Source organism: Pristis pectinata, chromosome 12, assembly GCF_009764475.1.
Source record: "Pristis pectinata isolate sPriPec2 chromosome 12, sPriPec2.1.pri, whole genome shotgun sequence".
Lineage (NCBI taxonomy): Eukaryota > Metazoa > Chordata > Chondrichthyes > Rhinopristiformes > Pristidae > Pristis > Pristis pectinata.
Window position 1 is genome coordinate 21,770,643 of NC_067416.1, and position 141,138 is coordinate 21,911,780.

Genomic DNA, 141,138 nt, shown 5'->3' on the forward strand with positions numbered 1-141,138 from the left:
CTTCTATTTACATCTCCTCCAGATAGGGCAGGCACAGTACTGTAGCGGTTAGCGTAATGCTATTACAGTGCCAGCGACCCAGGTTCAATTCTGGCCATTGTCTGTAAGGAGTTTGTACGTTCTCCCTGTGTGTCTGCGTGGGTTTCCTCCAGGTGCTCTGGTTTCCTCCCACATTCCAAAGATGTACGGGTTAGGAAGTTGTGGCCAGGTTATATTAGCACCAGAAGCGTGGCGACACTTGCGGGCTGTCCCCAGAACACTCTACGCTAAAGATGCATTTCACTGTGTGTTTTGATGTACATGTGACTAATAAAGATATCTTAAAAATAATAAGCAAATGGTGGCACCACCACCATTTGCATCACAGGTTCTCTTCAGCTCCACCCTATCACAGGCATTCTCTCCACCAGATGCCTTCTCTGAAATTTAAGACTTGTTTGGATTTCTAACTGTTCCCGGTTCTGATGTAAGTTATTAAGTAAATGAAATATTAACTCTGTTTCTCCTTCCACAGATGCTGTTGACCTGCTGAATATTTCCAGCATCTTCTGTTTCTATTTCAGTCTTCAATGCATATTTGCACAGTTTTTAGTAAACTTGTTTGTGCCTGCATGGCCTATAGGCAGCACCAGCTTGCTTCAAATGAGGTTTAAAGAGGGCCTGGCCGTATCCAAGACCATGAAGTCCAGTGATTGGAACTGTGTACATGTAGGTCTCTTTAAGTTAACTCCCTTGAAAGGAACCCTCAGACTCCCCAAGCACTGAACACATGCCCAGATGACCATCAGCAGCCCTGTCTTGACCCTCGCAGTCCTGACTCTCCCCCACCCTCTGCCTGCCAAACCTCTCTCCTGTGTGATGCCCATTTGCAACATACTTGAGATCCTTTGCCAGCATAGTAAACATGGGAAGACTTTGTTTTTGCAAATTTAATTGTGCAAACCCTGTTTTCTTGCACACAGTACTTTGGACCTCAGATGCAAAAGAATTTTGCAGCAGCAGACCCACACATTGGCTGTCAAAACTGTCATAAATATTGAAAGGATGTCTCTTAAAATATTCAAAAACAATTAAAGAATGAAACTATTGCAATATTGGAAAGATAAAATGAAAGTAAAAAAGAATGCTCTTAAAATTATCAGAATGAATTTTAAAAAGTTGAATTACCTTGATATCTCACCGTTGTTCCTCTCCACTGAAATGATTGAAGTTGTTGTTCCCTCACCCAGGCTACCTTAGTTCAGGTTCACCCGTGTAAATGCTGGAGAGCAGCAAGAGGTTGGCACTCTGCCATTGGACCTACGAGGGATATAGTGCCAGAGCACAGTTGGAAAAACATGGGCAATCAGCAGTCTGGAAGTTCAGGACTATACATGGGGAAACAGTGACAGTTCCAAGCGGAACTGTGGGCGCTGATTTTGAAAATCTGAGCCAATTAACTCCCAGACTTCAAATGAACTCATTTTCAATAAAGTATATCTTTTAGATAAAAAAATACTATTCTTATGTTAATTATAGCTTTCAACAGCTAAACCAAGTGCCAAAATTATCTGGGTGATGTATGACCACTGAGACCTCTCAAAATTAAATGTTATACCATCAATAATTATCTCTTTTAGATTATCGTGTTTTTATACTTTTTCTCTCCAATTGTAGAGATAATTTATAACCCATGACCCATTGCATTTCCATGAACTGAACTTGTATTTAGGGCCTGTAAATAGTGGGGAGTTTTCAGAGATCTGTCAGCAGTTTTTTTAATTTGCCTTTCCAGTTTTCTACTTTAGAATGGTACAGACTACCATCTGGGGATCTAATTCCCCCGAATATAACCTGTCACAATATCATTTATATGTTTTGAGTGTTGTACATACACATCCTAAAATGGGTAACTCATAAGAGCAGACACTTAGCGGTACATAAAAGAATAAGAGGAGTTAAAGATTGAAAGGGGCACTCATAAGGAAAGCTATTGCAAGTGGAAAGAGATGTAACTAGGCAGAAGAGAATTTGAAAGAAATCCCTGGAGGGCAGATGTGTAATACTTGAATGTCCCAATGGTAGCAAAACAGAGGGAGTGAAGAATAAGGAGTAATGCAGAGGAAAAGAAATGGAAGATTGTCTCCAGATCAGAGGAAGTCAGGTTAAGTGCAGATGGTGGGCATATTATGTGTGTGCAGAGTTTGTAGGGGCTGAACACAAAAGAAAGTAATAGAAAATAATATGATAACAGAGACAGCAGCAGTTAATCAGGAAAAATGGGATGGAATTTAGGTTGCAGCTGGAATAAGGTACTCTCAGTGTTTCTACAGACAGTGTGCTGTCAGAAAGCAGAACTGTTCACCCCAAAGCCAGCAGGATGAAGTAAAGGAATTCTCTTTGGCCTCACCCCAGGGCTACTCATTTCCACAAATCACCCTGTTTACAGCAGTGTACAGAAATAATTGAAAACATGTTACTTCACAAATCACTGCTTTTAAATTGTCATTATATCCACTGTAGGAAATGAGGATTAAGAACAGACCTCAAAAATAACAAAGTGTTGAACAAGATACTGGATCTTTTTGGTACAAACTTTTCAGAAAATATTGAAACCAAGAAGCTGCAATTAGAGGTGTGGCTGCCCTTACTTCAGAGCTAATCAACATCACAAAGAAGGTTAAAAGGTTAGTCAGTAAAATTTACATTCAGACAATCATCCTCACATCAACAACTAACTCCATATTTTACATCTATGATGAATTCAGCCAAGTTAACTTTGTTTTTTTCTGACTTTCCAATACTATGAAACTTCACACTTGCCAGCTGTATTGTGCACAATGAGTGCGGTTTCCAAGGAAATTAAAATGACAAATTTATAGGTGCATGACAGGCAAAGTTATTCTGGGGACAAAGAAAATAGTATGGGAGGAAATTATTTAGCAGTACACTAGGTGTGGATGGTTGGCAAAATCTGGGAACTCTGCAATTACACGCAGATGATTGATATTGTTCTTTCTGGCATTCAAAGATGTTAAATAAGCAAAGTAATGTATTCCATACGATGTACATCACACTATACAAACAAGTATGACAAGTTTTTTTTTGGCATCCTCTGAAGACTCTTCTGACTCCCGTGCTGGGCTGGATTACTCTTCTGATCTTTGTGTAGACTCTGCTTTAGACCTGCACGTAGGCCACAGACCAAGTTCTGGCTTCCTGACTGAAGGTGACTCCTGAGTGTCTGAGCCACTTCCTGCTCCAGGAACTGCAGCTTTGACCAACCATTATATTTAAGTGCTTGCTGTTGGCGTTTAACACTACTATTGCAATCTCTGTTTAATGTCCTAAATTTCATTGCTCCTACTTCCATTCTGACTGCCAAGTGGTTACCATCCCAGGTGCAAGTCACACCAGCACCACCATTGGCCCTCTTCCCATTCCTCATTGTTTTCTACCTTTGACTTTCTCCAACCAGTGATCCATAGTTCACCATGCTGTCTTGTTCTTCTCACAGCCAAACCTCTTTATTTGTGTTATTCCACAATCTATGTTGCTCCTGGATAAAGCTATTGTCTCCCTCTGCCAGCTTAGGTATTCCCTATAACAATGGCTATTGCCAGATTTGTCCAAGTAGTCATCCTGAACAACACACTAATTTATTCCCTGTTATGAGAAAGGTTCTTTTGGATCTTAAAGATAGAGGTATCTGGACACACAGTCTTTGTACTTTAAAAAGGAGAATTTTATTTACAAAGACAGACGCAGGAACAGAATGTGAAGGAACAAATGCACACTCGCACTCGGGTGATCGCGAAACGTGGGGGGAGTCGCAAGAGGGGTGAAGTGCACACACGCACGCACGCACACACACACACGCAACAAACTAGTACAAATGATCAGGAAACGAACAAATACATTGCCTGAACCCCCTGAATCTGGACAAACAACAGCTCTACGCTACTGGGAATCTACTTAGGACGCTCCTAGACCCCTGTGGAAGAGCACCCTCTCACCTGTGGTCTCGACCCCGGCAGCATTTGGAAAAGCGGGAGAGCTGCCCACGTTTACCATCTTTTATAGGGCTGTAGCTGGGTGGCGCCTGCTCAGGTAATTCAAACAAGCCAATGATTCAGGGTCAAGAACAAAGGTGGGTTACAAGCCAATCCGTAGGTGTGCTCTTAATGGGTGGGGTGGAGCCAGACCCTTGATTGACAGTGGTGTAGCTTCCGACCCGATAGGCAATGCTATCATCTGACCATGGGGGTCAGTAGTGTTGTCACTGTCATCTGACCCCTGGCCTCTCATACTACATTCCCTTTGTCAAATGTTTCTTCTGGAGTTTCCCTCATTGACCTTTTCACAATCTGAACTTCTTTTCCATCTCAATGGCCTTCCCGGGAGTAGGCACAACTCCACTTCAACATTCCGATGTACTGGCCAGGAGCACGGTAGAGCCAAATTTAGTAACTTTAAAAAGAGAATCAAACATGCATTTGGAAAGGAAATTATTTTCAGGGCTAAGGGGGAAAGAGTGGTCGGAGGGTGACACACATACAAGTCATAGAGTCATACAGCATGGAGACAGGCCCTTTGGCCCATCCCATCCATACTGACTGTGTTGCCCATTCCCATCTGCCTGCATTTGGCCCATAGCCCTCTAAACCTTTCCTATCCATGTTCCAAGTGGAAGTAATTGGAAACTTCTGCCACAGGGCTAGCACAAACACGATGGACTGCATAGTAACCTGGGGAGGTGGCATAGACTCTATGTGCTGAATGGCTTCTTTCTGTGGTGTTACAAGTATAAGGAAATATGATAAAATGGCAAATTAAAAAAGAACTTCCTGGATTATTTAATATTTTCTATTCCTACATTACCAAAATATCAAATAGTGGTTGTCAAATGTGGTTTACTTTTTTTTGAAGTCTACTACCTTACTTCAATGTTTAAGTAAGCAAAATTTAAATGCGCAGAAAAGGCATTCATTAAGACGCTGTGTTGCATAGTTGTTATTTAAAGGATATATAAGTCTAGAGAAGGTGGCTAAATGCAGTGTTTCAGTGCATAGTAGTGTAGTGGTTAGCACCAGCGACCTGGGTTTAATTCCTGCCGCTGCCTGTAAAGAGGTTGTACATTCTCCCCGTGTCTGTGTGGGTTTCCTCCGGGTGCTCTGGTTTCTTCCCATATTCCAAAAAGACGTACAGCTTAGGAAGTTGTGGGCATGCTATGTTGGCGCCGGAAGTGTGGCGACACTTGCGGGCTGCCCCCAGAACACTCTACACAAAAGATGCATTTCACTGTGTGTTTCGATGTACATGTGACTAATAGAGATCTTAATCTTAATTAATGAATCTGCTGGATCACTGATCTGTATGGTACATACCACTTTCTAATGTTTACTTGACTATTTTGAGGGTGCAGGATATTACAGATCTCATTGTTCATCACTAAAATCCCTGATATTTTAAACTTTTCCATAAAAATGTAGAAGCAATATTTTTCAAAAGTACTTATTGATGTTACTAATTGTAGGTGCATGACAGACAATTATTCAGAGTAATAGTTCCAAGCATGTGTTTCACGTATGTTTCTCTACAGAACGTGTGCATCACTGAGAAGGCAGTAACAGAGCAAACAGTCTTAATCAAACTTAAGCTGATTATTTGGTTAATACTTGTTTAGCTGTTTTCTCAGACTGTCTTCAGATGAGTGGGCATGTATGTCAGCTCTCTCCTTCAACCCATTTCATCATAACTTATCCAGGGGCTAAAAGAAAGTTAACAAGAAATCAAACTGAAAATTCAAAATAAACTTCTTTACCGAGAGAGTGGTCAAAGTATTGAACTCATTTCCACAGAGAGCAGTTAGAGCAAGTGCTATTTAAGAAAAAGCTAAATAGGCATGAGGGAGAAAGGAATAGAGGATTATAGCAATAAAGTTCATTGAGAAACCTTGGGAGGAGGCTCGCTTGGGTTATGAAGATTGGCTTGGACTGGCCAGGTCAAATGGCCTGTTTTAATGCTGTATATTCTACATAATAATATGTTGATCATCTGATGATGTAGCTTCTATAAATGAAAGTTAAAGGCTCTCCCATTGCTTACCTTATTTTAGAAGTCTTTCTATCTGGGAAAATTATATATTTTTATTCCCAATCTTGCTTGATCACAGAGTTGCTTGAGCCGAAGGCTCTCCTGTAATTACGTAGTCATTTCCCATTTTCCTGGTATGTTGCGATAATGATATCTGCTCAAATGGCCCAACAGCCTAACCTAAATCCATTGCTCCAAGCCAAGATCTGTTTTTTCTAATATGTAGCCCTTTAAGAAGTTCAGAAATTGAAGTGGAGTAGGCCATCCATGCCCATGTGTGTGCTTGGCCATTCAATACAATCATGCTGAACTTTTACCAGCGCCACTTCCCTGCACTAATTTTGTAAGCCTTGATTCCTTAATATCCAACTATCTACTGATTCCTTTCTTGAATACACTCAGTGACTGAGCCCTCATTGCCCTCCTCATAGGAGAGTTCCAAGATTCAGTATCCTTTCAGTGAAAGAACATTTCATCTCAGACTTGAATGACCAACCTTTGAGCTTGTGAACTCTAGTTCTGACACTCCTGCATCCCAAGCCTCCTAAGAATTTTATAGGTTTCAATTAGATCTTTTTCTTCAAAACACAAAGCTTAGAGATTCGGTCTGATTTGCTCCTCAAATGACAAACCTGTCATCCCACAAATCTACCTACTGAATCTTTATGGCACTCCTTCTGTCACAAATATATCCTTCCTTAGGTAGGGAGACAAGACCCATTCATAACATTCCAGATGAGTTCTCAGCAGGGCATTACATAATTGGAGCAAAACCTTTCTATTCTTGTACATAAATCCTCTTGCAATAAAGGCCAACATACCATTTGTCTTCTAGTTACTTGTTGTACTTATAAGTAAACTTTCACTGATTCTCCTTCATGTGTAAGGACACCCAGGTCCCTCAGAACACCAACACCTTACAATCACTTAATATTGAATAAAACCTGGAAAAATATAGTATTTAGGGCCATTATCACCATCATTATATCACCTGCTTGGTTATATTATGCTTTTTTGTACCCAACAGTTATAACAGATTAAATAATCCTGACATTATATTCTGAAAATAGTGTAACAGAACAAATACCTACCAAAGAATGAATGTCATTCCAGTTGTCATCATTTGCTCAACTGTAAAAGTGAATTGTTCTCTTATGATACAAGGTACAAATTTGTCAGATGTTGTGGGCACTAAGCCATGCAAACAGCCAAGGTCCCAGCTGGGATCTTGTGTTATCTGTGCTCAGCTGAAATGACAACAGATGAACCAATAGGTGACCCAGCACAGCAGGGTTAGGGAGAGAAAAGTGAAGTATGATTCTCATTATTGATTGCAATTAGATTTGAAGCTTGTTCCCTGAGCAAAGACTGCAGGGGTGCAGCAAATATGACAGGGAAGAAATTGATGTCATTTTCAATTGTTGGTCCATCTTTTATCCTATCTGTATTTTCGTTTCACCTGAAGACAATGGAAAAAAAGGCAGGAAGTAAAATATGCAGTCATTTGTTTGTGCAAATTTTCTACCAGAGTTTAATTTCCAGTTGAACTCCAATGCCTTCAGCATGAGATGGGGAAGGGGGAATGTCGGGGGAGATGTGTCAATGGACTAATATGATTGATTACTGTGGTCAGTGGAATATGATAGAAGTGGGATTATCCTGATGCCCTCCATAATCAAATAGCTCATTAACACACTAAAAGGGTCACTTGTGAAGACTAATCCCTTGGGTGAAATTGTGAAAGACCATGAGGTACTGAGGAGTTACCTAACACCTAGAACCTGAACCCTAACAAGGGCTGGCACCTTCAGAGCAGAGGAAAGAAAAAAGGGCAATAAGGAAAAAGGAAATCAGAAAAATAATGAAAAAAAAACAAGGAAACATATATTTTCCCCTTAACATAAACAAAGTATTTATGCATTTTTTATACAGCCTGTATTTTTATTCGACAGTTTCCAATACAAGATTTTGTCCAACATCAAAGCAGTTTCATAGTTTGTAAGACAGGAAACAGCAACAAATAAGATTTACTAAAAAAGGGACAGTTTTAATGGACCGTTCCAGCTATTCAAGTCTCAAATATTAAATCAAGCCATAACTATTTAATCTTGCCTATAGTATTTCATGCTAATTAACTGGGTTAGAATGCCACATGATAGGCAAAAATAGTTAAAAGCAAAACTACTACTATCCATCTTATAAGTTACTACTTCCAAAAGTAACTTCTAGCTTCTCAAATGCCAAATCAAAGTTCTGTGTATGATCCAACTTTTTTTTTTAAGTAATTTAGTTTTGTTTGCCAAGGGTACTGAATATTGTGCCTCAGTCCATCTTTCAAGGCATGTTAACTTGGCTATTTTTAAATAATAAACGTTAACAAAATGAGTGGCTAATGTCCTTAAGTTTTAAAAAAAACTTTATAGTTTTCAAATTTTCTATAATCTTTCTGATACACAACATCCATCAAAACAAGCTTTTGCAGGACTCTTAACATAGATCAAACAGGATTTCAAAGATGGTATAAAACCAGGCAAAACCAAGGTCATGATCTTCTTGGAATAAGTGGTGGAACTGTAATCTTCAGTTCTAATACTGACGCCCTCCCCAGGATTAACATAAGTCACAGATATGTATTTATAGTATTACACCACAAGAGGCCATTAGTGTGCTTTGCAATAGGCATTAGTGGGCAAAGGAGAGGAATTGCCGCTTTTCAATGTTAAAAATGACACAAATCATTTTTATGCTTTGTTTTTCTATCTGTTTTAGTAACAACTTCAAACTTTTTAGAACAATGACATCAGTACAAAAATAATCATTTTCACATGTTCACTGTGTACCATGTATAAATAAAAGAAAAAAATTGAATCTCTGGGGACTAACTGTGGTCTGTTTAAGTAATTCTGGTTCTAGGAGAGCAGTAATTAGGAGCTGAACACCAGGAGATGCTTGTGACCTGCTGTTAACCAAACTCATTCTTTTCGTTTGAAAACTAACACTGTTACGCTACTTCCAGTTTTTCCTCCAAAATGGAATTTAGGTGTTGGTAGTTCCTCCAGCAATTCTAATCCTGCAATAAAACAAATAAATAGAGCACATTACTGTCACTATACATGGCAGTTATATTACAGTTAATTGCTATCCCTAGAAAGTCACTGCAGCTGTCTAAAACATACTCCTCCAATACATACAGTCACAATGGCAAAGCAGGAAGTGCTGCTGCTGCACAGCTCCAGTGACATGGGTTTGATCCTGACCTCTGGTGCTGCTTGTGTAGAGTCTGCACATTCTCCCTGTGACTGTGAGCTTTCCCCATGTTCTCGGATTTCCTCCTGTATCCCAAAGCCGTTATGAGTTGGTGGGTTTATAGGGATCTGTAAATTACCACTACAGTAGTTGGGCAGGGAGTTAATTGTCTTGTGAGAGACAATAGGTTACAGGAAACTAAGTGGGAATAATGGGATTGCAGTTATTGCTCTGGGAAGTGGATTCAACTCAATGGGCTGAATGGCCTCAACCTATGTAATAAAGAAGTATGAATTATATTGGAAGAGACTTTAAATGTCAAAGAATTGGTTAGAAATGGTCTGGCCCAAGCTGATTACAAGCTATAGGTATTCAGCATTGTTAAAATGTTTTTGCTGTACTGAAGTCCTGCAGAGGCTCAGCAATCATCTATTTTGGAGCACCAGATGTGCCAAGGGATACTCCTGCAGGAGTTCTACCTCACAGCACTATTCCTGTATGTCTACAGGCTATTTACATTGTTGAAGAAACTGAAAGGAACAATTTAACTTTTATTGCTATTTGATTTGCCCTAGTGATCACCTGAGAAAGGCCATTGATAATGGTCTGGAAAATCAGTTAGAGAGCAGTGGGGAGCAAAGGAAAAGGAATCTGGGAATCAAAGCCTTCCTTACGGTCTCAGGTTTTATATACTTCTGTTCCAGTATCTGTTCCAAGCACTGTCTTCAAACCAACTTCGTAGAGTGATGTAATCCCTCTACAAACAACTTAATTAATTTCATGGACTATACTTGAAGATCCCAAATTCCAATTGTTTAAACCCATACAATTAGATTTTCAGTTCTCTCAAAGCTCCAAGACTCCTTTTACCAATATTATAAGTAACATCCCATGTGACTGTGACATTGGTTATGTTTATTCTGGTCATTAAACTTTGATATGGTTGACCACATCAGGTTTCTCTAGCTCTGCATATAGTTGGGTGGGGCTGCCAGGTTCCATTCATATCTAACCAGCATCACTCTCAACCCCTCCATTGTGTCCAAGATGTTAGATTTCTTGTCCAATAGGTAAGAGCAGAGATTTCTTCCAGCTAACTTTGGAAAACAGGAGCGACCATCTTTGGTCTCCGTCACAAACTATTCTTTAACAGTCTACTGCATCTCTTTCCCTGGAAACTGCGCAAGACTGAACCAGAAGTGCAGTCTGACCACATGCCTGCACCATCAATAAATCTGCCAATTATATTACTCAACTCTGCCCTTGTTGCAGCTCAAACGCTGCTGGAATCTTCATCAAAACTAACGCTGCATTGGATCTTGCTGTACACTACAAAAAAAACACAGACTAGCTGACCACCATGCTTGTGCACCAGGAAGTCAGGAGTGAGCTGCAGGTTGAATGCTGGCTCATGTGATGTTCTGATCTGCTTCTTGTCACACACTGAGTCAGGCTGAGCTGAGTGGTGGGATGCACTTCATATCTGGCCCTTCAGCTTTACACCAGCTGTGGCTGGCATATGCAGCAAATCCCATTCATTTTAATGGGGCTGCTGACCTGGATTAAGACCAGATTTGTCTTTCTTTTAATTTTATTCAAACAGAATGTTTTTAATTAATTTTAGTATTTTTAATTAAATATTTTCTTTAGTTTTTGCAGGCTTTTTATTTTTTTTAAACTACTTCCATGCATTTCCACTGTTTTTAGATATATATCATTATCAGCGACATTTAAAAACAGTTGAAAAGACCTTTGGCCGCAGTGAGCCAGTCAGGGCAGGGCCTCAGGATTTGCCCCCAGGGCTCAGTAATCACTTATGGGATGGTCATGGCAGCAAGGCATAGAGATGCTTTGACCCTGTAGGGCCCCAAAGAGGAGGTGCCACTGAGGGAATCGCACAGGGAGGTGCTCCTGGCCACCTCCCTTCATAAACCGTAGGTTATCCAGGACTGTGCTACGAGGTCCTAATTTGCTCAAAGTTCCACTCACCCATCAACCTGTGCTTGCTGATCTACACAAGTCCCTATTTAAGTACAGGAAGTGCCCGACTTACGAATGCCCGTACATACGAACCGACCTTTGTGGTCTTAATGACCTTCGGTTTGTAAGCGGGCCTGGCCCCCGATCCTACCACAGCGGTGATACACCTCCTTTGGCCCAACCCCGGGCCAAGTGTGCATGTGCGGCTGGGGCCATGTGCAGCTGCGACCCCCGGGCCAAGTGCGCGTGTGCGGACACTGTTCCGAGTTACGTACAAAATCGGGTTACGAACAGTCTCAAAAACGGAACTTGTTCGTAACCTGGGGACTTCCTGTAATGCCTTTAAATATTTCATCCTTGTCTTCAAGTCACTTTGTAGCCCCATTCTCCTCTAGCCCTACACCCCGAGATTTCTGTGCTCCTCAGATTTGGTCCCCTTGATTACTTCTTAATTTAGTGGTCCATTATTGGTGGTTGTTGGTTGTGTCTTAATCTTCAAAAGCCTGAAGTTCTAGATTTATCTCTCTGCCTCTCTTTCATCCTTTGAGAACTTCTTGAAACCAACCTAAGAGCAAGTCACTCTAACAAGAAAGAATCTAACCATCTACCTTGGACATTCAATGGTATTAGCATTGCCAAATCCCCCACTATCCATATCCTGATGATCATCATTGACTAGACACTCAACTGGACCAACTACATAAATATCACGGCTAGAAGAGCAGTCAGAGGCTGGGTATCCTACGATGAGTGACTCACTTCCTGACATCCCAAAGCACAGTCAACATGTACAAGACGCAAGTCAGGAGCGTGATGGAATTCTCTCCACTTGCCTGGATGAATCCAATGCCAACAATTCTCAAAAGCTCAACACCAAGTCCAAGGCACCCATTTGATTGGCACCCTTTCCACCACCCTAAACATTCAATCCTTCCATAATGATGCATCTATAAAATGCACTGCAGTTACTCCCCTTTGCTAAGTCAATAGCACCTCCCAAATCTGTGGCCTCCATCGCCAAAAAGGACAAATAAATGAAGCATGTTGGTGAAACCCACCACCTACAGGCCCCTCTCCTAGTCACACACTATTCCTGACTTGGAAACATACCAAGGTTCTAAATCCGGGAACTCCCTTCCCATTAGCACTGTGGGAAGATCTTCATCAGAAAGACTGGAATGGTTCAAGGAAGCAGTTTACTACATTCCTAATGACAATTAGGGATGGGCAATAAATCTTAGACATGCCAGCAACACCCATTCTCAAGAATTAGTTTAAAAAAACATTTTCATCACTTGTCCCAAAATCTAATGGCTTGGTGTCAATTTTTGTTTGATAATGCTCCTGTGAAGCAACTCATAATGTTTTACAAATTATTGCTGCTGTTGTTGGAAATGGTGTTTAGCAAAAAGTAAAAATGTCAGATAGATAAAATGTACTTTTGCAGCCAAAGTTCCTGCCTTGATACATTTCCAGACACACCTTGGAAACAATAAAACTAGTAATTTGAAACAACAATAATGTCAGCAAGGAGATAATTTACCTTCATTGAAGTGATTGACAAGTTCTTGTTTAGTCCAGTTACATGATGTTATAAGGAACAGCCCTCCATTCTTCAGAACATTGAGTAAGGACTGGTGATAACGTCTTAGTTTCTCACCTGGGTGGTCAAAACTAAGACTAATGGCATCAAAGGTTCCCTTGTCGATGCAAATTTCATAATGGGAAAGACAAGGAAATGGATGCAAAAAGTCTGCCACCTAAAGATACAGTAAAGTAATGTTAAGAATGGATTCCCAGACGCTTTATCTAAAACATTTATTAACATATATTAATGTGGTAGGAGGAAGGGGGAAAAGAGTCTTTCATTCATGTGTGAATGTAATCACGCTTCTCTAGAAATAATCACTGGTATAAATTAAAATTATTACTAATACTCCAAGTTCATCTATATGACAGCAATTAATTGATTGGCATACCTATAGTAAATAGTATAGCTGATTTCCTTGAATATTTGGTATATTTCTAACCAAATAATAGAAGCAAGGAGGTTTTATGATAATGGCTAAAAGTTTGAATTTAACTGTGGACTAAAGATAAAATCTTATTATCTTGTGATAGCAAAATAATTATTGTTATTTAGTGCATACACACTATCAGTTTTATTATTGCCAAATTCATCTGAAGTATGAAATAACAGTTTTCAGTATCTGATTTCCATATCATTTGCTACATTTAATAGTTGACATAGTATTAATGTCAGGGTACTTAAAACAGTATTTGCTGTCAGAATTATAACATTTTGCATGAAAAGACATCAAAGTTCTTGCATGGATCAAGGAATTGCAGAGATAAAAATAAGCATGACATCAGAACACACCTCCTTCAACCATCATGTTACCAGTCATTGGTTTCTGAGCAATTACTCTATGTAACCTCATAGTCAATTATGCCTACAGATTTATTTTAATTGTACTAAAAATGCTTAACATCATAGCTAATCAGATTGACAAATCCTGCTAAGGAGAAATGTGCAAGTTAATTCCCAGTCCCTTTGAATACTTGAGAGAGTCATGCCATAAGTTCTTTCACAGCTTTCATAGACTTCCCCACAGATATGTGAAGAATTCAATGAAGTGTGATCTAAATGTAAGTCTGTCTGCATTGTACCCGATGCTTACAAAGGTAGCTGGAAAAGCAAATTACAAGGTAGATTCGAAGTCTGCAAAAGGATCATTGATAGATTAAATATGTAGGCAATGACTCTGAATGTAATTAAGTTCTCATGGGTCAGGGAAGAAGTGTAAACAATTTGAGGGAGTGGAGAAATCATTTATTGGAGAAAACATTGGCAATGGTTTGTCTTATCCATTATGGTATTTTAAATAACAAAGTTTGAAATAGAAACTTGCTAAAATCCATACCTGTAACTTCAAAGACAATAACTCTTCCTTTTCAGCAACAGCTTTAGCAAGCTCCACAGCAGTGGATGAATTATCAATTCCAGACAGGTTGGTAAACCCAGCTTTTGCCTGAAATAAATAAAAAGTACTAATATCAGTTAAGGATATATTTAAAATATGAAATGGTCTTGCTTTTGGCTGTCTTTAATTATGAACTCTGTTACAATCACTCACACAGATAGATTTGAGGATTTTCACATTTGACATATTCTTAATTTTTGATAATTATGGAAATCTCAAGTCTATCATTGAACAAAGTAATTTATACTTTTCAGAAATGCAAAGTTTGCAACTTCCATTCAGTGAAATGTTTTGCAAGAGAAGTACTGCAGGAGACAGGACAACACAGCACAGATTTGACATCACATTGAAAATAAGGACATAAGAAATATAGAAAGGAGAAGACCATTTAGCAGATATTTTACCTCAGTGCCTCTTCTTACTCCCTGTTCCCTGCCTATTAATCAATCCTTACTATTATCCTCGTCTCAGGATATGTTCCAGAGGCATACGGTCATACAACACAGAAATGGGCCCTTTGGCTCACCATATCCATGCCAACCATCAAGTAGCTGTCCAAACTAATTCTATCTACCAGCACTTGGTCTATAGACTTCTATGCTTTGGTGATTTCAGTGCTCATCTAGTTAGTTCTTAGAAGTTGTAAGAATACCTGCCTCCACCATCCACTCATCAGTGCATTCCAGATCCCAACCACCCTCTGGGTGAAAAAATTCTTCCCTCTGAAACTCTTACCCCCTTTCCCTAAAACTATGCCCTCTAGTTTTTGACACTTCAGATATAGGAAGAAATGTCCTACTATCTACCCTTTCTAAGGCCCACAAGATTTTGTATACCTGTGTTAGGTCCCTTTAACCTCCTCCACACCCAAGCAAAACAAATTCAGCCTATCTGTCTCTCCTCATTTGAGAATGGTTCTCACAGATTGAAAGGTAACAAATCTAATCCTGCTATTTAAGAAAGGATGGAGAGAGAAAAAATGGGGAACTACAAATAACTTGTCCTGACATCCGTTCCATGCAACATCCTGGTGAATATCTTCTCCACTCTCTCCAGTGCAATCACAACCTTCCTCACACTGTGATGACCAGAACTGAACATAATACTCCAGATGTGGCCTAACCAATATTTTATAAAGTTGAACCATTATCGCCCTGTTCTTATATTCCATGCCCCAGCTAAAGAAGGCAAGTATCCTGTATGCCTTCTTCACCAATTTACTTACCTGTGCTGCCACCTTCAGAGATTCTCAGACTTGTACACGGAGGTCCCTCTGTTCCTCTATACTCCCTGGGACCCTGCCATTCTTTATGTATGCCGTAACATTATTAGTCGTCCCAAAGTGTATCTTCCATTTATTAGGATTATATTCATCTCCATTGCTCTGCCCAACTGCTCCTGTAACCTACAACTATCCTCCTAGTTTTGTTTAGTACCCTCCTATGTGGCATCATGTCAAAGGCCTTCTGAAAGTTGAAATACACTTCATGTACTAGGAGCCTCATATCTATTATGCTAGTTACAACCTCAAAAATCTAATATATTTGTCAAATATGATTTCCCTTTCATTAATCCATATCAACTTTGATCCAATCCTATTATCATTTCCAAGTGTCCTGTTACTGCTTCCGTAATAGTGGATCCCAGCATTTTCCCTGCTACTGATGTCAGGCTAAGTTATTTGTAGTTCCCCATTTTCTCTCTCCATCCTTTCTTAAATAGTAGGATTAGATTTGTTCCCTTTCAGTCTGTGAGAACCATTCTCAAATTGATGGAATTTTGGAAGAAGGCAGCCAGTGCATCCTTCATCCTCACTGCCACCTTTTCCAAAAACTTAGGTTGCAGGCCATCACTTCCTGGGGATTTATTGGCTTGCAGTTCTACTTCAAATTTTTTTTAAATTAGTGCTAAATTCTTTCAGCTTCTCATTTAGCGAAGATCTCTTGCTGTGTAATTCCAGGTTTTTTATGTCTTCGTCCATGAAAGAGGGGCACAAAATTTTTGTTTAAGTTCTCTACTACTTCTGTATTCCCAGTATAATTTCTGCTTCAGTCTGTAAGGAATTCACATTAACACGTTAACCTTTTCCTTTTTGCATATCTATTAGACACTCTTACAGTCTATTTTTATATTTCTCATTAGACTACCCTTGTTTTCTAATTTCCCTATCAGCACCTTGTGCCTCCTTTGGTGAATTCTGAAATGCTCCCAATCCTCAGTCTCAGTGGCCTTATTGCCAACATTATAAGCCCTTCCCTTCTGATCTAGTGCTGACTTCAATTTCTCTTGTTAGCTATGGTTGAATCACTTTTACTGTTTTCTTTTCTCTTTAAAAGGATATAATATTGCTGCAAACAATATACTAGTTCTTTAACTTTTAGTCATTGTTTGTCTATTGTCATACTTTTAATATAGTTTCTCAATCTACCAGTGCCAGTTTATGTCTCATGCCTTTGCAGTTTGCATTGTTTAGATTAGTTACAGATTAAACTAAATCACTTTAACCATCACATAAAATTCAGTCACATTCTGATCAGTCTTTCCTAAAGGCCCCTTAACTACAAGTTTATTAATTAACCATATCGCATTACATAACTTTATATCTAAAATAGCCAGTTGCTTAGTCGGTTCCTTGAAATACTATTTCAAAAAACCATCTTATTTACACGGGTATGATTACAGTATGTTTATTGATCCTCCAGATCTTCCTGGAGCATTCTAAACTTACTTCTAAATTTTAAAGATACCAAGATTCCAGCTGCATCCAGCAATGCTTCCAACCTGTTTGAAATATTAACGGCCCCTGCATGTGTTTGCATACATATAGAGCTGAGCCCTGACTAGGACTGTCAGATTACATACAGTCAGCAAGCCAGAGACTAAGAACTGATTTGGAAAATGGTATTCAAAATATTAAGATATCTTTATTAGTCACATGTACATTGAAACACACAGTGAAATGCATCTTTTGCGTAGAGTGTTCTGGGGGCAGCCTGCAAGTGTCACCACGCTTCCGGCACCAACATAGCATACCAACAACTTCCTAACCCGTACGTCTTTGAAAAGTGGGAGGAAACCAGAGCACCTGGAGGAAACCCACGCAGACACGGGGAGAATGTACAAACTCCTTACAGACAGTGGCTGGAATTGAACCCAGGTTGCTGGCGCTGTAATAGTGTTACGCTAACCGCTACACTACTGTGCAAATATTGCAAAGCTACTTGCATTTTGATCGAATTCATAACATACAGAGGCATTTCAAAACACTTTGCAGGAAAGTGGATAAAAATGAACTCCAAGTTGGGGGTGGGTAAAAGAGGTTTAAGAGGGACAGAAAAATGGTTAAAGAGTACCAGCTTAAGGATCATAAAGCAGAAAGTAAGAAAGGAAGCTCAAGTGGGTAGGGGCAAGACAGTTAAAGGAGTGACAATTGTCAGCAGAGCAAGGAACAAGAAATAAACTAATGCTAAATGACCAGGAGGTGAGGACAAGATTATCTAAGCTTTTAGAGCCTCAAAACAACAAGAGTAACAGTGATATAGCTGATTGTAGAAAAGGGCTAAATTAGGTTTCGATAAACCATACTGACTATGAAGACAAAAGTCAGGACTTGACTCAGGTGAATTAGATTTTACTTACATGTTTTTACATAATGAAATATACTTACTAGCTCAACTAAAAGTTCTCCATTTCCAGTCCCAATATCCAACAGGGCAACATCCTTTGGAATATTTTGCTTTTCCAACCAGTTTCGGATGCGATCCATACTTTCTTTACCAAACCTAAAGGAAATGGGGCTTGTGACAATTGCTGATGGATTAACTGCCTCCACAAAGCTAAATATTTGTCATGGATCATACAAGGAAACAAATTTATCAAAGAAGTGTAATCAGGTCAGCAGTAAACCATATACATGCAAGACCAATAAAATTGTATTAAATAATAAATACAATAAATTTATTAAATTACATTCATGGTTCACCAATGCTGCAGCTTTCCAAACTTTTTTTTAAAATGTAAAAGACACAAATTAAAAATATAAATTAAAATAAGGGTTTGAACGTTTATTTAAATATCTTTTTCTTTCCATGATTAATTCCCTTTCCTGGGGGTGCCCGGATTACATTCTAAGGCTATTCTCTGAGCCTTTGCCCAGGGTATCCGTATTAATTTATGAACCTACAAAGGAAGCATCAGAAGGCTATTCAATAATGGGTCAGATCTTATCTCATAAACATTTTTTTTGAGATTTCAAGCTTGTAATTCATAATTAAGGCCATAAAACTGGCAAATGTTTCCCCTCTACAGCCCAGAGTTCAGACTGGGGTGACCCTATTTTCTAATCTGCTTTGTATTTAACCCTAACTCACAGGAAAAATTTTAGTAATATTTAGTCTCAGTAATATTTTTAAAGAATTTTAAAGACAATATTAGAAATGAGGAAGAACTCAAATTGAACATTAGACTGTTAAGACAAAATTTCAGCATGGATAAGATGTTACAGAAGAATGGTTTGCTGAGAATATTTATACTGGGAAGCTTTCACAGTATTCCCTTTGTGTGTGAAGGGAATTTCTAAGGTTTTATTAACATATTTCCATTAACAGTGCAGTACATTTTCAGATGTGCTTATGTTGACAGAATGGTAATACAAACGACCCCTTGCAATATGGAGGGGGAGTGTCCCCAGAAAACCATCCACATCATGATTTTCTGTAATGTGAATCCCCTTTTCCCATGAAATCCCTTGTTATAAATGGAGATGCATTCCTGCAGGATGTTTTTCTCTCATATTAAGCTATTTTATCAGCGATGACAAAGTGACCCACTGCCATCATTTACAGCTGAGGCCAACATTAAACTAAGGGGATGGACAAGGATCAACGAATTTTGTCAATTTTTATTTTTAGTCATTCAATACTGTGGGGCAATAGGATTTGGCTATGACATCACCATGTCATTTGATTTGGCAGTCATAGCCAAATCCCTCTTTGCGTTGCTCTCTTTAGTCCGAGGACATGTGAACCAGAGTGCAGCACTGCAGTTCTTCATCTGCAAGGCTTTTTCTCTGCCATGCAAGGCTTGTGGATTTGGAAAGGGCTATAAGGGAGATGGATGGGATTCGATGATCCCGGTTCATGGGAGTAAAGTGGTGTGGAAGTAGTTCACAGGGGTAACAGGTTAAAGTGCGGTGACTTAGTCGAAGTGGAGTAAAGGCTGAGGGATCACTTTAAGGACCTGTCCCTGTGGCTCTCCACAAGGCAGCGTATCAGTGAAAATGTACAATCGACACATTTCACTGTGCCATTGCTGGATTTTAATATATTTTATCCCATTTTGAAGAATCGGTTTCCTTTAAATTGAGTAGCTAGTAGAGATGGTGGAGGGGTAAAGTGAGTATGTAATACTGATATCCACTCTTATGCAAGGCATGGTGTTCAATTCATTTTGCTTCTTACCAAACCTCACTCGTATCCCCTGATTCACGAAAGCACTCGAGTTCCCTTTCATAAGCATGATCCCAACTGCAAATCAAAACAGAACAAAATGTCTCATAATTAAAACTAAAATGAAATCTTCACATCAATATCTGCTTTGATTCAGATCAAGAAGTCATTTAATTACAAGCTCCTTTATTAAAAATAAAATGCTATTAATTACATTTTCTCAAAAACTGCTATTGTGGAGTTTGGAAGAATCCATTTTGTTTCCCATAATAGATATGTGTTTTGAATTTTCCAAATTAGTGTATTGAGCATTGGATTAAAAAATGATACTGATATTTGGTAACATCACTGGATTTCAGGAGACATTAAAATAGACATGTCAACATGGCAATTATGTATTTTCCAAGAATATCAAATTCCTCTACAGGTGGAAGACACTGGCAGAATAAAACTATACTCATTACTCATCTTACTTTCTCTTTCTTTAGGCTGGATTCCAAAATGTTGGAAATGGGAAAATAATTAGTTTGCAAAATATTAACATTTAATCTATGAAAATTATGTTCATGGCATTTTTGTTTATAGGATGCATGCAAATGATGTGGAGGTCCCTTTAACCCATCCATCCATTCCCCCATCTTCCCAGCAACTTTAAACTAACTTGTTTTCTCTCATTCCAGGTTCTGACAAAGGACCTTCAATGTGAAACATTAATTTTGTTTCTCCTTTCACAGATGCTGCCTCACCTGCATTTCCTGCTTTCATTTTATCTCAATTTTAAAGTTTGCACCTTTGTTTACAATTCCTTCTGAGGCCTGTACCTGGAATCCCTTCCAGTCCCATAGCCTTCAGAGATACCTGACCTGATCATCCCAAATTTAATTGCTCACAACTGCCAGTTGTACCGTCAGTTGCAAATGCCCCAAACACTTGAATTCCCCAATTATCTCCACTTCACTTTTTCCCTGTCCTCAGTTGTGACCTTTATTCCTTCAACTCATCACTTTAATTAAATTTTTGATCATCCACCTTAATATCTCTTTATATAGCTCAGTGTCATATTTTAACTCTTTTGTGAAGTGTCTCAGGATTGTTTATTTTACTGTGTTATTGTTGACTCTTGGAAAACCAGTTGATGTGGTGTATGTGGCTATCAGAATCCATTCACTAAAGATGCCACACAAGAAGTTATTGAGTACACACATTGTGGGTAATATACAGGCATGGGCTGAAGATTGGTTAATGGACAGAAAACAGAGAGTAGGAGAAGATGGGTGATTTTTGGATTGACAGGCCAGTGGGGTACTTTCCCATCTTCCTGTTGCCTCACACAGTGACACAGCCCCAGCCTGGCTCAGTCAGGGTGATGCCAACAAGCCACCACGATTTTGCAAATCACAGTCCCTAGACAGAGAACAATGTTTCTGCTCATAATTTGTCCTTATTTAGCATGGACAGTAAGTGATTCATTAGTTGGGGATGAGGCATTAATTAGTAGTAAACTCAAGACTTTCTTGAGCATGTTTGACCTGAAGTCAGATGATTTCATGGAATCTGAAATCAATTGACTGTTCAGCCAAGACTAGGAGTCAAAATCCTAAAATCTGGCAGTGAAGAACTTCAGCCACAAATCACCAATCTTATCGCCCATATGTGGGAAGAGAAGGATAAACCATGTGATAATGACCATCTTTAAGAAAGGAGAGAAGTCTAATTGTGGTAACAGCAGAGGAGTCACATATGCTGTCTGCCAAACTCATTGCCAGAGTCCTCCTCAATTGCCTCCTCCCAGTGGCTGAAGAGCTGCTTCTGAATCACAATGTGGATTCCGTCCACCTAGAGGCACAGTGGACATGATCTTCACCATGCAACTCCAAGGAAAATGCAGGAAACAACATCAACCACTATATAAGGCTTTCTTAAACCTTACTTTGATTTCACTCAGGAGGAAATGTGGAACACTCCTCCTCAGATTCAGCTGCCTTCAGAAATTCATCTGCATTTTACGTTTGCTCCACAATGGCATGCAAGCCATGAATCTCAGTGAAGACTGGAGTCGAGCCAGGCTTTCCTGGCTCAACACTTTGCTCAGTCTTTTTCACTGCAATATTATGGGTCACCTTCAACAAACTTCCCATGGGAATGCAGTTGATCTTCTGAATTAATGGGAAACCATTTAACCTATGGTGAGTACACTCCAGGACCAGGGCCATTCAAATCTTAGTAGTTGAGGTGCAGTATGTAAACCATGTTTGTATTTATGCAACCTTGAAGACTGAGCTCCAAAACATTGTCGACTCATTCACTGAAGTATAGGAGGGGCTAGGCCTTACACTCAACATAACGACATCCAAGTTCTCCATCAATCTGTCACACTGATCTCCAATAGTAGAGGTTCACAACAAGATGCATGAAACCATGGGTCACTTTCCATGTATCAGGACAGTTTCTTGACAAGGGCAGACATGGATGATGAAGTTCACTGCAGCCTTCAATGCACCAGAACGGCCTTTGGTCAATTAAGGAAAAGGGAATTTGAGGATCAGGACCTCGGGCGTCCGGCAAAGCGTATGATCATCGACAGTGGTAACTTCTATCCACCTGTGTGCATCTGACACCTGCACTGCCTACAGTAGGCACTGCATAAATACTAACGATGCCGTCTCTGCAAAATTCCCTGGAGAGCTCGGCAGGTTGGTGTCCGCATTATAATAAGGAGCACTTTACAGCATCCACTACCGAAAGTTGTATCTAGTTTTTATTTCAAACACATTTTTGACTCCGACGGCAATCAGTGACCACCATGCGGCTTGCCCTGCGACTTCAGGGGGAACGGGTTCATCATGAATTAACTATCTACCGTAGAATTGGGTTAAGCATCTTTCTCCCCCCACAAGCTGCACGAAGTGTGCAGCCGCTCAGACTTTAAAGTGAATACATTAAGTTCCAACAACTACTATACGGAGCCGTTATGCATTACACGCAATCATTCAATACTAATTTCACAACAGCAGTAAAGAAGAGATCTAGCAGTAATACATACTACTCTTTTGTTCCTAACTTGGAGGGTTGGAAGTCAATGTTGGACGGGGACTGGTTCTTGTTGGGTTCTTTCTCCAGCTTGACACCACCATGTAAATCCATCCTCCATGCTATGTTAACCCAGGAAGTAGAGCTGATCACTCCAAAGAATTGTCGACAGTAAGTGGGATGTGACATACAAGGAGGCTGCCATATTTCTGACGGGCGAAATTCACGACCGGCGAAGCTAATACTTTCGGTTCCCCTTCTCCATTATATTTAAAAAGATAAGAAATTGGAGTAGGGGTGGGCCGTTCGTCCCCGTCTCACCCCTGCGCCTGTTCCGCCATTCAACAAGATCATTACTGATTTCTACCTCAATATCATTTTTTTTCCTGCACATCCCCGTGCACTTCATCCGTTAAAATGCATCAATCTGTTTTGAATAAATGGCTGAGTCTCCACAGCACTCCGTGGTGGAGAATTTAAAAGATCCTCCACCATCTACGAAAAGAACTTTTTTTTAATATCATCTTAATGCTAAGCAGCCTACCCCTTATCTTGGGGCTGCGATCCAAACCCAATTTCTAACCTACTGTACCCTCTAAAGAGTTTTGAATGTTTCAATGAGTTCCCCTCTCATTCTTCTAACCTCTACCAAATGGAGGTCCAGCTGAATCAGTCTCCCCTTATAGAACAGACGTGGAGTCTGTTGAACCTTTGCTGCACTCCCTCTGCAGAAACTACAGTCTATGTTTTAGGTAAGAAGATCCAAATTATACACAGTGCTCCAGGTGCAGTTTCTGCATTGTACAATTGCTTTGATATGGTATATTGGAACATCTTAAGAGAGGCAATAATATATTCTAAAGACCTTTATCCCCATCAGCTTTTCAGGACACTGCAAATGGTTTAGCTAATGGTAGGCATTAAACTCAAAAGCATCATGCGAGTTCAAAGAGAATTTGCTATCAGAATTGGAAAGTGTTAAAAACGGACATCATATCTAAAAAAAGACCCATAATAATTGTAAGGGGGCTCACATTTTCCAACCAACCAAATCTCAGCTGCAGTCCTTCGCCGGGTCAGATTTGATCTTTAACCCATACAGTACATACCTCCCAACCACTGAATGAAATAGGAGGTCTAGGCTTTTTTTAAAAAAAAATATCCCTATTCTTCTTTTAAGCACAGCAGTGGGAAAATAGAACCTAACATTAATTACATACCAACAGGGAAGACCATTTGGGGTCAGATTGTTGGATAACCAATGTCTAGAATCATTCACTTTGACTAAAAATTTTCAACCCCATTGCTTTTATTTGAACTCAGGTCCATGACTGGGGAAAAGGACAGCAGCAACGCCCATTTCTAATAAGCTTGGATAATATTTAGAGCACTATTTAAAGAACAGTTGAAGAGTTTACATTGGAAATTATGGATTGGACATCCTTCTGTGAAAACATCAATGTACTCCTGAAAAGGGATTTTTTTAACAGCCGTGCTTCCAAAACACCACTTTTTCTGTTAAATGTAGATGTATTCAAAAAACAAAAGTAATTGGAGATCAAGTTAAATTGCTTTCCCAAGGATCAATGATAAATTCCAAAAATACCCCACAAAATGAGACACAACATAAAGTGACTTGACGGTTTGGGGCAGAAGTTTGGCTGTACCTAAAACAGAAGTCTCCTTGTAGGGCAGAGACATTGATCGACACCTTTTGCTGCTAGACCTGCTGAGTTCTTCCAGGGTTTGGTAATTGGTTTATTATTGTCACATGTGCCGAGGTACAGTGAAAAACTTTGTTTTGCCTACCATCCATGGGGATCATTTCATCACATCAGTACATCCAGGCAGTACAAAGGGAAAAACGATAACAGAATACACAATACAGTGACACAGCTACAGAGATACAGTGAAAAACTTTGTTTTGCCTGCCATCCATGGGGATCATTTCATCACATCAGTACATCCAGGTAGTACAAAGGGAAAAACAATAACAGAATACACAATACAGTGACCCAGTTACAGAGAAAGTGCAGTGCAGGCAGACAATAAGGTGACGAGGTAGATTGTGAGGTCAAGAGTCCACCTTATGCTACAGATGTGTTTGGTTCCCGTTTCCTTGTAGGGGCGGAAGTGGTGGAGCTGAGGGGGCGGAAGTGGTGGAGCTGCGGGGCGGAAGTTGAGCGCTGGTAGCTCTCTCGGTCCGAAACGGAAGTGCCCGTAACGCGGGGGTGGGAAGGCTGGAAAAAAGATGGCCGCCTCCGTCTCGGGCTATACTTTCAGTTCTCTAGTGTACCATCACGCCAACAGCCCGTCGGACCACGTAGGTACCGGTGATGTGGTGACCGAGCGGGTCTGCCGAGAGCGGCGCTCTGAGGTGCCGGACCCTTGTGGCCCCTGGGTGTTTGGGTCTGCGAGGAGGCCGAGCCTTTGGCTCCTGTCGCCCGGATTCCGGGCCTGGATCCCCCCCGCGGGAGGCTCCGGTTTGCTCGACAACAAGGAGCCGGGATCGAAGCGCTCCGCGTCGGCGACAGGGGCAGGTCCAGGTCGGCCGGCTGCCGGCCGCTTCACTTGCTTTGGCGAGAGGTCGCCACGGGAGTGGGTTACCGGGCTGCAGGCGTGAATCCGGTCGGGGAGTCACTGCTCTGCAGCCCAGGTGGGATGAAGCCGTTTCTCTGGATGCGCCACTTTCTGCAGGGTCTTATTCTCTGTAAAACTTATCTGCGCCATTGAAGTCTTGATATCTTTTTTTAGCCAAGGTTTTAGATAACATTTTCGGTGGAGATCCAGTGTGACTAGTGGATGCATGCTGTTGGAGCTTTAGAGAACTTTTATGTTTATTTTGCTGTAGTAATTCTAGCTCATGACTCCTTAAAGCACCAGTTGGGGTTAGTTTCTTAATAGATAAACTGTCGACAGGATTATCTTTGTATATATTGGTGTGCTTTGACATTGCATTTTTTTCCGTCAAATGTCGACAAAAACAAACCTAGGACTGTGGTATTGTGGAAGAAAATTGAGTTCACTGAATTTGCAATGGATTCACTGCTCCATCAGTGGAGTGGTTTTCTTGTATTTGCTTGCAGTGCAAATTAATTTTATTCTTATTTCATCTGCACATCAAATTGATGTTACATGTTTTGCATCTGTTTTTCTTTCCAATTATTTTAACTTTTTTTCTACAGGAAGGATTTCTTTTGGGTGATGTAAAACAACTTGAGACTTTCAGTATTAGTGATTCACATATCAGCAACACGGAGCTGCTGCAAGTTATAGGTAAGCCTTTTGAAATAAGATCAGATTCACACTGAAAATAAGAACCTGCATTTCTTTGCTCTGAATTTAATATCAGTGATGTTAATTTTACAAAAGTCATTAGGCACAATTACCAGGCTTCTTTTAATTAAAGAATACAGTTATTTTCAGATTCTGAACAAGTTCTAATGCAATGTTGAAATTTTTTCCCATAATAATACATTGCATAGTTTTATAAAAATTGAAGGTGAGGATGGATGGTTCAAAATATCAGGTTAAGTGCAATGAAACAGATGTCTTTAAACATCACTGTGACAAGTTGATGCATATACAAAATGTACCAGATGTATAACTAATGCTCAAGTTACATTATTTATACATCTATATGATTACATGGCAGCAGCATTTTACAGTATTTGTTCCTGTAAAACAGTTACCTGAATTCATCCAATAAGTGTAGGAGAATACCAAGGATATAATGAGTTATCATAGTGGGAAATAGGATCCCTTCCTAGAAAGTGACTTCTGCTGTAAGGTGTTCATTTTAAAGTTGAATCTCTCTAATGATTTTTCTTTTACGGTAAGTGGTATGTATAATATCTTATCAATACATTATTTCAGAAATGTTGTATTTTACTTACTATTTGCTAAATACTGGTCGTATAATTAAGGTGATATGGTACAAAAACAAAGATTGTTTTCTTTGCATGAGTGTAAAACATCATGCTGTACACAAATGTATTTTTCCCTTTGATTCTTTTGAAATTAGGATTAATGTTACGATTAGGGAGATTTCTTGTCTCCAAAATAGAGCGATCAACCTGAAGTTTTATTTTATTGGGGTTTGATCTTCATTAATCTATATTTGAAAATAAGATCTTAATTTGTATTTTACTACAAAAAGTATGAAAAGCAAAATGGAATTTGTGCTGTGCATACTCTGACCAGGTTTTCCAGGCCTTGATGTGATTTTTGGGATGTTGCTGATGAGGTGGTAGAGAAAAGTTGAGTTGTTCTTCCCTCCATTCTTAACCTGACCAGTCCAGAATTTATTTGATTGTTAACAAATAAGAAATAAGAAGCATGTTTATCGGAAAGTTATTCTAGTAGTCTTTAAATACTTTCCACATTTATTATTTTCAGTCATTGATTTAAAGGAAAGTGTTAGACCAAAGTTTGCAGTGCAGTGTCTCATCAGCAATTGATGTCATTACACCATAAAGTGACTATAATTTTGGGATTTACCAACATTCATAGCTTGATTTGAAAATCCAATAATAACCGTCAGTGATTCACCCCTCCTATGTACGTTATGTAGAGGAGTGAATTTGTAAATTTGCGAATTAACAAAGTAGTTTTCCTGTAAAATCTGCAGAAAAAGCTATACCTTGTTGCATGAGGTGCAAGTAATGTATTAAGAAATAATGTTTAGCAGGCACTGCGACCCTTTTAAAAAAAACACAATTATGTATTGTAAGTTACAAATGATACGATGGGACAGTTGAACTCACAAAAGACGCAGATATTCAATTCGGTATATGTGCGCCCCAAAGGAAGTGGACCACCACCATCACATTGAGGGCAATTAGGGATGGTTGATAAATGCTGGCATTTCCTGCATTTACCAGCATCACCAAGAAATGAATTAAATAAAAGGTGTATGTATTATTATTAATATACCAGAATTGTAGAGGTGCAGATATAAAACTGTGAAGACACATTGATAATATAAGAAATAGAAGCAATAATGTAGCCACTCAGGTCTGTTCTATCATTTGAAGAGTTGGTAGCTGTTTTTGTACCTCACTACCTCTACCAGAATGCCCCATGTTCCAGGTTCCAAAAATCATCAATTTCGGCCATGAATGAACTCATTGAGCATTGACCACTGGAGTAGTGAATTGCAGAGTTCATGCTCTGCGTGAAGAAATTCATACTGTCGTCAGTCCCAATTGACCTAACCCTATCTTGAAATGAAAGCAAAACATTGCAGGTGTTAGAAACCTGAACAAACAAACAGAGAATGCTGGAAATGTTCAGCAGGTCAGGCAGCATCTGTAGTGAGAAAATACAGCTAATGTTTCAGGTCAGTGACCTTTCAAGACAATTGGGAAAAGTTAGAAATGTCTTCTAAGTTGGAGGAAACAAAAGAATGGGTCTGTGATAAGTACACAGCACACACAAAATGCTGGAGGAACTCAGTAGGTCAGGCAGCATCTGTGAAGGGAAATAAACAGTCAACATTTTGGGTCGAGATCTTTCATCAGGACTGGAAAGGAAGAGGGCAGAAGCCAGAATAAAAAGGGAGGGGGAGGAGTACAAGGTGGTAGGTGGATGTGATGGTGAAGACCAGAAGCAGTCATGTGACCCAGGTTATGGTGCCAATTAAATGAGGGTCACAGAAACGTATAGCACAGAAAAATGCCCTTTGGTTAATCGGCTATTTATCTGAAATGTTGAACTTGTTGGTAAGTTGGAAGATGAACCCCTGGTCTCCACTCTGTCATGCACTTTTCCTTTTGCTCTCTGCAACTTGTCTCCCTCTCACTGTCACCTCTCTACATCTTAAAACTTCCTTCATATTTAACTTTTCCCACTGCTGTTGGAGGGTCATCTGTTTAAAATGTTAACAGTTTTTCCACATGTTGTCTGACCTACTGAGTGTTTGCACCATTCTCTGTTTAAATTTCAGATTTACAGCATCTGTAGTATTTTATTTTTGGGTCTTTTGGAATAATCCTGTTTAGCAGTTTAAAAAAACATAATTATAAACACAAGATTTGGTAACCACATCCAAAGATCCTTTGGTAAGATAATGTGTTTACACATAACTTTAATAAAAATTTATAAAGTAAATTGAAAGAGTGTATTGTCAGTACACTGGTTAATTGCAGGAATCCAATTAACTGCATGACATTGATAATAAGAATTTGATCCAAATATTCATAATATCCAGTTTGTTTTTCATTGTTTTGCTATGGGAATAGATCTAATATTCAGAAAATTTTGATTGCATTTCTACTTTATGTAGCTGTTTAATATTGTAAAACATCTTAAAATCTGTCATAGGAGCATCATGGGCCATGTTTTGGCTCTTCATCTTAAGAAACGAAAACAGACTTCCAAAATCTTGGTGCAAAAGATAGACCTTAATGAGTGTTTAAGGAGAAGTTTTGATTGTCAAAGCCAGAATTGGAGGAGTGCATATGAATATATGATGAGAGGTGATTGGAATAGGGATGAGCAAGAGAATGGAGGGATTTTTTGTTTAATGTGTTTTAAGCTTTTCCTGGAACCAATGTGGGTTTGCCAATATAGGAGTGATGGGTAAATCCAAAGAAATTTGTGTGATAAGCTAAAGTACAACCAAATAACATTCTAAATATAGATGGATTGTAAACTTGGATTCATCTATCACCAACCAGCTTGTGCTTCCCACCCACCCCCCCACCCTTTTATTCTGGCTTCTACCTTCTTTCTTTCCCATCCTGATGAAGGGTCTTGGCATTTCTCTTCATAGACGCTGCCTGACCTTCTGGGTTCCTCTAGAATTTTTTGTTATTCTAAATTTAGATGTTTGCTAAATCTGGGATTTTTTTTAACTTGTCACTGTTTATTAGATTAACATTTGTTTTTATAGCAGTACATGTCTGATTTTCCCCCTTTCCCTTGCCAAGGAAGTAACTGATCCTGCAGTGTGATCCATCTGAAATGTACCGTGATGATTAAAAATAATCCATGAACTGCACCTTTTAAAATAGCATGCAGATCTTAATGACTCAAAAATAAATACATAAACCATTCTGTTTATGGAATGTTAATATGAATGGGATAGCAGACATTTCTACTGAAATTGCAGAGCTACTTCCTGAAGTATAAGTGCAGAATTAACAATAGTGCTTATTATTTTGCAGCAATTTTTCTAAAATTTTTAATTTCAGCAAAATTCTGGCTTGTCTAATGTACTTTTTAAAGTTAATCTTAATTCAAAGATGGGAAACAGAAAAATACAGTTGCCAAATTATTTGCTGCTCTCCAGTTTCAGTATTGCTGTTTGGTTTCTGTGAGGTGGAAAATGTCAAAGTTACAAATCTTATGGATAGTAACCCTAGGTGTAGTGTCTGCTGCTTGTTTCTAGTGGTGGTGATCCTCAGTCTGCTGTATGATTTATTAGGTTATTTTAAAGATGATTAAAAAATGTTATTCTGCACACAGCTTTAAAAATTTCATTAGTGAAATGTGTGTTTATTTTGGTTTTATTATAGAAATCCATAACCATGAGCCTGGTTATCAACTCTTTAGGTAAGCCTGTTTTGCAAATTCTTGAAAGAATAATTTATGAATGGTAGAAATTGTGAGTATTTTTGGTTTAAGTGTCAAATTTGCTGGTCATTCCAAACTGGTAGATGAATCCTTAAACCAGTTATTCATCTCTGCTCATACTAATTCTTTTATTCCATGGGCCTCAATTTTGCATTCCAGTCTTTTTAAATGAAACTTTATCTATGTGGGTTCTGCATTCCCTTTATCAAACTTGTTACTATCATCAATTTAAAAAAAAAATCCAGCTAGTGCAACAACAGTTTAGTTTTTCACTAATCTGTGGCTCTCCTTTAAGAACTTAAGTTTCTTCAAGTGCCTATAACTTCATTCTCTTTTTTTTTGTTTCTCAATGCTTCCCCTCTGTCGAGGTTAAACTCGCTGGCCTGTAGGTACTTGGGATGTCCTTGCATTCCTTTTTTAAGAGTGAAACATTTTCTATGTTCTGGCCCTCTGACATAATTCTTTGCATACAGGGAGAATTGGAAAATTATAAACATTTCTACAATCTCCACCCCTAGTTTTACTTCACAGCCTAAGGCTCATCCCATTTGGACCAGATGACTTATTTACTTTAAAGGTTAACTAGCCTTTCTAGTATCTGCTTTGTCAGTTTTTGCCTTGCCTATTATCTCTACTGCCTTGACTTCTACTGAGACTTTAGAGGCATCCTCTCTGTAAAGACTAATCTAAAATACTAGATAAATATTCCAACCATGCTTTTTCCCTCTTGACAAGTTGTTTTGGTCCCTAATTGGCCCCATCTCTCATCTTGCTACCTGCTTGCTCTTTATACACCTGTAGAATACTTTTGAGCTCTCTTATGTTAACTGCCATACTCTCAATGTTCTTCATCTGTCTTTTTTTTCTCCTTTCTTCTTGGGTTACAATATTGAGCATGGTTCTCAATTTAATTGTTCACTTTTTGTTTCATCATTTCCTCTACCTCCTTTTGTAACTCGGGAGGCCTGACTTTAGTTCCCCAATCTTTTCTAGGTTATGTACCCAGCCTGCGCTTGAAATATCTCTAAGTCCTACTGCAGTTTTATATGCCAGTCTTTGATTGAACTTAATCCTGCTTTTGCTCCTTTGAACTTAGTACTCTAATTTAAAAACTCAACTTTAGATTGATCTTTTGCCATTTTCCATTACTGATCTAGCAGTGCTTCCTTCCTCTGATCAAGTAAATTCTCCTAAATGAATTTCAAAAATTCCTCCCTGTAGGTACTTGGGATGGCTTTGCCTTGCTTTTTGTTAAAGAGTGAAAAGTTTGCCATTTTCTGGCCCTCTGGCATAGTCTTGTGTATCTAGGGAGAAGTGGGAAATTATGATAAACATTTCTGCAATCTCCACCCCTATTTTCAGCTTTTACTGCTTGGTGGCCAGTAGAATACCTCTATTAGTGTGATGTTATCCTTCATTTCTGCTTCACTCTAACAGATTCTGTTCCTGACCCCTTCTTCAGCACTATAATACCTTTCTTAATCAGTACCTTTTTTTTCCCCCTTCCCTACCTTTCTGAACACCTTATCCTGGAATGTTAAGTGTCAGCCTGCTTTTTCTGCTTTGAGTCTCTTTGGGATGCCCCTTGAGCATAAATTACATAAATGTTATGACCTCATGGTTTCCTTTCCATTTGTTCTTGGGCTATATCACTTGCAAGGCTTTCCTCTTGTGTTATTTACAATAAGCTCCAATATAGGGCAAATCCTGAGCTTGTGTTAAATTGAGATTTGTTTTACCTTCTCAAGTGGTGCAACATCTCACTCTTTGTTCTCTCAGCATAGAGTGATATTTTATATGCATAACTCTGTTTGTTGCATTGCTCTCCCCTTTCTATTCCCCACCCTCAAACCAGATTTCATGACTATCAGTATTATTGAGCTACCTGTTTAACCTCATTAGTGGTGAACTGGAATGTGCTGCATTTCAGCATTGAAAAGACTAAAGCCATTAGGATCTCCACATTAGCTGCTGGTTATATTATCCTTGAGTACTTACCGGGACCAATCCTTCTGTATGCTCCCTCCACTGTCCAATTTATCCAAACAAGCATAAAATTCTATTGTCTTCTACTCTTTCTTATGCCAATACCAATTGTTTCCATATTGATGCATGGGTTTCAAAGTAGTCATACTCTAGTCCTGCCTTATTGCTCCCTGCTGACAACCTTCTGTTCTTTCAGTTTTAACCTGTTGGAATTCCACTCCCTCTGTTCTACTTTACATGGCAGAGCTTTCAGTTTTATTTGAACTCCCTCCACCAAAAAAAACTTTTCTTTCACATCCTGTGCAATACCAGGGTCTCTCCCTGTATCTTCACTTATCTGGATTCAACCTGTGAATCCCTGGGATGTTTTCTTATGTTAGTGGTTGCATATGAATGTACATATTTATATTTTGATTAGGTTGAATTTTACATAAGTTGGGCTATATGAAGTAGAGTTTTGGACAAGTTGAAATTTATATAGCATGAACCTCTGAGTCGGGGACGGGGGGGTAAAATGTATTGTATAACAGAATCTGGTAGTGACAGAACCATGAGTGATGCAGTGGAGATGATTGATATAAAAAGTGGCGAAATAAGAAATATTGGTTATGGCTTGGATAATAAAGTGTACAACTCTGCTTATGCAAAGAGTGCAAGTTGGATTCAGGTATGGGATTGGTTTGACCCAGTGCACTGAGTTTCTGATGCAGACTAAAGAGGATGGAGTCAGTCTTGAATTTCTAAAAGTTCTGACTCTAAGCTTGGAGGGGGATGCTCGACTGAGCATTGAATGTCATTTGAATTGAAAGTGGTTTTGAAGCAGTAAAATTGGTTATCGTCAGCCTGCAAGGTGTAGCTACTAAATGAGGAATGAGGCTAGCAGTTAAAATGCCACTACAACTTCTTTCATTTTATCTTCCAGTTCAGAAATGGTGCAAAGCCACTATCTCCAAATAGCTTCACTACAGCAATGTGATGACATTCTGGTAAAGAGGTGCATAAATCAGTAAATATAGCAGATTAAAGAAGTGCAAAGAAAATTCATTGAAATCCCAAAATAGATTTAAGCATTTCTTTTAATAGACTCCAGTAGACATGGTAAATGGTTTGTGTTAATGTACCAGGGAACTACCTGCCTTGATGTGTATTGATGTCAGTTGTAGTTTCCCAATAAGCCACTTGTGTGTACAGTCTCCATACCATACCATGTGAGCATAATAGAGTACCTCTTTCGTAAAGTATTTTCCTAAGCAGCTTATTTTATTGGTGTCCTTGGAAATTTGCTGATATTGAAATACTTCGCCAAATGTGGCATTAATATCTTGAATTTGTCACTTTCAGTTTTTACGACTATGCAGGAAGAGTTGATGAAGAGAGTCTGGATAGAATTCTCAAAGGAAGGAGAAAAGTAAGTGTTGACTTGTAAACTTGCATTTTCTTCCTTTAAATGTTGTAACATAGGGAAAGGCCATTTAGCTCGTTGAACTACTTGCAATATTCTGTTAGGTCATGAATTTTCCATACTCAGTTTACTTACTTTTGATGCATGTCATTGCCCCAATTGGAGAAAATGTGCCCAACATCCACAGTTTTTTTGTGAAGATAATTAAGTTACCCCATTATCCTTTATGTGGAACAAGTGCTTCCAGATTTCGCATGTAACCTGCATGGATCTAACTTGAGGTTGTTCACAAGTTTTCCTGCCAGAGAAAATAAGATCTATTCTATTCTTTTCATAATTTGGAACACCTCCATTCACTCCTTGACCTTCTAAACTCTAAGGAAGACAAGCCAAGTTTACATAACTAGTTTACGTAGAGGCCTGGTGTTTTGGGGAACCTATGGTACAAGATATCTTTCATGAGGCTTGGTGCCTCGCAGTAAATCCATTTCTCCAGATGAGTTGATGGCTGGATGTAACAGAAACATAACTTTCTTCCCTACTGTGAGGTAAAGGATAACATTTCATTAGTGTTTTTTTTACTGCTGTTTGCTTCCATGATTTTTATTTGTATTGTAGATGCTTTGTGTTGGAATGTAATGAAACCCAACTATCTGTATAGTTTCCAGACTTTCCTCAGGCATGTTGTAAAAAGAAAATTGCATATATTTGATTCGGAGAGAACAACAATAGATAGATTTTAAAGAAAATAACTGTTAGCTTCTTGTTCAGAATTCCCTTCTTCTCTAACCTTCATCCATGTCTTTTCCTTTCAAATATGGCAGGCACGGTAGTGTAGTGGTTAGCATAATGATATTACGGTGCCAGCAACCCGGGTTCAATTCCGGCTGCTGTTTGTAAGGAGTTTGTACATTCTCCCCATGTCTGTGTGGGTTTCCTCCAGGTGCTCTGGTTTCCTCCCACATTCCAAAGATGTACGGGTTAGAAGTTGTGGGCATTATGTTGGCACTGGAAGTGTGGCGACACTTGTGGGCTGCCCCCAGAACACACTATGCAAAAGATGTATTTCACTGTGTGTTTTGATATACATGTGACAAATAAAGATATCTTTCTGAAAATAAGATATTGCACTGTATTTGGATTAAACAGGTTTTGTACTCACAAGTCCTAATTGCTTGCTTCCTTTGTAGAATGTTATTGGCTGGTACAGATTTAGAAGAAATACACTGCAGCAGATGTCCTACAGAGAACATATTATCCATAAGCAGCTGACACACATCCTTGGAGTGCCTGATCTAGTCTTCCTTCTATTTAGTTTCATCTCCACAGCAAACAACTCAACGCATGCTTTGGAATATGTGCTGTTTAGACCCAGTCGCCGGTAAGTCATTTCAGCTTGCTTAGTCTAAGATTCATTGAATTATTTCTCAAAACAAATATCCTTTCTTCATAGTTAACAGATAAATTGTTTACACTTTAAAGGTAATTTTCTTCTCTCTTTATTGTCTTTTACCACATCTCCCCCAAGCATGTTGAAATTATTTTGGATATATGTATGCTGTATATAACAGATCCCAGTTCTGTTCAATGAATGTATTCGCATTAATCAGAATTGCAGTATAGGTTGTCCCCAGGTTGTGGCATAGTTCTGTTCCTGTAAACTTTTCGTAACCCAAGTAGTTTGCAAGTCGGACATTTGGCTGGTCTCCCAAACGCTCGTTCACAAATGAGCTGTACATAAATCAGGTGTACGTAAGCTGGGGAGGACTTTTATTCAGTTTATACTCATGAGAAACTTTATATTTTTATTAATTGATTAGAATACTCAAATAAGCCTATGTTTTACGCTGGTAATTTGTTATTTTAAGTCTTTGAAATACTCTATTTTTCCTGTGAAGGTATGATCAGAGAGTTTCACTCACAATCCCCAATTTGGGGAACACTAGTCAGCAAGAGTACAAGAGTTCCTCAGTGCCAAACACATCTTGGAATTATGACAAGGTGGTAACAGAACATGGGTAAGTATTAAACAACTTTCAAAATATTCCAGTAAATAATATGTTAATGATAGATGGTGAGAATGTGCCATAATGTCCTTGCATTTGGATTTCTCTGCTCCATAATGATAAACATTTTGTCATGAGAAATTATGACTATGACTGGAACTGATTTCATGACTCTGATTTTCACGCTCTTAACACCTATATAACCTAAAGGCCATAAATGACGTGGTTTTCTTCAGTAAAAGATAAATAGTGTAGTGCTTGGAAATTAAAACCAAAGTGGATTGGGCAGCACTTATGGAAAAATAGTTTCAGAGAGACTTTTTTTCAAATTTCATATTTGAAATTGGGCATCATTTGCCCAGGCAGGAATTTATTGCTCATCCCTAAGATGGTCATGAGCTGCCACCTTGAACTGTAGCAGTCCTGTTTCTGGTGCAGATACTACCATTGTTATTTGGTAAGGAATTCCAGTATTTTGACCCAGTAATGAAGGAACAGTAGTGCATTTAAAAATTAAGATGGCTTTCACTTGAAGGAGAATGTGCAAGTGATGGTGGACATGAAAGGTTTTCAAGGTGCTGTCAGGTTACCCTAGGAAGTAGCTGTAGTGCATTTTGTAGATGGTATACATTGCAGCTGTGGTGCCTAGTAGTGGAGGGAATGTATATTTAGAATGGTAGATGGGGTGTCACTCAAGTAGGCTGCTTTGGCCTAGATAGTTTGTGCTTCTTGAATATGGTTGGAGCTGTGCTCAAGCATACATGTAGAGATTATTCTACTACTCTTGTTTCTTGGAAAGATTTTGGGTTATCAGGAGGCGAGTTACTCAGGGTATCTGGATTTGACCTGGTCTTGCAACCATAGTATTTCTGTGGCTGGATGAGTTGAATTTCTGATCAGTGGTGTCTCTTAGAATGTTGATGATTGGCAACAGTAATGCCATTACATACCAAGGGTAGGGGGTTGTTACCTGGCACTTGTGTAGCACAAATGTTACTTGCCATTTTTCAGCTTCATATGTTGAGTTGCAAATCGAATTAAACCTCGTACAATCATCAGCGAAGGTCTCCACTTCTAACCTTGCGATGGAAGGAAGATCATTATGAAACAGTTGAAAATCATTGGGCCTCGTACACTGCCCTGAATAACTCCTGCAACAATGTCAGTTTTACCAGGGCTCCTTGATGCCACTTTTGGTAAAATGCTTCCTTGGTGTCAAGCCCAGCATTCCCACTTCACCTCTGGAACTCTGCTCTTTAGTCTACGTGTGCAACAAGGATATGATGAGATCTGAAGCTGAGTGATCCTGGTAAAACTAGATGGGATGTTGGTGATTAACTGCCACTTGATAGCTCTACTGAAATTGCCCATTACTTAAGGAGACCAATTGAATGATAATTAGCCAGAATTGGTTATTCTGCTTTTTGTGAATAGTTTCCCATAATCAGGCACATGCTTGTATTATACTATGGAACAGCTTAGCTAGAGGCATAGCTGGTTTTGTGGTGCATATTTTCAGCATTACATTGATCTCGTAGCTTTTGCTATATCTAGTGCTCTCAGCCATTTTTTGATATCACATGCAGTGAATTGAAGTAGCTAAAACCTGGCTTCTGTGGTGATGTTGATCTTAGAGGGAGGTTCAGATGGATTAATGAGACAAGCCACAGCTTTACTGCATATCCTGTAGATTAAATTATGTTTGTTTATGACAGACTACAGGTCACTTTTACTGCATCAGCAATTATGAGCATGAAGGTGCGACGTTGAAGAGATTAACAGTTATTTCTCGTGACCTGTTGAGACACATCAGGAAGGTTTTGAATATAGTCCTGTCTTGCATTTGCTGATTCATTCTGGTCACTAATCAGCATATACTGTAGCAATTTTCATGTTCCACTTAAAAGGAGGAGAAAAGTAGTTGTATTTCCCTCTGCCTATCCATTGCTTGCCCATGCTGGACATCTGATCAGGGTCTGATGGTTCAAATGAATTGCAAAACTCCTGTCTTCTTTCTCTCACATCCTACAGCTCAAATGGGCTGTTCAACTGTAATTGTGCTAGACAAATTTGAAAGTGTGTGTGTATTTGAAACCATCTCTAAATAAGGAATGAGGGTGATGTTATAAGCTTGGTGGTTGCAATTGTTTTGATCCAATTTGATATTGTTTAAGTAACTAAACTGACTTATTTTATGAGTTTACAGTAAATTTCAAGGAATTATTTCTATATATTAAAAAAAAATCTTGGACGTGACTACATCGTCTTGGCTGCTTTTGAATCTGGTTTTATTCAACAATCTAACAGCATTTGCATTTAAAAACAAAGTGGTTTATCAGTATTTCACTGAAGCCAATATAAAATAAACTATTAGATCTTAAGTACAGAACATGGAGGTTTAATTGGTTGGTATAATAGTTCTATCTATAATTTAAATGTAACCTCTACAGAATGTAATTTGCTGATCATTTATTTTCTAACCAGTATCTCATTAGAGTTAAATTCTTAATCGTCAATAATGAGAGCACATCTTAATTTACAGTATCTATTAGAGTGGTATGTAGCTTTTAAACATTGTATATACAGTTTCAAGCTTCAGTTAATCTATTTTTATATTTTCTATACTCAGAGCTGAGTTCTTTGACAAAGATGGAGTGATTAAAGATATCAGGGCTATTTATCAGGTGTACAATGCACTACAAGAAAAACTGCAAGTAAGTTACTCTCAAGAGAATTAACTGAATTAGAAATAGGCCTTCATATGCTTTGTTAATACATGTTTAGTCTTGTGATGAAGTGTGAAGATGTGCATGTTATTTTAAGAAGATCTCTATACAAGTACTTATTATGTTCTTGCTCGCACTTCTGAAATCCAAAGGTGATAACTGCTTTAGAACAAATGGCCTACTCTCACGTCCCTGTCTTCCACCCTCCTTAGACTGGAAGTCATCTAAAGCTCTGTAATAACACATTGATACTAATTTCCTCTTTAACCCATGTTGCTGGCCTACATTTGTCTCCCAGCTTCAAATTTAAAATTCTCCTCATTCTTCTGTTTCCACACCCTCTGCTGCCTTGCCCTCTTTCCCCCACTTTTAATGTAATGCTGGCCTCTTGTGCATCCGCACCTTCCCATTGATGCTTCAGCTAAATGGCTTTACATTTGGAATTCTCTTGTATGTGTTCTCACTTGCTTTTTAATTGAATACATAGCTGTACTGCAGAATGGCTTATGAGTTAAAGGTGCTTTACGTTAATTTAAATATAACTCTGCATTAAAGACAATAATTTGAAGATAACCTTTTAACATTTCTGTAGACAGTATGTGGAGAGGTGGAAAAGAGTGAGCAAACAGTTGAAAGTTATCTTCTAGAAGTGGATAAACTGAAGAAGCAAATAACACGCAGGAAAAGAGAGATTGAAGAGGAGAAGAGTAAGTGATTGTCAAGTGTAAAATTGTACACTATTGGGATAAATGTCCATTAATGAAAGCAATGCTAAGAGGATTTCAAGTGATGATTACTTGAACAAATAAATATGAACTCTTGCATTGCCAGCAAGATGCTGCATTGAATAGATCGCAACAAATGCATCTACAGTTTTTCAAATTTCAATCTCTTTACCCTTGAGATTAAAGGTTTGGGTAAAAGGATTTTCTATTTAAAGGGAAAATTGAATCTGATTTATTTGTAATTTGTATGCTCATACTTTCTGTTGTGGATAGATAGCAAAGTAAATCAGGATACTTTTGATTAAACTTGTAGGACCTGACAAGTTTGGTATCATCCCTCTGCTTAAGACAATTAGTTTCCAAATTCAGAACTAAACCTCAAATCAAACTGCCTACCTTTTGCCCAAAATTTCCAAGCACACAATTATAAAAATTAATGCAAAAAACTTACGACCCAGTAGTGCAGTATCAGTTATTCCTCTGGGTCTCATGATAAGGCAAACTAATGCTTCTAATTGTGGAATGTCACTGCTTGCTTTCATAAGGCTACAAAGTGCTCTTTTAATTTTTTTTAAACCAAGGGCACCCCAGTACATCAGTTGTTCCCTCTAAAATAGACTAATTCATTCAGGGAGGCAAGTGTCACTAGCAAGTTCAGCAATTACTGCCTGCTTTTAAAGGTCATGAGTGGTCCATTGTCATGAACTGTTGGAATCTGTGAGGTGAATTGTTCCCACAAATCTATTAGCTCAAAATCCTAGAAATTGTGAATGAATGGCAATACATTTCCCAGTCAGGATATTATGTAATTCAGAAGGGAAATTGTGTGTGACAATTTTGTTCCCATATTACCCTTTTCTGACCTGGCCTAGGGTTTGAGAGGTGCTGTCAAAAGTGTTGGCGAGATACTCAGAATCAGGTTTATCATCACTGATGCGAGCACAATACAGGCCCTTCGGCCCACAATGTTGTGCCGACCTTTAAACCTCTCCTAAAAACTATATAAACCCTCCCCCCCCACCCCCACACATATCCCTCTATTTTAAATTCCTCCATATGCTTATCTAGCAATCTCTTGAATTTGACCAATGTACCTGCCTCCACCACCGCCCCAGGCAGCGCATTCCATGCACCAACCACTCTCTGGGTAAAAAACCTTACTCTGATATCTCCCTTGAACTTCCCACCCATTACTTTAAAGCCATGCCCTCTTGTATTGAGCATTGGTGCCCTGGGAAAGAGGCGCTGGCTGTCCACTCTCTATTCCTCTTAATATTTTGTACACCTCTACCATGTCTCCCCTCATCCTCCTCCTCTCCAAAGAGTAAAGCCCTAGCTCCCTTAGTCTCTCCTCATAATGCATACTCTTTAAACCAGGCAGCATCCTGGTAAATCTCCTCTGCACCCTTTCCAAATCTTCCACATCCTTCCTATAATGAGGCGACCAGAACTGGACACAGTACTCCAAGTGTGGTCTAACCAGAGCTTTGTAGAGCTGCACCATTACCTCACGGCTCTTAAACTCAATCCCTCAACTTATGAAAGCTAACACCCCATAAGCTTTCTTAACTACCGTATCCACCTGTGAGGCAACTTTCAAGGATCTGTGGATATGGACCCCAGATCCCTCTGCTCCTCCCCACTACCCAGAATCCTGCCATTAACTTTGTACTCTGCCTTGGAGTTTGTCCTTCCAAAGTGTACCACCTCACACTTCTCCGGATTGAACTCCATCTGCCACTTCTCAGCCCAGCTCTGCATCCTATCAATGTCCCTCTGCAATCTTCGACAATTCTCCATACTATCCACAACAGCACCAACCTTTGTGTCGTCTGCAAACTTGCCAACCCACCCTTCTACCCCCTCATCCAGGTCATTAATAAAAATCACGAAAAGTAGAGGTCCCAGAACCGATCCTTGTGGGACACCGCTAGTCACAGCCCTCCAATCTGAATGCACTCCCTCCACCACAACCCTCTGCTTTCTACAGGCAAGCCAATTCTGAATCCACACAGCCAAGCCTCCCTGGATCCCATGCCCTCTGACATTCTGAAGAAGCCTACCATGTGGAACCTTGTCAAATGCCTTACCAAAATCCATGTTGACCACATCTACTGCACTACCCTCATCAATCTTCCTGGTCACCACCTCAAAGAACCCTATCAGGCTTGTGTGACATGATCTGCCCTTCACAAAGCCATGGTGGCTGTCCCTGATCAGACCATGATTCTCTAAATACCCATAGATCCTATCTCTAAGAATCTTGCAACAGCTTGCCCACCACAGACATAAGGCTCACTGGTCTATAATTCCCTGGACTATCCCTACTTCCTTTTGTGAATAAGGGGACAACATTTGCCACCCTCCAATCCACTGGTACCATTCCCGTGGACAACGAGGACTGAAAGATCCTAGCCAACAATTCAGCATTCTCCTCCCTCGCCTCGTGGAGCAGCCTGGGGAATATTCCGTCAGGCCCCGGGGACATCTGTCCTAATATTTTCTAACAGCTCCCACACATCCTCTCTTGATATCAACATGCTCTAGAACACTAACCTTGCCAACACTGTCCTCAGCGTCATCAAGGCCCCTCTCCTTGGTGAATGCTGAAGAGAAGTATTCATTGAGGACCTCACCCACTTCCACAGCTTCCAGGCACATCTTCCCACCTTCGTCTCTAATCGGTCCTACCTTCACTCTCGTCATCCTTCTGCTCTTCACATGACTGAAAATAGCCTTGGGATTTTCCTTTACCCTACTCGCCAAAGCCTTTTCATGTCTCCTTCTTGCTGTCCTCAGCCCCTTCTTAAATTCCTTCCTTGCTACCCTATATTTCTCAAGAGACCTATCTGTTCCTTGCTTCTTAAACCTTACGTATGCTGCTGCCTTCTTCCTAACTAGTTGTTTCACCTCTCTTGTCACCCATGGTTCCCTCACCCTGCCATTCCTTCTTTGCTGTTGTTTTGTGGCAGCAGTACAGTGCAAATACTGCAGTGCATTTTGCTGTTGTGGCACTCTGCAGCTACTGGTGGAGGAATTCAACATTTAATCTGATGGATGGGTTGACAGTTAAATTTTATGCTGGATGGTGTCAAGCTCTGTTGTACTCGCACATTTGATCAAATAATGAGTATTCTAGCACAGCTCAGATTTGTATCTCTTAGATGGTGTCCAGGAAGTGGTCACTTGCCCCAGAATATCCATCCTCTCAGCTGATCTTTTTGCCTTGGTGTTTGTATGGCTGAGCAGTTGAGTTTCTGGTTAGTTCTGTCCCCTAGGATATTGGTGGGGAATTTGACTACAGTAATGAGTTGAAAATCAAGTGGAAGGAGTTAACCTCTCCAAGGGGCATAGATTGTTTTCTTTTGAGAAGCTGTAAATTGAACTGAACACTGCAATCATCAGTGAACATCCCAACTTTCAACCTTGTGATGAAGATAAGACCATAAGATACAGGAGCAGAATTTGGCCGTTCAGCCCATCGAGTCTGCTTCGCCATTCAATCATGGCTGTTTTGTTTAAGGGCAGTAATGAAGAACTTGGATGAGGAGGTGCCAGAGATGACTGACCTCAAGACCTTAACCACCTTGCTTTGGGCACATTTCAACGGTCGTCAATTACCCTTTTGATTCCCAATCACTCACTTTGGCGAGAGCTCCTTGATATCGCACTTAGTCATATGCCCTCCGTCAAAGATGTATCCTCAAGTCTCCCAAGATCTCATTATTTGTTTTGGTCCATGTTGGCGGAACGCATAAGTGTGTAGATAATTGGCAAGTGCACTTGATATTGCTGACACCTTCTGTTACTTTGAGAGTAAATTGGAGTTCTAATTGGCCTCATTGGGTTTGTCCTGCTTTTTGTTTGCAGGAAACTACCTATGCAATTATCTTTTGTGTGGTTCTTGCTATAGTTCTAGCTGTATTTGATTGGCTTGCCTATTGCCTCATTGGTTCTGAAGCCCATGTCCAATGTAGCAGAACTACTGTTGGCACCTATGGCCTTTTCTCGATACAGTAGGTTCCTCTGTTTCATGATATCATGGAGTGAATTGGCTAAAGACTGGCTGCTATAATAGTGGGAGCCCTGGGGAGTATCCAAGATGGATCATTCATTTAGCATTTATGGCTGAAGAGTTATAAATTTGTTTGCACGTGCATATTGGGCTTTACTTTCATTGTGAATTAATATATTCATGGCACATCTTTTCCCAGTTAAGTTTAATTGTCCAACACCAAATGCAACAGGGTGTGGTAGGTCTGTGTAACTTTGATCAAATCTGTTGATTGTGGGATAGCTCAGTTTTGTTTATAGCATATTGCTTTTGCTGGTGCTGGAGTTTTAGCAAGTTAACACTTCAGTTTTGGGTATGTCTGGTTCTGCTCTTGATGTGCTTTCTACACTTTGAGCTGGGGTTGGTCTCCTGATATAATGGTGATGTTTGAATGTGGGATATGCCAGGCTAAAGACCCATAAAATGTTACACTGCTGCTGTAAATTGCCCATAGTACTTCATGGATGCCCTGGTTTGAGGTGGTTTATCTCTTTTGAATCCAAGTCCAGATAAATGCATCTGTGACAGGTGGGTTGGAGAGGTTGTCATATCATCTCTTTTTCTGATGTTGGTTTCTCACTACAGGCAACTCCCACATTATGTGGGAGGGGGTTCCTAGAAAACTGTCTGTATTGCGATTTTCTGTAACGTGAAGCCGCATCATCTGTGCATGCATCAAGAAATGCTGGTTGAAAAAAATGTTTATTTAGGTGTCCTTCACATAAATTTCATAAGAGAAAACTTCCATTATCCAAGCTGTCGTAACATGGGTCACCTAAATCTTACAGCTAGATCAGGGCTTGGTCAGGGGTGATGTGCATTGAAGAATCAGATGGGCTTTTGGCAGTCAGATAGTTTTACGTGTCACCACTACTAATACTAGCTTTTCACTTTAGAATTCATTAACTGAATTAATTTTTTTCTAACTGTTATAGTAGCATTTAAACTTACCTTCAGATCGTCGTTCCAAATCTCTGCTGTGAAGTTTCATTTTTATAGTTTGTGTTAGTGCCACAGTAATAAAAAATATTATTGATTTTTTTATTACTGCAATATTCACATGTTCACATTTGTAAAATGTCCCAGGAAGATTGAAAATAATTTTTTTTTAAACATTTCAGAACTTGGTGCAAAACATATCTGGATTTTAAAATGTTGCCTGAAATAGCAGTGGTATCAGGTCACTTTTTAAAACATCTTGATTTGAAGTCTTTTGCAGTGCTTTGCTTATACATTTTTAATCACAAGGTAATGTACAAACCCACTTCAGGTTATTCCACATGCAGCATATACAGTGCCTACTGCTGGCTACATTGGCCTGAATCTGGACAGTCAATGCCTCAAGTAGGCCCCTCCACCATCCCACTGTGCTATTCCCATGACAGTGCATCTCCTTGTATATTCAGACCTTGCTGCTGAAGCTGCTACACAGAGTGGAGGGATCGACAAGTGGCATCTGACCACCATCCCCCACCCCCGATAAGTTCCATACTTTGCTGCTGCAGAAATCCTGAACATGCTGATCCACCAGAGACACCTCACTGGCAGCTCTCTTCAGAACTGGCGACAAAATGCCAGTATAATTTGGGCCATCATCAAATTACTTAGACGCAATCACTAGGTGGTTTCTAGGCAACCATGATATTTATTGTTGTGATTGGGTGGTGCAGTGGCATAGCTAATAGAATTGCAGACTCTCAGCTCCAGTCACCCAGGTTCAATCCTGATCACCAGCGCTGTCCATGTGGAGTGTGCATGTTCTCTGGCTGCCAGGGCTTTCCTGGGTGCACCGGTTTCCTCCCACATCAGGATGTAGATGAATTGGCTACTGTAAGTTGCCCGTGGTGTGAAGGTGGGTTGATCACTACAAACAAAAATTGGGTTAATGTAAATGGGCGCTGGATGGTCAGCAGGGACTTGGAGGGCTTTTGGGCCTGTTTCTGTGCAGTTTTATTTTGCCTCTATGAAGGAAATGTAATGTACTTTTTTTAATCATTTTTTAAATTCTATTTAGAGCTTCAAGAAGCTGCACTGAATAGAGGATTAGCTGAAGAAAATTCGGTGCATGTGCCTAATCTGAGGATCAGTCCTGGACAAGTAATGGAAGTACATATGCAAGAAAGTTTGGACCCTACTAATACTCTGTTGCCTAATTCTGATCTATCTGATATCACTGCTAGGGGCAATTTGCAGGTGATGAGTAGTGTTCATGTGCCTCGGTTACAGGGTGTGGGATCTGCTGGCAAAGCTTCAGCAAGCACAAGTGCTCCAAACTACTATGGAAACCGAATGGGGAGTCCCCAGTCACAAAAAGCACATGGAGATATTGTTAATAAAGAAGAGGACAATTATGAAAGCTTGCACGAACCTTCAGAAACATCTGACAGTGAATACACTGCATTGGGTGAAATGTGTCCGAATTCGCATCCAGATGAAGATGCAAATCAAACATCACAAATATAACAGACTCTTGTGGCACTAATTTGTGATGCACATTAATTTTGAAGGATGTGAGAAAAGATAGTTTTCAGGCCAAGCAATTGAATCAATGTGTAACAGGAAGGCTTCTGTGTGCAGAAAACTTTAATATCCTACTTGAATGTTCATTGCCTTGTGCAAAGTCTGATTTCAGATAAATGGGATGTAGGATTTTTCTGTACTCTTTAGAAAGGTTCACATGTTACAGCCAAAAATTGCTTCCAAAGGCACAATACCAACTATAGACACAATGGTAGCACCAGAATTTTTTTTAAAGTGGTATCACAGACTTAAACCAATTGCTGCTGGGTCTGTATCTAATGAAGAGTTTGTTTTAATTTGACAATACCATACTACTTGCACTATTTTGTTTTTTGCCTTTTTCTTTTGCAGGTTCACAAAAGGGAACATTGTCAGCGGCCTTCAAAATTCAAAACCCCATTAGGAGCCAAATTAGTGCTTGTTCAAATCTTTGTAACCTAATTGGAACAGAGATTGATTATATAATTGCTTTAGATTGCACGTTGTGAGATTATCTGTGATATTTGGAGGATTTGAAATTTTGTAGTGTAATGTATCACTGCACCTAACATTCAGTCCTTTTTTTAAAAAAAATGGAGATGTAATTTGCCAGTATGTAATCCAAAACAGCTTTGATTTCTTCAATTATGTGCCTGACTGGTAGTATAGCAAAATTTGTATATATATCTATAAAAAAAAATAATCTGCTCACTGCTCCTGTTTACTAGAATTATTGCTATATTCCTTCTTGGGTGCTATAATTTTTTTTCAATTCTGTTTGCCAAATTTTAGCCTAGGATTTTTTAATGGATCTGAGGAAAAGGTTCAGTAAGTGAAAAAGAAAAAAGCCATCAAGATTGCTCATGGGGTCAATCAGAATTAAAGGAATAATATTGGGGTTAACATAAACAGTTCTTGGAGGAGAAAATTGCAGGAATTAATAATTTAAATTTAATGTCTTTTGACTATTCCCAAAATGGGACTAAAATTTAAAAATCTCATTAAATTTAGTAAATTTATTTACTTTGGGTTAGTTGTCAAATGTTTGGGTGACAATCTTTTGTACAAACTGAGACAAAGTATTTGTGTACAACTTGTTTTTGTGCTAAATTTGCTATTCACAGGGAGCTTTTACGTTAGTTGATGTACTCTATCCTGTACTCAGGAATTCTGTGTGTGTGTGTTTTTATGTAAAATGAATGTAATGCATCCTATCAGTTTAAAAGTAAAATTAATGACTCCCCAAGCAGATTTGCAGTTTGAAGGCATCCACAACGACAGCTTTTTGATCAGCTTTTACCTACAATTCAATACTTTTAAAAGTGTGTTTGGTGAAGGAAAAGCACTTTGTCCCAACTTTTTGTTTAATCTAACTATTTTTGAAATTACACCAAATATCCTGCAATTTTACGGTAACAAATTTGGTTTGATGTGCTTAACAACTGAACAATTCAGTTTTATAAGAGAAAAGCTAGTATTCTATTATTTGTCTGGCTCTTGAAAGAATTTTGTATAATCAGAGACAATGTTTAGATTTAACGAGTGTGTGAATACTGTTCTTGCCATCAAATTATTATGGAAGTTTGCACAAATTAGTTAAATTTACTATCTGTAGTTTTAAAATTGAAATGTTAATTACCATTTACAAATACTATTTATAGAAGAACTTGACAGATACATTATTTGAAATTGGGCAATTATAGGTCTATTAACAATCAAAATTAAAATTGTAGCTGTTAAAAGTAAAATTATCAGCAGTAACAAACTGGAAGAAAATTAATGTAGTGTCAAACTTCAAAATCAATCGTAAAATTAATGTAGTCTGAAAAATGCATTGAGATCAGTGGTACTGAAATATTTCATATCAGAATAAGGGGTAAATTGCATTATCCAATTTATCCTATATAAATTTCTTCCACTATTAAATATGGATTCTGCATAATAATCATGGCTATATAAAGCCAATGGTTAGTAGCAATGGAAGTGGTACAATGATGCATTTTTGGAATATTCTGAAGTTAATGTTCCCTGTTAGAGATCTGAGAGCTATTGTGATTTAATCTCCAGACATGGAATAGTGTAATGCTGTCATTGTGCACAAACACTTCCAGCAGCACTATAATTCCTCAACCTTTCAAGCACCAAAATTCAGAATTATAACATTAATTTCTGTCAATTTTAGTTTTCAGTTCCAGAATTTTATAGCAGGACTCATACAGGACTTAGCTAAAATTAAACTTCTATAATTGCTCTCATTAGACCATATCCTCTGGCCTTAAATTTGTTAATGTATTTGTGACTGTACCAACTATTTTTCAGCATTTAACAACTACATAGTCTGCAAACCTGTTTAACTCATTGGAGTTTGGAAAGCCAAACCTGTGTAGACAGTAACAAAAATGTAATGACTAACACAGTCTAATCTAGTCCTAAGTAAGCTACAGAGGAAAAACAATTCTTTGCTAACTGTAATCATTGTTGCAATCATGCAACACATTTTTGTTTCTGCATTATTATTGATAGGTTTTCTTAAAATAAACATAACTGCTTTTTATTTGACCACATGCAGTGTCAGTGGTTTTTCAAAACTTGTATGGAATATTTGGGCTATATTTGCAATATTGCCTTATGGGGTACATGGATTGGATTGCAGTATGAATGATACCCAGTGACATTTTTGGTTTCAAGTTTATCGTCTAATTTACAGGATTTACATGCCATTGCCTAACCACTTTTTAAGCCTGGCTTCCCAAGGTTTATTTTTTTTCAATGACATTGCACAGATGATTTCTGACAGAGCAAGAGAGAATGATTCTTCTTGACCAAATCTTTCTCTGAAATTTGAACTCCTTACTGCTTTGAAAATTACTAGCTTTATGCTCAAACAACATGTATCCATTGTTTCCATGGGGGGGGGGGGTGAATAAAAACTGTATACTTGCTGTACCATTTAATATCTGTTTAAAAGAATTCCATTAATTATTGACCTAGCCTGTGGTACAAAATTACAAGATCGTTGATGACAGTGATGGCACTATTATCCTAGTGACTACATCACTAGAGAGAGGAGGTTATTGATGACCTACTCTACTTAGTTTTGAATACCAGTGGTGGTATTTAGTAGAATGTGCTTAGATTAGATTGATAATGAAATATAAAGTATTCACTGGCAGATTAGAAAGTTACAGTGAACAAACATTAGCATTGCACTGTCAATTAAGTATTTGGAGTTGGCAAGTTAGTGCTAAGTGGAAATGTAGAAAGTATGAATATGCAGTTATTTTGTATGCATATATCCAAAATATTGTATGGAAAGTCTGTAAAATGAGTGGCAAAGGAAGCATCTTAATAGATATTATCTTCCCTGTCCTTGGAAATAAACTATTGAAAATAAAAAAAAGTGTGAAATACTGATACATTACCATCTTGTTCTTCGTTTCAGTTTTATCTCTGTCTTCTCCCTTGCATTGTGTTGAATTCTGAGTTGTCACTGGATTTGAGATGGTCATGTGAAAACAACTGGAGTTCAACTGCTGCAGTGTCACTCCATCTATTCAAATGATTGCAGTCATGAAACAATATTTTCTGTAAAGCAAAATGCTTCGGCTGGAATAAAAATAAAATACACAGGTGATGCAGTGAATATGGAGAAAGAAACAGTTAATTGTTCAGGTGGCACTTTTTCAGAGAGAAACCACCTATTTCCAGAATTTTGCTATATAAACTCCTCAGTTTTGCTTGTATCTACTATCAAGTGGCCATCTAAGTTTTCTCAATATAATTTTTTTTAGTGATTTGAAGAAATTCAGATTTTCTTCAATCCCAAAATTTCCAGCTTTAATCTACAAGTCTGATTAATAAGAGTAAACAGATCTGAACTAAACTTCATGCACTCAGTACTTTTTATAAACATTCACATTTTTCTACTATGCTTCCATTATAATGAAGGTTATGCATGAATTTTGTTCCTCTTTCTATTGCTTGTATTTAATGCTTGACAGGAAAAGTCTTTTGATGAATTGAAAATGTCACTAAATACAAAGGTGCTTTGTAAATGTAAACTGCCAAAAATATGGCAATGGTTGGACAGGGCTCCCTATTTTTTTTGCTGGACTATGCATTCAGCTGGATAGCACATTGAGAATGTTTGGTTTGAGGTATCTTTCCAAAGATCATATTAACACTCTAACGTGTGCATTTAAGCCTTTTTTGCTTACCTACTTTCCTGGAATAACTTGAAGCCTCTTAATTATTTGACTTAAATTACTGGATGGCACAGTGGTGTAGCAGTTAGTGTGGCTGCCTCATAGCTCTCAAGACCGGGGTTTGATCCTAATCTGAGATGCTGTATGTGTAGTTTATGTTCTCCCTGCAGTCACATAAGTTTCCCCTGGGTGCTCCAATTTCCTCCCACAAGCCAAAGATGTGCTGGTAGGTTGGTTGGGTACCATAAATTACCCCTCTGTTGGTTAATGCAGAAAGAATCAAAGGGGAGTTAATGGGCCTGAGAGAGAGAACAAGTCACAGGAAGGAAATGTGACTAATGAGTTGCTCTCCTAGAAGCCAGTGTGGGCCAAATGGTCTCCTGCGTCATTTAAGTATAATTGCCTTTCAATTGATATCCCAGTATGGATGAAGGAAGAGTGATAGTTCCTGGTTGGAAGGAGGAAACTAGAGGGTGTAGAATTCCAATACCAATTGCTTTGTCTCTACATTTTCAGCATCTTTGGTTTGCACCTCCAGTAATATTTCATACCGCTCCATTGCTGGATGAAGAATGGTCCTGGCTAGAATCTGCAGTGTAGGCAATACAGCAATTTATATCCTCTCTCAGTTGTGACTTAGAATTGAGCAAATTTCTTATGTACTGAAATGCTGCAAGCTAAAAATGGACCCGGAAATTTATATCACAAAAGAGATCCCATCATTTTAGGCATTACTTACCCCATGCATAGTGGGAGTTCCACACACAACTTCAGAATACTTAAGCAAGCTCAACCCTTGCGTCAAAGTAACTTCAGCCTTTATTTTTAGAAAACTTTTGTTTTATTCCCTTCCTATCTTGTGTATCCTTACTCATAATGAGTGTCATTTTCCTAACCACTCTGGGAAATGATTCTTCTATATAAATTCACTACCAAGAACTTTGTAGTCACAAATTATCACTAGCTTAAAATAACAATATTATCCACTTTAAACTCCATTTCAGAGATACACATGTCAAGTCTTGCCTTAGCTTTTTTTGGGCCCTTACTGTTTTATCTTGAATTAATCGGACTCTGCCTGATACTTGATTCTTTTCAAACCATACTTTTTCCAAAACACAGCTACAGGTCTTCTAGAGTGTAAGCAGCCATAATGGGGTCAAACTAAGTTTGGGTGTGTAGCATTCTGTAATTTTAGCCACTTGGTATAATTGATCCAAATTGTGCACTTTGCTGCAGCTGGAAAGGAAAAAGGATGGCTTAAAATCCAAACCTTGATCTAAAAGTTGATGACTCCTCAAAAAAAAATGTATTGCAAAGTAAAATCTTAAGCCAAGTCACAGAAATCTCTGTACAATAAACAACAGTGCTCCATGACTGATTAAAAAGCAATAGCTGGAATAAGTCTTTTAATTAATTATTGGTCAGTCACAAGAATTTGACATTACAAACCTCTTAAATCTATTTCAGTTTTGGCCATAATATTAGATTGTTTCTATTTGATCAATAGAATGGATCACTTGAGCGTTTCCTCACCAAATAAATCCATGCAAGAAAGGGAACTGGCATTTTGAACTCAAATTGGAAAGAAGTAAAAATGTAACTGGCCATTGGGAAAAAAAACACTGGGTAAAAATTAAATAAGGCACTAATTATGGAAATTTCCAAATAGAGTTATACAGTACTGAAACAGGCCCTTTGGCCCAATTTGTCCATGCTAAGGTGTCTTCCTAAGCTAGTCCCATTTACAATTTGTTGGAACTATCAAGATCCAACAGAAAATGCAACATACCATGACACATTCTTACATTCTGAGAGATTCATTTGAAAGTAAACATCTTCAAGTTACAAGACTGCAACAATAGCATATTTAAAAAAATATTTTCTAACTCAAACATATACAAAATTTATATTCAGTGCATACTTCAAGAAGACAAAAGGGACTAAGTATCAGGGTTCCCTAGCTACAATCTTCAATGATGTCTTACAGGCAAAGGCTTTCAAACACAGTACACACATTTTGTTAGAAAAATGTTCTCCATGGGGAAAAACATATAAAATCAAATTACATTAATTTACAACAGTAATGATGAGCAAGGTATGGTATGCATTTGTTCAATATGTCTTCACTGATATCTCCACTTTGATTCCAATCTTAAAACTACTGAAAGGAAGAAGTTAAAAATGAGTATCTCCCGTGGGCTATTCTTGTGTAAACTGAAAAGCAGTTTTAACAGAGCATTACATGGATAGAATTAATTGTGTGCAAGAATTTTGAGGCAACCATTGCTTAATATGCTTATTATTATTGGAGTGTGGGGGTGCACAGTGCCCTTCATGCATTCCCCCTTGCCTCTGGCTCCAATTAAAACAACTGAAAATTCCAACAGTGGAAAACTACTGATCCAATTTCTTTAATCTGCAGGAATATGCAAGTCCAATTCAATACTTGGACTTGCATACCTGGACTCAGAAGCTGACTCTTCCTAATTTTACTAAAATATGTACATTGTTGGTCAATAACACTTGGATTGATGTGGTGGCTTTCGGAACCCCAGCTTTACACTCTCTGCTGTAATGTAGGGAAGAATGTTTATCAACTTGCTCAGAGTCAGAATACATAAACATCAGTCAGTGGATAGGCCATACTTTTGTGTAAGTGACCTTAACTTAATGATTCATCTTGGTCAGGACTCAGGGAGAACTCCCTGCTCCTCTGAATTGACCCATGGGATCTTTTAAATACATCTAAGTGCACAAATGGCACACCCTCTAAAATTTCATCAAAAACATTGTATCTCTGAAAGAGCAATCCTTCCTCTTTACTGTTCTGATATATTAACAAGGTTGATAGGCTTCTAATCAAATATGTTGAAATTGTGAAAAAGGAACAAATTGTGAAATTCTGTAATCAAGATCAATTTGGAAATATATTGTTTGTATGGCCAACATTGTAGCCAATTGCTGACCAGGTAGAAAACAAACTAAAATTATTGACTGGAAAACATACAAATTCAAATACAAGCGATTCCTGCAGGGTGTGGTGCATTCCTAGAAAACGGTCAATGTCGCGATTTTCCAGAGTGCAAAGCCACATCATCTGTGTGTATGTCAAGAAACGTGAGTTGCAAAAAAAGTTTTCATTTAATTACTTTTTTTTTTGCCCCCACATAAATACCACGAGGGTGAATTTTATTCCACATCTCAAATTGTTGGCTAGTGACTTCATGAATTCTGTAAGGGTTAATTTTCGTTAACTGAATGGCCATAACGCAGGGGTCATCTATACAGAGCTTTCTGGCAGTAACCAGAAAAAGTGAAACTAACTGAACAGCAGGATTCTGAATCCAATTGGATTCAGGTTAAAATCAAATCAAGTGATCTAGATTTAAAAGCCCAAGTGGTTACAAAAGCAATATAGGGAATTCTTGTATTTTCCCAGGGTCAGAATATAGAACTTAAATCTACCTAAATATGGTGCAAGGCCCTTGAAAACTTTATGAAGTGTGTAAAGAGATTACAGATCTTGATAAATATCTGTTACAGTACATTTATACATCATGCTCATTTCTCTGTGGAAAGCAGCCACTAAAAGCTCAATGTCAATTATGTGACCTAATGGACTCCAACTGCCACTCAGCAGTCCTTCACCTTGAGGGCAAGCTTGCATTCCTAGTTGATATTCCTTTTACAGTTTTATTCTCCTCTTGCTGATCCATAAAAGTCTGAACAGATTTCCACAGTGCACGGATGTTCCCATCTCCAAATCCTGAGGCACCCTTTCGCTCAATGAGTTCAAGAAAAAACGTCTCTTCAGAAAATATTGGCTTTGTAAACATTTGCATGAGGTACCTACAACAAAGGAAATTTTGATTATAAACATTCACAAAAATTGCTAAAATTTATCGCGAAACTCAGCTCTGCTTCCTACATCAGATTCTCAGGCCCACTTTGCTCAGTGAATACAAAAAGATACACATAAGCAACTTGAGGAGGAGCCACAGAGGAACATCTGCAAGTACAAGGAATCCTGTAATGGTCGATTCCACCAGTTCTCAGAAGAAACATAGAAGCAGGTCAGCAAGTAGGTGAACACTGGACTAGAGCACAATATCACAGAATGGGAACCACCCCCACCCACACAACCAACATACATTGTTTGATATAAAACCTTGGACTTAATTATTCATTCATTCTTATTCTAAAAGTAACCCCTAGGAGAGAAAACTTAGCAAGCCTGAGAAAGTTGGAAGGCCTCAGAAGAGCACAATTTAAAAAAAATAGAAATCAGTAATAACAACGTTACATTTAAAAAGTTATTGAAATATATGTGCTGTTTTGAGGTCTTTTTAAATAGAAAGTAAATGTTTGAATGCAATTCTTAATACCCAAAACTTCTACATTGATGTAATAAAGGCTGGCAAAGACTTTAAAATGCTCCTCTTGTCACTAGTAGCTGTACAATATACACAACATATTTTTGCAGGAAATATGTATTTGGAATCTGGCCACAGGAATCCTTGAATGGAAAAAACAATTGACACAGCACAACAAAAATATGACAGGATTTCTAAGATATAGAGAGGAAAGCATCTAGCCTGCCCTCTTCAATACCTCATATTTTCTAAAATTAAACACAAGTTAAACTTCTTCCTGATAATAAACTAACATTGAAGCATATCCTGTAGTGACCTGCCAGCATTTACTTGCATTTAGCTTCCTATTGATTCAGCAAGGGCCTCCTCTATACCACTGAGCGCACTAAGCTCTGCATCTCTGGAATCTCCCAGCTCTTGTGTCGGTGGTTGGCCCTCTTACTTGTGATCCTAGCAGCACTGACACAAGTTCGTGCACCGGACCTGAGGAATGGCACGTGGCATATTAGATTTTCAAAAAGGACAGTTACTGATCCAAGTTGGGAATCAGTGTCATTTTAGTTTTTGTAGCTACTTCTAACCTTAAAGCCCTTACATTCCATTGCTTTCAAAACTTAAAACATGAAGCATCTACGGAGTCTTGGCTTCACTAATGTAACACCTAATATGATATAGGTATGCCTGCCTTATTGTTGGTATTACAAATGGTACAGAAGATTACAGATTCAGACTGCTATTGGTTGCACGCTTCTGTTCCTATGAGTGTTCCATTGAGATGTTAGAGCAATTTGTTTCTGAACCTGAGCCAACAATATTGAAAAGGCCACAAAGAGAAGGGTTCCCAATGGTGGCAAACTGGGAGCGGGCAGGGGTCCATAAAGATACACACTGCGTACAATACACAGCTACAGAGTACACCACACACAGTTCAGAAACTTCAGAAAGCATGTTAACAACTTCCCCAAAATATCCCATTTAAAAAGGCACTGGGAAGCAGTCTTAACACCCCAGCATCAGATGGAACTAAGTCCATATGTTTTAAATAAAAACAATGCATTAGCTACTTGAGAATTCTGACAGTGAATACTTTTATAAATGATGCAGTAGAGTGCAATTCTGCTTTGATATTTCAATAGTTTACATCCTGAGAATGTACCAAGCCCGAATTCTGATTACTGTTAAATGTCAATGTACTCAGGATTTAAGGTACTGCAATCATAAACCAAACAAGCAAGAGTCCTTGCTCTCCTTGCACAGACACTCAGGGAACATTGTATATAGTATGACCCTGGCCCTAATGGTCAACCGCATTTTAGTGACGGAGGTCTTTCTGTGTTAAAGCAATAGCTTATTACAAAAGCTCTTTTGATATTGGCTACTGAATGCTCTGTAACAATGAAATAATTTCAGTCAATGAATGTGTATCAGCTAAGGAAATTTTAGGAAGTGATGTTTGGTGTTGATGCAAGCTATGCTATAAATCTGTGATCACCATTTTCTTATTTTGTGTTTTTTCTAACAACTAACATAGGTCCTCCCCAGCTTACAAATGCCCGACTTGTGTACAGTCTATTGGATCAAATGGCCTCCTTCTGTGTCACAGCAAGCAAATAAGGGAGAGATTTTCAAAATCAAGATCTTGCCAGCCTGGTAAATAACATTGCTTAACATCCACATCTAAGTTTTGACCAATGGCCCTAACACTGTCCTTGCATACTTTCCTGATGAGACTCATGGCAGTCAGGAGAATGACCAACAGGTTGCCCTGATGTGGTTTTTGGACCAAGGTGGAAATCAGAAAGGAGTCAGTAAAAAGATGGTTATTTTTATCACTTCTTTCCTTCAAAGGTTATGGGTCGAATTGCTCAACTGACCAGAAGGTTTCCAGTAATACTGACTCTCAAAAAAAAACAAACCTTTTCTTGTTATTAGCTGGTCCATGACATTTGGCTTCTCCTTTACAGGGCTCACCATCAACTTCTGAATCCAGAAGAATGCCATATCGTGAAAGCAACTCCGGATCTTCTCCTACTTTCATGATCTCCTGCTGTTTCTCAATCTGTAAAAAGAACATGACGTATGCAATGGAAATCAGTACAAATCTGGTCTACTTAAATAAGAATATAAAGAACAATCACAAAATGTCATTAAGCTTTAGGCTGGAGAATGACCCTTTATTCACTGTATTTCAAGAATAAACTACAGAATACTCATAGCTGTTATAAGTTATTTTTTAATTCTAAAGTTCAATATTTAAAGCAATTACAGGTCAACTGTTCCTTGGGAAAAAAAATGTTAAGTAAAAAGAGAAAGAAATCCAATGTTAGATCACAAGACCATTGAATCTATTTTTAATTTCATTATTTTTAAGAATCACAGAAGTTTACAGCCAAGATATTGTTGGTGACGATTAGGTTTATACTGCTGGTCTCAGTACACACCAAATTACAGCCAGCACAATTCATGTGTTCCTCCTGATCAAAAATGAATATTAGTTAGTTGCATAAAAAATAAACATAGGCCTGGAATTTGCAATCAACAGTAATGGAATGATGTCATTACCCACATATTTTTTAGGGATTTTTGAGCAGCCAGAGTATTAGAAGTTCATTTTCAGCACAACTAACTCTACAGAGGAACCGTGATGTGTACGAAGATGAAAAGTAATAGCTTGCTCTTCATCCAGATTGCAAATTCCTTACCCGAGGCACATAGTTTGAGGAAATCTTGCATACAAAAAGCAAAATAATAAGAAAAGAAGCTTCAGTTTAAAAAATAGGTAACAAAGTGTTAGGATAATTTAATTTTGGTTATAACCTTCTGGAATGAGGCTGTATGTGTATAAAACTGGCTCAGAACTTGCAGATCAGCTCTCAAATTGCTGAGAGCAGATCGCTGTCCACACTCACTAATGAGTGTAAATATGTTGAATTTACTTTAGATGGATTCAATGTGAATTTGATGAAAGGCATGTGCGGTATAAAGTGACAAGACTCTGTGTGATGTAATTCAGTCACACTAGTGTGCCACAACGAACTCTACCATAAAATGGTAGAAGAACAACATTTTGATATCTAGCATCCCAGCTTTGTATTAAGTGGTGGGGAATAAGGCAAGTTCCTTCTCCAGGTTGACTCCATGTAGCAATACACAGCCAAGAAGTCACAAACAGAGCTTCACCAGCAAACTTTAGTCTTCCACATTGCTGACAAATTCATATTGCTCAGATAAGTGAATCACCTGGCACTTTCAGGCAAGTTTCAGCCAATATTTTTGTTTAATATCTGTAAAGTCATTTGAAAGCATATAAAACTGATCACTCCAATAAAAATTCAGCCACTTCTGAATATACCTGCCCTTTAAGACTTTAACATTCATAAAGGCTGGGCAAATCAAATCAGCTTGGAGGACAAGTTCATAGGCTTCGTTCAAGGAATCAAGGAACAATCCAATGGACAGGATATTTGAGATTGTGCCTTGTGTAAGGAGACGAGATAAAAATAATAATCTCACTTTAAATGAGATTACTTTATTAAATGTGGAGAAACAATTCAAATCACCGGAAAGCAAACAGGACATTAACCTTTATTGGATGGTGTTTTAAGTATATGAAGGAAGTCTTGCTACAATTGTACAGGGCTTTGGTGAGATCACATCTGGAATAATGTGTGCAGTTTTGACCTCCATAACTAAGGAAGGATACATGTTTCTTAGTGCAACAAATATCAACTAGATATTCCTGAGATGAAAGGGTTATACAAAGGAGTGATTTAGCCAAACAGACCTACATTCTCCAGAGTTTGTGTAACCTCAGTGAAACATAGGAGATTCCGAGGAGGCTTAACATGGTGGGTGCTGTGGGACTGTTTCCCCTGGCTAAAGAGCCTAGAACAAGAGTGTTAGAGAGCAGAAGTGTTACACATGAAGCACATTCTTACCAAAATTAATTCATACAGTGGAATCAATGTCATAAAGGCCAGACATATAACAAATCAGTGATTTATCCAGAACAATGCAATCCTAAAGAACAAATATTTAAGAAATTATTCTTTCTTTAGTGCAACATGTTCTTTTAAAGAAAAGTTGAATGATCATAAATGATACCCATTCAAAAGCAATGCTGCACAGTCAGTGCAAACTTATTGATGCTTGACTCCTTAACCTACAAAATAAAGTAAATCACAAACTTAACCTTAAATATTAGAGGAAACCTATTACGGTGCTATATTTCTTTCTGACATATTGCAATTTTATTTCTTTTGAAGATTAGTTAAATTGTTAAGCCAGTACCGTACCTCTGTGTAATACGTAGAAGGAGGAGTAAAAAATTTAACTCCAGCATCCGCCAGAGATTTGCAGGCAGAAACTATGTCAGTAGTGTACAATCCCACATGCTGTATCCCAGCTCCATGGTGCTCCTCCAGAAATGTGTCAACTTGGTTTCTACCTGAGCACATACACAAAGTATTTGTAAAAAATATCCAATGATTAATTTGCATTTTTTAAAAAACAAGTCAGTGTCAGGTCATAAAATGGTTGGCTGTAATTTTGATTAAAATTTTAATTTAGTTCAGTAAAATATTTAATTTTCTAATTTATTTAAGCAGCATGATGCAAAAGAAAGAACAAAGATCATCCAGGCAAATTGGAGGAACTATGTAGAGCTGTAGTACAAGGTAGTGGGGCTCATGATTTGGAAGTGTGGCTAAGTATTTGGAACGACAAACATACAAGTGTTGTAGAATAAAATTAATCAATATTGTAGCTACTATATTAGAATCCTTTAAGATTTTTAATTTATCCCTTCTCATTACACAATATTATACCCAATATGTACTATTTCCCAAATGATTCATCAACATATTGTAGAAAACTGTGTTAAATGCACTCTAAACCACACCAAACAATTTTGTTTGCCTAGTTTGTAGGAAGACAAAAAATGCTACAATTGTTGCATTATTCTTGGTACATGCTCCTTTAATTTTCTGATTCATACCTTTCAGTGAAGTATAATTACTGCTACGTAGTCTGTAAACTACCCCACCAATGTTTTATGCCCTTTGATATTTCTTAGCTCTACCTATACTGATTCCAATTTATTCTTTTCCTCTGTTGTCATTAGTTCAATCTTGTGATCACATCATGCACCTTTAATTTTAACATTTTACCACATTTAACCATGCAATCTTTAATGAACCCTTCACCTTTTATAATGTTTTAATTCAATCCACTTTGATATGCATGGCTTCCCATTATAGTGTCAGCACAACACAAAAATATGACAAGCAAATTTGGAGGGATCACAAACTAGCCAACTATAAAGATCATATGAACAAACTGTTAACATTTGCACGATTGAAAGTAGAGACATCCAAGATTCGTTACAATGATCACGTTCCATGTCATTAAAAAGCATGAGTCCACATGAAGCATCTGAACTTAATTCCTTTGAGTTTTCAGAACCATCATTCAACAGACAAAAACAGTTCAGGTCAAGGTGATACTCAGCTATATAATCTAAACGTGTCACCTCAAAATGATTAACAGCCACTCCTGTTCAACCCCTTGGCACCTTCTCATAGTCACTCATGGTAAATTATCAAAAGGTCATGAACAAAAAATTGAACAGGGGAAAACAAAAGATAAATATCGAAGTTATTTAGCATATCCTCCAAACTGTTGTTCAGCATGAATCAGGAATTACCCTTTTGTAAGGAACAGGGACATGGATATTTCCTGCAAAAAGATTTGGAACAAGTTTGCAACAGGCTTATGTTGTAGCCACCAACCTAATTAGATATTTATCCAGGTTAGGATAGTGCTCTGCTTGAAACCATACTCATGCATCAGCAGAGCAGTCTCCCAGAAGTTAGATATTTGCACATTTAAAAAGATGGAAAGGAAGAAGCCTGGTTTTCCAGAAGTGTAATTATTGTCTGGTAGCCAGGCAACTGCTATATAAGTGGAATTTAACCACTATAGCAGGTCAGAGCAGTTGTGGGATACTGTGATATGTGGTCCATCTCCTCACTTTGCAAAGACCCCCACCACCAAAGCACAAGTCAGGAACTTGAAAGAATACACCCCATCAGCTTGAGCATTATTGCCACTGCACCCATACAAGAAGCAGCAGTACACTGCCATTCAGGGTAAAGTAGTCCCCTTGATCAGTACCCAACCTATCAGCTTAAAAATGCATTCCCATTACCATAGGCATGCTATGGTTTCAGTATGAGCTGTCTGCTGCATTTACCAAAGCTCCCTTGGTCATGTTCCTGACCATCATCACCCAGGACAAAGGCAGAAGACACAAGGCCACACAATCACCCTAAAATCAGACAACGTCCTGATTTGCACACATCCTTCATTATCACTACGTCTAACTTCTGGAACTCCCTACCCAAGAGCGTAAGGGTGTCCACAAGGTAACTCACCAGCACCTTTCCAAAGGCAAACAAGAAGTGGGCTTCTGCTTGTCACACTGACTTTGAAGTGTACTCTGAAATTACCTTGTATAATCATTTTAACAATCTAATTTTGGTAGGAAAAATTCTACTTTTCTTTCCCACTCCAGAAATTCCACTCCACTTTGGTAGGAAAAACAGAAAATTAGAATATTGTTTAAATGTAAATTACAGAATACAGTGATCTCACACATGGAACTCAAAATTATTAGAGGTACAGCAAATATTTGAGAAAAAAAAGGGTCTTGGCCTTTATTGCCAAGAGGATAGATTATAAAAGTAGATAAGCCTTGCTACAACTGTACAGGACATTAGTGAGATCACACGCACACAAATAGATTTGGTTTCATTATTTAAGGAGAAATGTATTTACACTGGAGACAGTTCAGAGAGGACTCACTGTTGATTCTCAGTACGTGGGGATTGACTTATGAGGAGGACCTGAGCAGGTTCTTCTCTGGAGATTTGAAGAACGAAAGACAGCTGTGGAGGATAAATTACTGGATATGTTCTTCAAGGATGAGACAGGCAGATTTTTTGGTCTATGTGAGTTGAAGAGAACAGAAAAGAACATGGAACAAAGGGCACAATCAGATCAGGCATAATCTAAATGAAAAACAGAGCAGATTCAATAGGGCCACATGGCTTACTCTTGCTTCTTGTTTGTATGTTCTCATCTCCAAAAAGAGTCTCCAACCACCTACCAGATACTTAACGACATTACCATTGCCAAGTCTCCCACAATCAACATCTTTTGGGGATGTGGGGGGGGGGGGGGGGGGGGGGGGGGGGTAGGGATAAGGAAGTGGAGGGGGAAGGTCACCCTTGACCAAAAGCTCACCTAGATGAGCCATATACTGTGACCACAAGATTAGGCCTGTAGTCATTTGTTACAAGATGTTACTTGTTACAAGATGCTGTGCATCTTGTAACAAGTCTCTTAACATTGTAACATCTCTCTTAACACCCAGTAGCCTTTCCACCATTCACAAGGCACGATTCAGGATTATGTTGGAATACTTTCCATTTGCCTGGATGAGTACAGCTCCAACAGCACTCAAGATGCTGAACACCATCCAGGACAAAGCAGCCTAACTGATTCCTTCCAATCATTTCTTCTGCCTTTGGCACACAGTGACTGCAGTGTGTACCATGAACAAAATGCATTGCAGTTATCTGTCAAGTCCATCCCTCTCAAAACTGTGACTTCTAGCACCAAGAAGAATAAGGGCAGCAGTCCATGGAACACCATGCACTTCAGGTTCCCCTCTAAGTAACACACCATACTGACCTGGAAATATTTTGTGGCTCCTTCATTGTCACTGGACACCTTACCCAACAGCATTATGGGAGTACCTTCACCAGAAGGATTGTGACAGTTCAAGAAGTTGACTCACCACCCTCCTCTCAAGGACAATTAGGATTCAGCAATAAATGCCAACCTTGATAGCAATGCCACGTCCCAAGAAAATGAAGAAGTGAATAAAAGGAACCAGTTTAAGAACCCATGAACTAAAGATGAAATTGGAAGAACTTTATCCACAAAGTAGTTACAACCTGGTTGGCAGTGTCTTAAAGGGTTGTGGAAGTAGATTCAATTGTGGTTGTCACAAAAGAATCGTGTTAGTATTTAAACAGGGAAAAGATGCAAGAAATGTGATGAACTGGTTTGCTCATAGACAAAGTTGACACAACACCTTGATGATTAGAAAGACTCCTAGACTGCAGTGATTCTATGGTTAAAATATTTGGCCAAAGAACTATCCTTGGGAGATATTACATGGAGGAATGTCTGAAATCAAGCTTACTTAAAATGCAGTTTTAATATTCAGTTTCTTTTTAAAAAATGAAAAAGTATGCAAGGCATGAGTGTAATAAAAATAGCAATTTATATTGTACCTTGATAGGGTAAGGACTCAGCAATCACAAATTTGCAGTCCGTTTTCTTCTCTTCATTTGTAGAGATTGACATGCCAAATTCACTGCATTTCCAGTATTCCATAGCAGTCAAGCGCAGTCCAATGTCATTCCCTTGAATAACATAACCATTATCTACATCTTCATTTCTAGAAGAATAAAATGTTTGACACAATTACATTTCAAATAATGCTAATATGAGAATGTCCAAGCTTTAATGTTAGGTGGGTTACTCCTAAAACAAAAAAACCCACAATATTGAAAACAGCTCTTAGTTGTAAAAATTGAATCTTCAGCAAATACAATTTGCACTATATTCTATCTTTAACGTGAAAAAGTCTATGACACAGTGGCTGGAAGAAGTGGAATGAAGAACATAGAAAATGGAAATAGATAATAAAACAGATTATGGAGTGCAGATAGGTTTTAGAGTTCTTTAAAAAAGAGACAAGAAAAACTACTTAGCAACACAGAAACTACTGTATGTTGAACACTAGTCTTAAAGTCTTAATTGCGCCTTACGTTAGCACATTGTGCATTACAGTAGTCCTGATGAAAAGTCATCACCGGAAACATTAAGTCCGTTTCTAACTCCACAATCCGTGTAAGTGGTTCCAACATTACTGTTCTTTTAATCTCAGATTTCCAGCATCTGCAGTGCATTTTCCATTTGGTGTTTGTAAATTACTTTGTAAAAGCCTTGCAAGGGATCAGTCGCGTTTAGAGTAGATTAACCATTGGCAACAAAATAATTGTTCTGACACCTTGTAAGGTTGTTGAAACTTATAATTCAAAACTTTCACTTCTGGACACTCACCTTCTGCAAAGCAAAAGTGACAGTCCTTACATGCGAACATCTGTAGTTATTTAATAGCACATTCACGTTCTCTACACCACCATCGTTGCATTTCCAAGTAATTTATACAGTCGCAAAGGAAGGGATGGAAGCCCTTGCTTTTTTTTCGTTAAAGCTCCTCCAACAGCACTCACCGGTTCATGAGGAAGCGCTGGAAGCCGAAGCAGCACCGGTACCAGTCCATGATGCAGCCGCTGTGCCCTTGAGGACACGCGTAGGTTATGTGATCAAAATGAGTGACTGCCACCGGACCGCCGGCCTGCTCCTGAGCCCAGACCGCAGAGGCAGGTGGCGGCCCGAAACCGGGTAGGAAGTCGCCAGAGTAGTAGCTCCGATCGATGAGAGTGTGGCGCACATCACCGACCACCGACTCTATCACAGAATAAGTGACCGAGCCCTGCTCGTCCTCCACTGGGCTCGGCGGCACCAGGATCCGGCAGCCGAGACGGCTCAAGCTCAGCGTCGCCCGCTCCACGTCCTTCACCTCGAACGACACGTTGCAGGCCGTGTCCACCACATGGGCCGGAGCCGCGTCGTACAGGAAGCCCTGCGGCCCCGGCTCCGCGCACCCGCCGCCCACCCTCTCGTTGACGATGAACACGGCAGAGCCTTTCCTGAGCAGCAGCTGGCGGACGCTCGGCGTCTCCCGGCTGCCGCACAGCTGGAAACGGAAGCTTCGCACCAGCTGGCGGGCCAGGTGTTCGCTGTTGCCAACATGGAAGGCAAGGTGACTCAGCCGCTGCACCGGGGCCGCCATCGGAGAGTCGCCCGGGCAACGGCGCGGGAAGCGATGCCGAGTCAGGAAAATCAAATCAAACTGAGAGGGAAATAGAAAATGCTGGAAATACTCTGCAGGTCAGGCCGCATCTGTGGGAAGAGATGCAGAGACCACGCTGCAGCCCAGTGACCGTTCCCTAGGACACGCTGCCGGAGGCGGAGCTCACATGGAGCCAGCCCATTGGTCGGAGTGAGGAAAGCCCTGGATGGGCGGGGCACAGACTCCGCGTCAGGAGCCCGCGTGGTGGGCGGGGCAAGAGTCGGCGTCGAGGGGCGGGGTGCGCAGAGCGAGGGAGAATATGATTGGAGGGAGTGGGGCGGGGTGCGCAGAGCGAGGGAGAATATGATTGGAGGGAGTGGGGCGGGGAGCGCAGAGCGAGGGAGAATATGATTGGAGGGAGTGGGGCGGGGTGCGCAGAGCGAGGGAGAATATGATTGGAGGGAGTGGGGCGGGGAGCGCAGAGCGAGGGAGAATATGATTGGAGGGAGTGGGGCGGGGAGCGCAGAGCGAGGGAGAATATGATTGGAGGGAGACGGGCGGTGCCGACCTTGGGCGTATCAGCCGGTTGGGGAGGGTGGGAGTCGCTGTCACGTGGTGCAGCTGCCGTCGTGCTCAGGCGGGAACTTCATTCGTGCAGGAGGTGCAGTCACGGAACCACTGCAGACGTGGGGAATTGGCCCCGGGCAACGTACTAATCATAAACCAATCCTGAGCCAAAGGCGATATTGGAAGTGGTATCCAAAACCCTGCCCAAAGAAGTGAGTTTAAAGAGAGACTTGTTTTTTAAGGAGGGGGAGTGAGCTTTAAGGCAAAGTTTCCAGGCCAGGTAACCTAGGTAGCGAAGACATAGACCCAAGTGATGGGTCTGAAGTTTGGAGTGAGACGGGAGTTCCCGAGAAAGGATTTTGGCCGATTCCTACAGTCAAACTGGGCGAGGCTGGGTAAAGTGATTCAACGTTGAAGCATTTTTCTTGAGGTTTGTCCTGCATGATGTAGAAATAAAGGTTGGATCGATGATGGATTTGGATAACCTGTAGTGGAATTACAGCTAGTTTTCCACTGCTTGCATCGTTTCCAGCGTAATCAATCTGAATATCTCACCTATAACATCCTGAAAATGTAACTGCTTGGCAAACAATTGGGGTGCAAAAATCTAATTTTATGTTTTAATACTATTTCTTTATTTGGACATGTGAAAACAAGACATTTTAAAATATTTCTCATTTAACTATAATCATACGTTCATGTTTCAGTCTTTATTTAGTTATTTTGTATAACAGTTAAACAAATAATTAAATGTTTCCTCTTTGTGGGGAAGTTCTTTATGATTCGCTGTTCAGCCAGCTTGATGAGCCCAGGGCTCCTTTTGAACTGATATCTTGCAAAAGCAGGTGCCAGAAGACTGAGACATTCATAAAAACATAAAACACTGCAGATGTAGGAATCTGGAACAAAAAACAAACTGCTGGAGGAACTCAGTGGGTTGAGCAGCATCTGTGTGTGAAAAGGAATTGTTGACATTTCAGTTCGAGACCTGCATCAGACTGAGACATCTATAACATAGAGATCGCTACAACTTTGTGAAGATTTTGTTTTCAGATCAGTGGCAAACACTATTGCTTTGCCATTGACTGCACATTTTGGCTGATACTTTTAAAGTAGAGAGCCATCATAAAATCCATTTTAGCTTTCAACCTATGCCACTGAATTGAATACCCTGAAAATCACATGACTTTTTATGTGAATGAGACAAAGATAATGTCTCTCCTCGAGTTTCTCAACCAGTTGTAATTCTGATGCAGTGACCATGCCCTCCTCTTCCAATATGGCAGATGCTGGCTATAAAAGGTTTAAAAAAAAATGCTGGAAATACTCAGCAGGTCAGGGAAATGCTTCTCTTTCCTCTTCCATTGCCTCTGTCATTAAATTGGGTGCAAGTGTTATCACCTAGGCCCATTGTTTATTCAGACATATCGTGGCTTGTTTTTCTATGCTCATACCTTTGGAGCTCCCTCTATGCTTCTCCTATCACCTCATCACCAATCCCCTTGCTGTTTCTAAATCTGCATGCTTTCCCTCACTAAATCATTTCACAGAGGGTGGTTAACCTCTGGAATTCTCTAACCTGGAGAGTTGTGATGGTTAGATCATTCGTGGCATTTAAAGAGGAAGTCTGTAATGTTCTGAAAGATTAAGGAATTGAGAGCCACGGTGAACTAGCAATAGAAGATGTGATTGGCTGTTTGGACAAATAGAGGCTTCAGGACTCCTTATGAACTCCAGATGTTCAAAAGAAGTCCTGGCCTACTCCTGCTACCATGTCCTTATCTGAAAAAAAAATCTGGTTCCTCAAGTACACTGATAATATTTGAGGAACTAAAAGGTCCCCCTCTCAACCCTACACTGTCACAGTTATAAGGGTTATTAAAAAAACGGTATTAGATGAATTAAAATTTTCAACTTAAACATTTCAGAAGGCCAAAGGATTCTTCTCTTTCCTCACCCAAATCTGTTCCTAGCTACTGATGCCTCCTTTTCATCAACAATTATTGAAGCTGAACAGATTATTTTGGTATTGGTTATGTATTTTAATTTGGTGAGGAGCCCCTGATCGTATATTTGTACCATCACTAAGATGCCCCAATTCTGTCCTTGTCGAAGCTTAACAGCTACTAAAACTCAGATCGATGCCCATATTACCTTTAAAATTGACTCTAATACTCTCCTGCCCACCCTCCAACTTTCCGTCCTACATAAATCTGTTCTCGTTAAAATTCTGCTACGCAGGATCCTAACTTGTACCATATTCCTTTTGCCCTAGTGTTGACCTACATTGGTTCCCAGGATGTTAACACCACATCATCATCATTTTCAAACCCTGCCATTGCTTCATCTTTCTGGTCTGTATATTAAGTGAATTGAAGACTAGAATGAGAATTTTAAATTTGACAATGGAAGCCATTACGGGTCCTCAAGCACAAAGCAAATGAATGAATGGAGGGATGTAAGTAAATGATAAAAGATACAAGAGTGGGAACATAAAGAAGAAAGAACAGGGTTTTAGCTACAGGTGAATCAAGGAATGAGTGAAAACAAGTGATATTACAGTGGCAGAATTCTTAATGACGGAGAGGACACAGGCTAGAAGCTTAGCTCGGGGTCAAATAGAACCGTAAGGTAGAAAGCAACCTGGAGGGAATGGAACTAGTAGCCAGGGAGCAGAGTTTGTAATGGGAATGAAAGAAATGCTTTCGGTCTTCCCACTGTGTAACTGAAGGAAAATTTTGTTCATCCAGTGCTAGATGTTAGACAACCAACTTTGCATCTGTGGTTGCCTAGAAAGGTGCCCTGAGAAAGGGAGCTGATATAGGTGGGGGTGGAAGAGTGAAGCTGGGAGTTAAGAAGGGAAAAGTTGAGAGAAGGAGAGATATGAGTTAATGCCAGATGTCAGTTAAGTTAAATGTGAAACATGGTTGTACTCTTTAATGTTTTTTTTAAAGAGGTGGCAGGTATTTGAGAAATAGGAGTACCATAGAATTGATTATAGAGTCATACAGCATGGAAACAGGTCCTTCAATCCAACTGGTCCATGCCAATCAAGATGCCCATCCAAGTTTGCCCCATTTGCCCGGGTTTGGCTCATATCCTTCTGAACCTTTCCTATCCATGTACCTGTCCGACTGTCTTTTAGGTTTTTGACATTCTTGAGGTTTTCAGGTTATGCTTAATTGGACAATGGAGGAGAGATGTTCAAAAATAGTGTGCTCCACCATGTCACATATGATGGCCATTTGTCAATTTACCTCTACTTGGATTGTGATTCTTTATTTCCCAATTGAATATTGATCAGTTTAATTAGAATAATCCATCTATCAAAGTGTATTCAACATAAAAGTTCTAGATCAGGGGTTTTCAACCTGTGGTCCGCAGACCGGCGGGTTGCCAGGGGGTCTGCGAGCAAGCCAAGAAAAAAATGGAAAAGCGACCCGTTACAAAGACGTAGCTTACTTGCTCCAGTTTTCCACTATTCAGAAAATCAGCTATATCTATTCTATCTGTTATAGGTGACAATCTTAGAGACTTAGATGGTGTTCCCTTCTGGTAAGCTGCCGCTTAATATTCGATTTGTGTAGTCAGAGTAGTCAGTAGTGTTCACTACTCACTACTATTCTGTTGTGCACTGTAGTGTTAGCGAGACTGAGTGACATTCGTGTGCCTTAATAATATTGCTTACTTACCGTGCATTTACGCCACAGTGACGTCACTGTTAAACGAAAAGTGCGCAAGCGTGTAAATTTTAGATTTGATAATTTTGCTTATCAGTAATAGTAATTAAACTGTCCAGCCTATATTGCTGAGTATGGAGACATTTCTGAAGAGGAAAGCTGACCAGCAACTGGAAGATTCTGAGCGGCAAAAGGAGCTGTACCTCAAGCAGAAAGGCAAAATGACAACCCGCGCCACTGTAAATGAGAAGGCTCTTCACGCATCATATTTGGTAGCATTACGAATAGCACATTCCAGAAAGCCTCTCACAATTGGAGAGGAGCTTATACTGCCTGCAGCAGTAGATATGTGCGAAGTTGTACTGGGAAAAGAATCCAGTCAAAAACTGAAAGCCATTCCACTGTCTGATAACACAGTAAGCAGAAGAATTGGCGATATGGCGGAAGATATACAGAGCCAGCTGACAGCACGTCTTCAGTAAGTCAGATTTGCGATTCAGCTCGATGAAAGTACTGATGTTGCCAGTGCTGTGCAGTTGTTGGTTTATGTTCAATATTGGGAAGGAGAGGCTTTGGAAGAGTTTTTGTTTTGCAAGGTGCTCCCAGGGCGTACAATTGGTGAAGAACTTTTCCGTGTGCTTGACACTTTTTTTGTACGATCGGCATTGGCATGGACATGGTGTATTGGAGTATGCATGGATGGTGCTGCTGCAATGACAGGACGGAAGTCGCGTCTAGCCGCACGAGTGAAAGAAGTAGTTCCACATGTAGCAGCAACCCACTGTATGATTCACCGTGAGGTTTTGGCTGCAAAGGATATGGATGAAAATCTTGCGGATGTGTTTTCCACATACATTAAAATCGTTAACTTTATCAAAGCCAGGCCGCTTGATCATCATTTGTTTGAAAACGTATGCCGTGAAATGGAAGCCGAGCATAAGCATTTGTTGCTACATACAGAAGTCAGTGGCTGTCACGAGGCTGCGTTGTGCAGCGTGTATATGAATTGCGAGATGAACTGCTCATTTTTCTAGATGAGCATAACGGATCATTGGCATAGTTCTTGACAGATGAGATGTGGGTTGCCAGATTAGCTTATCTTGCAGATATTTTCAACATTTTGAACAACTTAAATCTATCATTGCAAGGACATGGCTCAAATATTCTGAAAATGCATGACAAGATCAATGCCTTCCAGAAAAAACTCCATATCTGGAAGGGAAGATGCGAGCAAGGCATCTATGATATGTTTCCGTTGCTGGCTGACTTTCTGACAGTGAACGAGACTAAGACAGAGGCCATTGCGAGCATGGTTTTGAACCATATTCAATAGCTGTCACATTATTTCCATGAGTATTTCGGCGAAGATGACATGAGCATGTTTGATTGGATTCGAAATCCATTTGAATGCATGCTTACTGATTTAACTGGACGTGAACAAGAAGAATTGGCTGAACTGTCATCTGACAGGACTTTGCGCTTGCAGTTCAACCGAATGTCACTGTTGTCGTTCTGGATAGCATGTTCCCAGGAGTTTCTACTGCTGTCCGGCAAAGCCATCAATGTTCTGTTACCATTTGCAACCACTTGTGCAAAATAGCATTTTCTGCAGTCATTGCCATGAAAACCAAATACAGATCAAGACTGAATATTGAGGATGACATATGTGTATGTTTGTCACACATACCACCACGTTTGGACAAACTCTGCAGTGCAAAACAGGCACAACCTTCACATTGAAAGACACCGCTGGTAATTATCGGTGATTGAAGTAGTCACTATTTCAATGGGGCCTATGTGCAGTAATTTAAGTGTTGTATGCATGAATTATCGATTGTTTGATTTTGTGGGCTTTGGGGGTCCGCCATCTAACAAGGACATGTTCTGGGGAGCCGCAGCATGAAAAAGGTTGAAAACCACTGTTCTAGATAATCAACATTTTACCAAGTAAACCTAATTATGTTCCATAGTGCATAAAGTAATATTGCATAGAGTTTTGCATGCTCAGGCTGGTCTGGAAGGTCAGAATACATAGGATCCAGGGTGAGTTAGCCAGATGGATACAAAATTGGCTTAGTGGTAGGAGGGTTGATATTCAGATTGTAGGCCTGTGACCACTGATGTGCCTCAGGGATCGGTGCTGGGTCCTCTTATTTGGCATATATATTTAATAATTTGGATGGGAATGTAGGTGGCGTGATTAGTTTGCAGATAACTACAAAATTGGTGTATAATGGACAGTGAAGAAAGTTGTCTAAGGTTACAATAGGATATAGATCACTGGGAAAGTGATGCATTTTGGGAAGTTAAACCATGGCAGGACATGCACAGTGAATGGAAGAAGGCATATGGCACGCTTGCCTTCATCAGCCGAGGCAATGAGTACAAGAGTTGGGGCGTCATATTGCAGTGGTATAAAATGTTGGTTAGGTCGCACATGGAATATTGGGTCCTGTTCTGGTCACCACACTACAGGATAGATGTGATTAAGTTCGAGAGGATGCAGAAGAAAGCGTGCCAGAGTGACAATGTGAAGATAATTATGGGGGATTTTAACATGAAGGTGGACTGGGAAATCCAGCAAGGCAGTAGAACTCAGGAGAGTGAGTTTGTGGAATGTCTAAGGGATGTTTTTCTGGAGCAACTTGTTGAGGAGCCCACCAGGGGATCGGCTGTTTTGGATTGGGTGCTGGGTAGTGAACCCGAGGTGATTAGGGAACTAAAGGTAAAGGAACCACTGGGAACAAGTGATCACAATATGATTGAGTTTAGTTTCAAGTTTGAGAAGGAGAAGCTGATAACTGGTGTATCGATATTTCAGTGGAATAAGGGAAATTACAAAGGTATGAGAGAAGAGTTGGCCCAAATTGATTGGAGGAGTAAGTTAGCTGGAGGGACGGTGGAGGAGAAATGGAAGAAATTTCTACAGGAAATAAGGAAAATGCAGGATAGATATATTCCAAGAAAAAAAGGTTTTGAATGGAAAAAAGGCACAGATGTGGATAACGAGGGAGGTGAAGGATAAAATAAAAGCAAAAGGGGCGGCGTACAAAGTAGCAAAAATTAGTGGGAAAACAGAAGATTGGAAAGTTTTAAAAAATCTGTAGAGAGAAACTAAGAAGGTCATTAGGAAAGCAAAGATGAGTTATGAAAGGAAGCTGGCGGACAACATTCGGAAGGATTCTAAGAGCTTTTTTAAATACATAAGGAATAAAAGAGAGACACTGGTTGACATAGGACCAATTGATAACGGTGCAGGAGGTATTAGAATGGACGATAGTGAGATGGCAAGGGAATTGAATGAATATTTTGCATCGGTCTTCACCGTGGAGGACATAAGCAATGTGCCGGTTAGTCAGGAGTCTCACGAATTGGAACTGAGTTCAGTTGAGATTACTAGGGAGAAGGTGCTAGGAAAACTAAAGGGGCTTAAGACTGATAAGTCTCCCGGACCGGATGAGGTGCATCCCCGGGTTCTGAAGGAGGTGGCTGTAGAGATAGCGGAGGCATTAGCGATTATTTTCCAGGAATCGATAGATTCTGGCATGGTTCCGGAGGACTGGAGGGTAGCGAATGTAGTTCCGTTGTATAAGAAAGGTGGGAGGCAGCACAAAGGAAATTACAGACCTATTAGTCTGACGTCAGTGGTGGGAAAATTATTGGAATCTATCCTCAAGGAGGAGGTTACCGAATACCTAGAGGCGCAAGGCAAGATTGGACCTAGTCAACATGGTTTTGTGAAGGGGAGGTCCTGTCTGACCAACCTATTGGAGTTTTTTGAAGAAATCACAGGTAGGGTGGATAAGGGAGAGGCGGTAGACGTTGTGTATTTAGACTTTCAAAAGGCCTTCGATAAGGTGCCTCACAAGAGACTGATTAATAAGATGAGAGGTCATGGAATTATGGGTAGGATAGCAGAATGGGTGGAGCAGTGGCTGGTTGGCAGGAAGCAAAGGGTGGAAATAAAAGGATCTCGTTCTGGTTGGTTACCGGTTACTAGTGGTGTGCCGCAGGGGTCGGTGTTGGGGCCGCTCCTTTTTACCTTGTACATCAATGATTTGGATGATGGAATAAATGGTTGTGTGGCTAAGTTTGCAGATGACACCAAGATAAGTGGAGGACTAGGGAGCATAGAGGAAATAGAAAGGATGCAGAGGAACCTAGACAGTTTAGGAGAACGGGCAAGGAAATGGCAGATGAGATTCAATGTTGAGAAATGTGCAGTTGTACACTTTGGAAGCAGAAATAAGCGGGTAGATTATTATCTAGAAGGAGAGAAGATTGAAAGTACGGTAGTACAAAGGGACTTGGGGGGTACTTGTACAAGATACCTTAAAAGTTAACCACCAGGTTGGATCGGTGGTTAAGAAAGCGAATGCTATGTTGGCATTTATCTCGAGAGGTATAGTGTATAAAAGTAAGGAAGTGTTGATGAGGCTCTACGGGGCACTAGTGAGGCCTCATTTGGAATACTGTGCGCAGTTTTGGGCCCCACATCTTAGGAAGGATGTGCTGACGTTGGAGAGGGTTCAGAGGAGATTTACGAGAATGATTCCGGGAATGAAAGGGCTTACGTATGGTGAGCGTTTGTCGGCTCTTGGACTGTACTCACTGGAGTACAGAAGGATGAGAGGGGACCTCGTAGCGACATTTAAAATGTTGACAGGAAAGGATAGAGTAGATGTGGCTAGGCTGTTTCCCTTGGTGGGCGAGTCCAGGACCAGAGGGCACAATCTTAGAATTAGAGGGTACAGTTTCAAGACAGAGCTGAGGAGAAATTTCTTTACCCAGAGGGTGGCGAAATTGTGGAACTCCTTGCCACGCACAGCAGTGGAGGCCAGATCAGTGGGGGTGTTCAAGGAGGAGATAGACAGATATCTAAATAGTCAGGGTATCAAGGGATATGGGGATAAGGCTGGAAAATGGGATTAGAATAGTTTTTTTTCCCCACCCCATTTCTTTTTCCCTTTTCCTTGGAGCAGACTCGATGGGCCGAATGGCCTGCTTCTGCTCCCTTGTCTTGTGATCTTGTGAAGATTTATAAGGTTTATATTGCCTGGATTTACATTGCTTGGGTTGGAGGCGATATGAATATCTGTAAAATACTGTGCTTAAATAAAATCACAAAGTTGTACTTCAACTTTACTCTTATCAACAAGTTGTATAATATGGGTTGTAAAGGAAAAAACTGCAGTGCTGAAAATGTCTAAAAAAAATTGCTTTAAATAGCAGATCAAGCAGCTACTGTGGAGAGAAAAACAGTTAACATTTCTGGTTGATGATCTTTCATCAGAAGTAGGAAATGTTTTCAGTCAAACATGTTTTGGGTTACACAAGTGGTAGTGGTGCTAGCTGACAGAGGGTGATGAAAGCCTGTTAACAGCAGCTGATTTGTCTTTAGGAGATATACATTGAAGGAAATAAATGAGAAGGGAGAGGAACCATGAGATGAATTGTGTAATTAGTGAAACTCTGAATTTAAAGAGGATATTGGAAATATTCAGAAAGTCAGAGACAACTGTGGAAAAAGAAATGTAAGTTAACATTAACAGTTTTAATGACCTTTCATCAAGACTCAATAGTTTTGATAGAAACTAGAAAAGCTGCTTATCTGAAATTATTGAATTCTGTCATGAGGTACAAGTGTTCAATGTGCTTTGTTGGAAGAAGGGATGCTGCTCCTCAAGTCTGTGATTCATTTTATTGGAACAGTGTAAGAAGTCAGTGTGGGATAGAAAACAAAACTAACAGGCAGCCAGAAGCTCAGGGTTACATTACGTTGCGATCTTAACAGAAGTATTCTGCAATCTGTCTTTGGTTTCTCCAATGTACAGGAAACCACATTGTGAACGCTAAATGTGGTGCACTGAGCTGGAAGAAGTACAATGAATTACTACTTCATATGGATAGTGGGAAGCGAAGAGATAAAAGGGTGGGTGTTGCATCTCTTGTGGCTGCTTAGAAAGGTGCCACAAGAAATGGAGCTGGTATTGGGGATGGAAAAATAAACCTAGGAGTTGAGGAGTGAACAGTTCCTTCGAAATGCTGAAAGGAGAGTTGCAGGGGAAAGATGGTGGTGGCATCGTGAAGATGATTTTTTCAATGTGGAGGCTGATGAGACAGAAGGTGAGGACATGGGGGACTCTTTCCATGCATTGGCTGGGAGGGGAGGGGTGAGAGCAGAAGTGCAGGAAATGAACAGATACAGCTGGCAGCCCTAGCAACTATGATGGAAGGGAAACCAGAAGAACCAAGAAGAAAGTAACACATCTAGGAAATTCTGATGTGGAGGGTGTCATCATCAGAATAGATGCAATGGAGCCACAGAAACTGGGAAAATGGAAGAGTTCTCAGAGGAAGTAGGGTTAAGTGGCTTTGACTTGAAACAGAGAAGATGAGAAAGGGATGAGTTAGACATGGAATATGTAAAAGTGAGAGCAGGGTGGAATCATGAAAGGTCTCAACCCGAAATGTCGACCGTTCATTTCCCTCCATGGATGCTGCCTGACCCGCTGAGTTCCTCCAGCTCCTTTGTGTTGCTCCAGATTTCCAGCATCTGCAATGTCTTGTGTCTCCCTCCTTCTCAGTTGTGATGAAAGCTTATTGACCTGTAAAGTTTACTCGGTACTTTTCTCTTGATGTATATGCCTGACCTGCTGAGTATTTCCAGCAATTTCTCCTTATTTCAAATTTACAGCAACTGCTCACAATTCTAGCAATGTTTTTCCCTCTGTTCTCATTCATCTCCCTCTATTTACACCACCTCCAGACAGATCAATTGTGACTGACAAACCACCACATAGTCTCAGCCAGCATTGAAACTACCTGTGTCATTCAGTTCTTCTTCATCTCCACTCTGTCACAGACATTCCTTTTGTTCCCTTCATTATACCTCCTACCGCTTGCAACTTAAAACATGCACATTTACCCAGTTCTAATGAAAGGTTGTTATAATGGAACTTCAGCTCTGTTTCTCTCTCCACAGATGCCCCTCACCTGCTATTTCTGACACTTTTTTAAAATATTTGATTTCCAACATTGACTTTTTCCTTTACATTGCTCTAAATATTGTCCTTTCTGAATGGAAACTGCGTCCAGTGGAACATCATCAATTTTACAAGCTTATCTTCAGCATTTGGAACATCAGAGCCCTCATGAACAGTACTGAATAAATTCCCAGAACATCAGATTGCACTTGTGGGCTGAGAACTCAGGAGACAGTAATGATTTCACATTCCTTCTTGTCAGGTTTTGGTTAGGAGAGTTTTCTGCTGAATTGACAAGTGCTTCATGAATGTCTATTTCAACTTAGTGGGAGACAATTATGCCACTGTTGTCAGCATGTAAGCTTTACGCTAATAATGATATCCAAGAGGAATTTTCATCCAAACTTGACTGATCCTTTCAGAATTTTCAGAGGGAAATAGACACTTGGTGATGGTTACATGGTGCACAGGATTCAAACTGCTGGTATAGAACCATTGGCATGGAAGAAGTTAGGAAGATCAACTCCAGTGGAATCCTCCTCGCAAAATGTGTGGAAAATGAACTTCCCATCACAAGCACATTGCTTCTTCAGAAAATAAGCACAAAATATTAATAGAAACATAGAAAAACTACAGCACAATTCAGGCCCTTCAGCCCACAAAGCTGTGCCGAACATATTGTGGCAATTTGTGTGAAATGAGCATTGAAAATTGATCGACAACATCATTATTTGTCCCTGGGATTACACTATTCTGGGAACCGACAACAGCTGGACCCACTTGTGACTTGTCCACCTATAACATCCATCAAACTGCTTCCTAAGTGGCAGCTGCAGCGTAAGGCTGAGTGTCGATTTAAGGCTACCACCAGTGCCTGAAAGATAAACTGAAGAACTCCATCCCACTACAAGAGAACGTCAGCAGGATTTCTAGCGCTGTTAAGTCCACTGTCAATACTGCTTCCAAATGACACTTCAACTTTCTCCCAGGATACCTCAGAACTAGCTTGAAATGTAAGCATCAAGTTTTCAGTGCTTGACAGAACAATATCAACTATAAATAAACTAAATTGTCAGCAAACTAAGCAGAGGATTGGAGGAGGACCTGTAAAATGAATAGATGATGGGATGACAAGGTGAGAATAATCTGATACCCTGACCACAGCTACTATATACATTGTTTTTTCCAGTGCCACCAAATCTGTGTAAGCACATGGGTGCAAACCTCTTACGGTCTAGTGATGGAGGAAATCTGATCAAGGGAGCAGTTTAACACTCATTGGAGGTATCATTATTAATCCCTTCTCAACTTGGATGGACAAGGTGGATGTGTTGAGGATCAGTCCAAAAATTCTGAATGAGACAGTTCTGATCTCCATCCTGTAACACTTGGGTCAGCACCGTGAGACAGTTGCTAAATAATAATAATTGCTAAAAAAAAAATACAAAGCTGCTGCCTCACAGCTCCAGCAACCCATGTTCAATCCTGAACGCTGTCACTGTCTATGTGGAGTTTGCATGTTCTCCTGGTGTCTGCATGGGTTTTCCCTGGGTGCTCTGGTTTCCTTCCATGTCCCAAAGACACATGGTTTGATAGGTTAATTGGCCACTTTAAATTGCCCCTGGTGTGTAGTAAGTAGTAGAATCTGATGGGAGTTGATGGGAATGTGGGGAGAATAAAGTGGAATTGTGTAAGAATAATGTAAATGGGCCTGAACTGGCCGTAGGGACTGTTTCCAGACTAGTTGACTGTATGACTAAGAGTGTTTGAATCCCTCCAATTCTTGAAGAGGTGTGAATGGCCATTAAACATGAGAAACGATAAAGCATGTGGAACTAATGGAATCCATGTAGATGTTTTCAAGCGAAATGAGTCAAGATTACATTACACAATTCTCTTCTTGAACGTTTGAAAATAATGAGGAAACTCCAGAGGATTAACAAGCTTTCGCTCCCCTCAGCTGGCACTAACTACCTTTTGTGTCTTCTAGTCTCTCTTGGTCTCAGTTCTATTGTATTAAATTCAATTCAATTCCCTGCAATTTAAAACAGGTTTGAAATCTAACTTCTCCTTGGTCTGATGAAGGGTCATTGAACTGAAATGTTAACTCTGTTTCTCACTCAATAGATTCTGCCTGACTTGATCTTCCAACATTTTGAAGAACTCGGGTGCCAAGATTGTGAAAATCTTAGAGAACAGAGAAATGTCCCGCAGCAGAAATTACACAGGGATCACTTTGCTTTTCATCACAAGAAAGATCATTGCAAGAGCCCTTCTGAATAGCTTCCTTCCAGAACTTCAGTTTTATCCCTGCAACACAGCAACATGCAGTACCCATTGTGAACCTCACAGAAGAGTGGAATCAACAAACAGTTTCTTCCAACAACAACTGAAATTCATTGAGAGAGCATTTCACATATTTCAGAAGCAACCTCTGAGAAACTATTGACAGAACTCCAACTTCACCACGAATAAGGTCTTGAGTGCCTGAGGAAATTCATTCTTAATGATTGTGATTTATTGAGGTTTATCAGGTACCGAGCTGAAACTTGGTAAGTACATGTGAGATATCTCATGGTACTGTCACCACTAGCTGAAGAACATTTAACATATGCACATAAATGAGAAATGAACCAACATTAGCATCCCCTCTCAAGGGAACACATCAAACATTGGAGTAAAGATTTTCTAACATCAGCTGGTTTGCACCAGTCAACTCCCAATTCCCAAAACAAGCTTTTTTTCCCCTCAAGGCTCCATTATGAGGATGGGAGAGAAAGGTTGTCCTCAAGAAATGTGACATCAACACTAACTCATGGACTGAGACACAAGAAATTCTGCAGATGCTGGAATCTGGAGCAATACACAAAAAGTGCTGGAGGAACTCAGCAGGTCAGGCAGCATCTATGGAGGGAAATAAACAGTCGATGATTCGGGCCGAGACCCTTCATCAGTCCTGATTAAGGGTCTCGGCCCGAAACGTCGACTGTTTATTTCCCTCCATAGATGCTGCCTGACCTGCTGAGTTCCTCCAGCACTCTTGTGTATTGCTCATGGACTGAGAGCTTGCTGCAAGGGTCTCTGCAACTTGAAATCCTAAGATGGCAACCAGAAATGATAAAGAAGGAAAATTACTTTTATCATCATGGACCAAATCAGCAACATAAAGTATGTCCAAATTACAGTAGAGCTTGTAAATCCCAGATCAGCCTTATCAGCCATCTGCATATAAAATCTTCTTTGGAATATGTCATCGTTGGTGATAAAAGATTGCACTGCACATAAACTACATCATTTGCAATGTCCTTCAGCCCCAAGGTCCTAATTTGTGTGGAGGAGAGCAGACAGGTTGGACGACCTCTTTGTTAGTCAAGTCCTAGTTGAAGGGACATTAGTTTTTTGCTCTGCCTGTCTATTGCTCTGCAACACCTATGCCTGCACCATTATAAATTAGAGAGCATGCAGCATCCACTGGTGTGCTTGAGGCTTTTTGTAACCTGGTGACTAGATTACAATTTAAAAAAAACTAACATGCATTTATGTAGCAGCTGATTGTGAGCAGGGAAACAAATAAAACACAAGTAAAACATATTTCAAAGGGAGGAAGAATTCTTCTGCTGGAGATATGTTGTAACAGTGAAGAGAGAAAAAGAACAAAAATAAGTTCTTATTCAAAGGAGTTGATATAATAATAGAAGGCAATGAAGAAGAGAAAAAGATAAAATCATGTTTAGGGTCACCTCTAGCTTTGAGGAATAGTAGGGACATAATTTTTGATTGTATTGTTTTAATTAGCTTTAAAAATGTAGATTTCTGAACAAATATTACATGTTTTCTCTTTGCCATTGTATAAATCTCTCTGAAGATAATCGGCGTAGTTCAAGATTAACGTGATTAATCTTGTACAGACCACAATAAATTAATCCGTTTATTAAAGAAAATAAACAAAACTGCAGATGTTGGAAATCGGAAATAGAACATAGAACAATACAGCACAGGAAGAGGCCCTTCGGCCCACCATGTAAGTGCCAAACATGATGTCAATCTAAGTCATCCAATGTGTCTCACAAATCACTCTTAAACTTTTCCACTCTCCTCTAAAACCAATGGCATCTAGTATTTGGCATTTCCACCCTGGGGAATAAACTATCTACCCTATCTATGCCTCCCATAATTTTATATACTTCTATCACATCACCCCTCAGCCTCCCACACTCCAGTGAAAGCAAACCAAGTTTGTCCAACCTCTCTTTGTATCTAATATTCTCCGATGCAAGCAACATCCTCACTATCCACAATTCCATCAGTTTTTAATGACACCTGCAAACTTACTAATCAAATCACCTACATTTTCATCCAGATCATTTATCTACATCACAAACAACAGCAGTCTCAGCACTGATCTTTGAGGAACACCACTACTTAAAGTCCAACAGTCAGACTACCACTCCTTCACCACTACTCTGTCTTCTATGACCAAGTCAATTTTGTATTCAGCTTACCAACTCACCCTGGACCCCATGTGACTTAATCTTCTTGACCAGTCTACCATAAATGACGATATCAAATGCTTTACGAAAGTTCATGTCGACAACATCCACTGCCCTACCTTCATCAATCATCTTTGTCACTCAATCAAATTTGAGAGACAAGACCTTCTCCGCACAAAGCCTGCTGGCTTTCCCTAGTAAGTCCATACTTTTCCAAATGTGAGTAAATCCTATCCCTAAGAATTTCCTCGAGTAATTTCCCTACCACTGCTGTAAGGCTCACTGGCCTATAATTTCCTGGTTTGTCCCTATTTACCCTTCTTAAACAAAGTTAAAACATTGGCTCTTGTCCAGTCTTCTGGGACCGCACCTGTGGCTAAATAGCAATTGCTTCCTTGCCTCCCTCGGTATCCTGGGATAGATTGCATCAGGCTTTGGGGACATATCCACTCTAATGTTAGAAACCTAACAAATCCTCCTCCTTGATATTGACATGCCCTAGAATATCAACATACCCCTCCCCTGATCTCAATCATCCTTATTCTTTGGTGAATACCAATGCAAAGTACTCGTTTAGGACCTTGCCCATTTCCTCTGGCTCCAGGCATACATTCCCTTCCCTTGTGTGGACCTACCTTTGCCCCATCTACCTTCTTACTTTTAATATAGGTATAAAATAAAAACAGAAAAATGTGGGAAACACTCAGCAGGTCAGACAGTATCTGTGGAAAGAGAATAAGTTAATGTTTCAGGTTCAACACCTTTTGTCAGAACTGGGAACGAGAGAAAACAAGTTAGGTTTCAGTAGAAGAGAAGGTGGGAGAGGGTTGGGTAGGACAAAGGCAATACATCTGATAGGCTCAGACAAACAAAGTTAATGTAGAAGTTAGAAGCACATTATGCTTGTCTGTGTAATCTGTTAATAGCAAGATTGTTGGACATGACCAACAGGCCAGACTATACTCAAAGAAAATGAGCCAAAATGATGACATACAGAAATAACGAGTTTTGACACAGACAGAAAGAAAGAATCAGGTGCTTAAGGTTGGAGAATTTGATTTTGAGTCGAGAAGGCTGCAACATGCCCAGATGGAAGATGAGGTGCTGTTCCTCAGGCTGCATTTGGCCTTATTGTAACAGTGTAGGAGACCAGAAAGGATCGAGGGAATGGGATGGTGAATTAAATGGCAGGCAATTGGAAGTTCACAGTCACTCCTGCAGACCAAAAGCAGGTGCTCTGCAAAGTAATCTTCCAATCTATGTTTGGTTTCCCCAGTGTAGAAGAGACCACATTGTGAACACTGAATGCAATATACTAGGTTGGAAGAAGTCCAAGTGAATTGTTGCTTCACCTGGAAAGACTGCTTTGGCCTCTGTATGGTGGGAAGGTTAAGAGGTGAAAGAACTGGTGTTGCAATTCCTGCAGTTGCATGGGAAATTGTCATTAGATGGGGAGTGTTTGGCGGTGACGGATGAGTGAAGCAGGGAATAATGAACTGTTTCTTTGAAATGCTGAAAGGGGAAGGGAATGTACCTGGCAAGGGAATCTTGTTGGAGTTGGCAGAAATTGCAAAGAATTATCTGTTGAATGCAGAGACTGGTGGGGTGGAAGGTGAGGACCAGGAGCACTCTATTCATGCTCTATACAGGAGGAGAGGGGGTGAGAGCAGAGGTATGGGAAATAGATGAGTTTTTGTCAATCACTTCATCCACTATGTCTTTCTTCTTCCTGATACCACGGTTCAGGAAGAAGAAAGACATTTCAGAGGTATCTGTGTGGAATGTCTAATCATCTGAGCAAACGTGATGGAGACACAGGAACTGGTACAGTGAAATGGAGACCTTGCAGGAGGCAGGATGTGAGGAGGTATGGTCAAGATAGCTCTGAGTGTTTGTGGACTTGTCACGAATACTTGTGGCTTACCTATCCATGGAGATGGAGAGATCCAGAAAGAGAAAGGAGGAGTTAGCGATGGCGTGTTTGAAGGTTTTTCCATATAGGAGGTGGGGAGGGACGCTGTATAGTCAAGATCTCTATGGGAGTCTGTGGGCTTGCATTGGATGTTTGTCCATCCTTGACTCTTCCTTGAGAGTATTTGCTGGCTAAGCAGGGGCGTTACTTAGAAATATCACAATAATTTGAGGATGTAGGAAGAACTACAAAGTTAATAAAAAGACCAGATGACAAGATTAAGAGAGTTGACATCAAGTAATGGCCAGATCAAACTGGCTTTGGCTGGTGACTCCGAATGTAACTAGTGCCACCCAGCGATTCATTGATAAGCAAGTCCTAGATCTACGCAGGCCTGCCATAAATCCGTTACAAGTGGAATGACAGATGCTAATGCATCTCTACCAGGGCTTTATGCCTCCGCAATCCTACAACCATCAGACCTGATGTAGGATTAAAATCCCCATATGTTTGAATGAGATTTACTGACCTGAAGATTAGGAAGATAAAGGTAAGTTCAGTATTTACTTACCATCTATTTTTTGTATTTTTTTCATTATTTATTAGTGTTTTAATGTGTTTAAAATATTTTAAATGTTTAATTATATAAAACAATTTTGGAAGTTAAAATATCTCTGGACATTGGAGGCATTTAAAAATTCTTATAAAGCCTCATTGAGTTTGATAGGGTGGGGGATAGGCACCATTCCCAGTCCTGTCTTCTCTTAAAGGCTGTCAGTGTGTTCTCAAGGCAGGACTCAGCAGTTATGTTATCTGAGGCTGAGCTGCAACTTTGCTGCCTGACTCCAGGATCCTGAGGCCCAGGATGACTGGACCTGCACATCTGTATCAGGATAGTACAGGTAATGCAGGGGTGCTAGTCCAGGCAGTGAGCTGAATCTGGCCTGTTGGTTTTTGAGGAAGTTTAAAATGTGTCCATTTTGTAATTAAACAAAAGAGACTCTGCAATTTTAGCAATATTAGTTGGAAAGTTATCCACCTGATGAAAGACAGAGGACTTACAAATAATCTTTTTTCACTCACCTAATCACGATGATTTATCAGAGTTCGTATTTTCATTGGTTTAGCATCAAACTGACGAAGCAGGTTGTGTCAATTACATGAATATCAAGTGTAAATGCCTTAGGGTACATCAGTCCAGTGAATTATTCAATTCTATCTAATTTCTGAATTTCTTTTTTCTTCATTACTTCTGCCGTCCTGGACTAAAAGGAGAATCTTGTATTTATATAGATCTCTTCATCCCTTAGGATATCATAAAGTGTTTTGCAAAAACAGGCAAGTACTTTTGTGATATAGTTGTAGAGCAACTTAGAAAAAGTTGCAGAAGATTCCTACAAATTGTTAATGACTGGATCAACTATTTTATATGATTTTAATTGTGATAAAAGTCTCTTATATCACTTAGATGGTACTCAGGATCTTAGTTTAACATCTTCTATGAACACTGGGCAATTACAATGGTCCAGTACTTTCTCGGTAGTGTTTTGAAGTATCAGATTCAATTATGTACTCAATTCTCCAGAGGTAGCCTTGAACTCTTCAGGCACAGATTGAAATTGCTACCACTTAGTGACAGCTCACACACTAAGGGATACAAAGTATCTTAATAAAAAACTGAAAATTCATTAGATGTTCAGCACGTCAGGCAGTATCTGATGAGATAAAAAATTGAATTTATGTTTCGGGCTGATAATCTTTCATCAGAGATAAGAATAGTTAGAAATCAAACATTAAACACCAGAGAGAACAATAGGAATATCTGTAATAGAGTTAAGACCAAGAGAGACCGGATAACACACAAATTAGTCAATGCCAGCTGAGAGAGGATCGTGAAGTGGAGACACAAGAGAATGCAGATGCTGTAATCTGAAGCCAAAATCAAACTACTGGAGGAACAGCAGGCAGCTGGAGCAGGTTAGGCAGCATCTATGGAGGCAAAGGGACGGTCAATGTTTTGGGTTGAGACCCTGGAATAAGACAGAGTGTAAAGAGGAGATAGCCAGTATAAAGAAGTGAGGGGGAGGGATGAGGCAGGAACTGGCAAGCAATAGGTGGATCCAGGTGAGGAGGGACTGATGGACAGGTGGAGCCAGGTGGGAAATGGAGGGGTGGAGAAATTGAGAGGCTGGGAGGTGATGGTGGAGACAACAGGGAGTTGCAGATTATGGAATCTGATCAGAAAGTAAGGTGGTGAGTGAAACCAGATAGAGGAAAGATGCTGGTAAGATGGAGTAGTTGGTTGGGGGGGGGGGTGCGGATCAAATGGGTAGAGAGTGTGGGTGTTAGGCAGATGGAACCACCAGGTTAGGGAGGAGAAAGAAATGGGTGGGGGGGGGGGGGAGTTGGTTTTGGGAAGAAGGGGGTGAGTGAGAGGACCTGGGTGGATCAGGAGAGAGAAAGGAACAGAGTGGGTGTGAGTCACCTGAAATTAGAGAATTTAATGTTCGTGCCAGTGGGTTGTGAACTACCTAGGGAGGTCCTGTTAAGGTGTTGTTCCTCCAGTTTGCATTTGGCTTCACCCTGGCAGTGAAGGTGGCAAAGGACAGATAAGTCAGTGTGGGAATGGGGAGGGTAGTTGAAATGGTTTGAAACCAGGAGCTCAAGATGGCCATTGTGGTCAGGGCACAGGTGATTGGCAAAGCGGTCGCCCAGTCTGCGCATGGTCTCGCCAATGTGGAGGAGGCCACATCGAGAGCAGCGAAAGCAACAGACGAGGTTGGAGGAGATGCCTGTGAATCTGTGCCTCACCTGGAAGGGCTGTTGAAGTCCCTGGATGGATTTGAGGCAGGAGGTGTTGCACCTCCTACCGTGGCAGGGGGACTGGGAGGGATGAATGAACCCTCTCTGTCAGTAAGTCATGGAGAGAGTGGTTCCTGTGGAAAGCTGAAAGGAGGGGGGGGGGGGGGGGGAGGGAAGATGTGACTGGTGGTGGGATTGCGTTGCAGGGGGCAGAAATGACGAAGAATGATGTGCTGGATGCGGAGGCTGGGTGGGTGAAAGGTCAGGACCAAGGGAGCTCTACCTCTGTTCTGTCTGGAGGGAGGGGGAGTGAGAGCAGAAGTGTGGGAAATGGAGGAGATGCAGGTGAGGGCTCCATCAACCACAGCAGAGGGAGAGCCATGTTTCCTGAAAAAGGACACTTCACATGGCTGGATTGGAAAACCTCATCTTGAAAGCAGATGTGGCAGAAAAACTGAGAGAAGGGGATGATGTCCTTACAGGAGACAGGGTTGGAAGAGGTGTAGTCTAGGCAGCTGTGGGAATCAGTGGGTTTATAGTAAATGTCAGTGGATAGTTTACACATCTTTGCTATGGACATACAATTCCACTACACCTCCATCCCACACCAGCATGGCCTGAGGGCCCATTGCTTTTTCATTCAACCAGTTCCCCTCCTTGCCTGGCTGAACTTCACATTGAATATGTTCTCTAACTTCACACACTTCTTCCAAATCAAAGATGTAGCTAACAGAACCTGTATGGGTCTAAAACATGCCTACCTCTCTATTTGAAACATAGAATAGTCCTTGTTTTGATCCAGATCCCATCACTCATCACTTTTTTCTTGTACATTGGTGCTTCCTGCTCACATACAGAACTCAAAAGTTTTATCACTTTTGTTTCCAATTTCTACCCTGCTCTCAGTTTCATGCGGTCCATATCTGATTCTTCCCTTTTTCAACTTTATCTCCAATTCATTGTTAAGAGAACAATCAATACCCATTACAAGCCCAAAGACTCCCATTCGCCCTACTTCTGGTAAGAATTCTATTCTATTCCCCCAGTTTCTTTGGCCCTATTTTATCACAAGATCACAAGACAAAGGAGCAGAAGTAGGCCACTTGGCCCATCGAGTCTGCTCCATGAGCTAAGCTAATACTATTTTCTCTCTAGCCCCAATGTCAGGCCTTATCCCCATATCCCTTGATACCTTGACTAATTAGATACCTATCAATCTCCTCCTTAACCGCCCCCAATGATTGGGCCTCCACAGCTGTATGTGGCAAAGAATTCCATAATTTCACTACTCTCTGACTAAAGAAATTTCTCCTCATTTCTGTTTTAAACCGGTACCTTCTAATTCTAAGATTGTGCCCTCTAGTCCTGGACTCACCCACCAGGGGGAACAGCTTAACCACATCTACTCTGTCTAATCCTTTCAATATTCTAAATGTTTCTATGAGGTCTCCTCTCATTCTTCTGTACTCCAATGAATACAGTCCAAGAGCCGACAAACGCTCATCATAAGTAAGCCCTTTCATTCCAGGAATCATCCTCGTAAATCTTTTCTGAACCCTCTCCAACATCAGTACATCCTTCCTAAGATTAGGGGCCCAAAACTGCGCACAGTACTCCAATTGAGGCCTCACCAGTGCCCTATACAGCCTCATCAACACTTCCTTACTTTAAAACTTTATACCTCTCGAGATGAATGCTAACATAGCATTCGCTTTCTTTACTGCCGATCCGACCTGGTGGTTAACCTTTAGGGTATCCTGCACGAGTATCCCCAAGTCCCTTTGTACTTCTGTACTTTGAATTTTCTCCCCATCTAGATAATAATCTGCCTGTTTATTTCCTTTTCCAAAGTGTACATTGGCACTTTACTCAACATTGAATCTCATCTGCCATTTCTTTGCCCATTCTCCTAGACTGACTAAGTCTTTCTGCAACCTTCCTATTTCTTCAATACTCCCTACTCCACCTATCTTGGTGTCATCTGCAAACTTAGCCACAAAACCATTTAGTCCATCATCCAAATTATTAATGTACAGAGTAAAAAGGGCCCCAACATCGACCGCTGTGGAACACCACTAGTAACCAGTAGCCAACCAGAACAGGATCCCTTTATTCCCACCCTTTGCTTTCTGCCTACCAGTCAATGCTCCACCCATTCCAATATCCTACCTAAAATCCCATGAGCTCTCATCTTATTAATCAGCCTCTTGTGCGGCACCTGTCAAAGGGCTTTTGAAAGTCCAAATACACAACATCCACAGCCTCTCCTTCACCCTACCTGAGATTTCCTCAAAAAACTCCAATAGGTTGGTCAGGCAGGATCTATTCTGATAATATTCTACAGCAATGACTCTATGATGTTTTTCTTTTTCCTTAACCATAGTTTCTTCTCCAGCATAGTTGGCAAGCTCACAGCACAGCTGTCTATTTGTTAACACTTCTGCTCTCATGCCCTCGCTTTCCACCCAGAGAAGGCACAGATTTCCTATTCTTCTTGTCTTCCACCCCACCAGCCACATTCAACAAATCAACGTGTAGTTTCTACTCCTGTCAATATCTTTCCTTTCCCCCTCCTTTCAGCACTTGAGAGGAACTGTTTGCTCTGCAATTCCCTGGTTTAGGCTCAATCTTCACCAATACTGTGTCTCCTTCTCATGGACTTTTTGATGCAACCAGTGGAGATGTAAATACCTGCCTTTTTACCTTTTCCTTTCTACCATCTGAGGAACCAAACATTGCTTCCAGGTGAAACAGCAATTCACGTATGGTTTTTCATTTCAGTAAACTGCATTTGGTGCTTATTATATTGGAGAAACAAATTCAATTTTGGTGACTACTTTTCAGAATACTTCCATTAAGGCTTCAAGTGGGTTCCTGCTGAGTTTCCAATCGGCTGCCACTTTAATTTTCCATCCCGCTCCAAACTCTGACCTCTGTCTTTGGCTTCTTACACTATTTAAACAAAGCCTAATATGAGCTCAAGAAACAACATATCTTCTGAAATGGCATAAAAGGACTCAACAATAAATTCAACAGTTTTAGACAACCAGATTTTTTAGATAGTATGAGAACTGTTTATTTCCGAGTTCCAGCCCTGCAGTGTTTGGTGTATGGGTTGTTTATTTCCCCCTCATGTTCTTATTCGTTTCCTTCTATTTATATCTCCTCGAGACAGATCAACTACGACTAACAAGTCTTTAACACCACCACTTGTGTCAATCAGTCTTGGTCTACCCTTTCGTAGACATTCTCCCGCTCCATCGACCTGAAACAATTCTATTTCTCTCTGCATAGATACTACCCGACTTAAGTAGTATTTCCAGCATTTTGTATTTTTATATTTCAGATTTCCAGTATCTGTACATTTTTTGCTTTACAGACTGATTTTTTGTTTAGAAAACTGATAAAGCTAAAGACACCAAGATGAAATCATTATTAAAATAGTTATAAAACGGAATGTTATACATGTTTTAATACTTCTAAGCTGTATCATTCCCATCATCAGCCCCCACTGTTCCCGTTTCGGGCCAATAACCAACCAGAAATGACCAGATCAGTTCAAATGATGCTCTGTGCGATGCTGGTTAGGGTCTTAAGATCCTTCGTCAAAAAGCGTAATGATGAGTCAATCCGGTTAAAGTTGTAAAAACTTTCTCACTCCTACCAGTGCGCACAAACTTTCATCAGCTGAGATGCATTCCACGCGACCGAACTGGGTGATGTAATCGTCAGCCAATCAAAATCCGAGGCGGCGAGCGTCACGTGACCCGCCGCCCGCCCGCCCCGACCTCTCATCTTGTTTACGCGGCGTCGTCAGAGCCTGGTTACTTGAGGCGACGTGCACTCCAAAACACCGGAAGGACGGCTCCTCTGATTGGTCGCCCGCCCGAGAAGGAGCAACGTCCAATCAGGGAAGCAGGCGAGCGCGAGGTGCGGCGTGACGTTTTAAATATCCCAGCAAACTTTGTCCTGTGTTGTCTTTGCCGTCGCCATTAGAGCCGAGCGGAGGAGCGAAGGGGAAACAAAAATGTCATAAAACACCGGTGGGGGGGGGGCGAGGGGGGGTGGGGGAGCAGGTGGAAGCCGGAGGTCGCCGGTCGGACGGAGCGATGGCTGTGAGCGGGGCTTTTGTTTGACCCCGGCCACCATGTAAGGAACAGAGCGGCAGCGGGGTTGGGGAGGGAGGGAGGGGGGTGTGTAGGGAGCGGATCGACTGGAGCGGCGGCGGCCGAGGCAGCGCTGGAGAGACGAAAGAGAGCGAGAGTGCGCGGGGGAGAAGGTCTGTTTGTTATGTGCGGCGGCCCCCCAACCTCCTCCCCCACCCCCACCCCCCGACCCTAATCTAAAGCATAAGATAAAGATGCGGCGGTGTGGAAGTGCAGCCCCAGCGCAGCCGAATGCGAGGCCGGTGCCCGAGAACTGGAATTAGGTAACTGCTGGTCAATCAGTAAGCGAAAAGTAAAATCCACAGCTCAGTTGCGCTGTTTTAAGTACCCTGCGCGAAGTGACAGCAAGCTGATTTCGGCGGGGTGCAGAGCGAGGTCATACCTGCTTAAATCTGATTGTTGCAGATTCGAGAGTAAAGCTAGAGAGAAAAGGGCGAAGTTCGGCTTTTTTAGCAACTAGATTAAATGGACACGTTGTGCGGACAGGTTCAGGCTTGATCTTCTATTTATGTGCTTAAGGCTTTTGTTTTCAAGTTTTGAAAAGTTTGTGGTTAAGAGTTGTGATTTCGGTGTGATCACCAAACCCTGTTTCGCTACTTGTATTTGGAGAAGTTTTCTGCTAAGCATTTTGCTCACTTTTTCCATAAAATGTGCTGTACGACACCTCACTATCCTAAATTTATGAATCTTTTTAGAGTTGAGCTGCAGCAATAAACATATCCAATTTTGGTATGCCTTTCTCCGACCTGGATCTCTTTTGCCAATTGCATTTGCTCCAGATCAAATGTCTTCCTCCAATGAATCGCCAAGTGTTTGAAGACTATGATATAAACAAAAAAAGCATACATTTATAAAAGTTTTGCGTTATATTGCAGTCAGCTGCTTTTACTATCTACGATTCCGTTTATAGTTTCTGTAGTTAGAGGCCTTTGTTTAGAAATGCTGGGTTAGTAGGTATATTTGCGGTGTTTCTTTGTCACGTTTGTTAAATTGTAGCGCAATAAATCATTTTACTTACTTCGCCAACCCTTAATCTGCTCCCGAATCCAGTGTTGCAGTTAAATTAATGCAAATCAGCTGACCTGCGAATATTATAATGTACAACTCCAAATTTGGAATTGTTTGATTCGTATTTAAATCTATTGCCATTACTCCTGTTGATATTTTCAAATTATTGGGTGATGTAAATAGCGTAAAACTTATTCCTTCGCCAATATTTGAACTAGTAATATTTCTTCTAATTAAGTGTATTTAATCACGCAATATGCAACTTTTTTTTAGAAACACTCAGTGCTTATTACAATGTACAAATAGCGTTTCAAAACTTTTGTTTTTAAGGTCAGATTGTTTTCAGAAACAATCACCATTGCAACATTTCCTTATCATTGTTTGATAGATCTACATTAACTTTTCAGTTTTGTCTTTTGTGCTGTATGGTCTGCTAATTTTCTTTTAACCTTCTAATTTGTACAAGCATTTACATTTAGAAATGCAAATGACTAGTAACATTTTTCCTTTCCGGTAAAAGGAAAAATAATATGCTCGTATCTTGTCAAGCTTCAAACAAATTATTTTTGTAGAAATAGATCAAATTTTGGTACCTTGCTGCAGATTCAGAAAAAGTTAATCTGCAATTTTTTTTGGAACATGAGAATTTTGAGTGTGGACTAATTTTCCAAATTATATTGTTCTCATGTAATTCCATTTGTTAATTACTAGCAGCAGATCACTGTTGTTTGTGTTGAATCTAAACAGTATGTTACTGAACAGCTGATGTCTGAACCCATCTGCTTTGTGCTACTTGCTGCTTGGAAAGATGTAGTAGGCTGCTTATTGAAAATTAGTTTTTAGGATTGAATTTAAAAAAGAAAAATGGGTTAAAAGTAGCCAACATTCTGAATGTCAAGTATAATTTCTAATTTTGGCTGTTATTTTGTAATAGTTGAGATGTGTTCTGTGGTTTCAGTGTAATGCAAGGAGCAAATATTGGCAATATTTAGATGGCTGAGAGTTATGGGAAAACAATTGTTGCTAGAAAATATTTTCAGTGTTTCTAATTGTCATTTAGAATTGCTAGAACTGGAAGTACCATGGACAATGCCGTGTCATTTAGTTCATGTGCTAGTCATTTTACAGAAGATAGAAGTTTTGCCTCTCAAATTACCATCCACATGTTCATGACCAAACTGTAGAAATAATGAGCTAGTTCCCTCATAGTACAGGCTTGGATTATCTGAAATGAGTAGTCATTTGTTTCATTGAAACCATATTAATTTATAAATAAAACATTATATGGTTTTTTAAAATCTACAAGACAGATTGGAAGGGGAGTGGGAATTGTGATACATCAGTATTGGCTTGAATTGAATGTTATGTGATGTTAATTGTAAAGTTTCTTTGAAAAATTTGCTATTTCTCATCTTGCCATTTGTTATAGAAATGCAGTGTCATTTTAATGTTTGCTCAATGGAATGGTGGGGAAGAAGTGTGTATTAATAATTGTTAATTTTAATTTTTGCAGCCTCCAGTCCTTAATAGGAAACTGATGCTAGGTGTGAGCAACGATGACTGAATATGGAATAAAGTGGGCCTGTGAATACTGCACATATGAAAATTGGCCATCTGCAATCAAATGCACCATGTGTCGTGCACCAAGACCTAATAGCACTATAATTACTGAAGATCCAGTTAGAGGCAGCTCAAGTGATCTGAATCAAGATTGGGATACTGCAAGTATAGAGAGTGGCAGCAGCCCTCTGATTTGTCCAGACTCTAGTGCTAGACCAAGAGTTAAGTCATACAATTCAGAAAGTGCAAGCAAGTGGTCATGCCACATGTGCACTTACTTGAATTGGCCAAGAGCAATTAGATGTACTCAGTGTTTGTCTCAGCGTCGGACCAGAAGTCCTGCGGACTCCCCTCAATCATCTGGTTGTATTTCAAGACCAGTTCAGGCTTCTCAGGATCCTTGTGAAGAATACAATGACAGAAACAGACTAAACACAAAAGCACTGCATTGGATTTGTGCAGCTTGCACATACGAGAACTGCCCCAAGTCTCGGAAGTGTGCAGTTTGTGACTATCCTAGACCTAACAACTTGGAAGCAATTGAATTTGCAGAAGCAGAGGAGGCTTCCTCACTGATAAATGAGCAGGATAGGGCTCGATGGAGGAGCAGTGGCAGCAGTGGTAATAGCCAAAGGAGGTCTCCTCCTGTACCTAAACTTGAAACTGAGATGAAAATGGACTTCCAAAGGATTGAGCTAGCACCTGGAGCAGTTTGCAGTAAAGGAGAGTTGGAAGTAGATTTTAAAAGACTCAAACAAATAAAGAATAGAATGAAAAGATCAGATTGGCTCTTTCTCAACGCTTGTGTAGGTAGGTTAAACTTCATTTTGTTTAATGTCATGTTGACTTTGCTCATGATTGTGAATGAGTATAGCATTGTAGACTTCTGTACATTTGTGAAGGAACATTTTGTGGAGAAAATAATGTTAACGACATATTTAAAATTGAAAAATTTATGCTTGGATTATAAAGGTCTTGGTTAATTTTGCTGCTCCTGGCTGCAAAGTATGGACACAAGTTTTCCATGATTTCTTAAAGTAGGTCTTAGGAATTCTAAGTATAGGATTCATTTTCCAAAGAAATCTAAAAAGAACTACAATACTGGACTCAAGTGACTTCCAGAGTGATGTTTTTTATTAATTTGATTTTTTTTTACTGCAATTAAAGTGTGATTAGCAGATAGCAAAGCATGACTGTTTTTTAAATTTGCAAAATATGTTTCTACATTATCGACAAGAAATTGTTATTGGACAAATAAACCATAGCAGAACACTTTCCATTCATTTGTAAATAAATTGCATTTTAGCAGGTTAATATTACTATCTTGACCACCTCCATTTAAGAAGGCATGGCAGCTTGAGTAATGAACGCATTTTTGTCATGTGCTTTTTGATTACATAATCAGAATGAACAATGCATGTTCTGCAGATTGAGACTGAAGCTGCATCCCTTCAGCAAATATTTTATCACCTAGAAGTAAGAACAAACTTGATCAAATGTGTGTCTTAACCTAAATATGATTAATTTAAACCTACTCTTAGGAAACTAGAAAGATGAGACCTCTGCTTGTCTAAGTAGTTCATTAAGCAGGTTTACTCTTGTCTGTCTTGCTGTCTGCATGTGCCCTCTATTTCTGGATATATGCTTTATATATTTCCAGTTTCAACATCACTAGACATACCCATAAGAAGTGCTTGATAAATCGAATATATTTTATTTCTAGCAGAGAACACTCGTCATTCATACAAATCATTGAATATTTCATATGCTGTATTTGATATCTAAAATTTGAGAAGGTGGTAATATTGAGAAGGGGAAAAATGAATAAATTCTTAAATTCTCACCTATTAAGAGCATTCTTCCATCCTTTAATTTGTGTGTATCCAAGATGTACAGGCATGATTGAAAGTGTTTGTCTTGCAAATGAGATGATTTTTGACAGGGTGAGATCTGGAAGAAATAATTTTAATAAAGGTATTATAGTGCATAATTCCACATGTAAATTTTTCACTGTTCAGAATTCTTTATCTCACACTTTGGCAGCAAAGATTTAATTTACATTGAAAGATTGGCAGTTTATTATAGAGTTGATCTGTACGTATGTTTGTAAACTGATTTTGCTGATAATAATAGACTTGCAATCCAGAAATTGAATTCCATTTCAATGTATTTGATTTTGTAAGAATATGCATTTAATTTTAAGTTGTCCAGCTAATATCAAAGCGGTTCATTTATGCCATGGTCTGATTTAGATGCTCCTTTTTAGTTGTACACTAGGTAATTGATACCTAATATCCCTTGTAACATGATTTTAAAAAAAACAGAAGGCTGCTTGCAACATTAGGGTGCCTAAGGTTAGGCTGCAAAAAAAAAAGTCCCTTTACTAGTGGTGCCCACGGTCAAAAACATTTTTTTCTATTTTCCATTTCAAAGCAAAGCAGGATGAAGTTTCTCTTCATAGTCCATCATGTAGTTTGTATTTTAAATAATTATATTTAGCTGTAGGTTGTCCAGATGACTAAACAGGTTAGAGCAAGTGCATTTTGATGATAAGCCCCAGAAGGCATTTGCCCAAATGATGGAATGGTATAATTGCCCATTCCCTCTGAGCTAGGGGAAGAATGAACAAAGTTAGAATTCTTGTATTTGATCACGATTGAGCTACTTTCCCCTTCCTGCACCCCATCTGCATGTCCACTAAAAGCATCATTTACATGCAGTGCCCTGATTAGTGAGCAGTGTAAGCATGCTCGTGCAAAATAACTACCTAGGCAAGGTACCATTAGAGACTAGTGTCTCCCTATCTTGGGAAGGAGTCATTGCTTTCAGGAGATGAGTATGGGGACAAAGGAGAAGTGTATGATTTGAATCATGTCCAACTTTTGCTTGCTCCTTGCATTACATGCTCCACCTTCCAATATGTCATTGTTCAAAATGAATCAATTAAATTTGTGTTCAGATAATTCTGTGACTTTTCAAGGGAGTTGTCCAGGGTTAACAAGATATGAATTATAATCTGATACCTTCAAGGTATATTGTGGTCTTTAACATTAACACCCTTGCAAGGTTTGCATGTGTTGAATGGATATTTAAGTTATTAAATCCAAATTTTCCCTATATTACCCAGGCCTTGTTTGTTTTGTTAGTACGCATATTGCATTATGCTCAATGTTAAAAATACTTAACACTTTCTCTCAAAATTTAAATCTTTTTTGTGCTATTAAATATTTTGTTTTTGACCTTAAATGTACATTGAGATATGGATTAACTGTACAATCTAATACTTGGATATGGGTATTAATCAAATTAGTTTTTGGAAGATGAAGGTTCTTTTAGAGTAAATTTGTATATTCAATGACTCCCCCCACCTGCTTGCCACATGATTTAAGAGAAAATCTTCCAAGGGTGATTCAAAATTTGACTATCTCATCATTCAATTTGAAGCTCATTTTGAATGTCACACTTGAAATCACAATTCAAATGCTTTTAAGATTATAATTTATTATCAAAATTGTGTTCCTGTTGTATTTGGTATTGAAAAAGCTTGTTGCAATCAGTTGATGAACTGCTGTGTGAGCTCAGTGATGGTATACTTCATGGACTATATAGTACTAAAAGTAGCAAAACTTTCTTTTCAGGTAGAGTATATTGTATAATCTTCAAATTTAAAAGCCTTAGTCTGAGATCCTCTGATGTTCATCACTGAGTAAGAGGCTTTAAGATTTTTATTTAAGTGCCAAGCAATATTACTTGGTGCAGTAGCTATTTTGGGGGAACACTGGCATTTTGGGAAAACTGGAATGTTTGGCATTGTTACGGTGAAAGCACTCCAACATTGTGTTGAGATAAGCTGGTAATGCAAGGCAGCATATAGTGGATAAGTGAGGAGATGTCAACTATTCTTGGCTTTTATTCTGACTGGAATATTACACTTCCATTAATTAGTAAGCATTTAACTTTCATTCCTAACCTATTTGAAGTCTGTTGTGATAACGTTGGATACCACTGTGCTTTGCAGTCAGATGTTCCTGTTTTAATGATGCTGCCTCAATGCAAGGATGAATTTTCTGCCTATAGTTAATGGACAGTGAATTATAGATTGTGGGTATTGAATTTAATGTGTAATCCTTGTCGCGACATCTGAGATTTTGACTTCATTGACTGCAAGAGTAATGTTTTTAAGCACATTGGCTGTGCAGATACTATAGCAAGGTATTCTTGGATTAGTAGCTCCACCTTTATTCAATAGAAAAGAAACTGCACCCCAGGCACCTGAAGTTGGAGGGGTCTAGCCAAAAGCCCATGACCTAGAGAACAGATGGTGGCTAGCGAGAATAAAAGGGGCTCTCAGCAACTTGCTGACAGACATGATGTGTACGAGTTCTTCAGTGCCTTTAAAAGCCGACTTCAGTCCAAACACAAGCCAAAAATGGGAGTGAACTCATCAGGGACGGAGAGGTAGGAAGAAACGCTGAAACCTAAACTGTGACTCTGTTCTTTATGAATGCTCTGGACTTTATTAGGTCCAAATTTGCTGCCACCTGAATGACTAAGAAGTCATGAAAGCTGTATCCCAACTCTAAAATGAAAAGCTTCAGGAGAAAACTGCGTCCCTGCTGAGCTCCTGAAACTTGGTGGTGAAGAGCTTCAATCACAAATGCACAATCTTTTTTAAAAAAACCCATATTTTGGAAGAGGAGGATATTCCAGGAAACCTCAGGGATACTGTAATCATTACTATCTTCAAGAAGTCTGACTGCGGCTGAAAATTAAGAGGGGTTTCCCTGACACAGAAAGATGTAACTACTGTTCTCCCCACCACCTTTCCCTAGTGGCTGAAGAGTTGCTCCCCAAATTGGTATGGTGTCTTTGCCTTTGATCCCATCAATTGAGAGACACTGGACACTCCTTTTGGATTTGGTTGCCCACAGAAATTCATCTCTATTCTGTGTTTGCTCCATGATGGTATGCAAGCCATGATATTAATCAACGGATCAACGATATCAAAGCTTAAAAGACTGGTATCAACCAATGCTGCTTCAGTGCCCCAACACTTGCCCTGGGAGGGCAGTTTATCTTCAGATCGAATGAAAAGTGTACATCCTTCAACTATAATCCAGAAGCAAGGTCACCCAAACCCAGTAGTCAAGCTGCAGTATGCTTTGTATGTACTCCAGGCTGAGCTACATGTCATTGACTCGTTCACTGAAGATTCTAGAGGATGGACCTACACTCAACATGTGCAGACCAAGGTTCTGTGCCAACCTACCCCGACAGTAACGCTACCCTACCACAATAAAGGTTTACAGCGAGTCCTGGATTACTTCCCAAACTTTGGGAACTGATGCTCAATGAAGACAGATTTGAATGATGAAATTCACCATTACCTTCAATGTGCTAGCACGGCTTTTGGTCAGTTTGGCAGAGAAGCATTCAGAATGGTTTTGAGCACTTTTGGGGCCATGAAAGGAGGGCACAGTGTCTCAACCTACCCATCAACTTCCAGCCTCATCTGTAGATGAGCTTGTGATTCTGGCACTGGCTGCATTAGAACTCTCGGAACCTGAATGGAGCTATCATCCTCAATCCTTAAGAAGATGCAATGTGGAGTATCCTTAAGGATACATTTTTCTTGTCAGCACTGACCTGCTCATTTACATGCCACATTCTTGTATAGCTCATCTAGATTCCCCAGAAAGAATTTTGCTTGCAGAAGCAGTCCAGTGTGATGTTAAAGAAAATCTTTTAAAACCAGGTAACTAGTCCCAGTTATCTGGCATTAGTGGACAGGAATTCAAGGCTCAATCTTGCTGGCTCCAAATGGAACCTCCTGGTGCTCAGCCATTTGAGCTGAAGTAAGTCCAGCTCTTGTTGGGTGGTACTGCATCCATGTTCCATTGTTATAGTCCAATGCCTGAGTTCAATCTTTGAATTTTCCAGCATTCTGCAGGAACATTGCCACTCACCATACATCAATTCACACCTGACAGGACCTGAGATCTACCATGCCCTCTCCTCCACTGATTTCAGTGGTGATGCAGATTAAACAGCGCATGTTATTTTAAATGATATTCAAAAAAATTGGAAATCTGAAATAAAAACAATGCTGGAAAAGCTTGCCAGATCCAGAGGTATAAGTGGGAAGAGAAACTAACATTTCAGGCTTGCAACCTTTCGTCAGAACTGGTAAAGGGAAAATAAGTTAGGTTTAAGCTGCAAATAGTATTGGACCTGAAATGTTAACTTTGTTTCTCTATGTTACCTTAGATTATTTTACCTTTAAAACAAAACCAAAATTAAGACTTCTGTTGAAGCCTCTCAGCATTCTGGAACAGGGCACTCTGCCATCTGAGGCTTAGTTGCCAATTCTTGAAACACTGACTTGAGGTCGTGGAGAGCCAGCAGGTTTGACTCACTGCCTCCAGACTGGGTAAGCAAGGTTGTGTGGGGCAGCAGTGATTCTGGATGTCATTTAAAAAAATATTTGTAGGTAACACTTCCTAATCTGATCAAGGCATTGACTGCTTAAATTAGTGTACCTCATATTAGTAAAAGGGGTTATTGTTAAAGTTTGTGGATGAATTTTATTGGCATATACTCAGAATTATAGAGTTGTAGAAAAATGCAACACAGAAAAAGGCCCTTCTGCCTACCACTCTGTGCTGACTATCAAGCACCTATTCTTGTACTAATCCTAGTCTAACCTATTGTATTCTGCTTGCAGTCCTATCAGCACACCCCAGATTCTACTGGGGGGCAATTTATAGTGGCCTGCAAACTTACCAACTCGTACATCTTTGGGATGTGGGAGGAAACCAGAGCACCTGGAAGAAACCTGTGGAATCATGGGGAGAATTATTTTTTCTATGGCACTATTTAAATGTAACAAAATGTAAGATGTCTAAATTTTACCTTTCTTTCAAGTATTTATGCTTGATTTTAAAGGGTTTTGTTTTTGTTACAGTATATTGTTGGCTGATACTTGCTTTCTTGAATTGTAGCATATAGCCAAGCAGGCTGTGCTTGTATAATGCTTATATTTAACTGCTTCAGGAAGGGCTGATATACTACTCTTTTCAGTTCTCAATGCTTTGGGTTCTCCCACAATGTAATTGCAGTTTACTGGTCAGCATTGAAGGAAATGGCAAAAACTGCAATATTTTGAAACTTGCAATTCAGGACTTCTCTTTTTCTTGCCATACTCCTCCCTGATTACAGAAGAATAATGGGGAAGCCATACTGCTTTCAGGTATTTATGATTGAGCACTTGGCCCACTTGAATTAGACACTTGTGATGGTAAAAAGGCACTGTATATTTCCTACTGTCTTGAACTCTTGTCTTGTTTCCAGGCATACCAATGACACTTGGGGCATGCCTTCCAGTTTACCTCTAAAGATGAGCATTTTAAGTAGGCACAACTAACCTGAATAGAGTTTCTGATAGTACTAATGAATTAATGTTTAAACTTTGGGCTCCAAACAGAAACGCTAATGATTTTCCAATCTAAATTATTTTAACACTGACTGTGGAGGAAGCCATTCTCTTGCCTCTTACATTTTTAAAATTTTTTAGCTGTGCATTTATTAAGAAGCTTCCTTAAGAGACTCCTAACAATTTGATCTCGGCATTGATTGCTTAATGTGGCATCTCATAGAAATATAAAGTAATTTTAAACAGAACAAATAATGTATTCTTTCTATGAATTTTACTGATCCATGTAATTTACTAACCTTTCATGACAAATTTCTAACATAATCTTTTGCTTTATTCTCTGTTGGAACAGAGTTAACACAAGGCACAAATTTTTTCGGGGGGGGTGCGTTTGCGGGGAAGAAAAACATACAGCTGATTTGAGCTTGCTGGCATATACCTTCAGTTTTAGATTTATGAAGATTTTGATACTGAAAGCTTTTAAGCCAAAACACTTGGTAAATTTTCCCTAGATATACAGTAATTGATCTTTTTATAATTGAAAACATCAGTTCAATTAATTGAAAATATTTTACTGGAGTTTTGTGTTGTCTCGTCACAACATCAGGTTTTACTTCATTATTGGTACAGTTTTCCATTGAGGTAAAATCTGGAGAACTGAGGAAGGGTTATGTTATTAAAATTGGTGAATAGGAGCTTTTGAGAATCCCATTATTGAGTGTTTTGCTCATAAATTTTGATCTGAAGGCCTCCTGTGTTGCCAAATAAGGTAATTCCATTCTTTGCTGGTTTGTAACAGCTCACAGTGAGTCATACTGTTTACTGTAATGAATTATGGATTAAACTATGAACACATCTGAGAACTTGGCATCAGTTATGCATTTCTATTAAATAATGCCATGTGTTAAAACTCATTTGTTTAAGTGTATGGGATAATAATTGTTAATAGACTGTCACCTGTATTTTTTGATTATTCCTAGATCAAACAGGTTGTAACTAAATTCCCTGTAACATGTTAAGTATTTTCATCTAGATTAGATGCAGCAGTTTGATACGATAACTTTAAGGTGTCCTGAAAGAAACATTTTAGATGAAGCTTAACATTTTTAAAAGTGACAGAAGCATTGCGTAGTACCCAAGATGGAATATTCCAATTAGAGTAGAGGACCATTTTTAACAATTGTTTAAGTAATATGTGATGCATGTGACATGGCTGTCTGTACACATCATTATAATCTCACTCCGTTCATAATGTGCTTAAATAGAATTGAACGGAAGCAATTGATTGGGGCCAATCTATGAAGCTGTGTTTGTGAGCCTTTTTATACCGGCAAGATCAGTAGTTTCTGTCAATGATGACTGAGCACTTGTTTTAATTTCAAGGTTCATAAACTTTTTCCTACACCACTTAAACTTGCAGAAAATGATTCATTTTTTTTTCTCCTCCCTCTTAATATTAGTCTTAAATGGTAACTTCACCGTTTTAGCTTGCGGGCTGTATTTTTTTTCTAAAAGAAAAATGTTTTAATCAGATTTATTTGACAAGAGTAGAATGCTAACCTATTTGAATACTCCAATAGAGAATCTTTTCTTTTTGTGATCGCCAATTTCAAATTTTCACATCCAACCTACCATTTGTCAGCTTTTTGTTTAACAATTGCCACAATGTTTGCTGCTCAGCAAATCCTCATTGACACTGCTGAATTGATGCTGGTCTCTTCACATCCAGGATATCATGTGACAGATCCTTTTTTTGGATGTTGTTGACACCACCAATAAAGTCATTGCCTTCAACCACTCAAATCTTTTTTTTAATCAAATTTACCATTTTGCTATTAAGGAATATGAAAAGAAAGATGTGCCAGGGTTAAGCGTGACTGATTGATTGATTAGGGCTTTGGACACTGAACAGTGTTTAATTGCAAAATAAATTTGGCAATTCAAACCCATCCAATTATCAAAAGGCAGCAGTATGCTACCAAAGTACAAAACATAACAAATATATATTTCTGTGTACTGGATATTCAGATTTAAAATCCTTACATTGTGTACAATTAATCCTGCAAACAAAAGGAAGGTCAGCTCTGTGCCAATACTAAACTGAGAGCAAACATATCCTAGCAGCCACTAAAACCACATTTGATATTTTCAGCAATAGGTGTCACAGATTTTGGATAAGCTACTAGACAGGCATAGGGTCCTTGTAATTTGCTGCATCTGCTGCAAAAATAAAACAGCTTTCAACCGGATAAGCTGTGTTTGAAGTGGTCTGCCCATTAAATGGGCCGGAGCTAAAATCTGGTTTCCTCTGTCTGTTGAGGATAACTTCATGCACATTTACTAAAACAACAGCTCAAAATAGTATTTGGTTTTGACCTTTGTGGGTACTTGTACTATGCCACACAAGGCCCAGGAAGATGTGCACAATGGAATAGGCTCCGCATGAGGAAACTTGCGCAAATCTGATTCCTTGGTGTTTGCTTAACTTTGTGGACCTGACAAATGGTTTTAGATTCTCAAGACTGTTGTTGGTACTAGATTCTTGGGATCTTTTTGTTTATCTTTGGCCTGCAACCTGTAGTCCAGAAAAAGCAGCTATAATTGTGGGTATTCTATAGAGAGGTAAGCAGAGATAACAAATTCATAGAAGTATTTATTATCTTCAAGAATGGGTAGTTATGATGTCTGAGAAGTAATACTAGACCTGATGAAAATCTAAGTGAATAATTAACTTCTAGTGGTCAACATCTTTTGTAATTTTGGATTAAGTTGCCATGTTTTTAATGAGCAGAAAAATATTGTGACAACTTCACAACTTTGCTTTTGGTACAGTGAGCATAAAGCTGTCCCTTGACACTGGGACAGCTGAAAGGAAATGCTTTGGAATCATGCAGGATATTTTAAACAAAAATGAATCAGTTGGTGAGAAGAAAACTGGTGCATTTGAAAATGCCTGGTATTCCTTATATTTCCCTTCCTCCTCTTCTTTCTCAAGCCCTGCCTCCACTCCCAAATAAATTTGGTGCTACTAAGGATATGAGAATTAGAAGCAGGAGTGGAACATTTGGGTCCAAGCACTAGTTCTGCCATTTTCATAAGAGAATGGACATTGTTTTTACCTGTGTGCCATTTTTTCCTGGACTAACACTTGGGGGTCAACAGATATTTGGATATTGCTCTGAACAGACTTATCAGAAGAACCATCCATAATCCTACCAAGAAGTCTAAAAATTTGCTTCCCTTGAGGTGAAGGAATTTTTTTCCTGATTCCTGAAAATCTGATCCCCTTTGATATAGTGACTGCCACCCCATTCCCCACCTTCCTGGTTTCAGGCACCTCAGGCAGGAAACAACATAGGAAGTATAGTGCGGTCTGCTTAATCTTTCCCTGAGGGGCAAAGCTCCCACATCAGCAATCAGTCTGGTGAACTGTCATTGAATTCTCTCTATTACAAATAAATTCTCTTGTGGGTAGTGAGATCCGACCTGGACACATTATTCAGAAAGTGCTGGAAACCTTCAACAGATGAGGCAGCATTGGTGGAAAGCAAAAAAGTTTGTTTCAGATTGAAGACCCTTCCTCAGAACTAGGAAAGAGAGTAAACAAATTAAATTTGCAGAGAGCGTGGGGTAGGGATGGATAGGATAAAATGAGTTTAAGCCAGCATTTGAGGGAATGAGCTGTAAAGGAAGCCCCCTGTTTGGGTTAATGAGGTGAAATGAGGAAAGCAGCGTAAATTCTATGGCATGAAGTCTGTAGGAAATGTCCACAGGTCTGAATGTGTTAATAAAACAAAGCTGAGCTAATGTTACCCACAGCAGAGTTGGTCAGTTCTGTGACAAACAAAGCAAGTTACCTGAAGCTGCAGAATTCAATGTCAAGTCCAAAAGCCTGTAACGTGGCTTTTGGACTCGACATTAGGAAATAACACTGCAGGTCAGATTGTGCTAATGCAGAATAAAACTGAGTCAGTGTTACTGATGAATGATCTGTATATTGGCTGGTTCTGATACAAATAGGAAGTAAGATATTACCTTTGTCTTGCTCTCTCTGCAACTTAACACTAATGTGTTCCCTGTCCCAGTTCTGATGAAAGGCTTTGACCTGAAACACCAATTCTTTTTCTTTCCATAAATAGTGCCTGGCATGCTGAGTATTTCTAGCATTTTCTGTTTCAGATTTCCAGCATCTTCCACTTTTTTTCTTATTTGCCTTTTTCTGTACACGTTATTCCGGGTACGGTCTCTTCAAGGCCCTGTATGATTGCGGTAAGGTGTCCTTGCTTTCATACTCATTAATCCTTTTGCAATAAAGGCCAATACTTTTTGCCATCTTTATTGCACACTGTAGCTGCATGTTTGTTTTCAATAATATTTGTACGAGGATACTCGATACCTCAGAACCACAAAACCTTGCAATCTCTCACTATTTTAAAAATTACTCTGCCCTTTTTTTCTACCAAAATTTATGACATCACATTTTTCCACATTGTATTCCATCTGAATATCCTTGCCGGTTCACTTTTGTTTCTGTCCCCTTGAAGCCTCTCTACATCTTCCTTGCAATTTGCATTACTTCCAAGTTGGTGTCATCAGCAGACCTGGATATGTTACTTATCCAAATCGGTAAAATGGGTTATGAGCAGCTAGGACCCTGGCAGCAACCCTGAGGCAACCTACTGGTCACAACCTCTTAACCTGAAAATGACTTGTTTTCTATCCATTGATTTGTTCCATTTGTCAGAATTGTTCTGTCTGCATGTCCTCATAACATTTCATGAATGATTATAAAACTATAATGTACATGTAATAGAATTTGACTAAAAAAAATGCACTATAGGGCAAATTCATGCAGATGAATGTTTGAAGTCCTTATCAGTAGGAGCAAAAGCTGACCTATCATACTAAAATATATCAATTTTGTGATAAGTGCAAGGCAATGTGAGGTGATCGTGAGCAGCAAAGTGCTAATAGAGTTGCCGCTTCATACCACCAGTGACCCAGGTTTAATCCTGACTTCAGGTGTGCTCTGTGTGAAGTTTGCTAATTCTCCCTGTGACTGTATGGGTCTCCCCCAGGTGCTCTGGATTCCTCCCACATCCCAAAGACATGCAAGGTTAATTGGCCACTGTAAATTGCCACTAATGTGTGGGGGAGTTGATGGAGATGTGGAGGGAATAAAATAGGTTTAGTATAATTAAATTCTTGATTGTCAGCATGTACTTGGACTTCTGAAAATACTCCAATTAAGCACCACTGAGAGTCGCACAGAAACAGGCCCTTAAACCAAAGGGTCTGTTTCTCTGTAACTCTGTGGTGCTTAATTGGAGTAGTCTCAAAAGAAACAGGAGCCAGAAATTAGCATTTAAAGTTTGGAATACTACTTTACTTTGTGGGTGGGCTGTGAAGTGTAAGTGCCACACACCACAAGATGTGTGAAGTTACTTGAGTTGAATGTTGTTAATTATTTTGGCAGAAGGTTGAAGTTGAGATGGGCATATTTAATTATTTTTAGCTCTCCAAATGACATATTAATTCCAGATTAGTTTTAAATATTGTTCAGTGGAACACGTGCTTCCAATTTCTGTTGCTTGCTTCTAAACTTCAAAGCAAAACTTGGAAAGCTTCCATTGTTTAAAAATAGTAAAATGCCCTGTCAGGCACATATCTTGCATCGCTTATTATAGTCTTTTTTAAAGCACTACAAGGATTTTCAGAAATCTTCACCCTTTGGTACAGCTAACATTCATTTATCAGCTAACTAAAGTTATTGATAAAAGAGCATCCAATGGGTTTTAAATTCAAATTGAAAGTGCATTTATTAACATTAATTCCCAAAATTACGATTGGTTTGTAAGACAAGCTTTTCACTGTACCTCAGTACAAGTGACAATAATAAACCAATACCAAAGGATGATTATATATTTTTTGCTTTTGTTTATTTTCTCTTTCTGTGTAATAGCTGATTGTCCTCGAGACCAGTTGTAGTAATTGAACTACAATGTGATTTAAAAATTCCAGTGGTGCTTAACCACCAATGAGTAAAGCTGTAGGGTATATGGATAAGTTAAAATGTAATGCTGCCTGGAAAATAAAAGGAGGTTGACTTGCAATCACCCAATAATTTTAGCTATAATGTTAATCAAATAGAGCAATGTTAATTAATTTCAGGGGATTTGTAATTCACTGGTCAAAATAATTTACTAAGAAGCCACATACAAAAGTCAAATGAAAGAGGGCAGAGGGTGAATAGATGGTATAGGATATACACCTCAAAGTATAGGATATACACCTCAAATGTTCATTTCGACATGGGTATTGTTAAATAGCTACAGGATTTTCTTCCCTCCTCTTATTTCTTCTTATTGCTAGGTGTCTGATAACTAGAATCTCAGCAAACTTATTATCTAAACCATCAAAACAAATATGAAAAAAATCTTGTTTTCATTTTCAAATTTTACATTGGATCACTTTCAATTTTCCCTATTGATGTTTTTATTATAGTATTATCATACATACTATTTCTTGGTTTACTTCTGATTATTTTGGTTGTTGTAGTAAGGTTAATTTATCTTTAGGTGTCATAATATGTTATGTTACCATTTACTTGTTCAGTTAGCATGCTTCCAATCTTCAGTGATTTTGCTGCTGTTAAATTCACTTAGTAACACTTCATTTCTCCTCTGCATTTTGGTATAAGTGCAATCTATTCCTAGGAATATACTTTGAGCAGTTTGTAATTTAGGGAATCTTTGTCTATTATCTTTTTTATTATTGTAATTTCATTTGGGTTATCAGTCATTATCTAGGAAAGATGAGTATGCTTTCTGATAAATCTTTGGAAATCATTTATTCAGCTATATTATGCTTATCTCTACTTCCACCTTCTATCATTCTCTTTGTTTACTGTGCGAAAGGTAGAAGAATTCTGTAAAAATAAGTTTGCAGCTAGGTTCTTTTGCTTATTAAATCAGTGTTAAGACCCTCTTGCCCATTTAAGTTTTCTGTGTATTGTTTTAATTCTAGTGAATAGCATTCTTCAGCCAAGTATTGATGGATGTTGTTTATTTTTTTCCCCCCCCCCTAATTAATGAATTAACTGTTTTGCTCTTGTAGTCCAAGCATACCTATTCTAATTATGCCTTGCTTTATATCTTGAATATTTTAAATTTTAATGAAGTTTTGAACAAACTTTTCTTTTCCTATCCTTTCCCCATACTCTTACCCCCCCCCCACACTTTTTTTGTTAAATTGAATGAGATGTTTCTTTCTCTTTATAGTTCCTAGTTCAAGATATTTCTGAATTCTTTTTCAAGTCGATCTTGGTCTTTGCATGGCCACCCTACCTTTCAGTGCTCACTAGGTTGGATTTTCTGTAGGTTAGTAGCATCATACTGTCCAAATCAACTAGTTCACTACATTAGGTAATTTTTACACTGTCATGAAACTGCCATACATGCAAATATTGGGTCTGAAACCCTTGGATATTCAGAATTTCTATGTGAAGTATAAGCCAACTTCAAAGCTTCTTTGCAGCATTTTCCTCATTCTGCCTTGCTCTCCAAGTTAGGTTTTTAATCAGTGTAATTTTTGATTACTAGATCAACTTCTCTAATTTCTGCTTTCCCTGAAATACACACATTGAAATAATTTCCTGGATACCCAGTGGAAATGTGTTCCTGTTATAGCATCTTGTGTTTTTTGCATATGCATCTTGATGTTTTGCATCCTTTCGTTGCTGCATTCATAACATATTTACCCAATCTACTCAATTCAGCCTGAGAATAGATTGCTTTTCTTTTTTCTTTTACCTATGTTTTTCTGTTCTTTAAGAGCCATCTTTGATTTAACATTTATACACAGAAATGTCTTGATTTATCTTAATGGCTTTTTTAATCATAGTGATATCTGAAGCAATTACCGTGCAGGATTGTCAACATGTTTCCCCATACAAGTAATTTTCCATACGAAGTCCTTGAGTGATTCTGTAAGCTTGCTCATTAGCAAGTGCAACACGAGTTTATCAAATACTAGTAAGCTTTCTAAAATAAATTAGATGACATTTGTACAACTGTCCTTTCAGTTCCTGGAATAGAAATAAATATAGCTGATGCTTGATTTGATGATTTCTTTATTCCAGTGGAGTGTGTTTGTATTAAAATGAAGTCACTACTGCCTTTTTTCCTAAATTGCCTGTTATGAAACATGAAATCCAAATTCAACGGCTGGCAGAACTTTGCTGAAAAATATGCCGTCATTGATGAAGCTTCAAGATATTTTGCTTGCATTTTAAATGATCTGTGAGATGTATCTTTCCCATCCACAGGTATTGAACTTGCCTTCACATATCTTCTAATTTTCTGTGATGGGGTAAGCTGCAAGCTTTTTCCACTGTCAAAGAATTTTTATTCCTTTTCCTCTTCCAAACTCCCATAGTATTTAATAAGTTCTTTTAAAAGCATCTTATTTGCTGTCCAAAATTCACATTTAAGTATGTTATCAGAATTAAGAGTTGAAATACTTTTTGCTATTAAACAAATATTTAAAGGCAATTTATAGGTTCCACTAAAGCAAGCTTTTAAAAAAAAAAGGTTGTCCTCTAAGTGTTTATATTTTGAGTGATTTCTGATCATTACTGTCTTATAGCTACATCCTGAGTTCTGAATTCTGTGTCTTACGTTGACAAAATTAGCAATATTCAACAGGTAATTTATTTGAGCATTCATTGTGTTCTGCAGGAGTAGTAGAAGGAGATCTGGCTGCAGTGGAAGCTTACAAGTCATCTGGAAGTGACATTGCTCGTCAGCTTGTATCAGATGAAGTACGTCTGTTGAATCGTCCTTCTGCTTTTGATGTAGGCTACACTCTTGTACACCTTGCTATCCGTTTTCAGAGACAGGACATGTTGGCAATTTTGTTGACAGAGGTAAGTTGACCAATATGACTTTTTCCCCATTTTTACCATCCACTTGTAAAAGTAACTGGATATGTAAGGGTTAATAATGTAGGACTGTTATTGCTTAAACCATGGCGTGACTATAGTTATGACTGCAAGATGTGCTGGTGCTTGGGAGTGCTTAAGGCATATCTTGTTTTGCTTAAAGTTTGCTGTAAGCAACTGCCCAAGTATGTGCAACTCCGCACATAGGCATCTTTAGATTAAGTATAAAAGGAGGGACACAAACATGTAAATCTTTGAGTGGGAATCAGTACAGAGCTCGGGTTACACTGTTTACTCTTTCCCTGTATCCCTCACTCCTGCTAGCGACTCCCGCTAGCATTAAATAATAAAGCACTTATTGTATGCTCCTTGGTTCTGCTGTTGTCTACTTTATTACAGCGCAGACTGACTTCCACACACACTTGCCCATCCCCTCACAATGACCTCCATTTTTGTTTGGCAAAAATGAGCTGCAACAAAAATGTGTTGCAGGTTAAGCCTAGTATAATGAATGCAAAGAATTTTGTAAACTACAAATGAGGGTGCCAGTATAAATTTAAATTGCATCTTTCTACTTTGCTGCACTTGTGTCAGTAAAGACATTTTCAGGTTTTTTATCACAATGAGGCGTAACACCCAGAAAAAATGCTGCTGCTTGGATGGCTAGATTTACATGGATTAAATTTAATCAGAAACTGGAGCTGCTGTATATTGCTTACCCTGCTCCTGATTCATGTTGCACTGTCAATAGGTACTGCTGTTGAAGAGCTGAGAAATCTTTCATTGTTGGTTGTGGGGTTTCTTTTAAACATGCAAATAAGCTGAAGGCTTTGTTTCACACAGTGTGAAAGAATCACAAAATAGGTGAACTAGCTATTGACTCCTGTTATGCTGCATAAGCAGACAAGTTGCTTGTCATGAAAATAATTCATTGACTGCACTAATGAGTATCCTGAATCATCCTGAATTTGTCAAGAAACTAAAGAAAAATAAAAATCTGATTAGTCCAATTCTGCATACCGAGGAGGTATTCATTGTCAAGAACTTTGATTTGTTTTACGACATGGAAAGGGCATTAGATTTTTTCCTTGCTATTGCCAGCAATTCTTCCAGTACACTTAGTGGATTCTGACTATCAAAATTTCCTAACCAAGTGCAAAGGCTGTGGAGACAAGAGAATGTAATTGATTCTAGAAATTCTTACAAACTTGGAAAAAGGGAGAACCAGAATAAACTTGCAAAGAATTCAGCATGGTGCTCAGTGATGAATGAGAGCAATTGTATCCTGTAACTTGTTTATGCAAAAGACTTTTTAGAATGTCATCCAGGTCTTTGACCTCTTAAGGTAGATTTTGATGCATACTATTACCATCTTGTTAGAGTACTGTCATCAAAGATAGAATTTTGCATCTTAAAAAAGTATACTACTGTGTAAGTGTGCTTGCCCCTGACAGTGTGCAACAGGACGTGGTGGCTTTTTGGAACAACAAACAAGGCTCACTCCTCCAGTTTCAAAGTGATATGGCAAACTTTTGAATAAATCTGTTCAATGCAGAGCACTTCTATTTTTATCTCCAAGAAAGCAAGTGTTGTATTATGAGCAAGGGTACATTTATGAAAACCATGTGAGCATTTGTAAACCACAATTTCTGAAAAATGATTTGTTTTAGGCAGCACAATTGTATAATGTTAACCTTTTTTCATTTTTCTTTTTAAAACTACTGATCTGCTATACACAAAAATGAAGTTTCCATGCATGAATGAAAACCCTGAGTTTTTTTTAAAGTTAAGAACCATGGCAGAACTTAAACAAAACTACTGGTTTGTGGATATCAGAAGAAACTGATGTTGCAGTGACAGTATGAAAAGAAATTGTACCTAACTCTGGTGAAATACAAATACTGAAAGTTTGAAAACTGTATATGAAGATGTCAACATTTAAGTAAAATTACATGTACATCCAATTCATTGTGACTATTTAAAAAAAATTGAAATACCATTTAATGTTTGCAAAACAAATCTCCAAAACAATTTGCAGGAGGAATACTATGTGAAATTAGATTTTTAGGGTCAGATACTTTCTAAGCAATGTTTGTGATAGTACATTTAAATCTTGTGTTAAGTGGTGTTTCAGTAAGATTTTCAGCACATTTTATAGCAGATTGACTTTAAAATCGTGGTAAAGTAATTTTACTTCACTATGGTAGAGAAGGCAGCAAACGACAGCCTGTGAAGCAGCGTTGAATCACAGGCACCAGCTTTGGGATTTTTGCATTAAAGTATACATTGCAAAATAATCCTGAACTTGTCAGTTTCACAGTAATGATGGCAAAAGGCAGTTGTTTAACCGTTATTGCTGCAACCAAATCCAGTTTAGTGCCCAAGCTGCACTGCCAATTTAGTCTGAAGAATTTTCTTAATCTTGTCTCCTCCTTCACTTAAAACAAAATCATTTCAGTGAAAGCTTTTTTTTTGTTTTGATTGCTTTTCCCCCATTGGTTGTGCATTGTGAGCGTGAATAACTGCACTATATTTGGCCAGATTCAAAAACTTCTTCTTTTCTCAAGCATTTTTCAAATTGTTTGTTGGGGAAAATGTCAATCTAACGTTTTGCCTCTTAAAAATGTTGACTGTAGCTATAAGACTATTATCTGAACAGTAATGAAAAAACAAAAGATGTTAGAAATTTCAAATAAAATATTGAAAGTACTCTGATCATTCAGCACCTGTGGGGAGAGAAATGTAGTTACAATTCAGATCAGTAACCTGTGAAATGATATGAAATATCATTGAACTGAAATATTAGCTCTTGGTGTTGGCAGTATCAGATTTCCAATGTCAACAGTTTGTTTTTGGGTATTGTACATTGATACAACTTAATTTATGAAGAAATTTAATAATCTGTGCCTTTTTTGTTTTTGCTGCTTTTTCTTCAGGTGTCTCAGCAAGCTGCCAAGTGCATCCCTGCAATGGTATGTCCAGAGCTCACTGAACAGATACGGCGTGAAATAGCTGCATCACTTCATCAACGCAAGGGAGACTTTGCTTGTTATTTCCTGACCGATCTGGTGACATTTACATTACCTGCAGGTACCAACTATATTCAAAAGGGTTTATCTAAATGGTTTGATTCATTTGTCACCTGTCTTAGAGAGCAACCTGAACGTTAAATCACTTGTACATGCAGAGGTATTTTGTTTGAAGGAAGTGAGTGTGCACTTGAAATAAGATGTAATATATTATCAGTTATATCAGTTTTCTCTATGTATGATGAAAAATTTGCTCTGGATAGGTGAAATTACAATCAGATGCATTGCTTTTCCCATCAGGCAATAGCACCAGGTAGGATGGAACTTTAACCTACAATGATTTTATCTTGCAACTGCAGCAACAGAAATTTGCATTAATTTAGTGCCTCTTGTATGTACAAAATATTAAGTACTTAAGAGATGGACTCAAACAAAAATGGTTCTGAAAGTGCAGGTAATAGCAGCAACCATTAGCTTGATCAAAAGAATGGAATTTTAAGAGGGTATTTAAAGGAGATTTGGGAAGCTGGTGAGGTGGAAGGATTTAAGCACAACTGGTGACATCGTTGATGTAAGCAAAATGTTTGGACTGCAGATCTAATTAACCATTGAGTATTTGTACTTTATTCCCAGCAGTTGCAAGGATCCTCCATCCAAAGAAATTTCAGTCTTAGTTTAAATTTTTAAACAATGCTACGTATTAGTTGAATGATGGCTCCTCTGATGATTTGGTGAATTTGTTCAGTTGGAAGCTGAACCCTACTGAGAATTAATCCACAATTTGAATTGGCTGACCTGAAGTCCTTTGCCAAAAAGTAAAGATTTGTCTGGAAATTTTGCTACAAAAATTCAGTGACCTCCCTTCCTTTCCTTGCAACTACAGCAGAAGTTTGAGGCTAATACATAGTTGAACTGTGATTAATTTCTCCAGTAGGGACTGATAACCTTATAGTTTGTGGGTCTAATTGGCATTGGTATCATTTTGTAATTGAGTAATGTTCCCTAATCATAGTTGCCATAAATGCTGCTGGATTTATTTGTGCTGTTACTTGAGACTATCTCAACCTTTCACCCACATCAGCATTGCCAGCACAAAAAAAACTGTAATTTCCACAATCAGTTTCACGGCCCACTGTAATCACCCTCTACAGCTTTTAGTCTTTTTCCTGATTTGGTGAAGTTTGACAACGAGAACTACTTAATAGTGATCTTTTATCTGTGAAATTTGATTTAAATATTCCTGGTTCAAAATTCTGCTCAGTGTAATTGGGAATTTCCATCTTGGGCTTTGTTGTATTATATAAGAACTTTTTCTTCCTATGCAGTTTACCACCTCTGAATATTCTAACTAATGTGTATTTTTAAAAAAATTTTTTAATCTCCAATTACTTATGCAAATGTGCTAGATGCCTCTTGAATGGCAATGAATAACTTGGTATATATCTTCCTCAAATCCATGAGCAAAAAACTAACTGCAAATTTGCAAACAAAAAACAAATCCTACATTAATCCCACTTTATTTTCCCCACATTCCATCAACTCTTCTCCACTCCTCCACCCACCCCCCAGATTCTAGCATTCAACTACCTACACAGTAGGGGAAATTTTGTCAACTGTTTATCATTATATTTATTAGGCCACTTACCAGCAAATAATTAAGAAAGCAAACTATTATCATTTATTGCTTGAGGAATTGAATATGAAAATAAGAATTTATGCCTCAGACATGTATCGAGCATTGGTGAGACTACATCTGGAGTATATTATACAAGGTACTGATTGTTGTCTTAATTAAGCAAGGATATTAATTCCGTTGAAAACAGTCCGGAAAAGGTTTATTAGACTGATACCTGGATAGGCTATCTTATGGCTAGGCTTGTATTTGCTGGAGTTTAAAGAATGAGAGGAGACTTGACTTGAAACATAAGGAGTGGATGTGAAGTGTTTCCTTTTGTGGGGGAAGGGGTGAATTTAGAATTTATTTCTGAAGGTTGTGAGTCATGTAACTCTTCCACAAAAAAACAGTGGATGCAGTGATTTTGAAGATCTTTTGGCAGAGTTAGGTTCTTGAAAAACAAAGGTTGAAAGACTTGGGTATACAGGAATGCTGCCTACAGTGAGATATGCCATAATATTATTAAATGATAGAGCAGGCTTGAGGGACAGAGTAGCCAACTGTGTTCCTGATTTGTATGTTCATGTATTTGTATGTATCATTGTATTCAACTTAAGTGTTGTATTTTGGGAAGTCAAACCAGGGTAGGACTTGTACAGTGAGTGCTCAGACCCTGGGGAATGTTGTGGAACAAAGGCACCTAGGAGTGCAAGTACATAGTTCGCTGAAAGTGCCTTTGTAGGTAGACGGTGTGGTGAAGGTGGTTGGTACGCTGGCCTTCATCAGTCAGGGCATTGACGTTATGTTGAGGTTGTACAAGTTGTTGGTGAGACTGTACTTGGAGTACTGTGTACAGTTTTGGTTGCCCTGTTATCGGAAAGACGTCATTAAACTGGAAAGAGTGCAGAGGAGATTTACGAGGATGCTGCCGGGACTTGAGGGCCTGAGTTGTAGAGAAGTTGGGCAGGTTAGGACTTTATTCCTTGGAACATAGGAGATTGAGGTATGACTTTATAGAGGTGTATAAAATCATGAAGGGTACAGATAGGGTGAATGCACATATTTCCCAAGGAAGGGGAACTAAGAACTAGCAGGCATAGGTTTAAGTTGAGAGGTGAAAGACTTAAAAGGGACCTGAAGGGCAACTTCATGTAGAAGGTGGTGCGTACATGGAATGAGCTGCCAAAAAAAAGTTGTTGAGGCAGGTACAATAACATTGAAAATTCATTTGGATAAATACATGGATAGGAGGGATTTAGAGGGATATGGGCCAAACACAGGCAAATGGGACTAGCTTGGGTAACACCATGGTCAGTGTGGCTGAGTTGGGCCAAAGGTCCTGTTACCATAAGAGTCTGACATTCAATTGTGTAAGTATCACAGAGCCCCCCCAGCATGAGGGTCACTATTGATAAGAATAATTTTATCTGCTGAGTAAATACTGCAGGTCAGCAGTTTAGGATCATCCAGCAAATGAGTTACCATTGACTCTTCAAATGCCAACCACAGGATAAAGGTCAGGAATGTTAGGAATTCTCTCTGCTTGCTTGGCTGAGTATAGCTCCAACAACACCAAGCTGAGCATCATCCAGGACAAAATTATCCTGCTTGGTTGATGATCTGTCATTCATTCCATCTGTCAATGCATATTATGACTGCAGTATGTACCATCTGTAAAATGCACACAACTACTCGCCAAAGTTCTTCCAAAAAAGCAACTCCTGTCTGCAATTTCTGCCACCTAGAAGAACAAACTGAACAGATGCATCATAACGTAGCCACCTGCAACTTACCCTCCCAGCCCCTGTGCAGTCTCAACTTGTGTACATAAATTGTTCCTCCATCCTTCAGGTGGGTTTGAGTAATTCAGAAAGGTGGTTTGCGACCACTTTTTCAATGGCAATAAATCCTGACCTCTGTATGTAACTCTCTTGTAAATCCCCCAATTGAATATTTACAGAATACTCTCCTGTTTCTCTTTAACGATGGTGGGATGATCTAATCTGGAGATCAGAGGTGCACATCAAAGGAGTAGGGAATCATAAGAGGCAGATTGGATGTTCTTGTTGCATGGAGGCACGACTACAGATTGCCCAAAAAGGTAGCGTGCAATTACATCAAGTATTATGGCCAAATATATAGCTACATACATGAAAACATCCAGTTCAGAATAATATAACACATACCAAAAAATGCAGGTAATGCACTGAACATTTGCACCAAAACAAAATTTTGCAAATGTTGAAAGTATATTTATTGATTTGTTGTCCCAAAAATAAACCCTTCAGGGATGATGATCATGCCTCTGAGGAATAAAACAATGTTTTCAGTACAAGGAGAATGAGTGATGTCACTGGGAATCTGTTTACACGTATTATTTCTGAATTCTATATGGTTACTGAATTTGAAGATTTATTGATTCAACAATGAAAAGTGTAGAATAAATGTCAACATGTACACAGTTCAGAATTTCTGTGCCACTGTTGATTCTGAATTGGATATCTAATATTCATTTTAGTTTATTGCCATGGGTTTATAAATGCCATGAAAATTAGCTTGCAGCAGCAGCACAGTATATTACAAACATGACTAGCATAAATTACATATTTGTTAATTTAAGTTTATATAACTTGCATGACAAAATAAACAAAACTACTTTAGTGCAAGTTGTGGGAAATATGGTCAGAGGTAGAGTTAGGGTTCTCCAAGTCAGTTCAAGAATCTGATGGCAGTGGGGAAGAAGCTGTTGTTGAATCTTGAGGTGTAGGTCTTCAGGCCTGATGGCAGCAACAAGAAAAGGGCAGGGGGCCTTAATGATGGATGTCGCCTTCCTGAGACATCGCCTCTTGTAGATGTCCCCTGATGGGGATGGCTGTACCTGTGATGGAACTGACTGAGTCCACAAATGGAAGATAATCCAGAAATGGAAGTTATATTCGGCATGGTATTTTAATTTTTTTTCTGGAGTTGGCTTAGGGAAATATAGAAATATTTTCTTGAATAAATAGTGTGCCTGTATGATCTGCAAGGAACAAAACTAACAGATCAATTGACTTATTAATTCTAATGTACTTTAAAAATGCAGATTTGCTGTTCAATGTCTGATACAGAACCATTTTTGTGCAGTTAATAAGAAAGTGGTTTAGTCTTGTATCTGAAACAGTAATCTGTGCATGGCATTACTATATTTAAAAAGAGGGGTGTATGGGGAACTGCAGACCAGTTAGCCTGACATCAGTGGTAGAGTAAATGATGGCAAGTTGTAGTAAGGTATTTAGAAAGTATTTGAGTGCTAGTAAAGATACCTTGTGGCAGTTATATGGAGTCCTGGTGACACTGCATCTGGAGTATTGTGTACAGGTATGATCTACCTAATGAACAGTATACTTACAAAAAGGGAGTGCAATGAATTTCAGCAGATTAATTTCTTGGGTGGGGAGTTTATCCTATAAAGGGTGATTAAGCAGACTGGGTGAGATGTGATTGTGTTGAAGCATACAAAATCCTCAAAGCTTGACAAGGTAGATACAAGAATAATGTTTTCCCCTGGCTAAGGTATCTATAACTAGGGGACATAGCGTCAAAATAATGAGAATCAACCTTCTCACAATTGAGATGTTGAAGTCTTCATGAAGAAGATTGTGAATGTATGGAACTGTCCAAGAGAGCTGAGGAATGTCAGTCACCGAGTATATTCCAGACACTGATCAACAGATCCTACTTGAAGTAGCATAAAATGATTGGTACTTGCATTTTGAGTTGTTTGCATAAACGTACTGGAACTGATCAAACATTCCTTGAAGTTGGTTGAACCCACTGTTTGCATTGGTTAGCTGATTTATATAGCTGTTTTATATAAATCAGTCACCTAAAATGCAAGCAGTGATCTGCAGAATGGCAGACTGCAAAGTACAAGTCCTAATAGTGCTGGTTAAGGATTGAGTTAATTGTTTTACCTTGCTGAGAAGTCACATAGAAGTTCACTTCCATGGCAGTGGCTATTTGTTAAATTGTAAATTAATGTTCTATGCAAGATTGAGGCAGGATTAATGTTTTTCAACTTAGGTTCAGGAAGTTGAATGACTAAATAAAAATGCAAATCCATTTCCTAAAAATAAAAGGTGTACATAAGTGCACTTAAGGTTAATTTTATTTAAGACTCAGAAGAAATAGTGCTTTACTAAAGTTTGTTAATTTGTATTTACTGAGTATGAAGATTGTACAAAATAATGCATTAAATAGAATTCTAATTTTATAGCATAAAAAGACTTCACCTTATTGTGCCCATGCATATCATTTTAAATAATGATGTGCAACATACCCTGAAATGAAAGTTTGAAAGTAAATTTCATGGCCACGTTCATATTTTGGGATTGTGCTTGATCAGACCTATAGTCCAGACTTGTCATCTTGCTTGGCTTGCCCATCTGGATGAAGAGCTCTGAATGAAATGACCTCTGCATGTGATGAGTAGAGAGAGGTGTTAAAATTCAGATTTAAATAATTCATTTGATTCAGACTTAAATAATTAAAAGTTAATATGAATTAATAGAAAACACCTTTAAGTTAATAATTTAATAACCTCTGAGATAAAGTAACTCAACAGTTATCTGCATGGATGGAGCAGTTGTTCATACACAGGCCTTCACGGCATAAAACTCTGCATATCTACCTCGCCTCTGATTTGTTGGTGCTGGGCTCAATGGGGAGTCACTAGAAAAAGAAGGAAACATCAAGTTTTAAAGCCACAGAATAAGGGATTGGTCAGTTCAATTCAGCTATGTATGTTTAATAATTAAGTTTACAGTTAATCGTTCAATTTACATCTTAAATGATTTATTTTGCCTTCTCCAACTTGGATGCATCATTGTACTTCATCTGTCTTTTTGAATTTAAAACAAAGGGAATTTAGCAATTATTATACTATTTGGCAGAGCTTTCCAGTAACCTTTTACTTAATGAAAATACTCTTCTGGATAACATCCAAAGTGAGCATTTTATCTGTTAAAATGCCGGTTGCAGTTAGTATTTGCATTGACTATTCTTGCTGTATCAGTCCTGAAACTGTATGATTGAATTAACGAAGTTAATATTTGGCAGTTAATACCAAGGTCAACTGCACTAATCTAGATTCCATTGAGACCTTACTGTAAAGGACAAAATTAATTCTCATTTGTGGAGAGACAAACTGACAAGGAGCAGCCAATGCTGATTTGTTGAAGGCAGATCATGTCCAGGTTCTTTGAAAGAAACTGCTAAATTAATTTTTGTGCATGTTTCATTTTGGGCAGCTGTTTCAAAGCTTTATAAGTAGAAACCAAAAGATCATTTGTCTTTTGATATTTCTAGATGTACCTTGTTAGGCTATGTAACATGACAGTAGCTTTCAGGAATACTAATGACCAACAGGAAGCCAATTCCTCTTTTCTAAGACTGACTCTAATTGGATGTGAGAGGCTAGAATCAGTAAACTTCAAAATTGTCAGCAGATAAGTTATAAATGAGCAATAGGATATGTTTAAAATATCTCTTGATAGAAGATCAATATATAGAACCAAGAAAGGGCACTGGTTGCCAAATAATAGATCTGACAATTTAAATTTTGAAAAGCTACATACAGTTGGAATCTACTAAAATTGATGTCTGTGTAGATGGAAGTGGAAGATGCAATAAGTGCTCAGGCTAATGAAATGGAAGCCTTTCTATGTTGGGAGCTGGAACCTAAAGCAAGTATTTTTGTTGTACACTTGCACAAAGGTTTGGGTAGACTGCACCACATGCATGGTTCCAGCTGGATGTATTAACATTTTTGGTAATACAGCATATTCACAATGTTACCAGAGCTCCATGGGCTACATTATCAAGAAGTTATCGAACATTGAAATTTCATTGAGGTTTTGGTATTTCAAATGAATTGTGAGAAAATGTAGAGAAACCTGTTCTGATTAGAACCCTTAGCATGCCAGGGCATACCTGGTCTGTTTCAGAATCAGGACCTTCAGAAAAGAACTCTGAAGTCTAGAACTTCCATGCAAAAAGAAAAGTTGTAGGAGTCTGATTTCACTTCTTAGTAAGAAAATCAAATGGAATGTTACTCTTTATTACAGAGGGGGTATAGTACAAAAGTCTCATCACCACCACACAATATTGGTGAGATAGTTTCAGTTATGGTCTCCATAGCTGAGTATACCATAGAGGCAGTTTGAAGATCTCTAGGTTGATTTCTGATGTGAATGGATTGACTTGTGTGGAATGGTTGAACAGGCTGTGCCCATACTCATTGGAGCTAATGACAACAGTAGAGAATCTTGGTGAATTGTGAAAATTCTGAGGGGGCTTGGCAAGTAAAATGTACTAGAAATTTAATATTTTTCTAATTTAGAAGAACCACCACTAACTTCATTAGAAAAATTTCTTCAGTGAAATACACTTTTAACTAACTAAAATAAAAACATAAAATGCTGGAAAAACTAAGCAGGTCAAGCAGTACCTGTGGAAAGAAACTGTTCATTTCTCAGGTCTTAGACCTTCAGAACTGAAGGGGACAAACAAGTTAGTCTGGGTAATGGAGAAAGTGGGGGAAAGGCAGTAAGTGGAACAATGGGAATTCCTCTGATAGGATAAAATAATGTTGTTGAAAGGGCTGTTAAGCTTCTTTGTCTGCAATGTGTTGCTAATGCTGTGAAGTCTGTATAAGGTTGTATAGCAACAAAACTGGTGGAAATCAGTGGGTCAGGCAGCATCTGTGGAGGCAGAGGGACGGTCAACCCATCAGGACAGATTAGTCTCTTGTGTAGGTCTGACCTAGGACGTGCCCAGCAGACCAGACCATACAAACGAAAGGAGGAGGAAAAAGGGGATCGCAGGCAAAAACAGCCAGACCTGATGCAAACAGGAGTTATTTAAAGTTGGAGAATTCAGTATTAAGTCTAAAAGGTTGCAGCATGTCCAGACAAAACGTGAGAAGTTGATCCTTGACCTTGCGTTGGCCCTAGGGTAGCAGTTCTGGAGGCCGCAAACAAAGGTCAGAATGGGAGTGTTAAGGTGAATTAGTGATGGGGCATCCAGAAGCTCTGGTTCATTCTTGTTAATGAATATTCAATTCATTTCCTTTGATTTGTATTTTAATTGCAGTCATTATGGAAGCTTGTACTTGATTTCCATCAAACCCGCAGTATTATTATTGACACTGTAGCGACTCACCGTCTGGGTAAGCGAACTGGCTCGGCAGTCGGGTCGCATGGCGTCGGAGTGGCGAGGCCCAAGACGGCGGCGGGCCTTAGTCTTCCCCGAGCGACGGGGAGAACCCGCGCACGGGAAAGACTTGATGACGTAGCATATACGTCATTGCCGGTTGCATTGGGCGGGAACAGTCTCCCGTAAAAGGCCCGCGCAAGGCAGGAAAATAAACCAGTTCTGTTCTGAAACTCTATGACTCGCGTCTTGTGTTCATTCCACGGTAGCAACCACTACAACACATTTATTTCTAATGTGTACCTTGCTTCATTAAGTCTACCTATTTTAATTCTGTGCATGGCCAAAAATTATTAACTTTTTTGCCCATGCTAATTATGTTAAGACTCCTTTCTATTATTATTTAAGCACTAAGGAAAAGTACAGATTAAGTCAGTAGATTGTTGTGACAAATGTGAAGTAATTGACAAGGATGACGAGTGCTGCCTTCAAACTGTAAATTTGATATTTGTCTATCTCACTCTTTTCAATGTGTGTTCCTTTGTTTCTGTGTTCAACTTCTGTGTGTGAGGAGAAAATTAGTTTTTCTAACATTCTTCTTTTGAACGTTGTAACTTGTTTTCTCTGTAACAAATACCCAAAGCCTGGAGTGTGCCTATATTGTCAAAAATGGATTAAATGAGCTTCATGATCTTTATTTTGAAGAATAGAAGTTAATCTCATGGAAACACAAAGGTACAACCATATTAATGCTGAGAGAGGCCAGGGTGGGGTTTAAGGACTAGGGGTCATAGTCTAAAGGTAAGATGTTGGCCATTTATCATTCAGATGAGAAATTCTTCCTCCTGGAGGCTGTAAATCTTCAGAATGCTCTCCTCAGAGGGCTGTGGGTGCCCAGTCAATGCGAATGTGCAAGACGTAATTGGATTTTTAGCATTTGGGGACACTGGAACAGAATGATAATGCAAGTTTGAAGAAATCCAGCATTTTTCTTGCTGAAGTTGGGAGCAGGCTCAGTGGGGCATGGTAATGGAGAGGAGGGCTCATGTGGTCTATTATTGCTTTGTAAATGGTTCGAGTAGTAGATTATGCAAAGGATGATTGTGGTGGTTCAAGATGAATCATCTCAGCTCCAGGATATCACAACAGGAACTCCTCGTGGCAAATTCCTTGCCCAACTACCCTTGACTGCTTCAACAACAATTTTTCTCCGATTATAAAGTTCGAAGTGGGGATGTCAGGTGATGATTGCATAATGTTTCTATTCACCTGTGTGCAGCAAGACCTAGATTTGGACAGCCTTCAGGTATGGGAAAGTCACAATCAAAGACCATCTCCATTAGGAGTCTAACTACCAGCCTTTGACATTCAGTGATCTTATCATTTATGAATGCCTCACCATCAACATCCTGGTGTTCACTGTTGACTGAAAACCTGACTGGACCAACCACACGAATACAACAGCAGGCTATGTTTCCTGACACCCCAAAGCCTATTCACTATCAACAGGACTGAAGATAACAGCATGATGGGATATTCCCCACTTGATTTAATCAGTACAACTACAACTCAAAGCTCAATATCATTTAAAGCAGCTCTTTTGATGGACACCTAATTAACCACCTAAACATTCATTCCCTACACCAATAGTATATAATTGCTGTTGTGTATGCCATCTACAAAATGCACTGTAGTTACTCAATGCCACTTTGACAGCACCTCCCAAATCCATGACACCTCTAAACCAATCAAGAAGAATGAGAGCAGCAGGCACTTTAAGAACACCACTATCTTCAAGTTGTGATCCTGACTTGGAAATGTATAGTCCTTCGTCAGTACTCCTTTGCCAACAAGGTCTTAGGACTATCTTTGCCCGCCAGGCTGCAGCAGTTCAAGAAGGTGACTCACTATCACTTCCTCGAGCAATTATGGATGGGCAATAAATGCTGGGCTTCCAACCAAATACCTAGATCCCGAAAAATGAATAAATAAAAGTGATTATGAAGTGGAATTACATAAGTGCATTATGGTCCGTGATCTAATTATATACATGAAATCTTAGGCTTTTTTATGTTGAATTTAGAATTTTGGACATATCAGTGGATGGGAGCTGTGAATGAGTGAAATTGCATGATTCAATCTGAATTTGCTATTTGTTTCTTGCAGATGTTGAAGATCTCCCACCATCTGTCCAGGAAAAGCTATTTGATGAGGTGCTTGATCGAGATGTACAGAAAGGTGATTGGTTTATTGTTTTTTTTTCAATTCTATTTGAATTGGTAACATTTCTGACAGTGATTAGAGTTTAGTTTAAATTAGCCAGGGTGTATGTTTTCCTTGATTTTTCTAGGATTAATTTGGAACAGTGCAAAGAAGTGATCCAGTATGTGAGGTCTAGGGGTAGCCTTCTTTCTCTCCCCCCCCCCCCCCCCCCCCACCCATCAGTCGCTTGCCCTCTCTCTTTTTCTTTCCCCCTGCTCTTGTGAAGGAACAGTTTAATGATCTAATTACATGATAGGCTCCAAGGGGTGTATGGCCTATACCTGTCCCATAAGATGTGCAGGAGTGGGTCGTGCCTGCTATCAACAGATAATTGTTTGACCTTTAAGTGCTGCAGTCTAATTTACTATCTATTTGAGGATTGACTGTCCAGAGATTTATGCTCTAATTCATGCTCTTAAGATAGGTGCCATCCTACTGTTAACCAAAAAAAAGCCAACTGAAATATAAAAACCTACTGAAATATTCAAATTTCCAAGTATCAACTGGAGCATTGATTATCTTTTTTCCTTAACTAAATCCAATTATTTCAGAAGTGTCAATTTTGTTAACTTTTAATTTGCAGTTTAGTTTAATTGCAGGCAAAGTTATTTTAATTCTTGTATGTTCTGGATTTGTAGAATTAGAAGAGGAGTCCCCTATTATAAACTGGTCTTTGGAGCTTGGAAGCCGTCTAGATAGTCGACTGTATGCTCTCTGGAATCGCACAGCAGGTGACTGTCTGCTTGACTCTGTACTACAAGCAACGTGGGGTATTTATGACAAAGATTCAGTTCTGCGGAAAGCTCTTCATGACAGCTTGCATGACTGCTCACATTGGTATGAGTTTTAACTACAATGTCGATATTTGCAAAGAAAGTTTATTCAGTTCAATCTATAAAATTTAAGTGCTCTAGCAAGCTCTTGTGATTAACCCAGAAAGCAAATAATGACTCTTCTAACTAACATTGTAATCAAATATTGCTTTTGTAAAATCTTTTCTGTGGATTGGTATGAATAGGTGTAAAATCAGTATTTTTGTTTGAACTCTAAAACCATCCTCAAGTGCAGGGAGTTCACTGAAGTTGCCACACTTAATACATTTATTGTAAAATTATGGGAGCATCTTCACCAGAAGATCTATTGCAATTTAAGAAGATGGGTTACCACCACCTTTTAAAAGGCAATTTGAGACAGGCAATAAATGCTAGCTCTGCCAGTGACATTTGCATCCCTAGAAATGAATTTAATAAAAACTTTTATTTCCTCCCAAGGTGTAGTAATGTGCTGTCCAAAGTTCAACATCATTATGACCTGACTTAAGATCTTGGCCAAGTTTTCTGGTTTTTGGGCTGGATCTTGTTGGCTTAGAACCCTATCTGTTCATGCTGGGACTTGACTGATCAATGTATAAGATTCAAATGACCTATCCTAATGGCCTTCCACACCCCAGTGTCCAGCAACATGGTCTTAATAATTAACGTAGGTCATGTATCAAAATTTAATACCTTTTACGCACTTAAAAATTTAATTGCATACGTTATAGACTTTAGGGATACATTATTAACCATGACCTATTGTTTCAGTGTTTTTTGGCCTATTCCCATGATTTTTCTTTTTGAAGTGATCAGTCATATTTGCCGTTGTCCTAATTCAGTCTCATTCCAATTTTCTATTTCTAACCTAATTCTTGAAGCTGAGAGATTTTTGCATTCATCACATCACTTGTCATCTTTCTAGCATCTTTTAACATTAACATTTATTCATTGTTTCAAAATATGACCTTGTATACACCAGAGGGTAATGAAAGCCAAAGGATGGGAATTTCCAAAAAAATAATAGGTTCACATTTGATGTGAATCTGAAGAAACAAGAGGTACTTGTAACATTATGAATACAGCTGATGTACAGCCCAAATTAGTTTATGCTTCAGTCTAGGTTCAATCCAGCTGCTTGATCGACGTAAAGACTTGCAAATTAAAGTGGGAAGATTATTGCTCAGTTATACAGCACATTGATAAGACTCTGGAATACTATGTACAAATCTTGTCAAATTTAAGGAAGAATATTATATAAGACAACTAATACTGTACATAGAAATGGGTGGGTTGTCTTATGAGGAAAGGTTGGGCGGGCTAGTCTTGTATCCATTGGATTTTAGAAGAATGAGGGATGACTTGGATTGAAGCAGGCAAGTTCCTAAAGGGTCTTGACAGGGTGGATGTGGAGAGGATGTTTCCTCTTGTGAGGAAATCTGAACTTTGTCACCTTTTAGTGGTTGCCTACTCTTGCTCACAGTTTGTACATTTATCAATCTGTACAAAAAACAATCTGTAAATTAGTGGTAGTACATGTGCTCATGGATCACATCCTCCTCAGTTATCCAGGTTCACTGTTAGCTTCAATAAGAATGTGTTGACTGGTGATAAGCTTGTGATATGGATGAGAAGTTAACTGTGGTCTGACTTAACTGTTCATGTGGCTCGTAAAAATCCTATTCTAATGTATTACATAAATGCAAGCTTAATGCTTGGCTCTTTATGGGGATCTTTAAAATTATCCATACCTTTCTCATACTTCCTCATTTTTTTTATTTCAAGTTACCAATTGTAATTTCATTTTTGTAAGTTGGAGTAAGTAGAATGTTTCAGTAAAATCTAGTACCTCCTATGTGTAATGCATGTCAGTTCCTGTTTAATTGTTTGTGATTTACTGGCATAGTTTGAAAACCCCCATCTCCACAATCCTCCAACCTAGATGCCAATCACTTGCCTGATCTAGCCTTTAATCAGCTTAAGCCTTCCCTCAACTTGAACATCACAGCAGTGGTCTTGTTGCAATGAGATCCCAGAGGAAGAGCTTATTCTACCAGATACATACATGGTAGAATTTTGTAGGTCATTAAAACGCACCAGTATGGTCTCTGGACCACAGGTTGGGTATCCCTGCCATAGATACTTCTGTGTTGAAGAGTGAAATGTAAGAGCAATGGTAATTATTTGCAGACTTTCCTTTCATATGCAATTATTATACCTAATCTTTTTTTTGTTAGGTTTTATACACGCTGGAAGGAATGGGAGTCATGGTACTCTCAGAGCTTTGGGCTGCATTTCTCTCTGCGGGAGGAGCAGTGGCAGGAAGACTGGGCGTTCATTCTCTCCCTTGCCAGTCAGGTAAATGTCTTTACTACTGACTTAAAAGACTAGACATTTGTGCTTGTGCACTTAGGAATTTGAATGGATTGGATGTGGTGGAACTTCCCATTTTGACCTTTCTTAATGCTTTAAACCAAAATCACCATTTAATCTAGTTCTTCAGTTAATTATCATGGTGAAGACTTTTACAATCAAACATACACATTTTGAAAAGCAAAAAAACTGCAGATGCTAGAAATCTGAATTAAAACAGTGTGCTGGAAGTACAGAACGGGTCAGATGGCATCTCTGGAGGGAAGTAGTCTGTTTCAAGTCTATGACCTTTATTTCTGTTCTTAGACAAATACACTTGTCTCTCCAATTTGGCCATTTTGCAATAAATTTATTGCTAAAATATTGATTGAACCAAACATTTAAAAAAAACAAATTAGGGTAGTTTTAACATTGAACGTCAATTTTATCTTCAAACTTCAGGAGTGAGTTGCTGGTCTGTGAGCCATGGTTTGGATGTCTGGCAATAAAGCAAGAAATATAAGAGCATATTACCCTTTCAGCCTACTGTTTATTTTGTCAAGCTATCATCCTTGCTCAGTCCGTCTCGAAAACGTGTGTGTGACTGCACTGGAGAGGATGCAGAGGAGATAGACCAGGATGTTGTTTGAGGTGGAGATGTTAAGCTGTGTGAGGACCGGATAGGCTGGATTTGCTTTCTTGGGAACACAAGTTTGGTGGTATACAAAACTGAGAGAATAGAAAGGATCGATAGAAACCTTTCCCCTTTGCAGAAGTGTCTATAAGCAGAGGGCATAAGTTTAAGGGGTAGGAGATTTACAGGGGTTTTAAGGAAGAATTCTTTTGACCCAGAGAACAAATGAAATCTGGAATGTACTTTCTGAGATGGTGGTGAAGAAGGTACACTCTCAATGATTAAATAGTATTTAGATGAGCATTTGCATAGATGACTACAGGTTGATTGCTGGAAAATGGGATTGGTATAGACAGTTGCTTCATGGCCGAAAGATCTTTTTCCAGGCCATTTCACTCTGTGAATCAGACTCCCCAAATTCCTTTATTCGCCTGATGAGTACAGCCTTGAATGTGGCCAGGTAATACAGTCCTCTATCATAAAAAATTCTAACACTCCAAGTGCATGTTTTTCTTTAGCTGCTGTTTGGGTGGGTAAATTTTTTAGTGTAATGGTACTAAAGTAAGAATGTTACAGCTTTTCAACTCATTGAATGTAAGGGTATTTTCTGCATAAGGCACTTTGTCTGCTTCATGCTGACTGTAATGGGGAATTCCATGTTCTAACTGCCCTTTTTGTACTGTTTTGAAAACATTTGACGACAAGATTCCATTGTGCTCAAATTTATATACTCTCCTGGAGTTTTTCCTTTGCATCACTATCTCACGACCTTCCTCCCCCACTCCATCCGCAGCCCCACCACGCCCCCCCCAGCCATGCATCTCCCATTTTCTCCTGCATCATCACAATATCCTACCTCCAGTATTGCCAAATCCCTTTTTGTTAGTGGCTCATTTTGTGCTCTAATTGAATTGACCAGAGTTTTTAACTAACCTTTTCATATTGTCTTCCTTAATCTTACTGGAAGGTTGCATTTTGTTCTTCAACTAATTGATAGTTAATAATTGTAACTAGTTTGGAAAATCCTTTATGAATATTTGGAAAACTTAATCACACAGGAGCTGTTACACAGGGCAGAACCAAGTAGTGCTCCAGATCTTTAACATTCCCGCATTTGAGGTAAAGGGCAGGGGGTGGCAAATAGTCCACACAACTGTATAATTTTGTAGGAAAAGTGATGTAGGTAGATTAAATCAGATTAATTGTTAACTTCATTTAAAAATATCATGCACAGGAAATGAGGAAATGGGTGCCACCAGTGGATTGTTGAAATACAAAAATAGTTAACATAAGCATAGACAGCAAAAATATTTAAATGCATACACTTGAATCTAATTAGGTACTTTTTAAAAAGGTGGACAATAATTATTCTTAATTTTCTGCAATAGTTCAAGGAACACCTGTTGAGCAGTGATAATATCTTGTGCCCAATTTGCTGGAAGTATGTGTTGATTATATGTGGGTTCTGAAGGGGATGGGTAAGCAGCTGCTTGTATCATTAAATCAGTTTAAATGTGAAATTAAAAGTGAAAGGATTGAAGAGAAGTGTAAAATGCAGCTCAATCATGTGCAGAGAGGTAAGGGAGAAGGAAAATTAAAGGATATTTAAAAATTTTTATTTTTAATATTTCCAGTTAAAACTTAATTACTGCTGATCTCATCAATAGTTGCATGATTACAGATTTACGTACATTGTATGAGTATTTCCTGCTCCAGAGGAACAGCAATGCAAAAAAGCAAAATTCAGAGGTTGGGGGAAATGTGACACATCTTTTGCCAAAATTTCCACATTTGTTATTCTTAGATCTCCCAACAACTACAGTTCAGATTAGTTTATTTGTCATTGCACCCTGGTGTATATGAAATTCCTTGCTCAAGTGAAGCTCAGAGTAAACAGTATGTCTGTGAAAATGAGAAATGTGCATATCACACAAGCCTGCAGAAGTCCAGTCTTAACAAGATTGTATTAATGTTTTACAAGTCCTAGTAGGTTGCATGGTTCCTAATTCTCACTCGTTACCTACAAAAGATGTGTTGAAAACTGTTAAAATATCTTGTATATCTTTTATGTAAGCGATTAACCTTTACTGAATGGAATAATGAATTTGAATTCAATCATTTTACTCACTTTAGCCTGGAGCCAGTCTAGAGCAGACCCACATTTTTGTTTTGGCTCATATACTTCGCCGACCAATTATAGTATATGGAGTGAAGTACTACAAGAGTTTCCGTGGTGAGACTCTAGGTTACACACGATTTCAAGGTAAGGAGTTTGCAAATGCCAGACTCATTTTGTCTACTAATAACTATTCCAAGCACTGCCTTGCTAACATTTGTAAAATAGAATGGCACAGGTTCTACACTTCAGTATTCAAAACTGGCCTTGCATTCATGATCTTTTGGCTTGTATTACTCTTAATGAACCAAAGCCAACAACTAAACTATAATAGGATGATTCCTCAGGCCATATAAATGTAAATTTTTTCATTGTCCTCTGCCAAATATATTTGTAAACTAGTATCAGTTTGAAGAAAATCATTCTTGCTGGTGTCTGCATTTTTTCATCACATGGTATATATAGATCTTTTAAAGAATACATTTACTCCATGATGGTGACAAGATTGCCTTACTTTTGGGTTGTAAGAAGTTGCAATTCATTGAAACATTTAGATTACTAACTTTATCTTACTTTTACTTTAGTTGAAGTGTACAAGTATTGGTAATGAGATTAGTGATTTAAAGCTTGTTGGGGGTCTTGAACATCATTAGATGTTGGACTCTTGTCTCGGTATTACAGTTGATATTACTGGTAATATTTCAGTGCCCTTCCCCACCTGGTTCATTATGCTCATCTCCTTTTCCCTGCGTCTCTGCCCTGCCACCACTTCCACCCCCCCCCCCCCCCCCCCCCCCCCCGGTCTGGTTCCACTTATTACCTACCAGTCTCTGTCTCAGTACTCCCCCCCTCAGCACTTGGCTCCATTTGCTCATTCTCCCCATACTCTTTCTGGTTCCATCTATCTGGCTCACCCCTCCCTCCCTCTCATCTACCTGCAATCACTTCCCTGTAGCTGTGACACTTTACTCTGTTCTGTTATTGTTTTTACCCTGTAATACCTCAATGCACTGTGTAATGAATTGATCTGTACGAACGGTATGTAAGACAATTTTTTCACTGTACCTTGGTACATGTGACAATAATAAACCAATACCAATAGTGGCCATCTCCCCTCTTCAAACTGATTTGTTAGGACGTGTAGGATCACAAGGAAGGCAGCCCATTTCAAAAAGAAACTACACTATATAACTGATCGTTCAGAGTTCTTAATTTTTCTATTCTCAGTTGTTGACACTAATTGCTTTATTTATTATCACATGTACCAGGATACAGTGAAAAGCTTTGTTTGCATGCCATCCTTGCAGATCATTCCATATATCAGTACATCTGAGTAGTACAAAAGATATGCTTCTGTTATTTGGTCATGGCTCGGATCAGCTCCAGCCTCCCAGACGACCTCAACCCAGTGCAATTTGCCTACTGCTGAAACAGGTCTAAGGCGGACACAATCTCCCTGGTCCTACGCTCATCTCTGGAGCATCTGGGCAGTAAAGACACCTATGTGAGACTATTGTTTATTGACTACAGCTCCACTTTCAATACTATAATTCCAAGCAAACTCATCTCTAAACCCCAAGACCTGGGACTCAACACCTCCCTTTGCAACTGGATCTTGACTTCCTGACGATCAGACAGTGATCAGTAAGGATAGGCAGCAACACTTCTGGCATGATTATTCTCAGCAGTGGTGCCCCACAAGGCTGCATCCTCGGGCCCCTACTCTACTCCCTACCCACTCAACTGTGTGGACAGATTCTGCTCTTACTCCATCTACAAGTTTGCAGATGATACCACTGTAGTGGGCCATATCTCAAATAACAATGAGTCGGAGTACAGGAAGGAGATAGAGAGCCTAGTGATATGGTGTCATGACAACAACCTTTCCCTCAATGTCAGCAAAACAAAAGAGCTGGTCACTGACTTCAGCAAGGGGGGTGGTGCACATGCTCCTGATTACATCAACAGTGGTGAGGTCGAGAAAGTTGAGAGCTTCAAGTTCCTAGGAGTGAAAATCAATAGCCTGTCCTTGTCCAATCACGTAGATGCCACGGCCAAGAAAGCTCATCAGCACTTCTGCTTAGGAGGCTAAAGAAGTTTGGCATGTCCCCTTTGACACTCACCAATTTTTATTGATGCACCATAGAAAGCATTCGATCCAGATAAATCGCAGTTTGGTATGGCAACTGCTCTGCCTGTGATGGCAAGAAACTGCAGAGAGTTCTGGACACAGGTCAGCAGGTCATGGAAACCAGCCTCCCCTCCATGAACTCTGTCTACGCTTCTCACTGCCTGGATAAAGCAGCCAGCATAATCGAAGACCCCACCTATCCCAGACATCTCTTTTCTCCCCCTGCCCATCAGGCAGAAGATACAAAGGCCTGAAAGCAGGTACCACCAGGCTCAAGGACAGCTTCTATCCCACTTTTATAAGACTATTGAACGGTTTCCTAGCAGGATAAAGTGGACTCTTGACTTCACAATCTACCTCGTTATGACCTTGCACCTTATTGTCTGCCTGCATTGCACTTTCTCTGTAACTATAACACTTTATTCTGCACGCTGTTATTTTACCTTGTACTACCTCAATGTGCTATTGTAATGAATTGATCTGTATGAACAGTATGCAAGACAGTTTTTCACTGTACCTGGGTACATGTGACAAATATAAACCAATTCCAATTCGTTACATCATCGTTTATCAATTTACTAACCTGCATAACACTAGTTTAAGGAACTTTGTGAATAATTTAACTTGCATATGGTTCATCAAAGTTTTTATAATACTGAAAAATTTAAATTTTTAGTGCAAAATGACAGAATTAATTGGATTAATTTTGTTCATTCATGGGATGTAGGCACGGCTAGCTGTGCTGACATGCCCAATGCCCCTAACCTAAGAAGCAGTTAGGAGTCCAGTATGTCTAGTGACCCATAGACCACTAAGAATGGCGGGCTTCCTTCCCTGAAGGAGAATGGTGTACTGAATTGGTTTGTACATTTGAGTTCTCATGTTAATAATGTAAAAGGAATTTCTTCTCACACTTTTGCAGAATGCCTGGCTAACTTGCATAATGTTTGTAATCCTGTACAAATCAATACTACACTCTTAATTACCTTTATACATAAATGATGCATGGGCATGTGCTCCATAAATCAAGGATTTCGTATAGTGGGATTGGTAGTTTGATGCAATCAACTTTTGCATCAATTTGATGGAATAAAGTCATCGAGCTGAGGAAAAAATGATTGTTAAATGTAATTTAGGATCTGATAACAATTGGTGTTACTATAAATGGGGAAGATGTGCAACATGAGGGATGAAATTTTGATTGGTTCATTTAGCCTGATTGTAATCATCTAGTTATAATTGCATCCTTCCCTTCCAGCACTACTCTGCTCGTTAAGAGTTTGACCTTGTGTCCAGAGACATTTTTCAGCTATGTAAGTAGGAGTGTTAAAGAGCAGTTAGGTGTTCTTTAAAGATTAGTGGAAATACTTAGAGGAAATTTAGAAATTGCAACTGTTTAATTATTCACAAATTACTTTAAATTATATACTTAGAGAAGAGCATCACAGCATCATATTGTAATAGAAATATGAATAAATGATGCACCCTAGAATTCTCTGGGAAATGGGCAAGGACTTTAGAAGGTGCATAAGTACATGCCCATGATGGAGCTAAAAGGAAGAAGCAGAGTAGAATGAATAGTAAAACAGTTTGTTGATTGATTATTGATAGATCAGCAGTAGTACTGGATACAAGTTTCTTTTCTGCTGTTACGACTTGTGCTTTCTTCTCAGGTGTGTATTTGCCTTTGCTATGGGAACAGAGTTTCTGTTGGAAGAGCCCGATAGCTCTTGGGTATACAAGGGGCCACTTCTCTGCACTGGTTGCTATGGAAAATGTTGGCTATGACAATCGAGGTGCTGGCGCCAACCTAAATACAGATGATGATGTCAACATTACCTTCTTGCCATTGGTGGACAGTGAGAGGAAGCTATTGCACATCCACTTCCTTTCAGCTCATGAGGTTTGTTTATTTTTCAACTTTTATTACACAATTTGCTGTAGTTTTAACATGCTTCAGAAAATACTGAAATTTACCTTGAGCAGTTGTAGTTCACTTGTTTATGTCTGTGATTGAATATTATAGTTGTATATGGAGTTTGGCTAGCAATTTATAATCACAGATGTTTTTGTATGGGATATTGCACTTTTTTTAAACAACTTTGTCTTTTATGGCCCTATTTATAATTAGCTGAAAGGGATTTAAAATGGATAAAATTGAGAGTATGGAAAGACTTTTTTTAAAAGTGTGATGCTGAAAGCACTAATAATTGCTATATGGAGACCAAAATTGCTCGTAATAATACTAAAGGTGTGGTATTACCAAGGCCTTGGACAACTGCAACAAGGCATTCCTTCCCCTGTACTTGAATCCTCTTATCATGAAGGCTGATGTAACATTTGCCTTCTTAACTGCTTGTTGCACCCTTTATGGTTACTTTCAGTGACTGGTGTACAAAGGCACCCAGGTTTCCTTGCACTTCTTTTCCTAATCTTTCACTGTTCAGTTAATCTGCTTTCTGTTTTTTGACTTCAAAGTGAATAACCCATAAGTGAACCTTTCCAAATCACTATGAAGCTTCTCAGCATCCTCCTTTATAGTGGTCAATTCCATCTGTCTTTGTGTTGTCGGCAAACTTGGAGATATTATTACCTTTTAATTCTCTCCTCTAAATCATTAGTATATATGAATAGCTGGAGCCTCAGAACTGATCCTTTGATATGCCCTTAGTCATTGCCTGGCACTTGGAAAAGGGCCCATTTACTTAAACTCTTTGTTTCCTGCCAGCCAACCAGCTCTTTATCTGTGTCAGTGTAATACCCCATTCCCATGTGCTTTAATTTTACATTCTGATCTCTTCTGTGGATTGCACAGAAATTGATTCTTTTTCGCTTTGATTTGTATGTCCTCAGATCTAACACTTGCCCTAGTTTCCTTTGTTCGCTTCAGATGACTGACCCTTCCTGTTCCATTTTTGACCTAGATGTGCCATCGACATCATGAGTGCTGTTCCCCATTCTACTTTAGTCATCCCTTGCCTCACACCATCGTAGCTTCATATGTTTAGATTCAGGACCCCAGTTGATGTTTATCTCTGCTACGCCTGCAGTCTTTTAGATGCTGAATTATTAACTATTTGAAATAACTCTTTGCAGATTGGTAATGAGGACCAGCAGGAGAAACTACTGAGGGAATGGCTTGACTGTTGTGTCACTGAAGGTGGAATTCTTGTTGCACAGCAAAGGAGTTCCCGTCGACGCAACCATCCATTGGTTACACAAATGGTGGAGAAATGGTTGGACCGTTACCGGCAGATTCGACCATGCACTTCGCTTTCAGATGGTGAGGAAGATGAGGAGGAGGATGATGAGTGATGTATGGTATCTGATGGAGTCATGGGCATTACTTGTGAGGAAGCCACCAGATTGGACTCTTCTAGTTTGTCATGCATCATGGAAGGTTCGGATACCAAATAGAAGTCTGATCTTTGGCAGCAGAAAGGCTGACGTGATGTGCCATGTTAAAATCAGAGCTGGCATGGTTGGACAAGAAACTATGTATGCTAAATTTACTTTAATGTTAAAAGAAAAAGCTTTTTTTTCCCCCAACTCCCAGTCTGTACATCCTTAGCTATAAATGTACTGCATGTGGTTGTGTAAGAACTTGTGTAACAAGGGGGGAAAAAACTATACCAGCATCTGAAATAATTGAATTTGTAATGGTTTCCAAAAAAGGGCACTTAAAGACTCATTTTAGATTCTGGTTTGTTCCTTCTAGGTTTATTTTATTATAGCCATGTTTTTTAAGTGCATGTGCATATGTTCTTTGAGAGAGATTTTAATGCCAAATTATGTTGCTGAGGGCCAGGTAACATGTATTGGGGTTTGAAGTATTAGGGGCATTATGGATGGCAAAAAACCATCATGAGAACAAGTGCATGGGTATTCTTTTTAAATGCAGGATTGAATACTATAATGAAGTAAAATCTCCAAGGAACAAAATAGAGATATTGGGTTGTATTGGAAAGTGTTCACCAAATATTGTCTTTGTTTCCATTTTTTTTAAAAGACTATTACTCTATTTAGAATAGAGTCAGCAAATTATTGTTTTCAGGTTCGCAGAGATCATTCATGTTCTCATCTCTTCACTAATGTTCACTACGAAAACCTAGCTTAGACCCTGAACTCTGCCAAGAATTTTGTTCTGATAAGCCTATTTATTTAAGTGACCTGGAGATATGAGGTGCTTTTTTCCCATAAAATTAAGTTCAGAACCAATTGTGTGGATTTTGTTGATTGTTTACTCAACCCTGATGAAGAATTTCATGTTGCACAAATACATATTCTTGCTGTGAAAATGTTGCTGAATGTGCTGTTGACTTTTTTGTCTATGCAAATGCTGTGCACCACTGCAAAGCCAAAGGTTTCAACTTAACAAGGGTATTATACTACAGTTGCATGTCTCACTGAAATTTTATAATTCTATTCAGTACATTTTTGAGCTTTGCAAGAGACACTTTCTCTTGGTAATATTATTCCAGGCATTTTATGCAAATTGAGTTTACTGTGTAATCCCTAATGTTCAGTACTTGTCACAGCAGCAGCCATGCAAATTAAACTACATTTGACATGAAATATTTAGGTGATGAGTATTTAATGAAGAAAATTGCAACTGTTTCAAAAGATACAAGTGGAATTGTAACCAAAGTAAATAATAGGCACTAAACAATTCCAAAGTTTTGTTATTTTAAAAATGACTTGTTTATGAAGAAAGTTAAATCCAATCCTGATATGGTATCTTGTACAAATTCATTGTATGCTTGTAAAAATGCAATTGCATATAGGCAATTTTTAGTTGAGGAATATTGTATTTGCTTTCAGGCATGCATATGGCCTTGTTAATTGCTATAAAGTAATATTCGCATTGAGAGCTGTGAGCTGCAGTATTTGGTAATGCATCCATCTGACATTTTCAGCACAAGTCAGGATGACTGACTGGATTTTAAATGGAGCATAAACTGTCCTAATGCTTATGTAGTTTTAGAGTGCATTGTTTTTGTTTTATTTATTAACATGGCATATTTTTAAACACTAACGGAATGGCAACGTAAAAGTTCACTCAGATCTTATGACTTTAGAAGCAATACTGACAATAAGGGAATACATTTTCAGTATGTGTCATTTTGTGGAAGTGAAGACAACGGTAAACTCTCTCTCTAGGAATGTCATATTTTCAAAAGATATTTTTTCTCATTCTGGTTGTGAATTTATTACTCTTATTGTTCCACGTGCATAACATTTCATTGAATGAAAAAGGAAGCAATCTGCCAGTTTTAAGTGGTTTAAGTGTTGACGATTATGTCCTGGCTCGCCTTACAGCATCTAATTAACAGGACAGAGGTGAGGAAATGGAAGGGTTAATTAGAAAGTAAATGATATCCCAAATATGTTGATTAAAAGTTATGTATTCGGGTTTACAAAGAAAACTGTGTTCAGCAATTTATTAACAACTAAGAATACAAATATTTTTGAAGCACCAGTGTCAGATTGTGTCTTTGAAAAAGTTGATTGAAATTCCATGAAATATGTTGGAGTTGAGCTCATAACCAAGGTTTGTGATATTTTTCTTCATAGAAGTACTTGAAATTATGTGGCACTTACTTGTATTTTTTATTGGATGATATTGTGATTATAAAAGCCCAAATGAGAATTACAACATTTATTCAACTTCTGTGGATGTTGCAGAACTAGCTAAATTAAACTTTCATGTATTTCAAAATATAGCCAAGATATTTTAAATGAAAAGTCATGAAATTGAAGCTCAGCTTTTGAATCCTTAGCTGAAGCAAAATAATACAGATGACTTGCTTCTCACTACCCAATATTTGATCATCCTTATCCAAACTGATCTTGAAATTTTGAACATGATGCATATTTGAGTGTGATCTCCTGCATGAACATTTTAGTTTTTGAGGAATAGGGATCAAAAATTTGCTGTGACTAAGTATTGAGGGGAGAGAGAGGTTTGCATTAGTGTGCAGGAATGCATTCTGAGAGACTGACAACCTGAATTCAAGGTTTAAGTGAGAGCAGTAAATGAGTGAGACTCAATTCCTGCAGCTTCCCATTACCCATCTCGCTTATTTTTGTGTTTTTTTTTCCATCAAGGAAAACAATGAGGTGCAAGTAGGAAACTTGTCTGGAAAGCGGTAACTTCATGCATAAAGGATTTGCTTTTGGAAAATTCTGATTGTTAAGTATACCCAATGGTAACCATCTATGAAAATAGAATGAAGGAAGATGGGCTTAGTTCTAAAGATTAATGAAAAACAAAAGCCATAACCAATTTGTGCTCCCACAAACTGACTTTTTGTTTGGATGATACTGAGTGAGAGATCATTATTGGCCGGGTCATGAGAAATAATTCTCCACTCCTTGATTTGATTTTTTTTAATGCCTAAATTTCTGGAATTGTATTTGAACCCACAACCTTCTGACTTGGGCAAATGTGCTATCAATTAAGCCATGGCTGCCTCCTAAAGGCAGATGATCATTTTGATTGATCAATCTGTTGGTTATAACACACTTTCTCTGTGCTGTTCTGCTGCGAGGAAATCATTTATTGTAGTTCATATATTTTACATGGGTGCTGATGTTTAATTTTTGAAAAATTTGCCCCAGTTGCCCAGTACCATAAAGGAAGTTGATAAGTACATTTTTTCGCAACAAATTAACATGAGTTCCATATGGTTTAAAGCAGACGAAGTGTCTTTTTGCTCTCCTCCCATCTTGCTAAATAATTTGGTTGGTGCTGCTGTTACAGGGAAGTGGAAGGTGTTCTAGTTCTACAGTTCTCTAAATGAGTTTCTGTGAGTGAATTTGGTGAGTGCTACAGGACTGGGATTGGTGAAGAAGGTTAATAGGTTGTTGCCGATTTGCTATGCTTCTGGTTTGTAACGACAGCCATTGAAATCGCATTAGACCACATAGGTTTGTGTTTTGCATATAATTATGGTGAAATATTTCTGTTGATTTAAAAAATATTCTTAGAACCTAACAACATGAAGAGTGCATGTCATACTTCAAATGTCAGTGACAAGAGTTTAAAAAATGTGAATACATGCACCAAAACTTTAATGTCCTAACAAACTTGGAAATTTTTAGGCTGGTCCTTGTGGGTTTATAAGATGCAATTTTTCCTGCTGATGTGTATCTTTCAGCTAACTAGAAAAACCAAGTGAGTTAGAGGTGGACAATTGCTGGAACTGTATCTTGTTATCTTGCAAGAGTTGTACTGGAGAGAGTGCATTTGTGTAGTAAATATTGCTGCTACTCTTTGTAAGCAGAAATTCACAGACCATTTTAATTTGATTTCTTTCTGCTAGAGAAATCACCTGAGGCATATTTGAATATCATTGAAATATTATCAGGCAGATAAAACACATCTTTTGCATGGTGAAAGGAAAATTATTTTGTGCCTGAGTCTGAAGTGAATATAAATTGCATTCAATGCAAATCAGAACAAAAACAAGCAATGGAATTGAAATTTGCACATGCTGTCTTTGAGGAAATGGATCCTTGAGGTCCTTGTTTTTTTGGTATTGTATGAACAATTACTTCACATTGTTACTGCTATTTAGTGATTTTTTTTTTGTACTCAAAACACTAATGTATATAAGAGGTGTGCCCAGGAAAGTACTGTTCTACAAATTGAGCATTTATCCATTCACTTTTTAAAAGATAAAACATCTAGCGAACATATGCAATTACATTACAGATACCCACTGAAGTTTGACTCTGCTCATGCCATTTGTACTGGGCTCTGACTGAATCGTACTGAGAATTACAGTGATTGTGGATAGATGCTTCATTATTTTGCCACTTCAAATGCTGCTCCTTACTGCTAAAACTATTTGGGTATCTTTCACAAGGTTATATGGGAAGAAAATTACCATGACCTTGAATAAATATTTGCATGCAGAGTCTATATGCTACTCTGCAAATTAAAGTTGTCAGAGTCGTACAGCATGAAAATGAGCCCTTCAGCTCACTGAGTCTGTGCCAACCATCAAACACCTATTTACACCAATTCCATCTCATTTTCCTCATGTATCCCATCAATTCCCCTCTTCTACCTCTTCCCCACCCCACCCCACCCCACCCCACAAAAGCTTCTACCACTCACCTGCTCATGAGAGGCAACTTGCAATAGCCAATTAACCTAACAACCCACACTAATTTTGGATGTGAGAGTAAATCAGCACCTGGAGGAAACTCTCAGTCACTAAGTTCAAACTCCACACAGCACCAGAGGTGAGGGTTGAACCAGGGTTGCTGGAGCTGAGAGGTAGCAGCTGTGGCACTATGCTGCTCATTGTTTCCTCTTTGTGTATTAGCGTCAATTTGTGGCATTTGTATGTTCTCCAAGGAGCAAGTTATAATTGACATGGTGTAAGGATTGTTCTGCTATAATCTTTTAATTATGTAAAAAGTACTAGAAACCTCTAAATCTGACACTGGGAATAATTTGTAAGTTTCTCTGCTGGAACATAAGTTGTTAGAATGTGAAAAATGCTTTACCTCTGACCAGTACAAGTGAATTCCTTACTGATGAATGCATTTTTTTTATATATGTCATACTGTGGACAGCTGTTATGTAAATTACACTTAGATTTACATGCACTGCACATACAGCAAGAAAATGAGAGTGCAACAGATAAAAGCAATATTGTACAGTTACTATCTTTGCAAACTCCCCTCGCTGCCCTCCCCACCTACTGCTGCTCCCATCACTCCCTCCCCTCAGAACTTCATTCTGCCCTACATGTTTTATTTTTTCTTGTTATTTTTATCTCTATCCCAGGGTAGCCTCTTATTTTTCACACAATGGCCTGTTTCTGATCTGTTTCAGATTTCTTCTGCACTCTTTTTAGCTTGGTTAAGAAATTGATTTGACCCAGGCCAGAACCTCCTGGTCTTCCTCTGCTTCGCTTTTTGGGATTCGTTTCACCATCACTGGATGAAGAAAATCGCTCCAATCCTAAAGAATCATTATTTTTGTTGATTGCATGAGGATTTTGTTTATATAAAGGCAGTGGATATGTCATTGTATCTTTTCTCCCCTTCCCATTGTAGAAGCTTGTTCAGCTGTAAAGGGTCAGCTTTGTTGATACTGCTACCATTCTGCTTCTGGGTTGCAGTCCTCAGTAATTTTTAGGGTGTCACACCACACCAGCAATCTTTCCTAATGCAGATTACTATAGCTGATGCCTTGTCCTTGGGTGGGGGTGGAGGGGGGATGGTGGTGGTAGCAGATTGTTGTATTAGGGAGAGTAAGCAACAGTAATGTTTTATTGATAGCTACTGTCTGAAATGTCCTGAAAGCTGAAAGGCATTGCCAGAAACTGGGTCCATGTTTGGTGAGTGACTGCTCCAGTTCTGAGGAAAGGAAACTGTTCCGTGAGTCATTTGTAAGATGGGTGTTTCCTTGCCCTCTTCAGTCAAATATTTCTTGGGCTTCTGCTCCCGTCAAAAGATTTCTTGGGCTTTCGCTCCTGCCTTAGGTTGTACCCCAGGCCGTGCAAGGTCTCCCCTTGAGTTTAACCAAACTGGAGCAGAAGCCTTCACCTTGAAGTGGAAATATTAACTCTGAAGGTGGCATTTCCAAATTGCAACTCAATAAACTACACCATCTTCTCCAACCCCATGACTTGTAGGTTTGTCAGTGCTTAAATAGCATAACTGCAGGGCTTCTGCCTGCCGTTCTGATGTGATATCCTGTGTGTGGCCCATGCAATGTAAAGTAAGATGCTGCAATTAAGTGTGGTAGGAATCAAATAAGCATTGCATAAGGACTGATGTCATCACTCAGGCAAACTATGCTGTTCAATCTTAAACATGGTGTGAGGTAGGCTTTAATGTTCTCATTAGGAATTCCAAATGAAAATCCATATCATAAGTATGTATGCTATGCAATTGAATTTACATTCTATAATTCTAGCATCTTGTGTTTGTTGCTTCTTCATCTTATGCTGATTTCTTGGATGCAAATGTGTTTGGCGAATCTTTGAACCCAGCAGAAAGACTGGCAAAGACAAACTAAATCAGCTGTACCAGTAATAACTTCAATTCTAACTTCAAGAATTTAAAGGGTCTAGCCTCTTCCCCCAAAGGGCCATTGCAGGTGATGAATCACCTCATTTTTAAAGAAATAACAGCCTTAGCTTTCTGTGGTAAGCTTAATGAGTATTTCCAGCAGAAGTCCAGCAAGTCAACATGGGACATTGTCAGCAAGCTCATTCGTACAAGGCCAAGGGCTAGATAATCTGCAGCGGTTCTCAACGTGCATTGTATATTTCACAGCAAAGTCGGGGCTTTGAAATATAACAGCATGCAATGGAAAGTTGCCATTACTTTCCACACACTGATTCTTCTCTACCTGGTGGTGAAGGTCACAATGAGGCAAAATGCAAACTCTCCCCACTTGGTTCCATCTGCCTCTCACCCACATATCTACTCCCTTAGTTCACCTTTCTTGTCCCCTTCCCCTCCTGGTGTCTGGTTTCGCCTCTCATCTACCGGCCTCTCTCACCCCTCCCTCTCACCTCCATATACTGGCCACCTTCCCTCTACACCCTGTTCTGATTCAGGGTGTCAACCTGAAACATCAACTATCTCTTTGCCTCCACAGATGCTGCTTGACCTGACTTCTTCCAGCAGTTAATTTTTTGTGCAAGAGTTTAAAATGCTGAGTTTGTTTTAACAGCGTTAGTCATACAGCACTGATGCAGGTCCAAGTCTGTAACAAACTCTTGGCACTCATTTACACTAATCCTATTTTATTCTCCACGTGCCCATCAACTGCCCCCAGGTTCTACCACTCACCTATGCTCTGTGGACAATCTGCAGTAGTCAATTCACCTACCAACACGACTCTGGGACCCAGGAAGAAAACGGAGCACCTGGAAGAAACTGATGCAGTCACAGGAGAATGTGCAAACTCTACACACAGAAAATGCCACACAGGTTGCTGGAGCTATGAGGTATCAACGCTAGCTGTCCCACTGTGTTGTACAATGCTGAAAGTGAGTAGAGGGTAAAGAAAGAAGAATATTTGGTATACAGTACAGAATGAACATTGAAATATATTAGAAGACCAATGACCTTATTTGTACCACTGGTGCTGAATGGGATTTG

The 141,138-nt window shown here is 39.1% G+C and overlaps 4 protein-coding genes and 1 long non-coding RNA gene across 6 annotated transcripts; 3 read left to right on the forward strand and 2 right to left on the reverse strand.

Moving 5' to 3' along the window:
- Positions 1-7,991: 7,991 nt before the first annotated feature.
- On the reverse strand, positions 7,992-22,897 carry eef1akmt2 (EEF1A lysine methyltransferase 2). Its single transcript, XM_052027507.1, has 6 exons — positions 22,776-22,897; positions 19,745-19,810; positions 17,953-18,067; positions 14,226-14,333; positions 12,845-13,061; positions 7,992-9,145 (listed from the first exon to the last, which is right to left on the reverse strand). The coding sequence occupies exons 1-6, from the start codon at positions 22,874-22,876 to the stop codon at positions 9,048-9,050; spliced, it is 705 nt and encodes a 234-aa protein (XP_051883467.1). The 5' UTR covers positions 22,877-22,897; the 3' UTR covers positions 7,992-9,047.
- Positions 22,898-24,971: 2,074 nt separating this feature from the next.
- On the forward strand, positions 24,972-49,161 carry abraxas2 (abraxas 2, BRISC complex subunit). Its single transcript, XM_052027854.1, has 9 exons — positions 24,972-25,085; positions 25,948-26,038; positions 30,283-30,319; positions 33,668-33,734; positions 34,919-35,109; positions 35,627-35,746; positions 38,364-38,448; positions 39,053-39,167; positions 45,254-49,161. The coding sequence occupies exons 1-9, from the start codon at positions 25,014-25,016 to the stop codon at positions 45,700-45,702; spliced, it is 1,227 nt and encodes a 408-aa protein (XP_051883814.1). The 5' UTR covers positions 24,972-25,013; the 3' UTR covers positions 45,703-49,161.
- A 3,843-nt stretch (positions 49,162-53,004) lies between these two features.
- Positions 53,005-56,414, forward strand: LOC127576742 (uncharacterized). The gene is made up of 3 exons (XR_007957282.1): positions 53,005-53,063; positions 55,851-55,969; positions 56,284-56,414. It is a non-coding gene; the product is annotated as an uncharacterized LOC127576742 (long non-coding RNA).
- hpdl (4-hydroxyphenylpyruvate dioxygenase-like) lies at positions 53,044-64,498 on the reverse strand. Its single transcript, XM_052027453.1, has 5 exons — positions 63,691-64,498; positions 62,683-62,849; positions 58,615-58,766; positions 56,236-56,378; positions 53,044-53,795 (listed from the first exon to the last, which is right to left on the reverse strand). Exons 1-5 carry the CDS (start codon positions 64,311-64,313, stop codon positions 53,591-53,593), a joined length of 1,290 nt encoding a protein of 429 aa, XP_051883413.1. The 5' UTR covers positions 64,314-64,498; the 3' UTR covers positions 53,044-53,590.
- A 24,228-nt stretch (positions 64,499-88,726) lies between these two features.
- LOC127576792 (ubiquitin thioesterase ZRANB1) lies at positions 88,727-134,870 on the forward strand. Of its 2 annotated transcripts, none has more exons than XM_052027536.1 (10): positions 88,727-89,029; positions 91,438-92,294; positions 107,655-107,842; positions 110,794-110,947; positions 121,862-121,933; positions 122,596-122,794; positions 125,007-125,127; positions 127,889-128,018; positions 131,676-131,905; positions 133,099-134,870. In XM_052027536.1, exons 2-10 carry the CDS (start codon positions 91,481-91,483, stop codon positions 133,315-133,317), a joined length of 2,127 nt encoding a protein of 708 aa, XP_051883496.1. In that variant the 5' UTR covers positions 88,727-89,029; positions 91,438-91,480; the 3' UTR covers positions 133,318-134,870. The 2 variants fall into 2 exon arrangements, with proteins under 2 accessions (XP_051883496.1, XP_051883495.1); XM_052027535.1 differs by having other exon boundaries at positions 88,772-88,899.
- The last annotated feature ends 6,268 nt before the right edge of the window (positions 134,871-141,138 follow it).

Coding starts and splice junctions, on each gene's coding strand:
- eef1akmt2 (XM_052027507.1), bottom strand. CDS start 22,876: ATGGATTTACATGGTGGTGTCAAGCTGGAGAAAGAACCCAACAAGAAC. Junction 19,811..22,775: donor AAGTTAGGAACAAAAGAGTA/GTATGTATTACT, acceptor TTTGATTTGCAG/TTGGGATCATGCTTATGAAA. Junction 13,062..14,225: donor TATTGTCTTTGAAGTTACAG/GTATGGATTTTA, acceptor CTGTATCTTTAG/GTGGCAGACTTTTTGCATCC.
- abraxas2 (XM_052027854.1), top strand. CDS start 25,014: ATGGCCGCCTCCGTCTCGGGCTATACTTTCAGTTCTCTAGTGTACCAT. Junction 38,449..39,052: donor CACTACAAGAAAAACTGCAA/GTAAGTTACTCT, acceptor ACATTTCTGTAG/ACAGTATGTGGAGAGGTGGA. Junction 39,168..45,253: donor AGAGATTGAAGAGGAGAAGA/GTAAGTGATTGT, acceptor AATTCTATTTAG/AGCTTCAAGAAGCTGCACTG.
- hpdl (XM_052027453.1), bottom strand. CDS start 64,313: ATGGCGGCCCCGGTGCAGCGGCTGAGTCACCTTGCCTTCCATGTTGGC. Junction 58,767..62,682: donor TGAGTCCTTACCCTATCAAG/GTACAATATAAA, acceptor GTATGTGCTCAG/GTAGAAACCAAGTTGACACA. Junction 53,796..56,235: donor CCAGCTAATAACAAGAAAAG/GTTTGTTTTTTT, acceptor CCTTTGTTGTAG/GTACCTCATGCAAATGTTTA.
- LOC127576792 (XM_052027536.1), top strand. CDS start 91,481: ATGACTGAATATGGAATAAAGTGGGCCTGTGAATACTGCACATATGAA. Junction 122,795..125,006: donor TTGCATGACTGCTCACATTG/GTATGAGTTTTA, acceptor TTTTTTTGTTAG/GTTTTATACACGCTGGAAGG. Junction 128,019..131,675: donor AGGTTACACACGATTTCAAG/GTAAGGAGTTTG, acceptor CTTTCTTCTCAG/GTGTGTATTTGCCTTTGCTA.